Genomic DNA, 110,326 nt, shown 5'->3' on the forward strand with positions numbered 1-110,326 from the left:
GAGCCGAGCAAAATCGGTTTTGCCTGGGAAGGCCACAGTTCTTCTCATCTTGGAGTCCTGCAGGGGGACACAGCCACGTCAGCAGGTGCCCAGCACACGTGCTGGTTGCTCAGCTGGCAAAACATCTCAGAGACACAAAGGCTGCCTCTCAGGAAGCCTGGCACCACCTTCCCTCTTCCTGTCATTCCCCCTCCCTCAAACGGCCTGAGGTGCTACCAGACTTGGCCCATCCAGAGCCTGCCCAGGCCAGGCAGTGAGGCAGGTGATGGCAGCCAGGAGAAAGCAGCTGGAGACAGCTTGGGCAGCATTGCCACCGAGCCATGAGGAGCAGCCCCAGGGCACTGAGAGCTCACCTCGAGAAGAGCTGCTGCCATGTTCCCGGTTGCATCCATCTCCAGCAGGCACTCTTCAAAGAAGGTCATGCGGACCGCTTTTCTGCGCACGGCAAGGATGCCGATGCCCTGGAAGTGGAATTCCACCTCTGTGTTGTCCTTGAGGGCCCCAACAAAGAAAAGCAGGGTCTCGTGTATGCACTGCTCCACGATTTTTGGGCAGAAATGGATGTCTGCAGCAATCTGCTCAAAGTCCAGGGGAACACATTGGGTCTTGTCTAAGAAACAAGCACAAGGCAACAGAGTCACTCACACCACAGCTCAAGGACTTGCAATGGTGTTGTTTCAACACCACTTCCCACAACAGGACCTGAGGGCTGGTCCCTCACACAGGCTCAGCACTGCAGGTTGCAAGAGCCTGTGGTGTTGGCCTCTCACAGGTGCTGGCACCAAGTCAAATGCCAGGGCTGTGCAGGGGAAGCACCTGTCTTCTTACCCAGAAGGCTGGTCTTTGAACACTTGAGATTGTAAAATTTCTTCAGAAACCTGCACAGCTCAAACACAGGTCTCTCAACTGGCAAGACCTTGTCCTCTCCCACTGTGGCAGACGCTGGGACAACTGCAAATGTCCCAACTCCCAGGTCAACCACCTGAAAAGGCAAGCAAGAAGAGGGAGCACTGTCAGTGCTGCGCAGGGGCAGGAAGGTGCCGCAGGGCTCGTGTGTCCTGGGGACGGTGCTTTGTGCCCTGCCCGCTCCGGAGCTCCAGAGGGGCAGGAAGGGCCAGGAGCAGGAGGCAAGGCTCACCCTCTTCTGCAAGAGCTGTCTCCGGATGTGCTTGGATGCACTAGACCAGACTCTGCAGATTTCTGGAAAGCAAAGCAAAGACACACCGTGCTCTGAGTTGGCCATGCCCAGCAACCCAGCACCCACCTACACACAGAGGTGACACTGGAGGGCACTGAAGGTCCCCCTTGCCATGAGCAAACCCTTGCAAAGCTAGGGTGTTTGTGACCACCTCCAAGGACCCAGCCGTGTGCCCAGGATGGGCCTGGGAAGGAAGGCAGGCACTGGTGGTGCTTTGGGGAAGGGGATCCCACCCTTTGACACAGACATCGGCCACAGGCCTGGGCTACCACAGCCCTGAGCCCCAAGGCACCAGCAGGGAGAGCTCCTGTTGCAGCCACCACTCTCATCCTGAAGACCCTGCCTCAGCCACAGCCTCAGGGTCTCCACAGTTCACCTCCACTTCCTCGTGGCTCTGACAGCATTCCTGCCCGGGGTCTTACCATTGGTGGTGAGCTCCTTGAGGGTTTGGAGCTTCTCAGGCTCCAAAGGTTGAAGGAGCAGGTACTGCCTCATCTTTGCCCCCTGCTTTTCAGTGGCTTCCAAAGAGTTGCTGGTCCTGCTACAAAATCCCTCTGCTCCTCCTACTTTCTCCTTCTGTTATTTGCCCAGGCAGCGTCTCTTGCTATCTCCCAGGGCCTCCACTCGCCTCCTCCTGGCAGCAAGGCCACTCCTCTGGAGCACAGCACTGGCAAGAGCAGTCCTGGGGTTGCCCTGGTCTTGCCAGAGTGTGGCCTCAGGCACAGTGGGGAGAGAGATGTCCCTGTGGCACAGTGACTCCGCACTGTGACATCACAATGGGCTGCACAATGGGGAATCCTGCCACACACAATCATCCTCCTGGAAGAGCTGAAGCTCCCCCAAAAACAGGGTAACAATGAGCCCTCACATGATGAAAGGGAAGAGCAGCAGCATGCAAAAAGATGGAATGTCAGCCTGCTGGGTCCTGCTGGAGCCAGCCTGTCTGCATCCAAAAGAACCCGCACGTTCCAAGTAGCCAGCTTGGTGGTATCTGCAAGCTTGCTGAGGGTGCACTCAGTCCTTCTAGCTGTCACACCACTAGGGTTGCTGGCTTTCATGCTGAGAAAGTTGGGTTGTCTGTGCAGAAGGCAGTAAACCAAATCTACCAGATTCTGAATTCCTTCAGTGATCTCCATCAGCACTTGTGTGGTTAAGTTCCTGGAATAACTCTACTGCTCCATTTGTCAGCCATATGGTGCCACCTGTAGCAGGCAGTACCACATATCAGGATTAGTTTTCAGTGTTCAATTCACTTTGTCACTACAGATACATTTTGAAGGGGTTTGTGTGCATCTGCTGGCTTCCAGCCTCCCTTAAAAGCCTGGCTTTCAGTCTCTGGATGCTCAGGATGTCTCATCCTAAGGTAGTACTTGTACCTAATATGGTCCCAGTTTACCTCTCAACCCTTTCATGGTAAAAGGAAGGAAAAGAGAAGATCATGTGGTAACCAGAGTAGTGAGGCTCCAGGGAGTTGCCGAAGCAGCCTGCCCCATGCATTAGGAGTGCCTCTGCTAAGAACAAGAGGAAGGTAATGAATGTAGGAGATTCTCTTTTGAAGGGAACTGAGGGCCCCATATGCCAGCCAGACCCAACCTCAGGGAGGTCTGCTGCCTCCCTGGGGCCCGGGTTAGCGATGTTACCAGGAAACTCCCAGGGCTGGTGCAGCCCTCTGGTCACTACCCACTAGTGATCATGCAGGTGGGCACTGATGAGGTTGCCAAGGCAAGTCCCAGGGCGATGAAAAGGGGTTTCAGAGGACTAGGCCAAATGCTTGCAGGATCAGGAGCACAGGTGGTCTTTTCCTCAGTTCCTTCAGTGGCAGGAAAAGCTGAAAGGACTAGGAAAACACCAGATTAGAGGCTGGTGCCATCAGATGAACTCTGGGTTTTTCGATCATGGAGATGTTTACAGAGCACCAGGTGTGCTAGTAAACAATGGCATAGAGCTATCAACAAGGGGGATAAGGGTTCTTGGCCAGGAGTTAGTGGGGCTCAGTGAGAGAGCTTTAAACTAGGCTTGAAGGGGGCAGGGGCTAAGACCCCTGGAAATGAGCTTGCAGGCAACAAGAGGACAAGAGTTACCAAGGCTTATCCAGAGAGCTTTAAACCAGATTTGAAGGGGGGTGGGGATACCACTGGGCTTGCTAGAGAGGTGCCTATGGGTTATGGCTCAGCACTTGAGTGGCAGCGTGCTGGTATTTATCCCACTTTGAAATGCTTCTACACTAAGGCACACAGCTTGGGGAATAAACAGGAAGAACTAGAGATCTGTGTGTGGTCGCATGGCTTTGATCTCAGTGCAATCACTGAGACATGGTGGGGTAGCTCAGATGATTGGGAGTGCTGTCACAGAGAGCTATGTACTGTTCAGGAAAGCCAGGTCATCAAAACGAGGTGGCAGAGTAGCTCTTTATGTGAAGGAACACCTGAAATGTACCAAACTCTGGCCAGGGCAGAAGGAAGAACATGTTGAGAGCTTATGGGTGAGAATTAAGGGGCAGGCCAACACGAATGACACTGTTTTGGGTGTCTACTACAGGCCACCTGATCAGGATGAGGAAGTTGATGAGGCCTTTTACAGCTGCAAGTAGCCTCATGATCACAGGCCTTGGTTCTCTGGGGGATTTCAATCACCCCGGTATTTGCTGAAATGGCAACACAGCCAGGCATGCACAGTCCAGAAGGTTCCTGCAAAGTGTCGATGACAACTTCCTGATGCAGGTGGTTGAGGAATCGATGAGGGGCAGTGTGCTGCCAGACCTGGTACTAACAAAGAGGGTCTTGTTTGGGAGGTGAAGGTTGAGGGCAAACGTGGCTGTAGTGACCACAAAATGGTGCAATTTACTATTTTGAGTGGAAGTAGGAGAGAAATGAGCAAGACTACAACCCTGGACTTCAAAAATTCAACATTTAACCTCTTCAGAGATCTACTTGCTAGAATACTATGGGTCAAGGCTCTGGAAGGTATGTATATCCATGAAAGCTGGGCAACTTTCAAACACCACTTGCTCCAAGCTTAAAACCAGTGCATCCCAATGAGAAAAAAAATCAAGTTGAGGAGGTAGGAGACCTGCATAGATGAGTAGGGCTCTGCTGGAAAAAAATAAGGAAGTTTACAGAATGTGGAAAACAGGTCTGGCTACTCCCAGGCTATGGAGTCTCCTTCTCTGGAGATATTCCAAACCCACCTGGACATAGCCCTGAGTACTGTGCTCTAGGGGATCCTGTTTCAGTGGGAGAGCTGGACTAGATGATCTCTAGAGGTCCCTTCCAGCTCCATCAATTCTGTGATTCTGTGAGAACCTGAGTATATACTTGCAGGCCTTTTACAGAACAAACTAATAATTCCAGGTAGTAAACTAATAATGAACCCAGTTTTTTAAAAAAATGCTTTGCTAAGAAAAAAGCCCCAAATTCAGGAACTCCTTAGAGCTGCAGGGGAGAAGGGGTTAGCTGGCTGGTCCCAGCACTGTACCAGGAGTGCCAGTGGGGATGAGAAGGCAGGAACAGCTCAGAAACACAAGGGCTAAGGGCAAAGTGTGGGCTCAAGGGCAGAGGCAAGCCCTGGGAAGACAAAGCAGATGGGTGCTCCTCCATTGTGGTCCCCACAACCCCACTGGGGGGACAGGACACAGTGCATCACCCATGGTACTGTCTGAGGTGGGACCATGGAGGTGCCACATGGGCAGGTCCCCAGGTCTGCACTGAACACATCCAAATTACCACTAGACGCAGGGAGTGCCTTCACAGAATCATCCTGGTTGGAAAAGACCTTTAAGATCATCAATTCCAACTATTACCCTAACAACTCCAGAGCTAAACCATATTCCTAAGCTGTCAACACTGTAATTTACAGTGGTAAGTCTCTATTACAGCTTACAATTAACCAGGTGAGTATTGAATACTCCCCTAGTAAGAGCAAGGCCAACAGTAAAGTAGCTGATGTGAAAGTAACTCTGTTGTTAGTATTATTATGTGCTGCTACTGTCAAGAAAGCTGAAAAGATATTAAGCAGCATCTTGGAGTTTTGCTGGCCAAGTAAAAAAATCAGTATTTCATGCTTACACAATTTGTACTAGAGGCCCCCCCTTGGAGCACAGGAGGAGTGAGGCAGCGTTTCAGTGATCCACAGCTGCTGGAGGCACAAGTGAAGTGAGGTACCACTGAAGATCACTCTCATCCAAAGCACCCCGGAGAGAGGGAAAGGTGTTCAGGAGCATCAAGAGCCAAAAGCATTCTGACTTTGCTGTAAAGAGTGTATCTGCAACAGAATTTAAGAGGAGGGAAATTTCCCTTGTAAAAAATGAAACAGCAACAGATGGGAAGACTACACCTGTCCCTTGAGAGAGGAGAAGTCTGGACTTTTTAATAGCAGCATTAGTTCCACAGAAATGATGGATAAGGATGTATTTTCTTCTACTAAACTGTGGATGTAAGCAACACAGAAATGCAAACATACATTACACACACACACATCACTTAGTTTGTGTTTTTTTTCCTATTCCTGTGGTATCCCAAACTAGAGCAACGTCTTCGATTGACACGTGTGCTGTGGTTGTCTGAACAGACTGTTTAATACTTCAGTGTCTCTGAACTGGGACTGGTCAGTTACCAAACACAGGATTATTTTTTTCCCCAGCACAGCTGCAATTTAAGGAGAAAAAAAAATGCACACTAGACCATAAGCTTCCTGCAAAATACAAAGGCCGAGAAGGATTTATGCTTGATTGTTGTATTTTCTGCTCCACAATTTATGAATATCTTTCAAAAAGGAATCCAAAATAATCTGTTGTACAATATATGTTCAACTTAAACATAAAAATCTGGCTGAGTACAAAACCATTAGGGCAGCAGGTTTATTTACATCACCACTATGAAACATCAAACTTTTTACATTCATTTTGAAGGTTTGCATTTTCATAAAATCTTCAAATTCTGGCAACTTATGAAATGTGTACTCAGGAAACACACTGTACAATTGCAAAGTAAATTAAAATGTGTAAAAAATAAAAATAACTTAAGAGTGAAGCTGTTTATCTACAGTCTCTTTCAAATTAATTTCACTCATCATTTATTATCCCCTTTTTATCAATATATGGCTCAGGAATTGCTTGTATTCAGTACTCAGCTCAGGTCTGATCCTGCAGAGTTACAAGGAAGCTCAGGGGAGGTGTCTGGTTGCTGACACAGCATGTTTAGACTTGTCCTCCTGGCTCACCTGAGCAGATAAAGCAGTGCTGTCATTAGCAAAGGCCTGTTAATCCATTCAGGCAAGTCAGTGGTTGACAATTTGTTGTACTCAGTCACTGTCGTATTCCTCTATTTTTAGTTCATCTTCCTCCATGATTGCTTGAGATGCAACAGGCTGAGGCTGACTGCAAGGTAGCTCACTTCCACTGCACTGGCTGGAGGAGAGAGGGAATCCATCTGATTCATTCTCACTCGTTCTGGTTTGCTCCACCTGTGCAGCCATCTCCACAGCATGCACATCAGCGTGGTCCCCTTCAGAGAGAGCAAACAAGTCTGGTATCCCAGGGTCTTTGTCAGTAAGTGTTTCAAGCTTTAACCTGTAAAACCATCAATGCAACCAGAAGTTACCACAAAAATTCATCTGCTTTTCCACACAAAAGCTGCAACATAAGACTGCCTGTGTAACCCACGGGTCACCCATCTTCACACGTGCTCCACAGCCTTCTCATTTTCTGGCAGTAACACCTCCCATCAATCACACTTCACTTCAGCTGTCCACATTCTCATCAGTCCCCTCAGCATTATGTTTTTACAGTTCTGTGCACATCTTCCAGGTGCAGTTATGAATGCACAGCTTAGATGAGAGCCTGCAGAAGACACAGGAGCTTCTCTGGGGGAAGGACTCAACCAGCAAAACACCAGTCATGTCTGTGCTCTGTCACCTTCCACTGCCTATTCCTGCTTGAAGCTTCTTTCTTAGGGTGGCAGGAGCTTTGCTGAGCTTTCTTCACACACATGAACTGCTCACACTTAACTTACTGACAACAACCCACAGCACATTAGACCCTTCTCCAAGCAAAACTTTAATCCAGGAAGCAATTTAACTTAGAACAGAAAAATTTGAAAAGTGGGGGGGGGAATAAATCTTCTTACATTTTATAATTTCTTTTACTATTTGGGCTTCCCATTCTTTGTAGGATCTCTCTTACCAGTATGTTACCAACGTTCCTCTGTCATTTTTCCCACTTGACATGGAAATAATACAAACTTACACTGGCACTGACAAATGCCCATCCTGGCTCCAACTCCAGCTGACCAAATACCATGCACTCTCCTCAGTGCCAGTTTCCTTACTGCAGTACCATTCCCACCCCATTAATAAACATAATGGGAAATAAACACAATGTTCTGATCTCCACTGGAACAGCAGCACATGTGATTTTAAGGACTGCTTAATAATAAAAATTCATTCCAATTAGGATTTCTGAAGGAAATACATGCTTATAAAAACTGACAGTACTCTTCTTTTCCAAAACAGCAAACAAATGAGAAAGGACTACCACAGAAAATTAACCCTCAGATAAAACTCTAAATGACACAACACCCAACTTAGTAATGCAGATACAAACCACTTATCAATATTTAAAGGTACAAGGCAGACCAAATTAATAGCATAAGGAAATCTATGATTAATCTGTAAAGTTACAAACTCTCTTCCTTGGCTAAGACACAAAAGAGCTAAGTCTAATTCCAGCTGTGATCTCAATCCTATGTTAGCAACAGATCATCACAATTAAAACTCTTTTTCAATTTCAGAGATATCAAAGATACAGAAATGAAACTGAGGCTCCACTAATAGAAATAATGGCTGATTGATAAGGCTCACTCGAGTCACATACACGTCGTGCCACATCACCCCATGAGCACTACACAATCTCTGAGCAGAGCACTGGTCTCACAGTTGAATTTAAAAGTATTTTTTCAGCATTTAATGTCAAAGAGGGATTTCAGTAGCTATAGTTTTATTATAAAACGCATTCTAAGCAAAAGGTTTACTCCAACAGGCAAAAAATTCCATGAGAACCAGCACAGCTACCTAATTTCAGAGGAAGCATTCACTGAAAACATTTTGTAGCTTGACAGATAAACAGCTGCTTCAAAGGAAGTAGGAATAATTCTCTGTAATACTTTTCAACTCCTCTAACTTACATATACTCAACACAGAATGTTCTACTGAACTTCCAGAGTAATGTTTTATGCCATGATGAACAGCAGACAAAGGGCACAATACTCTTCGCATCAATTCCATTTTCATTCTCTCATAAATGTTTTTGATTTTTCAAAAAAATGTTTTGTTCTGGTCATGCACAGGAGAAAAATAGGTATGCCTAGGACAGAGCTAATATTTGGTACAAGGGAAAAGAAAATTAAACAAGGATTAAAAGCATTTTACTATAGTAAAGCGTTGCTACAAACAACATAATAATAAAGATATTTGAACAGGAAAAAGGTCTTAATGGGCAAAACATGAAATTATCATGCTGCAAGTGAGGAAAAATGTCACATCAGAGATGAGCACTGAAGGTATTTCTCTATGAAAGGGTTGTTTTTTTCAATATATGAAGAAAGAAAGTCTTACTTTCTCTAACAAAAGACAGAAGCCAAGTTTACCTCCCAAAATGTCTTTTCAGTGGCAGCCTTCCAACGTCTTGGATAAAAGCAATCTGAGCTGAGAACAGAGAATCACCAGTATCACACTGGGTACATCACCATGCACATACAACTCTATTCATACATGTAATCAAGTATCCCTGTATATATTCACAATACTTTGGTTACCAAAACACTGCACACCAGTGCATGCATCTACCACATTACAGTAGCATGTTTATAGATTGCCTACACACAAATAACCTCACAGACATGCATCAACTGTGTATTTATGATGCAGTTATTATTATACAGCCTATCAAATTAATTCATCATGATGTCAAGGCCTTAGTTAAGACATAAAGCCTTTTTTTAGAAGTCATTAACATAGCATAAACAATCCAGATGTCTAAACAGTAATTTTTGGATTATGTACCCTACAAAGTAATTTTTCCACATGAACTGTCCACTATTGGATTATCTCAGATTACACATTTTTAATGCCCTACAAAGGGAAAGGCTTTTTAAAGCTCTTTAAGTCTGTTGATGTTAAGGGAAAGGGATCAGTAAGCAATTCAGACCTAGATAATACTGTCTACTAGGTTTCCAAAAATCTTCTAACCAAATTCTCTAGTAGACTTAAAAGAAGTCCTAAGACTAAGAGAAGAACTTAAAAGAGTAGAGTTTGATAAATAATGATTATGGAATGGGGAGAGGGGTATGAGCTAATAGGTAACTCTTGCAATGGAAAAACGTTGCCAGTACAGTTCCTCAGAGACCTGTGCTAGGACCTGGGCTATCCAGTACTTTCCTAAACGTAATCCTGTGAAAAAAAGGGGTGAAGAGTGAGATAAGCAAGTTTGCCAAAGCCCCCCAGTTAGACAAGCTAGCAAGGGTTTAGTGGGCAGAGAAAATAACTCTGCAAGGACTTAAGGAGACTGAGTAAGAGGGCCACCTGATGAAATCCATCCAGTAGAAAAAGAGAAGAATTATTTCAAACACATCAACATGAGGACCTCATCTCACACATTTAGAAAGTATGTATGCCTCACTTCTGACAAAGGAGATATTTAATTCTTTCAGTTACTTGAGTTTTAAAAATGCTCTTGATGTTGTTTCAAACTTAACAGCTTTAATTTTGGCTATGTTACTACAAAAAAGATTAGCAATCAGCTATATGCAGATACCATCTGTATTCTTTTTACTGAGCCAAAAAGCACAGGTAGTATTGACAATTTGGGTTACAAAATTTCCCAGTGTGTTTGAATTACAAAAGAGAGTCCAAGATCAACAGTTACACTCATCTTACCTTGGTTTCTCATTGGATTTGCCAACATAGCAAGATAAGGCAGTAGCTCTGTCTGAAGACACTCAGGTGTTAAACAGAAGCTTGAAAACAGAGATTTTGCAGCAAGGCAATTTTCTTGATACTGTAAGAGTTGGGGAAAAAAGAAACACAACTAAAAAACCTGGTAAATTGTTATTAATGTAGGTATTCTGTACCTTAAAGGCAAACTTTCCTCTTGCCTGCTGGATGACTACACACAAGCTACTGAAAAATGAGACCAGAAAATAAGCAGTTAAGAGTTCACATATACAGATCATAAAAATGGTAAATTCCTTCATTTTTGCCTTTTGCTAGGCATTAAATTTCCAAATATATTTATTCCTTGATTATACAATTTCCCACCCATCCAGGCAAATATTTTTGCCACATACAGCAATAGAAATATTAGTTCAAATGTAAAAAATTGCTAAGAACCTTGGTATCTCATGAACAAGCTACTTCTGATAAGCACCTAACATTAATTTGTTGAACTTACACAACAGCTTCATGCGATTTAAACTGCATAACAAGTTAAACTTACTTTTAGGAATACTTTATAGTATTTCAACACTCATTGTGTCTCCATTAACTGAGGACTAAAACTCTCCCAGCAGTATGACAACCTGGACACAGGAATCAGACTTTGCCGGAGGCCTCCAATTTGTCTTTGCATTAGAGGAATAATATAAACATAACTCTTGAAGCAAGTGCTTTTTAGAAGTAGGTTCCATAAAAAAAAGGTATTTGACAAGTTTAGCACTGTGAGCAAATCCCACCTGTACTGCTCATTTGTCATACCTTACAAGAAAAAAAAAACAAACACAACCCTAAAGAGGGAAAATAACCCCACAAACCAAACAACAACAAAACAAACCACAAAACACAAACACCAAGCATTTACCTTTTTATTGATAAAGAACCACTGAGGTTTATGTAAAGGCCGGAACCCCATCCCTCCTTGGTGGTGGGCAAAGGCTCTGGATGTATTTGCATGTATGACCCCTCGGGTAGCCACAGATGCACTGTATTTTTCCATCACAAGCCGTGTCTAAGAGAGAAATTGGGCATCATCTGAACTCCCAAGTCCCAGTACGGGACATCTCAGTTGGTCTAAAGCACACTCCCTAATTGCAGCAACACGACATGGCCGGAATCTCTTTAGATTACTGTGAAACTTATACTCAAAGCAGCTGAATAGAAAAGCTTGCTCAATTACTTCAGGGAAAAGGCCCACAGACTCCAACACGTTTTTAGCACAATGTTTGCTCTAGTTCAAAATATTTTGTAGAGTCTTTTACAAACACTAGAACCAGCAATAAAACAGTGACATAACTTGGATAAAAAGTTGGACCTGAAACTCTTCTATTGTTGATGTACTTTAGCATCCATTAACAATTCACTGTCACCTGCACTTTTAAGTTTGAAGCAAACATAAAGAAAGAAGTCTGTAAGTTCCATATTTTTTAAAAAGTATGTGTGTATAGAAAAAAAGAGAGCCACTTACACTCCAGTTACTACAAAGGACATCAGCAGTGCTCATATATTCACTGGCTCTCACTACATCATCTATATCAGAAAAAAAGTCTACGTAGTTCTGGTGAAGGTATAAATTAAACATGCTTCCAGACATGTGTGATTTTTCCACAATATCCTATTAGGAAAGAAAAAGAGCAAGTTTTACACAGTGTACAAGGACAAGCAAGCCACAGAAGTGTTGATACATTTAGATGGTTAGGGAGCTGGCACAAATGAACTATAAAGTGATGCTTATAGAGAAGAGGGAGGTCAGCCTGCTCCAGAGGAGGCTAATGGTGGGGATGGAGGGGAAGAGGCCATTGCTATCTTCAACACTCTTTAATGGGTGGTCACAGAAAAGTGAACTCAGATTCCTCTTGGCAATGCACAGGGAGAGGATGGGAGGTGACAGTCACAAGCTGCAGCAAAGGGAAGTCCACCTTCCACTACAAGTCCATCAGTGAGGTGAGAGAATCTCTGTCTCTGGAGATACTCAACATTTGACAGATCAAGAGCCTGGGAACATAATCTACCTTTCAAGTTTAGAATCCAGAGGTCCCTTCCAGATTATTCTATAATTTAGACAGACTGAACAGACATATTTTAAGATCAGATTAGTTCTGGGGTTTTTTTTCCAAACCAAACTGGAATCAGGCAGTTACTGCAGATGTACCTCAGGCTGAATGAGCAAGGTGTCTCGGCGGTGTTCTGACAAGTGAGCAGGCAGCTGCGGAAATTCTGATTCTGACACTGCTTCTCCTACAAAGGATTTTACAGTCTTTAGTCTTTCAGTATCAGTTACATTTCTACACATCATCAAAAAAAGCCAGAAGAAACACAGGTTTCAGATGAAATATTCAAAATTAGAGCAAAAATTAGATAGGAGCAAGAACAGAGATGTGTAACTGCATGAATAGTAGTTTTTGCATTTACTGAGCATCATTTTTAGCAACTGCCAACTCCACCAGCAACTAGACTACACCATTTTCAGTTCCCAGAAAGCTCTTGACGCAGGCATAAGTACTTAATTATACAGTCAATATTATATAGTCAACAACATCTAATTAGTTACCTTTCACTTCATGTAACAAATTTTATCTATTTTCACATTCCCTCATCTCACTGTTTTTCCACAGTTGACTTTGGAGCAGATATTGTGAATTACTAATGAAATGTGGGCAACCAAGGCATTACAGATCCTGATTTAGCTGAGTGTCGACAGTAATAGTTTAGTAAGTATGGAATGGTTATGAATTACAGTTTTTAAATGTTAACAAACAGTAGTGTAACCACACACAGGAAGCAGAGACGCAAATGTACAGAACCTGAGTGTATAAAAAGCAGAACTTTAGTAGTAGTAAGGTGGAAAGTATTTTGGAAAGGTGGAAAGGGAGATGACAGGGTATTGCAGAGAAGCAGAAGAGACTTTCAAGTCAGAAAGGAGAAAGGACATATGTCTGTTAAAGGGAAATAAAGAGTTGAGATAAGAAGTAGGGAGGAAAAGACAACAGAAAGAGTCAAACCCACATACACAAATAAAGAAGGCAGTAGCTACAAGACTGCAGGGCTGTTCTGTAACCTTTAGGACAGAGAAGGAGAGAATGTAACAGTACAACAACCTATAACCCCACACAAAAGCAAAACTTGCTTTTGTACAAGCCACAAAGGTGGTGCTGTCTGTAGCTTTGTTTGCAAGACAGCACATAGGCCTAATGCAACTAGACTTTACTAAATGCATGTAGTAGTGTATTTTAATGAAACATTTATTTACCTAATAGACACAGCCACAGTTACCACAAACTTTTATTACTGTTTTTATACTACCATTAATGACCAAACATGTGAATTAAGAGTTCACTGTGAAGTCCTACTTTATCATATCTAGCTGTTAGCAGCCAACATGCTTTACCCATTAAAAAGAAGGGTAAGTCAAAGTCTTCTTACTTTTGCAGTAAATTATTTTCCCCAGAGCATGGAAAAGAAAGATGGAAGCATCTTTGCCACCAATAGCTTGTATCTCCTGGTCTTCCAAGTTATCAGATTTACTTTTCTTTTTTTCTTTAGATCCTGCTGCTCCTTCACATTTTAGCATGGAGCTCCTTTTCTTCCTTGACCAAAACTCCTTCTCCAATGAACAGTCTATTAATACGAGCAAAAATACAGTCAGGATAAAGTAGATTAATCTAAAAAAGTTTTCTATTATATTGCTATTGCTAATGTTCCAAAGAAATAAATGGTAAGTAAAAAAAAAACAAACAGCAAAGGTTATATAGAGGGACTTAGAGAAAATCAATTTAGTAGGAAGGCAACCCAGTCATCTTAAGCCACACTTAAGGTTCCAAGTAATTTTGAGTAATAAATACCTGCCTTTTAAAAAAGCTAGCATTCTTGTGTATTTATTCTAGTTCTGATGCATCCCCAATTTCCCTTTATTAAAAACTTCTTCTTTATAAAGTATGAGTGCAAATATATTTCATTTACAAGATTCTGTTCACTTACCAGTTTATTTGTTTGCATTATCTGTATAATACTCTGACTGAAATATAAGGCAGCAAAGAAAACCTTTCATTTAGATGATTCTCCTAGCAGCCTACTAATTTCTACAACGTTTTGAGCCTCAAAGAATAAACCCCTTCTACTCTAATGTAAAACTCAAAAATATTCACCAACAATTTGATTTAGTGATGGGTGCATGTTCCTTATTACACTAAGAGAACTTATGCCTTAAGTATTTACCTTTCTCTTCCCCCATACCACAATGGATCCCTTTGACCCATTACTAACACCAATGTGATTGTATTGCTTCTGTTTACACACAGACACAAGCAGCAAAAGAGATTGTTTATATGGAAAAACTAATACTCCATTCTCAGATCAACAAGGAGGTGTCTCCAAAATTTACAAAACATCACTGACTGCTCAGCATTTACCCAACTGAAATATGCCAACAACTAAAAAAAATTATATTCCACATGAAGACAGCTCTTCTCAATCTGTAAGAAAACAGCAAGAAGAGAATGTTCAGTGTGGTAGGGCTTGAGTACAGGATTCTGAGGTGTCATGAACAGAAGCTGTCAAGCCATATGCCTTTGGTTGTGTTTTGGGGTTTTTTTGTCCCAAGTTTTCTCTACAATTCTCCTGTTTTTACATTTTCAAGGAAATGTATTAAAAATTACATAAACTTGTCATTTTAAGACTATTCAGATTTTCTACAGTATGTAGGATATACCTAGCATCCAGAAAACTCTTCTCAGCTACCCCCAACCTACTGCTTATTAACTTCATGACATTATCATCAAAATGGTTTTACTGAGAGGAATTTTGTACTTTGCTGGTTAACACAGAACAATACTAACTCAGGTCACTAGAAGAAAACATCAGAGGAATACAGCTTCCATCTTTGCAAGTAGAAACTTGACTCTTCCCCTTATGCAATATAGTAAACACAGCTAATTAACTTCAACATACTCTAAAACTCTGCAACACTCCGTCTTACAACAGGGACTTGAAAACACACTTAATCCTGTATTCCATAAGCACATTTTGCAAGGTGGTTGTGCGGGAAAATAAGGTCGTTTCTAGCTTTACAATGTACAGCAGAAAACAACTGCTGGATTCAGGTCTTTATCTCTAGGTTGACTATAAATGCTGGCACCATCTAATGGTTCTTAGGGTGAACTACACGTGCCAGAGGACTGCTTTTAAAAACTGTAGGATAATGTAACTCACATGCACTGCTATCTTAGCAAGTGTTGACTTCGAGTGCTTATAAAAGACATGACAGTAAGTGTCCTGTTTTCTTTTGGTGTTGGAACATGTAAAATAATTGCACACCACACTAAGTCTGGTCTGAGCATCGTCCAGCCAAGTACTTTGAAAACTACTAGAACTCTGAACTTGAAATTTCTCTATAGTATACTCAATAAATTTAAAGCAGTTCATGCCACCTCACAGCTTTTCAATTTACCAGCAGCCATAGGAACTCCAAAGCAAAATCAGTCACTACAGATGTGCTATATACAAGGTCAAAGGGCTGCTCCAGAAATGTTTTAAGGGAGACATAAGGACATGAAGTATAAAGAACCAAGCAATGAAAATATCCCCTTCAAATCAAGGTTGCATCATAAAGCTTGGATCAGTGAGCACACACCAATATCAAGAACATTAAGTCACAAGAACACGTACGTAGCAGATGCTACTCAGTTTCAGGACTACAGATACCAGTCATGACATTGAACATGTTCAACTTAAAAAACAAAAACAGAACACCACACAACCTGTGTGCCTTTTATTCCTGCTCCAGACCACTGTGTCAAAAATGTTTTGCACAGATCATCTAGCTGTGCTGCAACAGTGAACATAACACCTTTACAGCAGAGGTGGTCAAACTGCCATTCGCTTAACAAAACAGTAAGTATTTACCTTTCATGGAATAAAACTGAAGACTGTTTATTGCACTTCTTATATCACCTGAACAACCTCTGCAAATCAACTCCAGAGAAGTTCTATCAAGAGCATTGTTCTTTTCTCTGTTCTACAAGGAAAAGCAATATTCATAGTAAAAGAAGTAGGAAAATTAGTATTTTAATATTATTCTGGCTGTGGAGACTCACCTCTGATAGACACCATGAACAGACTACAGAAGGATCCACCATGTGCTCAAATAATCTAATACTGGTAACTTTAAAACATTTAATCCATTGCCATATTTTATATAGCAATATTAAAAAGAATAACTCATAGAATTCTTTCCAAGGTGTCACTCAATATTAACTTGGCTGTAATCTAAACAGTTCAGGAATAGTACAGGATTTAAGTTTGTGACCTCTTCTAGCCTTGCTGAATACAGTGAAAATTACTTCTATTATTTGTTCCATTGATAAATAATAGCTTCTATAATAGGCAGAAGAATTTTCAGACATAACTTGAAGACTCAGAAAAAGGACCAAAATAAACACATCTTGCAAACAAGGTATCTTTCCAGTTTGTTGCTTGTTTTTTGTTGGGATGAACTGGTGGAGGTCTCCTGGGGGTAGGAGGGTCTGCTATCAAAGGTCAAGCAAATACAGTAAGAAATATAACTAACATAGTTCAGGTATAAATGTCTGAAATCTGTTGGCCCTAGAAGATACCAGTTTTGACAACTTACCATACTGGCTTCTGTTGCAGCTATTCGATTAAGGACTTTCATCATATTTGTTGGTGCAATAGGCTTGAAACTGTTGAGTTTCATTAAAAAAAAAAAAAACAAAAATCAATTAGTTTCTGACTTCTCGTTTATTTCAATCAAGTTTTAATGAGATAAAAGATCTCACCTAATACTGGATATACACAACTCCTCTAGAATTTCCATTGGGAATAGCAACCTCTGGTTGCTGTCTCCACTGAAGTTATCTGAGATTATAAATATAAGGGGACACCGACTGGTACGAACGAATCTCCTGAATTGAGAAACGAGAAAACATAACAAGAATCAAACTTCACTTTACTGCAAGTGGCTAAAAGCTAATAATCAAAAATGTATTTGCCACTGACCTGAGGATTTCATGTAGACTGCTAGGGTCCCGATAGAACTGGTTAGGGATGTCCTATTCAAAACAGATTAATTGCTGTCATTACATTCAGGTGTAAATATTCTCTCCCGCAGACTCGACTGTTAATGACACACTGCTTTGCTACTTATTTTTTCTCCCCAGTTAACTTGCTGTCAACTGAATTTAAATGCAGCTAACAGTGAAGACAGCCAGGGATTAAAATAGAAACAAACAAAAAGAAAACCACAGCCCAGTATTTATTTTATTATTAAAAAAATATATATATTAAAAAAAATTATCTAAAATATTTTCTTTCTGCGCTTGTTTCCTCAGAAACACTCTTGGGTGATTACACTGCCTGCTAGAGAGTTTTCCTCAGAGGATAAGCACTCCAGGCAGCAGCTCCTCTGAGGCCAGGATGTACTATTTGAGACACAAGAGGTCCTGCAGAAGGCAGTGAGCTCATTAAGGGAAGTCACAGAAGACAATGCTTCCTAAATTCCACAGTACCTCACACTACTCAGCTAGAATTTTCATCTCATTTATTCTTTTTCTTGAAAGTTCACAGACAGCTCAACTATCTGAACTTTTAGAATTCCTGTTAGAAAGAAAAACACCAAAAAAAATGAAAAAGCTCAGAAAGAAAATGCCATTGAAATAGGCTCCTGAAAAAGTAAAAAGGAAGTCTTCTCCTGTACCTCCCATTATGGCTTCATAACCCCCCAGAGTTCACACCTCTGCCTTAAGTAACACCCCCTGCATAAGACCAGGGAATGCTACATTTCAAATGCTTCCTGATGGTATTAAACCTCACATTAACTCCTACTCTCATGCATCTCTAGGTAACAAGGGCAGCAGGGTTTTCTCCCCTCCTCCTGTTTACACACACATGTATTTCTAGAAGGCTAATCAGACAGAAACATGCGTGTGACTCTTCAAGTCTGTTTTCATCTAATTTTGGTACTTATTTCTGCATGCAAACTAGTCTCCAGTTTCTCCCTATTGGCTTACATAGTTTAACTACAGGCAGAACTTGGTTCTAGCCTGCTGTAGAGACCCAAATAGTCATGAGGAATTCATCTGTAGTAACACAGACTAACTTTTGGCCACACTAATCCATCAGCTAAAGCTAGTTAGCATGTCAATATTATAATAAAATGTATTGTTTTCAAAACAAGATTTCAGGAGTTTTCACTTACTTCGATAAGAATGAGCTTCTTACAATTTTCTGAGGATTCCCCAAGCATCTGAAGCTTGTTATATTTATTTGCTCTTAACAGAAAATCCTGAAAGACAGCTGCTTGGGCCTGACTTGGAAATGTATGGAAATTTGAGTCTGAAAAAGAAAACTAATTAAAAATATGTATTCTATATTACACCAAGTAGGATATAAACACCTACAAGAACTAATACCCACCCATGCTATTTCCTGACTAGCTATAGAACAGCTGCAGCCAAACCCCTTGGCAAACACATTAAAAATACAAGGGAATTTTAAAAGGGTGGAAATCAATAGAGGACACAGATTAAGGCAGACTTGCCTATTTTAATTTAATTGGCTCAAAAGATATCCAGGCTATTAATTAGCTCTCCACACTGGTTTCAATTGCAAATTATTGTGGAGTAAACGTTGTAAAAAAACTAAATCCCTTTTCAGGTAACAGCAAAAGAAAGATTCTTATTAAACACTAAGGAAGTGACTTAAAATGAATGCAACAACAGAATAAAAAAGAATAAATCACAAAAGTAACTGCCAGGGGGAAAAAAATAAAATCAAAATACTTACCATGGTCAAGCATATTTCTCAAGTCTTCTTTTGTAAAGTCTAAAGATACTGGGTTGGTCCATTCTTGCACCTGAACACCAAGATCTTTTGCTAATATTTGAATAGTTGCAGTCTTCCCACAACCAGGAGGACCAGTCAGCAGCAAAACAGAGCCACCCTGTCACAGGGAAAAAGTGTTTATCTGTTCAGTTAACTGCACAGCAGATGGATTACCAAGATAACACTACTGAACTGATGAATCAGGTCTGAAAAACACCAGGCAAGACTGGTAAGTGATGCACGTGTCTAAGAAAGCCTCTTACCAACCAAGATATTACAACCAGCAAAACCAGAACCCGCCTCCTAGCAGCAAAAGCCCTCAACAAACATACAGGCTCTAGTCTGGGCTCCTGACAGACTTCCTATAATGCAACAGGTATATAATCACTACCTGTACACTAAGGGTTTTTTTTTTTGTGAAATTAAAATAAAACTGAATCCAGCTCACTGCTATGGCTGTATATTCCTGGCTGCTGATTCTAGCAGTATTACCTGGAGGGGCAACCTCTGAAATAAGCGCATTTTTAACCAGGCTTCAACTTCTTCAATTTTCTTCTTTTGCACAGCAAGGTCATTCTAAAACAAGATTAAAATAGATGAAATGGATATACACACCTCTCAGTTTCCACAACTGTAATGGTCAGAGGTTCAAGAGCAAAGTATGTGCTGACTAAAACATGGAACAGACATTCCAGCTACATGTTTCTGCTATGCAGAAATAAGCGCAACAGTTGAGGATAATAACTTCAGCCTGTTCTGTCAAACAAACTATTTTCCACTGCTCATAGTTGGGAAATCATGAATTATTTATTATGGCCAAAATGCCAACATTACAGTCTTGCCTGTTTGTGCCAGTCTGCTCTGTAGCCTGAGTTGGTACCTTTTAGGCTCTACTGACCCCAGTGCTACACAGGTTTCTGGAACTTCTACACATCTCAGGAAGCTGATTTCCCTTCTACCTTTATAACTCAATTCCTCTCCTGACACATGAGCTATTAAATATGTAAATATAAATTCCAAGTGCTACATGAACAAACTCACATAGAAAAGCCAGGAGACAGTAACCACACATACTGACTCCTCTGAAAGGCAGGGAAGCAGCTGTTCCACCAGCAGAACCAGTGAAGGCAGGTTTACCACAGGTTTGGGTCCTTTTCCTTGAAGCCTTGAGGTAGCACAGAGCCCCCACCCACAGCCCAGGATGTACTAAGCAAGGCACTAATTGCACACTGAAATTAGTCAAGCACTGCACATGCTGACAGGCCAGCAAGACAATTTTGGTTATCTTTCCCATAATGAGTGCACTAGCTCAGTTCCCTGTCCTCTCTTTAGCTGTGTATTTTTCCCAGTACTGTCAGACCTGGCTGGAATTCAGTCAAGGGTTCACAGGTTTAAGCAGCTCATTCAAATCTTACCTGCAGCAAATAAATCAAACCAGTACTTCACTGCCCTAATAACACAGGATATACTTGGAACCTGACCAGTACACACTGAGAGCAGAGGCACAACAGGTCACAACATTACAACTACATCAGCACTTAAGAGCAACTCTCACACCTGGGTTTCAGGTTTGTATCTGTCTACCCATGGCTCTTCTTGAGTCTGGCTCCAGTTCTGCCTGGACTTGCTACAAGGCAGGTCTCCTGAAGACAACTTTGCTCTTTTTCTAGGCAGAACTTTGTTTTTGCCACCTTCTGGCACAGCAGACAGGTCCTTCTTCTGCTGCCGGTGGCTTCCAGAGTTGCCTTCCAGTTGCTTCACAGAAATGGCAGAAGAAATATTTGTGTTTCCAAAGAAGTCATCAAATGAACGTGCCAACCAGTCTTCTACCTGGTAAAACACAAATGTTTTTGTATTAATGTACCTCTTTGCTTCCCTTAGCTGGGTATGGTTGTCTCTAGAAACCTGTAGGTTTTTATCAAGTGCCTGTAAGAATACCTCATGGATCTGAAGAACTTCATTAGCCCTGAGAGGAATGATACTAGCTAGCAACAGACAAAGCCCTTTATGCTTTTTGAACAGGTCCATTACATGCTTCTTCAGCACTGGAAAAGGTCAGAGCTTACATGGAATGACAGGGTATTTTACAGGAAACTGGGAAACCTGCAAACACATATTCAAGCTGAAGAAGCTAAATCAAAACAGAGATAACAATGAAAAAACAGCCTAAGCTTATTAATACTGTTTTCATAGTCTTGTTCACATTGTCTCTGGATAGTTTTCAGCATGTAGTGCTTTTTTTCCCTTTTTTTATCATTTGCAGTGCAGCCATTTGTGTTTAAAAGTTAGAAATAGGTAACAGAAGAAAATATTTAGGCAGTAAGTTAGGTGTTGCTGTTTGAGGAAGCTCAGGCTAATCTAGAACCAGACTGTCACATGGATCAGAAGTCTGTCTGACAGTGACAAGGATCAAGGGCACTAACAGCATCAGGATTTAATTCTGGATTTGAGAAGTGCCCTGCTGGGACAGGTGTACAAACTTGCACCCCGGGGCCAACTCTCAGCCTACCTATGGTCCCAAAAGAACAGCACAGAGGTCAGGCTAAGAGCTGCAGGACAACCTTTCAGCACAGGAAGGTTAGCTGAAACACACTTCTGTGAACACAGAAGTAGCAAAAACAACACAGCATCTCCAGAAAAATCTGTGACCACTCCACAGTTGAGACGTCTTACATATGAATGCAACAGACCATCACCTAACAAGAGACTGTCTGAGGAGTCAGCAACTAGGAGAGAGGATTTGCCTCTGCTCGTTTTGCTTTTAACGTTATTCTGACAAAACCTATTTTTAGCTTAATTTGCATTTACCAGCTGGATACCACCGAGTAAGGGGGTTTCCTTTTCACACACTGCACTAGTAAGAAAACATCTTGCAGTTAAGAGGAAAAAAAAAAAACAAAACACAACCCACCAAACCCACGAACCGCAACTGAGCAGGAACCGCCAGCGCAGAGACCGAGGAACAACTAGTGGGCCGAAAAAACTAATCAGATTCATCCCTGAAGCTGCAAAACCCTTCCTGAGGGGAGCGCCGAGCCCCCCCAGTTCCGCCCCCCGCCGCCCTACCTCCGCCGGCGCTGCCGGCCTTCCCGAGGAGCTGCCAGACATCTTCGGCCCGGGCAGGGCCCATCCGCCGCGCCTCCGCCGAGCTGGGGGGAGAGCCGGGGAGGCAGCCGGGGCGGGGGCAGGACCGGGCCGGAGGGGGGGGCAGGACCGGGCCGAGGAGGGGGCAGGACCGGGCCGAGGAGGGGGGGCAGGACCGGGCCGAGGAGGGGGGGCAGGACCGGGCCGAGGAGGGGGCAGGACCGGGCCGAGGAGGGGGGGCAGGACCGGGCCGAGGAGGGGGGGCAGGACCGGGCCGAGGAGGGGGCAGGACCGGGCCGAGGAGGGGGCAGGACCGGGCCGAGGTGGGGGCAGGACCGGGCCGAGGTGGGGGCAGGACCGGGCCGAGGGGGGGGCAGGACCGGGCCAAGGAGGGGCAGGACCGGACCGAGGAGGGGCAGGACCGGGCCGGGGGGTGGCAGGACCGGGCCGAGGAGGGGGCAGGACCGGGCCGAGGAGGGGGCAGGACCGGGCGGGGGGGGGGGGGGCAGGACCGAGCGGGGGGGGGGGGCAGGACCGGGCCGGGCCGACCCCTCACACCGGGCGGCCGAGCTGCCCAGGGGGCCTTCTCCTGTAACGGCTCTTAGCTGCCCGCGGCGCGCCTGCCTGCCTGCCCGCCCGCCCACTGGCCTGGCCGCCCGGCCCGGTGACGCCACGGGCATGCGCCGGCCGCACGGAGGCCCCCGCGCACGTGTCTCCTAGGCGACCGGCGGGATGAGGCGGCCCAACGTCCTGCTGACCGGTGCGGGGCGGGGGTGCGGGCCCCGCACGGCGGCCCCGGCTGGTCGCGGGGTCGTCCGGGCCGCTTGGCAGCCTCGGGGCCGCCGGGGCTGCGGGCGGGGAGCGCAGCGGGGCCCGCGGGGGGAGGCCCCGGCCTTGCTCACAGCCCGCGGGCTGCTCTGCCTGAGAAACTGGGGCTCCTAAATGAAGCAGGTTTTACTTCGGCGTCATCCCGCTTCTGCAGAAAGCCAAAAGTTTTCTTCACCAATTGTGTTTTTTTTTTGGGAGGGGTTGTTGTTTTGTTTTGTTTAATTCCTGTGTTGCTCTGAATCATCTTTCCTTGCCCCGCAGGGTTTTCACCCCGTTTTTCTTACATGAAATTCGTCAACGTGGGCAAAAGTTTCCTCCCTTGCCTGGCTTATTTGCAGAGGATGTGCAGGCTGTTCTCTCACTGCTTGATATGGGGTTGTGTCTTTAGGTACTCCAGGAGTTGGGAAAACCACGCTTGGAAAAGAGCTTGCATCGAGAGCTGGGATGACCTATATCAATGTGGGTGACATGGCAAGAGAAGGTAGGTTGCATGAACAGACCAGTCCAGCAGGTTCCTTCAGAGAGCTTTGCCCTATATAGCCGTGTGCTTGCAGTGCATATCATACGTTATATGAAAAAGCACTTAATTTGCCTTAACATAATTTATTTTTGTGGCAGGAGTTAAGAAAGCACTTCTATAACAGCAGCATGCTTTGTATTAAGTAATAACAAGATTTGTATAGATTTGTAAGTGTTCCTTGTTCTGAACACTGTGTTTTTGTTTGCATCCTCCTGAAATAAAGGTAACAGTGCAAATAATTTCAGTATCTGCTGTTACTTCACAAACTTCCACAGTTTGTTTATTTTTGCTGCAGGAGAGCTGTATGAAGGTTTTGATGAGGAATATGATTGCCCAATTTTGGATGAAGATAGGGTAAGTTCACCTTCAAAACCCACCATTTTCCATAGGATCACAGGATGGTTTGGGTTGGAAGGGACCTTACAGATCATCGAGTTCCAATCCCCCCGGATGGGCAGGGACACCTCCTGCTGGAGCAAGTTGCTCAGAGCCCCATTCAGCCTGCCCTTGAGCACTGCCAGGGAGGAGGCATCCACAGTCTCCCTGGGCAACCTGTCCCAGTGTCTCACCACCCTCACAGTGAGGAATTTCTTCCTCATGTCCAACCTAAATCTCCCTCTTCCATTTTAAAGCCATTCCCCCTCGTCCTCTCCCTACACACCCTGGTAAAACATCCCTCCATGGCTTTCCTGTAGCCCCTTCAGGTACTGAAAGGCTGCTTTGAGGCCACCTTAGTTTCAGCTGAACTGGCCTGTCTTTTGTTTCTTTTGTAGGTGATTGATGAGCTGGAAGATAAAATGAGCCAGGGGGGAGTTATCGTCGATTATCACGGCTGCGATTTTTTCCCTGAACGGTGGTTTCAAATAGTGTTTGTGCTTCGTACAGAAAATTCATTCCTGTATGACAGGCTTGAAAGCAGGTATGTCAGTGGAGTCAATAAGGAGTGAAGTACAGTTGTCTGACTTTGCCAGAGGTTTTTCTAGGGTGTAAAAGACTGATTTTCTGTAGAATACCTCACAGCTGCCTTGCCTGTCTTTAAGGCTGTCCCTCAGTCTTGTTCTTGTTTCCTAGGGGCTACAAAGGGAAAAAGCTGGAAGACAACATTCAGTGTGAAATTTTTCAGACACTTTACGAGGAAGCCATGTTGTCATATAGGGAGGAAATTGTCCACCAGTTACCCAGCAACACGCCAGAAGACCTGGAGAGAAATTTGGACCAGATTACACAGTGGATTGAGCAATGGATGAAGGACAACAACTGACATTTGTAGCTCTGCTGGATCACCTCGGGAGAGGGTTTAATAAAGGACATTCATAGTTCTTGTATGATAAATTAATATTATTGTATATTGGGGAGTAGAAGAAGGTTTGGCACAGGCAGGAGAGGCACGGAGGAGAAACAGCAGGAGAGACAATTCAGCAGTGAATGAGTGAGAGGACAGAAATGACACAGTTGCCCTTAGTAGCAGGAACTACATGGAGCAATGTAGAGTTTTTTGGAGTTTACAATTAAAACCAAGCCTTCCCCCTCCTCCCCAAGAAAACTGAAATCCTGATCGTTGGGTGGCATTTGATGAGCTTTGGGTTTCTGGAGGCTAAAACAGTTTCCTGAAAAGGAGATAACTCTGTTTCTGATTTTTAAAGGCTAAGAACTGCAATCCTCTTGAATGTGTGGAGCCTCATGCAGCATGAGGGGTGTGTGGTGTAGTCTAAGGAGGGTGCTTTGTTTTGGAAGGAAGAGAAGTGATGTAAGAGATACTTTACATTCATTATGCAAACTTTGGGAATCACAGTGTAAGGAAACATTGGATATATCTTCACTGGTGTGGAATGAAAAGCAATGAGGTTTCTTCCTCTTTTTTCTGGCAGTATTCTCCATCACCCATCCCAGTCCTGGAACAGTTTTTTTTTACCATAAGTTGATCAAGGAAATGCATCATTTGGCAGGACAAGGAACCAGCAGTGACCCAAAACGTGGTTACACTTAAAATTCTGGCAGCCATCTGTGCTAATTGCTTTTAAAGCCTGGCTGCCAGGAGGGTGCAGGGTAGAAATTTATTTGCTGTAAAGATTGTGTAGAAAGGGTTTCCTAATAAACTTTTTATACATGCAAGTTTGAATAGTGAAACTCTTTTATTTGCTTGGAAAATTCTATTGTAGAGAGTCTTGTGGTGATATATTTAAGATTTTATTCTGTTATTCCAAATCGGGTATCTGGCTTTTGTGAGGTTTGCAGAGGGTAACTGCAACAGCAATTTGAAATGCTGGAAAACCCGGAGTTTCCCGGGAGAGCCGGGCCCAGACGTGCCTGCCTCCCGAGGAGCCGCTTCCAGGGTTGTTTCCGAAGGGGAAACGGGGCGGAGGGCGATCTCTGAGCAACCCGAGGTCACGTCTAAAAGCTGCCGGTGGGCAGGACGCCGACCTCCGCTTCAAACGCAGCCCAGAGACGAGCTGAACCGGTGGGTGGGTCTGGGCGGGGGAGCTGCGGGACCGCGGTCCGGACGAGCCGCTCCTCCCGCCCCGGCTCCAGCCCGAACCCCAACCCGAACCGCCCCGGGAAAAGGGACCAGCGGCTCCACGGGCAGGTGGGACGGGGGTTCCGGGTTAGAAGAACCGGGAGCGGGGGGACGTGGCGGGACCAGCCGGGCGGTCCCACCGGCCCCGCCGCTTCCCCTTCCCGCTTCCCCCCGTCTGGCCGCTTCGGCAACGGGGTTCTCTGTTGTTCTAGCTCCAGCACCTGTTGCTCTGGGGGAGAAGCCGCCGGCAGCGCCAGTCAGGGAGGTGCCCTGGGTGCCACAAAGCAAAACAAACAGCCAAACGGCAGGAGGAGATGGAGGAAGCCGACGAGGATGACATGACCTGCGGAGACTTGGGAAACGGGCTTGGGAGAAGACCTGGGGGTGTTTATGGAGAGGAAAAATTACAAAACTCGTCTTCGCTGAGGCCTAGAAAGGGATCGGGCAAGGTTTGCAGTTCGGTCTGGCCGGCCGGGAGAGGGGAGGAAGGTGATGCTGCAGCCCCTCCGGCTTCAGGAGGCAGCGGCGCTGGCGGGGGGTCCGGCAGAAAGCCCTTCGCGGGCTGCACCCGGCGGAGCAGCTGCGGTAGGAGCCGTCCAGAAGTTAGTTATTCGCTGGGAGAACGTTCAGCTGATATAAAAATGTATTATTGTTGTCGTTGTTATTGTTATATTACTATTATTCAAAACCGAGCCGCTGAGCTGCTTTAACCGAGGTACCGCGTCGATTCAAGCTGTTTGCCACAACCCTCGGAATTCTCTGAAGGACTCCGGGAAGTGCTGGTGCCTCGCAGGTTGGTGGGTGCAGCCCGTGACTCCGGCGAGGGTGGCAGGAGGAGGCGGATGCTCGACGCTGCCCACGACGGCCCCAGAGGAGTCTCTGTGCCCACATCTCCCTCCCAGAACATGTAACAGCAGAGTTGCTTTGCAGTGCAGGACGCTGTAGGCTTTTTTAGTGTAAAATTACCATTTTAAAGTGTTTGCTTTTGCATTTGAAAGTGACATTTACCCAAAAAATGGGGGTGGCGGGGGGGGCAGCATGTTTTTTCTCTAAATACATACATGACATTTAATGGAATGGCTTAGGTTTGTTCAACCCTGTGTCTTCCCAGCAATTGTATCCAAAGCTTATGGCTAAATATTCAAATTCTTGCCTGCTGTTTAGTTGAAATTTGTGATTTGGCGTAATTTTGAGGGAAGTTGTTTCTAGAACCTGCCTACTTCTGTTCTCATTTTTTTGTGAAGACAGCACGGCTGTAAATAAAAAAGGCAGTGCTGTTCATTATACTTTAGCTGCTTTCCCTTAAATTTTTAGCCATTTTTAGTATCTTGACAAGTATTTCCATATAACTTGCTTATGTCTCTGCTTTAGAAGATGTCCCCCACTATCCTCTCCACACCTTGCAGTAAACTAAGCAGTGTAATTATCATTTATTGGTTTCAGCATCTTCAGTGGGAAGATGGTGCAAAACCAGCATAATTCTTACTGGTTTCACTGTCCTTCTTCAGGTCTTAATATGATGCTTGTCTTACATCTAGGTCTTTTCACTCACCAAGATCCATGAAAGCATGAATTAAGCCCACAAGAACCTTTAGTGGGAGGTTGCCTCTTAACATACCTCTGCAATGCTCAGTTGGAGAAAAACCAGTAGTAACTGCTTGTTTAGAGGAACTTTGGATCTTGTGGAATACTCCACCATCCCACCCCATCTCCTGAAAATTGCTCCTACTTCTAAAGAGTGTTGGCTACTGTTGAGTTGGGTTGTTGAAAAGTTAGGCAATTTGAAAATGATCTAAAAATGAATGGGTTTTTTTGCATCAAGGTGGCAATTTTGGGAGTTTTTTTTGTTGGTTTGGTTTTTTTTAAGGAAATTCTGAAATAATTTTTCCTTATTGTAGGTCTCTTTATACTGGTCTTTTTTTTTCCCATTTCATTAACTGTGAAATAATGTGTTTGAGCTTAGTCTTTAAATATTTAAGTCTGTTTATGAGCTCCAGAATTAAAAAAACCCACAAAGATGAAAATTCACTTCTGCATGTTGCTTTCAAGGTAAAGCACATTTTTATGTTTTCTTTTGTAAATATTATAATACCTCATTGTTCAGTATCTCCTGTCAATCCTACAGACTCTAATACTGAAGTGTCAAATGAAGAACTAAAGCAACAACTACAGGAAGCTCTAGAGGTCAGTAACTAGGCCAAGTCTTCTGCTCTTCAAACCTACATTTCCTTCTAATGTAGCAAAGAATAATGGAATTTTAGTGTAGCTAAAGATCTTGGCATATCCAGAATCTTGGAGGGATCCAGGTTCTTGAAATTAAGAGTGCCATTTGGAAGCTTCATGAAATTTTATGCCAGGAAATCAGTGTGAGATGCAGTTTATACTCTGGATTTTTATATTATTATTATTTGGGGGGGCGGGTTAGAAGTATTTGTAAACATGTAGAGAATAATAAAGGATTGTAATTCTTTTCTAGCAGGATTTTTTTTTTTTTCAAATTAAGCTTTGGGCCTGAAAACCTGCAGTGTGAACAGAATAGTCTTTAGGGTTTAAATCTGTGTTTTTGCTGAAAGGTAGTTAGCTCCTACCTTTTAATTTTACCATGGTTAAATGTATTGGTGCATTGGCATCAGTCCAGGTAGAAAGTGCACGTTGATCACAGCTGTAAAAATACACACTTAATCTGCTCTGTGCTCTTTAACCTCAGGAAAGCTCACAGTAGGTAATTTTCAAGCTGTTTTAGCATGATGGAGCTTCATTGAGCAGCAAGTTTTAGTATCAGGGAGTCCTATTTATTTCCAAATAGCCCAGTCTGTGAAAGGGTCACTGTTCCAGGTACAGTTTCAGTACCAGAAGCTAAGTAATAGAACTGGAAAAGCTATGAAAAAGGTTTGGTGTGACCACAAGTGAACAATTGAGTGACACTTACATAGGGGTTAAAGAAAGATAAGCATACATAGCAGTACATTTTCTTTTAGCTCTTGGAAGTGGAAAAACTTCTGCCTTCTGAAGGTGGGAATGTTCCATCAAGACACGATTGGCATCAGGGCTTGGAGCAGGAATTGGTTTTGTCCTTGTTGTTCTGTCCTGGACAAGTACTGGCTTTGATCTAACAGCTGTAACATGATACTTGTGCTATAGGGTATGGATGCTTTGTATAATATAGTACATCATATTAATAATTTATTTAGTATATATTTGTAATATATACAGTTTATTTTCTAGCTACAACATGTATTCTGTTGTGATTACTTATTTTAAAGCTCCAGACCTGTGTTGGTGTATACAACTTCTTTAGCAAGGCAGAACTGCATTATTTAGTGGTTTATTTTCTGAATACACTGGAAAGGAGCAGAAAAAATAATAATTAGAAGTTATTCTCATTTAAGGATTTTGTGCTAACCTGTGCAAGCTGCATCACAAGCAAGCTATTAGTGAGAAAATAATCATATAGGGTAGAAACAGGAAAAGGATCATTTTCTGAAGAGAGCAGATTCCCATTGCTATTACAGTTGAGTTTTAACAGGATTAGCTTATCTTTCACTCAGTGCACCTGTTTTCTTTTGCTTCAGGAGGTTGAAATTTTGAAAGTTGAGCTTGAAGCATCTCAAAGACAGCTTGAAGGAAAAGATGAAGCCCTTCGAATTCTGCAGAGCATGGTAGGAGTTGTTCAGAAATCTTTTAGTTACTTGGTGGTAAAGGAAAGAACACAGAAGAAATCTGCCTTCCATTCCTCATCCAAATCCCTGAAACTTTTAAGTCCTTTTCCAGGGCTGTAATTTAAGGCAATGAGCCTGCAGGTGTCTACAGACTTGGCTTCTACAATTTACTACTTTTTGTACATGGAACCATTGCAGATACTTTAGGAGACTTTACTGTTGCAGCAAATTATCATAATTTTACCTTTGAAGATCCTTGAAAATTTATTTATTTTACATTAAAGAACAAAGCCTTCTTTCCAGGCCTGTACATTTTAGATTTTGCCAGTGCTTGTTGTTTTGCTGCAAAGCACAGATATTTTCAGTTTTCATCTTTGCCTTAGAAGGCAGTATGCATTACACATTAGTCTGTTGTTTCCAGTTTTTAACAGTTTTATTCAATATCACAATGAATTATGTTGAAATCAATTCCTGTTGCCTTACTTGCATAATCCTTTTACAGTTCTGCAGTTCCTACCCTTGGACATTTGTATTAAGTTACGACTGGATCAAAGTATAAATATGTTGTAATCAAGTTTTTTAAGAGTTGATTTTGTGCACAAGCCCTGAAGAAGATTTGATCTTGCTGTAAATGATGCTACATTTTTCAATAGAGAAGATAATGGGATTGAAACACCAGTTTGATATGCAACATAGCTATTTAGTGACTTGAAATTTGAACCCACTGGGACTTAACAAGCAAGTTGTTAGTGTTTGTAATTCTGCATCCTCAAGTTTAACCAAGTATATGCACTTCTGTTGATGTAAAACTGAAAATTTGGCTAAAGCCAAATTAAGTAGACTTAATTACAGCATTTGACAGAGTTGTGCTTTTGTTTTTTTTCAGGCAGTATTTAATAAAGCCACTAGTCATACGAAAGCAATGCTCCAAAAAACTGAGGAAGAAAAGAGAACGTTAGAAAAGGTAGGGGTGCATGTTTCCTTCACCCCTGTACAAAAACATAGAAGTCCATTGCTGTTTATAAAGGGGTTTCAGACTGTTTATTTAAATCAGTACAAAGCTGCCATTACTTTCATGTTCTTTTGGAAAGTATTCATATTCTTTTTAGTAGAAGGGGAAGGTGTTCATGTATCACTCTTTTGATATAAACATTTTGATGCTATAGTGTGTACAAATAATACTTGAAAGTTCCTGGAGTTCTTTCTGTGCTTTCAGTTGGCCTTCGTTGTGAGTTTCACTGTCATTCATAGTGAGTTGCACTGTTTCTGAGTTATTGAGCTGGAATTTCTCAATTTATGTGGACTTCTCACAGAGCTGTAAGGGGACAGCAAAATGTTACACTGTGAATTTGGTTTTGTCGTAAGACACTACAGGCATTAGTTCATGCAACATGGTCTGAAATCCATAGATCAGTGATGCAGAAACTTTCTGGTGTCTGGCACCAAGTGCACTTTTAACAGTACCATAGATTGTCTTCATCATTGGTTACCAAGATCATCTCTGCTAGTGCCAAATTCAGCACCAGCACTTCCTCCTCTTCCTTTGACTGGGAGACTTTCCATGAACTGCTGCTGCTTTGTTTTGTCTCCACAGGAAATAAATATTTTGCAATGGGAAATTGAATTTGATCAGGATAGATTTAAAAACATAGAAGACACGTGGACAGAAAAATATGACAGGTATTTAACCTACACTGTGTATTTTGGGGTTTTTTTTTAATTGCATTGAATGCTGTATGTCACCTTTCTTGGGCTTTAAGTTTTCTCCACCAGGTTTTTTGGGTTTTTTTTTGCGTTTTCCTGATTTCCTTACAAATTTGGGAAGTTGTATTTAATATTCATGCTATTCTCATTTGTATTTTTCAACTGAAACTAGTAAAATTAGTAAGTCTCAGTTCGTTAGTGTGTATGTAGGCTACCCTTGCTAGGCTGAGTGTTCATTTTCATCCTATTACATTATTATGAGAGCCAGCTGGAGCCAGACTGTCCCTGTTTACTTTAAACATAAATGAGGCATAGAAAATAATGGTATGTGCATGCATGTGGAAATATCATTTGCTGGTTAATCATTGCTTTATTTTCTTGCATTATAGGTATCAGCCTATGTACAGGTAAAATGGAATGCTTTTCAGACAAGCTGATCAACTGGTTCTTTGTTTAAATAAGAGTTATTCTGGACGGAGAGCAGGTGTGGTTAGGCAAGCAGAAGATGCCAGAGGCACTAAACTAATAATACCATAACAGACCTTGGAAAATGTGACCAGCAGGCTCACTTACTTAGATGTAGATATGATGTAGCTGAAGTCTACCTACCAGAGTTACCATTTTTTAAAACTTGCAAACTGAGAGTCAGAAAGGAAGCCAAAAGTTAACAAACTATTAACTTGTGAGAACAGTTTTATTAAGATACTGTGTCTTGTTCACTGTTAACTTACTTAACACTTGTCAAGGGATACCCCTTGAAAAACCCTCTGGCTTGCCTGACTTAGGAGACTGGAAGTGTAGCCAGGTAGTTTGGAGCAACAAAACTAGTGTTAACTGTCGAGTGCTGGAGATGCACCTTCAGCAAACTGCAAGCCAGGAGCTCAGACTGCTTTGCAAAAAGGTTTTCTGATACCTGAGACAGCAGGATGAGAAGAGTGTGTATTTCCCTTTGTTTATTCAAGTGAAATAATTTGAGTTACTGTTTAAACAAAACTACTAATTCACAGTACATTTTATTTGCTGACAGCCAAAGAGATGCATCAAAAATTCTGTTGCTTAGTACTTCTGATTGCCATTTTTCTATTTAAGAAGGAAATACTTAAATAAGTCACAGAAAAATACATTATAAATGCATCTTGTATGTCCTCAGGTTGCCCAGCTTGAAAGTACAGGTGTTCTTAAAAACAGTATTAAGACTGCAGGAAGTTTATTTTCTAAAACTGAGACCAGAGCCATGTTGTCACCTGTCCAATAACAATTTTGTTCTTTCAGGGAAGTGAGAGATTTCTAGCAAGCGTTTCAAAAGGTCACAATTACTAATTTATTTGAGTTTCTAATGATAATATGGTAATCAAACTTGCCTCTTACTAAACTCTGAAGCTGTTTGTACTTTCTACTTACACATTAATGATTTTTAGCATTTTTTCCCTTCTAACATTCGCTCAAACATACGTGGACATGCTCAAATTGTTTGTGCTAGGGTGTGGTTTCAAGAGCAAGGTGAGTCTGTTTGAACAGCCCTTGCTATCTGGGTTGCAAAGAAACCTCTGCAGAGATTCCTGGTTTTGCTCCCTGCAGAGCCAGCTGCTGCCTGAGTACTGTGGATTCCACAGAAGCCAGCCTGGCACAGCCTGCTTCCAGACCAAGCCTACAGACACAACTTTCTTCAGAGAGTTAGTCAGGAGTAGTTTCAGGTTGCTTATTGAGCCCTGGCTAGCAGATTTGAGTCTCACAGCATGGTACATACTACTGGTACAGAGACTGTTATAGGAAAATTTTACATTTTTTTCTACAAAAGCCCTTACCAGCAAGGACACTGGTTGTATAATACTGCATGGGTAATATTTCATCAAACTGAGTACTCAGCTCTTCAATTCTGCTTCTTTTTTTGTTTGTTTGTTTTATTTAATCTTGAAAGTAATAATAATTTTTATTTGCAGAAACACAATGTTTTAACAGGCTAATTTGTTGGGTTTTTTCCTTTGAGTTCCCTTTTTAATACAATACATTTTTTAGAAGATAATGCCTCTTTCTAACTTCTGCAGGATATATTGTGAAAATGCTGCTCTTAAGGAAGCACTGAAACTGAGAACAGAAGAAGTTAAAACTCTTAAAGCTGAAAATGCAAGTAAGCCACCAACAGCTCCTTCTCTTCATAAACTGTTACTCAGGAATCATTCAGGATTTAGCTACAAAGGAAACTTTCTGTCTGGATAAGTCTTGCTACTGGCAGGTGATATTGGTGGATATGTAGAAACCCTTTTTAAACAGAGAAGTTACATTTTTTTTTTCTTCTCACATTGTCACTTGAACTGAAAAAAAGAATAATTGATAGGAAGAGTCAGGTATGCATAGCTTGAAGAGTAGATCATGTGTGGGAGAGGTACACCTACATTGTCTCACTGACGTGGTAACACCCTGGGTGTGGTGGGACGTGCGTCAGTTCTCTGGTAACATACCCACATAAAGATTCCTCTAGCACAAACTTGGTGGCATTATGGCTTTCTAGTTATGTAGGACTATAGTTATGAAGGAAGGGTCAGATGACTCAAGCCCCTTTTCCTTATTTTGGTTTCCAAAAAAGCTTTGACATCGTTGGCATGGGTGATTATTTTCCCAATAGTGTGCTATTCTAAAAAGGCAGCTGCTGCAGTTACAAGTGCACAAAGGGGATAAGCCCATTGTCCTGAGGCAGAGGAAGATACAAGATGGCATCTCTGCCAGTGGGACATTTCCATTAGGAAAACACAGATGGAAGAAAAAGGGATCCAAGTTTCTATGTCTACATAGTCTCATCATGTTTCCAAGCTATGCTTAAACTACAAAAATGCTTCTTTTGGGTGTAGGTAAAAAAAAAAAAAAAAAAAAGAGCAGCAGGCTTTTTAAATCTCTTTCCTTGTTTTATTTTATGATAGTCCTGAATCAGCAGTGCTTGGAATTTCTTGCACTGCTGGATGTGGAACAACAGAAGGTGGTTCAGGAAAACATGTCTTTGAATAAAAGTGACATTACAGATTTCACAGGTCTTGAAGTAAGTACAACCTGCATGTTTTTCAGAATGGTTGGTTCAGACTTATATTCAAAACACATAACTACGTTTTGCTTACTGATTATTTAATTGTTTCTTGGGACCCATTTTTAGCCAATCAGAATATGGCCTTACACGCCTGTTAACCAGTTTTGTCATTTGAGGTCTGCCTTGTAAAGAAAGAGTAGATGGAGCATCAGGATATTTTCCAGAGGCCAGCATGCTGATTTTTATTTCCAAACACCTGAAATCCTAAGCCCTGCACCTAGTGCTTTACTTTATTGAGCAAATAAAGAAATTCTGATGAGGTCTGCAGGGAGAAGGATACACAGGCTGATGATTTTTGCCTCTAGGTTATCTTGCTGAAAACTAGATTTGAGACAGAAGCCATCACACCCAAATCTCTTGTAGCTTCCTTCCCCTGACCCTTACAGTCCCTTTGTAGTTTCAGGATTATTTTTTTGCTAGTCATCTAGCATCTCTTGGATTGTGTTGTGTATGCAGTTAGATATTTAACTGGTGGTTTCTTTTGGATTTTAAGCTGGCAGTTCTTGGAGCCTGCACCTGCAATACTTCTGGGGGGCAACCTTGCCCCTGTGCTAAAATGGCAGCTGTAACTCGAAAGCAACTTCTTCATCTCAAGCAGGAGGTAATGCTGCTTGGCTTAGACATGAGCAAGCAGAGAGATTCTTGTGCTGAAAACCACACAAAGCCAGAAACACTCCACTGCAGCTTGCACAAACTAATGTGTTTGTAAATATGAATGCATCTCAGAAATCGTGTAGCTTCTTCGTAATGCTTGTAATGCCCCAACATTTGCTGATACAAAATTGTAATTATTGTCTCAGTCAGCTTTACTAGCTAAAACAACCTTCTCTTTCACCTTCTTTTACCTTCCACCTGTATTTCTTAATCTCTAAGGTTATGCACTCTGCAAATGTATACACAGTGTGAATGTGGACTGCTGCTGACCCTTCCCCTCCCTTCCTTCCACCTCTCACATCAGCACTTGCCAGCCTGCTCACCCAGCCAGGCCAGGAAGCTGATCTTGCTGAAAACTGTGTTATTTACATCACACCCTAACTGGCTAAATAATTTTCAAGATCTTAATTTTTTTAATGTAGTGAAATCCTGTAGTTTTCAAATTTTTCTTCGGGTTTGTATTTGATTTGGCAAATGTGGTAACGATCCTCGTGGTCCTGGTGCAGAAGTTCTAGCTGATGTACAGTTTTGATAATAGATCCTGTCATGCCCCTCTTGTCCCAGAGTTATTATTTCCTGCCATAGGTACTTATCCTCTGCTCCTTTTGCTCCTGGCCCAGCTAGCATGGGACGCAAATGCCCTCCTCAAGCTCTTCTACAGATGCAGAGATAAGTAGGCATTTCTGGCAGCTGGTGTGTGTGGATGCATAGAAAGGGAAGTGTAAGGACCTCAGTACACATTTCAAAATGTATTTCTTAACGTGGCAAAGAAAGCACGTGGCTTGGTTTCTGCTACTTCCTTGGTTATTTTTAGTTAAAAGTTTTCTGCATTAATGTTTTCAGTCTGCCTCTTAATACACATTTTAAACCCACTGTTGCTTGCAAATTGCTTAATAATACTTTACATTTCCTCTGAATTAAAACCAGATTGAAAATCTGAAGAAGAGTAAAGATGAAGCTTATGTAATGGCAGATGCCTTCAGAATTGCATTTGAGCAGCAGCTAATGCAGAGGAAGGACCAAGCCCTGAGGCTTGCAGAAGTGATAAAGATTAAGAAGGAAACAAAATTTATGAACTGGAGACGGCTGAAAGATGATGGTAACTGGGCATGCTCTGTGTCTGTGAGGGTTGACTAGAAATGAGTTAGCTGACAAGTGGCACAAGCAGACTTTCTCAGGGGGTGGTTCTGTTTTAAATGTTGGCTGGGGTTTCTGAAGAGATGAGAAAAAAGGAACAAAATTATGTCAAAATGGTAAACACGTTAAATAGAGTGTCACGTAGTTGAAGAATCCGCTGCAAGTTTCGCCTGTGTCATGTAAGGTAGATAAGGGGAATATATAAACACTTCTGTAGGACATTGGAACTACCAGTCTAGGCTTTTAATGCAACCTTTTTTTTTTTTTAATTGCACATTCATGAACTGTATTATATGAGTAAAAAACATGCAAGAATAAATAAGCCGTTGCCAGGGTGACGATACCATTCTGTATGTTAAAAATGTTTATGATGAAAACAGCACAGAAAAGCTCACAATGTGGCAAGTTTAGCCTGGGCGTTGCTATCAGCCATTTGATGTGCTGGGCTTTTTTTCACAAGCTCTATATAAGAGTTAAGGAAGGAGGAGCAAATGCAAAAAAAATATATATATACTGAGCTTTTTTCTGGCTTTTGAAAGCGTTGTTCATTTAGAAAATACTCAGTTTTGAAAACATTTGTGTCTACCTTGGTATTTATTATTATTCCTCCACTTAACGTTGTTACAAAGTGAATTACAAAGCACTCTGTAAAGGAGGAAAAATTCTAACTACCCTTCTCTTCATTAAGAAAAAGGATAAAGAGAAGTATTTAAGTGCTTCTGGCATGGTAGCAGAATTTAGAAACAGCACCTCCGGATACATTCGTGTCAGCCACTGACCTGCAGGTGTCAGCCTAAGAAGTTTGGTGGGTCTTCTAGATCCCTTTAGCACCCTCGGGATGCAATGCTAAGCCAGCATACATCTTACATGTTTCCCCTGTACCAACATCATTGCTTCCAAGCTCTATATGCTGATACATACGTTAAATAATTTTCATGTATTTTAATCTTTTTAGAAACCTTAAGAAACTTTTAAACAGCCTGTGTCAAAGAATCTTCCCCCCCTCCTCAGGCTACCTACTGCTTAAAAACAAATTACCATGACTTATTATTTAACAGGAGGCTCAAAGAGTATTTTCCATACAGCAAAACAGATTTTTCTTTTCAGTTTGCCCATCTATATGATGAAAGGTCTGCTTAGCATTTAAGGGATGCCAAGGGTGGTGCTGCATGCACCTAATCTGCTGTATTTTCTATGTACAATGGGAGGTGTGGCTCAGACTGCCCTTTCAGAGGAGGTAATTCAGAATACAGCTTCACACATGCCCTTTTTATCCCAAAGTAGGGTTGGCTGCTTGGTTGGTTTGTTTCTTCCAAAGCAATTCCACGGTTCACTGTACTTTTTATTTTCCTTAGGGCACGTCAATCTACACAGGAGCAAAACCAGGCTGGGACAGAAACTATCCAGGCTGCTCTCATCAGATGTGGACGGCAGGAGAGTTGAAGAGCTAGACAATCCTCACGAAATCCTGAAGATACTGATAGATTTGGTTAGCATTTCGTTAAGCTGCTCATCTTTCAGCCCTCAGGGGAGCAAAACACAACTGTCCACCTGCCTACACTGCCTTGCTCTTCGCTTATAAACGACTTCCTCCTCTTTCTCTTTTAAACCAACAGGTGAATGACAAAGAGGAGGCTCTGGCTCACCAAAGAAAGGTGAGTTACATGCTGGCTCGCGCGATGGAGAGGCAGGAGGCTGTTCGGGGACAGGATAACGGGAATGGCACTCTGCACAGCCGTCCACGCAAAGCCCAGGGCTCAGCGGGCCCCTCAGATGCCCGCCGCCAAAACCTGGGCTCCCAGCACGCCGCTCCTCCGGCGCCCGCCGCAAAAACGCTGGAAAACGCGGCGAAAACGCTTCGAAAATCGCACTCCTGGCCCGCAGGGACCCGGCCCTGCCAGGGCGGTAACCCACGCGCAACCGCAGAGCAAACGGTCGTCATCTCTGTATAGCCACCCGCGGGAATAAACTCCTTTTGGGCAGAGATCCCGTGGGAACGTCCTGAGAGCATCCCCTGGGAAGGGCCTGAGCGCATCCCCTGGGAAGGGCCTGAGAGCATCCCCTGGGAACGGCCTGAGCACATCCCCTGGGAACGGCCTGATCCCATCCCCTGGGAACGGCCTGATCCCATCCCCTGGGAACGGCCTGATCCCATCCCCTGGGAAGGGCCTGAGCACATCCCCTGGGAACGGCCTGATCCCATCCCCTGGGAACGGCCTGAGCACATCCCCTGGGAACGGCCTGATCCCATCCCCTGGGAAGGGCCTGAGCACATCCCCTGGGAAGGGCCTGAGCATTCCCTGGGAACGGCCTGAGCGCATCCCCTGGGAACGGCCTGAGAGCATCCCCTGGGAACGGCCTGAGAGCATCCCCTGGGAACGGCCTGAGAGCATCCCGTGGGAACGGCCTGAGAGCATCCCCTGGGAACGGCCTGAGCGCATCCCCTGGGAACGGCCTGAGCATCCCCTGGAAACGGCCTGAGCGCATCCCCTGGGAACGGCCTGAGCGCATCCCCTGGGAATGGCCTGAGCGCATCCCCTGGGAAGGGCCCGCGCACCCCGCGGGGCAGCGGCACCGCCTGTGGCGATGCCGGAAGAGCGCGGGAACTGTTGCCTTGGCGGAGCAGCCCCCCGGTAGTGGATGGCACGGCCATTTCGGGGCTCTCCGTTGCCTGAGCCCTCACTTCTCCCAAACCCCGGATTCCCGGGAATTCGGCGTCACCTCGGGGGGGGAGCGGGGCCAGCGCTCCGAGCGATCTGCGCAGGCGCGGGGCTCCGTGGGGGCGGGGCGGGTTTCCCTGGGGGCGGGGCCGAGCCCCTCCTGAGGGCGGGGCCGCGCATGCGCCGAGCGGCGCCGGGCGCGCGAAGAAGGGGCCGTGACGCCGCGGGCGGGAGGGGCGGCCCTGAGGGAACCGGCGGCGGCCGCCGCGGGGCGGGAGCGGCCTCGCTCCTCCTGCCGCTCCTCCTGCCGCTCCTCCTGCTCCTGCCGCTCCTCCTGCTCCTGCCGCTCCTCCTGCCTCTCGGGGCTCTGCACCGCCGCCTGGGGGTGAGGACGTGGGGGGCGGTGACGGGGGTCCACCCGCCCGGCGGCCTGCTCGGGCCGGCAGCCGCGGCCTCCCGGGACACCCGCTGTGGGGGGGAGCGCGGGGCTGCCCCGCGGAGCTGCCGCCGGCTGCCGTGGGGCCCTGAGGGGCCCTGCCCCCTGAGGGGACCCGCCGCGGGCCCGGGGATTTCCGTGGGGACGCGCGGCGGGGCTGTGAGCGGCCGCGGTGCCGGCTGTCCCCGAGGCCGAGCGGCTCCCGGCAGCGCTGCCCTCAGCCCCGTTCTGTGGGCGCTGCCTGCTGCCTTTCTCTTGCCCGATCTCTCGGCCGAGCAAAGTGCCCCAAACTGGCGCTTATTCCGGGCCTGAGGAAGGGGTTGTGTGCTTCAGGAGTGACAAGACCGTCGTGAGTCGGGGAAACTTTGTGCAAGAAGAGTTTTACCCTCTCGGCAGAACCGGTGGATGCGCTCTTTGGAAAGGGAAAACGGTGATGAGACAAAAACCTGTGTGGTGTTTTAGCCTGCAGCTGGCTACGGGCTCACTGTAGCCACTGGCTGCGTGGTGCTCTCACAGCACTTCATGCTGTGTAGTCTGTATTAGGTTGCTTAGGTGGATTAATTGCCCCTGAAGGTTTAGAGATACTGGTGGTATTTTTGCTTGTTCCTGTTCCATTTATTTTGCTGTAGGGTACAGAGTGTAATGGACGTGCTTACACCATACATCTACAGGCATTAAATGTTTTAAGACGTGCTTTAGGATGAACTGGGAAACATTCCCAGTCTATATTGAAATACAAGCTTTAGTGGCAGAGAAGTGGTTATTATTACATTTTGGAGAAACAAGTAGGGTACAGAAAAAGATCCAGCTGACTGTCAGTACTAAATGTACTAGTTAGTAATTACACAAATCAGAGCAGATGAGAATGTTGAGGGAACACTGACTTCTGTTGAGGAATGATCTTTCAGACCTGATGTAATAATCATGTTCTCATGACTCAGTTGCTAATGCTGAGTAATAAATGCTGATACGACCAATGGTGATGGCACTGGGGGCAACTTGTGAGAGTCATTTGTTCAGCTGAGCAAGTGGATTCTTCAGCTGTGGGTCTGGCTGCTGATGTGTTGGAGCACTGCTGAAAATCAGTACTGGCTGACAAGTTTTTTTTATGTGGTATGAATGATACTGTTTTCTGTTCACAGAAGCACTGACAAATTACTGTGGATGAGCAGAAGAACAATCTCCAGGGACTGAAATTATGTCAGGATAGAGTTGTTTTGATGGGTGTTGGTGATGATATAAAGCAATCTGTAAGAGTTCTGTTCTGAAAAAGTTGTGTTGAACTAACAGAATTTTACTCTTTTAAGTAAAGCAGGTTAGTTTTTTGCAGTGTGCCCCATAATCTTTTCCTTAAGTGTCTGAAAACTTCTGCAACTTTTGTCTTTAACCCCTGATTTAGCTAGACATTTGCAATGGCAGCAGACACTGCGGGTTTTGGGTTGGATAATATATTGTCTTGTTCAGCAAGAATGATTTTGGCTTTTATTTGACAACACTTAGTTTTTCACAAAGCATTTGTTCAGTTGCAATGAACTTCCCTGTTAGGCTGATTGCTGACGAACTCCAGGGGAAGTTGTACCCTTAGTTTTTGTTGGGGTTTTTTTGTCTGCAGAGCCTCAAGCCTGTGGGTAGGTGTATGGTGTAGGGATGTTGGAGGGAGGTGAGCAGGAGAGAGCTGCTAATTAATTAAATAACCTCCGGGTGGCAGAAGAGGTAGGCTGTGATTGATGAGCACTTCTATAATCCTAAGAACTTTGATAGTTCTTAATGGTTGTGTTTCTTTCAGAGGCTTTGTTCTAGCTGTGGCAGTTGCTGGGGGGTAAGCTGGAAAAAACTTGTTAAATCCTGTTATGAGGACAAATGCTTCATTATAGCTTCCTGCTCAGGCTAAATATAATTATTAAACACAATCATGGACCTGAAATAATGTAACTTTGGAGTGAGCAAAAAGACTTTCTTGATAACCTAGAATTAAGATGACTATTGTGGTCAGCTTTCTGGAGTGAAGACCTGTGTGTTTATCTCTAAACCTGATCTTGTGCTGGTTTAGCATTCTCCATATAGAAGTAGGCCTGGATTCTGCAGTGCTAATTAGCTGTAATTGTGGAGATCTGGTAATGCCTAAGTATATTCACACCACAGAGACTGTTTTTCAGGGATTCTTAAGCATCGAAAAGCAGCTTGTCATCGGGCATTAAACTTGTTAGCTGGTAATAATTAACATCCATTTTATTTTACACTTTATCGCCACTGAAAACTGCTAACTACCTCCATTTAGAAGGACTGTATTTGGAAAAAAAAAAAATCCAACCTGTAACTTGCCCTTTCTCTATCTAACAGGGAGTGTGTTGAGAAGTTGCTGGTGGAATGTTGGTTTTGAACTCTGGAATCTATGGTTGTTATGTTAGAAGTGACTTATAAAGGTTATAAAATAAGTGACCTATGAAGTGTTTTTAAATGCACTTATGCTCCAGTCATCCAAATCACAGTGTTTGCTTCCCTTAGGTAACAGGTTTTGTGTAGTTGAATTATTGCCTCTGTTTCTTAAGACTCTGTCTTTAAGCAATTTAAAGTGCAGTATTAGGAGTTTGCCAGAGACCAAGCCTCATCTGACTGGACAGACAATGCAACCAACGTTAGCTAGTCCATTTTGTTCCATAAAGTGATATTCTGTCTGGAATCTGAAGAATACTCGGTTAACGAAGAGTTGACTGTTAACTGGGCAGAAAAAAATGGATCTCTGCCAACCCATGGAAGGCTGTGATGAGTGTGTTCTTTTCTTCAAGTGAGATTGGCTCCTACTTAAGAAAGTGAGATGTACGTAAGGACTAATGATGTGATGAGAATTGATTACTTGAAATGGTGTAAAGTATTCAGAATGTGACCTGTGCCTGTCCATCAGTATGTCAGCTTTGTTTTTCTGGCTTAAGAAGTATTAAGTGAGCACCCCAGCACTTCTCTTGACGTTAGGCCTTGTAGCTTACTCCTACAGTAGATAGTCAGATGTCTTAAGGAAACACCTGACCTAGTGGGCTTAATTCAGCACAGCAATCTGTGAAAGTAAATACCTAAAACTAAATATAAAGAAAACATTTTTTATATTTTTTTAAAATAAAAGCTAGTGGTGTCGTTGAGATAGCCAAACAGAATTAATTTCAGAGGACATCTTTAATTTATTGGTTTGTTTCTTTCATTCACAAGTAGTGTTTTTAAAAATACATGTCAGATTTTAAAAGTACTAAAATCCTGATTGTGGTGAATTGGGAGCTGACTTTGAAGGGCTGTAACTCTGCGAGCAGTGTTCCATCTAGGCATTAAGAGAGAAGCAGCCATATTTACATCTCCATGCTAGGACCTTGTGCTAAGTTAGTGTGTGTTTCTTTTTGGAGACCTGTTTTTATGGAGAAACAAGCAGAATCCAACTTCATTCACCCTCTCAAATATACTACTTTCTAACTTTTTTGCTCCTGGACCTGCCTTCTTGTGGGGTGAGCTGAAAGTGGGTGCCAGTACAAACAAAGGCTTGGGGAGTGTGTGGCTGGAGAGTTGTGAGGGGCCATGACCACCACCTCCTTTCATGACAGCTGTTGGTCTGCACATTAGCTGTAACTGAAGTTGTATCTGACTAGTAAGGCTGTATAGTATACCTCTACACAGAATAAAAATCACCATTATGTATTTCTTGATCCCCAGTTTTCTCATAATCCCTCAATATTTCTAGTTCATATGATTTGCCAGATAAATCTTGACCATCAGTTTTGTTGCTGTTCATAAGTGCAGGCTTTAAGGATGGGATCTGTACTTCAATGTATCTTAATCATAGAATGGTTTGGGTTGGAAAGGGCCTTAAAGGTCATCTACTTCCAACCAAATGAATCACCAAAAGCTGTTAACCTTGTAAGGTTTTTACCTGAAATAACTTTCAAGTTGTAATTTCCCCCTTGCCAGGCCTTTGTGAAATAAGCTGATTGTTACGGACAATAATTGTATTCAAATAAGTGTATGCATTAAGTATGTACTTGTTGCTGTTGGATGCTCGTCAGATAGCTGTGTGAGACCTTGAGGTGTTATGCAGCATGCTGAAGACCAATGGAGTGCCTGTTTCATGGGCATGGTTATCAATACTATCATATATTCAAATTGTTTAATTTTTGCTTACCAGTAGGCATAAAGTACTGCATTAAGTTGTGATGCATACATACCCTTTGTTTCACCATTCGTGGGCTTGGCAAGTCTCTCTTTGAATGATGTATTAGTTTTAAAAAATGTTCTTGTCACATGCATATTGTGGTAATAAATGAATGCATCTGATCTGAACCATTTGGTGAGAGGAAACCTTATACCTCAGTGGAGTATGCAAGACATAAAGCTGTGTAGCTGCAGGGTAGCTGAAGTGATAGCAGGGGATTGAAGTATTTTGTTGGGCTCTGAGCTTTGAAAAGAGACAGTACGAGGTGGTCAAAGTACATTGAATAGGTTAGGGTGTGGGACTAAATGCACTGACAGGAGTAGAAGGAAAACTAGAGACAACTCCACAGGACTAGTATCCAAACATTACACTAAAGGGATTTGAGTCCATGCAGTTTACTTCAGGGACGTGTAAAGAACTTCTTGATTATATGTTATAGGTAATTGCACACGACGGGTGTTCAGACATGAAAAAGGTGTGGAATTAGAAAGCACTTCAGAGTGACCAAAAACTTACAGCGTTGGGTGTCTAGTAATCTTTGTTAAACAAATGAAACGGGATGTTTTGCGATAGGGAATGTGAATAACAGATAGCTTTCTGATGAGTTAGTAGGTTTATAAAAAGAGAATTAAAGAAAATATATTTTCTGGGAGGGTCTTAGAAGAAGTTAAGGAGCCGGCCAATGAGTTTTCTGTTTTGAGTAGAATAGAGATGATAAGCTGAATTACCATGCTGTGTTTGTTGTTTGTTTTTTGTTTTTTTTTCTTCCTGGTCTTGGAGGAAGGTTTAAGAGGCAGATTTAAAGACAGCTCATTGGTCATCGTGGGGGAGGGGTACTGACCTCAACCTGCTTAAATGCTTTGCAGCTGTGTGTTAAGATGACTGTTACACTTCAGTGCTTCAGCTGGTTATCTGCTTTATGGCTCTGATATATTTTAAGTGTTAGCCTTTGTTTATTCTTACCTGAAACATTTGGGCATAGCTTAAAGTAAATTGAGGTTGATTGGCTGGGTTGCTAGGGAACAAAGAGAAATCTGGGTTTTTCAAGTGTCTTGTCCACATACTCAGTGCTGAACTGGTTGTCAAGTTTGAACTCCTAAAGGAGGTGCTTTTTTTTTTATTTGCTATCACTTCTGCTATCAGAAGGAAACTTTTTATGCTTCCTACAGCAGCTTAAAGCATGAAATGTCTGGGATTATGTAGGCATCATGCATTAAACTGTTTGCTTGTGTTGCAAGGGTAATGATGGCTTATTCTGGGTTTTTTTTGCATGTGAGCTGCATGGTGTGAAATGTGTAAGGGGATTAGACTGGAAGATCGTAGTATCCCTTCTGGTTTTAAACTTCCTGGTGTTATAATCCTGTATGACATGTTTTCATATACGTTTCTTTTTAATAAGGCAGCCTCAATTTCCTGATTTAAGGTAATTTTTTTAGTGTGTTATGCATTGTGTAGTGAGTATACTATAGAGCATATTGAGAGTACATAGAGGCTGACAGTCTGCAGTCCTGTTTGTGTTTACACTTATTTTTCATGGAGAGAGGAGTGTTATTGGATGAAACAGAGGTTGTGTCTTAATAGTAACACTTCAAATTTGGTAAGAGCAAAAAGCTGTGAATGAAATGCTGTGTTTTTCTTTTTAGGCTTAAGAAGGCTAAAGCTTCACTGTAAGTGTAACTAGAATGGACAGTTACTTCAAAGCTGCAGTCTGTGACTTGGACAAACTACTTGATGAATTTGAACAGAATACAGGTTAGTTCCTCCACGGCCTTGTTCTCCAGCATAATAATATTGGTCAAATTACTGTTACTGTGGAATTGAAAGTAGTGTATGCTAAGTAGAAGCTTATATTAATGAATAGATGGGATTTGGAGGGAGTGCACTGTGAAAAGAGAGTTTTATAACCTCTGCTTTTGATATCTCTTTGCTGAAAACAGATGAAAATGACTGCTACAGAACACCTCAAAATCTGTATGACTCGAAACAACATTCGCTCTCTTCAGTTCTGGATTGCTTACATCTGTACCCAACACCAAAACTGCAAGAGGATGCTAACAATTGTACTTCATCAGAAGAAATACCTCTAGCTAGCCACATCGGAACAAGTGAAGTGCTTCTGAGTTACTCACCACAAAATGAGCAGAGCATTGCTGGACCTGATCTTTTGTCTACTGTGGACAGTAGCTCTTTACATGAAATTGACGCTTCAAACCTGGGAGGGTGTAGTGTACCTGTGTGTGATCTTGTTAATGACACAGGTAGCTTAATCCATTCAGTGGCTGCTCATGAAGATACTCAAAAGTTACAGCCAGATGACTTGCCATGCAGTGAAGATTCAATTGGCTTTGGCATATCTAGCATACCTGTTCTTAATTCTGTGTCATCAGCAGGTTGCAGTGGTGCTTCAAGTACAGAGCAGAATGATGGGGACTCAGCGCTAGAAGATTCAGGACATCTTAAGACAGAGGAGATTAGTAATTTAGGTTTAAAATTGGACAGTTATGCTACAGCAAAGGTCTCGGATCCATATGATGATCAACACAGGACAGAATCTGTAAAGTGCAGTGAAGTATCTGATCAGCCTGAACAAACTGCTCACTCTGACACTGCATGTGTCTCTGTAAAATCACAGGATTCAAATGCATACAGTCCCAAAGATGAGAAAGCATATGAAAAATGGCCTTGTGAACCACAAAATGAAAGTGCATGCTCTGCAGTAAGCAAAGAGATGTATGGAAGAAATGAAATAGAAAAGACAGATTTAAAGGATGAGACTAAGGTTGAATTTATGCCTTCAGATCTGCCAAAGAGGCCTCAGTTGCACAAAAGCCACGCAACATTATCTGGAAATTGTGTTTTACCAATCTCCTCATGTCAAGCAGAAGCTGAAGTAGAATTGGAACAGAAAATCACAGAAGAGGATGTAGGTAGCAAAGAACTGAATAGCAATGAAATACTAAACAGTGTTTCAACTTCATGTATTTCAGCCAGTGACATCCAGGCCTCTCTGTCATGTCTTCCACTGCCTGTATCGATATGTGGGTCATTAGCTGTAAAGGAAGAAAAAGTTAACCCCCTCCCTCAAAATGAAATGGCAGAGGTTATTAGTGATATTTTAACTGTTCCTGCTGGAAAGTCTAAAACTGATCTGTGCAGTAGAGAATCCTGTGAAAACACTGACTTGCATGAGCAGGAAGGATATATGGCTAAAATCAGTGAAAGTATTGTGGGAAAAAGCACAGACAAAGAGAAGTATGATACTGAGGATGTAATTTATGACAGTGATTCTCAGCAAATCAAAGCTTTTGCTTCTAGTTTTCTAGAATATGAATCTGAGCCATATGGTGTTGGTGTAGACTCTTGTGATGAAAGTATGAGTGCAGTTATGGCTGACTTTGCTGCTGAGGAAGATGTTTTTAAAAGTGATACTTTAATAAGCGATGCTGAGCTTGATGATTTCTTGTACGGACAAGGCCTTCAGTCCCATGTGTTAAAGGCTTCAGACGATGGAAGTAACGTAATGGAAGCTGACGTAGGTGAAGGGAACTTAACAGATGTGAACAACCTGGATTTCACAGAGGTCACTGAAGAAAATACACAAGCAAAACTGGAGGAGATAACTAGCATGAATAGTAATCTTAAAGTATCCCTTTCTGCCAGTGAAGCAGGATCTGCAACAGAAGAGACTATTCAGGACATGACTGAGAGTGATAGTGAAGCACTAGTTTCTAATGTTTATAATGAAGGTGCAAGACCAAAGCAGATGCTTGGCCTTTCCCAAGGGCAGAAACAACTGAATAGAACTCACGTACTTCAGAGAGAAAATCAGGAAGCTGGTCCTGTTACTCCAGAAACTTCCCTCTCGGGCACCAGCATAAATGTTGGTAAAAGCTCTGAACACATGAACTCTGGGGAAAGCAGCTCTGAAGCTGGAGGGGATCAAACATCTGAAAATGTAGAATCACTTAAAATGCCTCCAGCTCTCTCACGGAAACAGCCCTTGTGGATTCCTGATTCAGAGGCACCCAACTGCATGAACTGCCAAGTCAAGTTCACATTTACAAAAAGGCGACACCACTGTCGTGCATGTGGAAAGGTAAGTTATTGGAGAGGGGCCATTTCCTTTCTCATGGGAATCTTTCACTTCAGGCCAGGCCTGCAAAATTGAGAGACAAAAAACAATTGACTCATAGAAGGAAACTGAGGCGGGCATATTGAGAGATGGAGCGTCTTGCTACAGACATGTTGCATGTTGTTGTGTTTTCAACCGCTTGGACATAAGGAGAAACTGGTAGAAATTCCCAGTTGTCTTCTGTGGACTATTCTGGAAGACAATTGTATAGTTTTCATGTGGTCCTGCAGCTTTTTTTGTCAATGAAAATGGCAACTATTTTGAATTCTGTACTGGGGGGAGTGTGAGGTTAATGGTCCCTGCTGTCTCCCGCCTGCAGAACTTGTGAGGCCAAACAACTTCACAGTTTCTTTATTTCTTCTTTTTTTCATCTTGTGGTACACTTCCTCTTCCTAGCTCAACCATAATCACTCTCTTTGCTCAGCAGCCTCATCTCAGTCTCATTTTCCACATTACATTACTGTCCCTTAGTGTATCTTCACCTGTGCATTAGGATTAAAGCTGCTTCTTGTGTTCAGTCCCAGTGTCACCAAGTGTAAAAGGAGAATACCAATTGTAAAGGATTGTACTGCTTAGCATTTTTAGCCCTAAGGGGGATTGTAACTGATTAGCAATTAATCTTCACCAGTTACATTCTTAACATCTTTACTGAGCATGTGCATTTGCAGTTGAGGTAAATTAACTGTGACACTCATGCAGAAGCAATCAGAGTTGTTGTTTTTTTGAGCTCACATTACACTGATCAGGTGTTACTGTTTTTGCAGTGACTTTTCCTACTTAAGGGAGTTTGCTTGTAATAACTAATTTTTTTTCTCTGTCACTACTGCTTGGGCTTGTTTGTTATTTGTGTTTTTTTTTTCTCCTTAATCCACTTTGTTTTCCTGTAGATACTCTGGAGTAGCAGAAGGCTTCTAGTGTTCTTTCGTTTTGTTTGTTGTTTTTTCTTCTGACAGGAATTGTAAAAGTTCAGATAGTTGAGCTGCCTGTAAACTTTCAAGAAAAAGAATAAATGAGATAAAAGTTCTACCTGGGACTTCAAAAACTTGCAGTTCACCCTTGAAAGAATATTAGGTAAAAGTGAGAAAAGCAGCAGGAACTCTTGCGGAAAAAGCTTTACCAGAGACATAATTCTTTGGATGGGATTGTTCAGGTGTAGTCCAAGCTAAAGTGATAATTTTTTCCCCATGTCTGCTTAGAAATTGACTGGAGAATACATCCTGTTGGAGTAGAAGACCATATTGTATTCTTTCAAAGCAGTCTTTGTGTTTTTAAAATATTTTGCTGAAAGGAGCTAATAATGTGAAAACAGCAATATTTGTTCTTTGACAGAGTTGGGAAGCAAATGTAATTCCTGAGCCAGCATTAGTAAATAGCTTGGGAAGCAGAGACCTCTGGTTTGGGCACTTGTCTGTGAGGTAGAAGAGGCAGTTTCTGCTGGGGACCCCAGAGCTGGATGCAGTAAAAGCCTCTTTAGTCTTTTCCCTTCTCAAACAGAAATATATTGTAAGATACATATGCTAAAGCTCCTTTTCTTGATCCTTACTTCCAAAAATATGTCTGCCTGCTTTATATAATACAATCAGATTTAGTAAAAGGAGTTTAATAGGAATGCCACTGAGAAAATGCTGTGATTTTATCTATGGTGTTTAATTAAATTTTTTTCTGTTCAGGTTTTTTGTGGTGGCTGTTGCAAGCGAAAGTGCAAACTACAATACATGGAGAAGGAAGCAAGAGTCTGTACTGGCTGTTACGATGATATTAATAAAGGTATTTTTTTTTTTAATTGTAGTAATCATGGAAAAATAACGGGGACAGCTGGTATCTCTTTAAACTTTGTTCTTTTTGAGGTGCTTCACTCCTTTAATTGGTGCATGTTTTCCTGTTTCTGAGAAGGAGGAAGAGTATAATTGTACCTCTTAGTTGGATTTCAGTTCCTGTTTTAAACTTTGAGTAGCTAGCTTGTTTCATTTTATTAAAATAAAAAAGTAGACTTAAGCTGCATATGACTAAATCTCAAGTGAGGCTGTTGTGTTATCTGTGGCAGGAGTCTAGCAATAGTGATCCTCCCTCACAGTAGCCTTCTGTGTATTTAAACCTTCATAGTTCTCACATAATATTTGGTCGTTTTATGTAGCTTTCTGTTCTGATATTTTTACAAGTCCCTTAACAACACTACAGTAATTGAATCATAAGATAACCTTTTCCTAACTGAAAGCAAAGCAGAGATGCTTATGGAAGCATCAGGAGAAAAAATATGAGGTCTGATTATTAACATTTCATAGAATCATTACGGTTGGAAGGGACGTTAAAGATCATCAAGTTCCAACCCCCCTGCCATGAGCAGGGAACCCCACCACTAGATCAGGTTGCACAAAACCTTGGCCAACCTGGCCTTAAAAACCTCCAGGGATGGGGCATCAACAACCCCCTGAGCAACCCATTCCAGTTTCTCACCATCCTTATAGTGAAGAATTTCCTCCTAATATCTAATGTAAATCCCTCTCTCAGTTTAGAACCATTACCCCTTGTCCTATCACTTGTCTTCTCTGATGAAAAGCCCCTCCCCAGCTTTTCTGTAGCCCCTTTCAAGCACTAGAAGGTGCTATAAAGTCTCCCTGAAGCCTTCTCTTCTCCAGGCTGAACAGCCCTAACTCTCTCAGCCTGTCTTCATAACAGAGCTGCTCCAGCCCTTTGATCATCTTGGTGGCCCTTTTCTGGACCCTCTCTAATGGGTCTGTATCTTTCTTGTGCTGAGGGCACTAGAACTGTACACAGTATTCCAGGTGGGGTCTCACCAGAGCAGAGTACAGGGGCAGAATCCTCTCCCTGGCCCTCTTGGCCACACTTCTTTGGATGCAGCCCAGGACACAACTGTCTCCAGCACACACTGGTGGCTCATGTAGAGATTCTCACCTGCTGCCACCCCCAAGTCCTTCTCCGCAGGACTGGTCTCCAGCCATTCTTCCCCCAGCCTGTATTTGTGCCTGGGGTTGTGCTGACCCAGGTGCAGGACCCTGCACTTGGCCTTGTTGATCTTCATGAGGTTGGCACTGGCCCCACCTCTCCAGCCTGTCAAGCCCCCTCTGGATGGTCCGTTCCCTCTAGGGTGTCAACCACACCACACACCTTGGTATCATCAGCAAACCTGCTGAGGAGACACTCAATCCCACTGTCCGTGTCTCCAGCAAAGATGTTGGACAGCACTGGTCCCAATACTGACACCTGAGGGACACCACTTGTCAGCTGCCTCCATTTGGACATTGAGCCAGTGACCATAACTCTCTGGGTGTGGCCATCCAGCCAATCTTTTATCCACTGAGTGGTCCATCTGTCAAATCCATGCCTTGTCAGTTTGGAGACCAGGATGTCATGTGGGACAGTGTCAAAGGCCTTGCACAAATCCAGGTAGATGACATCAGTTGTTTTGCCACCATCCACCATCTCTCTAGCCTTGCTGTAGAAGGCCACCAGCTTGGTCAGGCATGACTTGCCCTTATTGAAGCCCTCTTGGCTGTCACCAGTCATCTCTTTATTTTCCATGTACCTTAGCAGACTTTCCAGGAGCATCTACTCCATGACCCTGCCAGGCACAGAGGTGAGACTGACCAGCCTCTAGTTCCCTGGGTCTTCCTTTTCCCCTTTTTAAAAATAAGGGCTATGTTCCTTTTTTTCCAATCAATGGGAACCTCACCAGACTGCCATGACCTCTCAGATACGATGGATAGGGGCTCAGTAACTGCACCCACCAGCTCCCCCAGGACCTGTCGGTGAATCCCATCAGGTTCCATAGATTGATGCACCTTCAGGTTCTTTGGATGGTCACGCATCTTCTCTACACCTACAGTGGGGGGTAATTCATTCTCCCAGTCCCTCCTTTCACCTTCTATGACCTTTGTGTTGAGGTTGGAGCACTTGCCAGAGAAGACTGAAGCAAAGAAGTCATTGAGGACCTCAGCCTTCTCAATATCCTGTGTTGCTGCCTCACTCCTTTCCTTCAGGAGAGGGCCTACACTCTCCTTGGATGTCCTTTTCTCCCCAACATACCTAAAGAAGCTTTTCTTATTGTTCTTAACATCCCTGGCAAGATATAATTCTAGCAGGGATTTGGCTCTCCTCACCTGATCCCTCGCTGCTCAGACAACCTCTCTGTAATCCTCCCATGATAACTGCCCTGGCTTCCACCCCCTTTAGGTTTCCTTCTTCAGTCTGAGCTTTTCTAGGAGCTGCTTTCTCATCCATGCTGGCCTCCTGGAGTTTCTACCTGACTTCCTCTTAGTTGGGATGCAATGTTTTGGGGCCTGGAGAAGGTGATCCTTGCATATCAGCCAGCTTTCATGGTAACCCCTACCCTCCAGGATGGTATCCCAAGACACTCCCTTGAGCAGATCCCTGAAGAGGCTGAAATCTGCCTTTCTGAAGTCAAGGGTACTAATCCTGCTGTGAGCCCTCCCTGCTGCCCTAAGGATCCTGAACTCCCACCATTTTGTGATCACTACAACCAAGGCTGCCCTGGAGCTTAACATCCCTCACCAGCCCTTCCTCGTTGGTGAGGACAAGATCCAGCACAGCACCTCTCCTTGTTGGTTCCTCAATTACTTGGAAAAGGAAGTTATCATACTTGCACTTTAGGAGCCTCCTGGATTGTTTGTGTTTAGCAGAGTTGTTCTTCCAACAAATGTCAAGGTGGTTGAAGTCTCCCGTGAGGACCATAGCTTGGGAATGTGAAGCTGCTCCAATCTGTCTATATAGTGCCTCATCTGTATTATCCTCCTGCTCAGGTGACCTGTAGCAAACCCCCACCATGATGTCACCTTGCCCTTTCTTCCCCTTAATTTTAACCCATAAGCTCTCTATTGGCTCCTCATCCATCCCCAGGGAGAGCTCCATGCACTCCAGCTGGTCCTTGACATAGAGGACATCACCCCCACCCTGTCTCCCCTGTCTGTCCTTCCTAAAGAGTTTAGAACCCTCTACTCTGACACTCCAGTCATAGGAGCCATCCCACCAGGTCTCAGTGATGCTAATGGCATCATAGCCCTGCAGGCTCACCCTTATCTCTAATTCCTCCTGTTTATTCCCCATGCTGCATGCATTTGTATAAAGGCACTTAAGCTGGGCCTCCAGTGAGGTTGCCTGACTAGCTGACCTGACCACCACACTACCCCTAGGCTCATCTGTAGTAAGCCTAGCTTTATCCCCCACCCCCTTCCAACGTAGTTTAAAGCCCTATCAATGAGTCCCACTAACTCCTGCTCTAGTACCCTTTTTCCCCTGTGGGACAAGGTCTTCCCATCCAGTGTCAGCAGTCCTGGTGTCCTGTAAACCAAACCATGATCAAAAACCCCGAAGTCCTGCTGGTACCACCAGTTTTGGAGCCAGGCATTGATCTGTGAGTTCTTCTTCTTGAGCCACTCATCATTACCCAAACCTGGAGGGACAGAGGAGAACAGAGCTTGTGCACCTAAGCCTTTGACCAGTTGTCCCACTGCCCTAAAATCTTTCTTTATGACTCTCAAACCTCTTTTCTCCACTTCATCACTACCTACATAAAAGATCAAAAGAGGATAATAGTCTGAGGGCTGTATCAGACCAGGAAGTTTCTGATTATATCCCTTACCCTGGCTCCAGGGAGGTAGCAGACTTCCCTATGGGAAGGGTCTGGCTGGCATATGGGACCTTCAATTCCCCTCAAAATGGTACCCCCTCTCACTGTCACCCTCCTCTTGCTCTTCTCAGAAGCATTCCTAATCTGAGGAACTGGCTGCTTTGGCAGCTCCCTGGATGGGGCTTCTTCAGCATCATTGCTTGACTGGCCCCCTATCTCCAGACTGTATCTGTTCTGTAAGGGCACCTGGAAACGTGGGGAGGGTTCAGTGAGAACTCTTCTGCTGCCCCTAGCAGGGACCTGCTTCCATTCCCTTCCATCCTCTCCTAGTTCCCTTCCTTCCTGCTGGTGACCAGAGGGCTGAGGATATCTTATACCTCTTGTGAAGCTACAATCTGCTGCCTTTTCCCGAAGGATGGCAGGGTGCAGCTCCACCAATCTATGTCCCTTTCACATTCCCATATGGTCCTTAACCTCTCCACTTCCTGCTTAAGCTCAGCAACCAGGCTGAGCAAATCATTTACCTGGTCGTAGCGCACACAGGTGTTGTCTTTACTGTCATCCTGTAAGACTGACAGACTCAGACACTCCACGCTCAGACACTCCCATCACCTGCACAGCTGCATGCCTCTGAGGCAGATCAGCCTGGGTTCCAACACTTCTTTTCCCTGAGGCTTTTGAACGAGTGGAGACCATCTCCCACCTGCCCTGCCTGCTGAGACCTCCCCAACACCTCCTCTCGCTCACATGCCCTGTGGCGCTGGCGCTGGCTGCTCTCCTCACAGTCAACTTTAATTAAGTTGAAAACGTAGCAGATTTCTAATATGTCACGTTAATGGACTTTTACTTGATAAATGTTGTATATGTACTTGCACCAAGGTACAGGGATCATCATATGGGTCAATGTAGTAACTGCAGGAGTAGAAAGATTTATAAATTATGCACTACTTCTGCAAAAAAAACCAAATCAAAACCAAACCCACTCTTAACACTGTGTTACAAATGAAATTTAATCAACTGTGAAGTCTTAAAAGCTGACCATATTTTTTTTCAGCACAGGCATTTGAAAGGATGATGAGTCCCACTGGTCCTGTCCCCAGTTCCAGTGTCTCCTCTGAGTGTTCTTCTGTTTCTCCTTTGAAGGAAGCCCCGATACCTCTTGGTGCTAGCACTCCTTCACCTTCTGGAGTGCTACCTATCTCAGTACTTAAACAACCTGGTCTTGAAGGTATGCTGAACTAGTATAATATATCTTAACACTCAGGATCTCTTTGAAAAGAGCTGTTTATTGCATCATAGATACATACTTTTTGTACAGATGGAAACTCTATGAACTGGGCCACTGAAAAGTTACTTCTGTTTCCCAGTTTTGATGCTTGCCCACGTGGTCTTAAGTCTCTATTTATGACATTTGGGTGTTTTTTTTTTATTGTCCTCTCTGTTTATATTGTGGCTTGTTTTGTTGTTGTTTTTTTTGTGCAGATACTACTTTTATCATTTTATATGGTTTAAGATATCTCTGGCTTGTGTTGACTGCCAGTCTCAGAGTAAAAGCAAAAAGTAGCTGTTTAGGGAAAGTTGCTAGGGAGCAGTGGGCAGTCATTCTTTGTATAAATATGACTGAGTGGCCAAGTCAGGTCTTAGTTCCACTTTTATTAAACATCAAACCTTTAATGAAAATAATTTTTTATACAGTGATAAGCTAACATATTTAGAGTGTATTTCATCTTTCAGTTCTGGTATGTATTTCATTCTCACCTCACTACAGAAGGATGATTGAGGAAGTAGCCTTCCTTATACAGGAGCTGGTAGATTTTAACTATAGCATGGGAGCTTCCTCTGCAAGTAGAAATTTTCTTCTTTGCCTATATTTGCCTACCTGAAGACAGGCTGGTGTGCAACCTCTGCTTGGCTCCTGTAAACAGATTCTCTATGTATTTCAGGGGAGAAAGGGCTTAATTTTTATCCTTTTCAATTATTACAACAGTACAGTAACATGAAGTCAATGTTTTCTTAACCTGTCCTAGGGCTGTGCCCCAAAGAGCAGAGGAGAGTTTGGTTTGCTGATGGCATTTTGCCAAATGGTGAAGTGGCAGATACAACAAAACTTTCATCTGGAGCAAAGACGTCATCTCAGGACTGCAGTCCAGTAAACCCTGACTTGCCAGAGGTGCATATGATATTAATTAAGTGTGTGTAGGTGCATGAACTACCTCTTGAACTACTTTTGCTATAGACAAGTTTTGCTTCACAACTTTTGCAATCTAAGCCAGTATTTGATTATTTCTTGGGGGTGGCTGAGGAGTCCTTGGATTGAAATATTCTGTAGAGCATACTTCAAAGGAAACCATGTTTGGTTTGGGGTGTATGTGAATTTTACAAGTTGTATGGCAGAAGATTTTCCAAAACTTAAGGGTTTTTTTTTTTATGCAGCCTTTAATTAACTACTTCTATGAGGGTAACCTCAGCCATAGTTCTGAAACTTGCCATGAACAACATGCTTATCATAGAAGTTTAAGGAGTTTTTCCAGTGGCTTGCAATAATTTGCCTGGTGGAGCAGACTTAAGCAGGAGCTGCTTAATGCCCTAGAATAATACATTATGGGGTGCAGCAAGATCTACTTATTGCTTCTAATGTGAACTAATATTGAACTGATAGGAGAATTGGCTTTTTTAGAACAGATAGTTTTTATGGTGTTGAACCAGTTGTGCTGGACAAGGAAAGTACAAAGAAATGCTGCAAGTTTGCTGTGGAAAGCATTTCAGAGATTTTTCAGCTGGGGCCTCTCTCAACTAAATGGTGGCTCTGAAGCACTCTCAAGTGATAACATGTTCTGTGATTCTAACAGCATTCAGGAGTTGTTAAATTAGTAAAATTGATGACCTAGTTGATTATTATTTTTTTGTATATGGAGGGTTTAAACAGTTACCAAGTGTATAGCATGTAAATCATGTTAATTCATTAAGAATGGATAATAAAAAATATGACTTAATTTGAACAAGGAAAGACTCCAGTAAATTGCAGGTGAGTCTGGCCTTCCTAGAGACTTCAGACCATTCAGAGTAAAAAGCAGGAAAGTGTTAATTTATGTTTCTTCCAGGGATGATTGTGCTTCACACTTCTATTAGTCTGTAAATAAGTTAGCAGTGGTGTAGGGGTAATGCTGATATGGTTGATGAATCTGTATTCCTATAAAAGTTCACCAAGAGCTCTCAGGGAAAAGAAAATTAGGCATAATAATATAAATGAGAAAACCTCCTTCCAATTTGTAAAGATAAAACTGAATAGCCCACTTAAGTGATAAAGGGATGAAGATTTGAGACTTAGTTGTTGGACTCTGTGCTATTCAGCATATTCACAGATGCTAAAAAGGTAGAGATTTATAGACTTAGAGATTTCAAGGGAGATTAGATTTCCAATACTAATGAACTGGATGCTAATATGACAGATGCTGTTATGTCTTTAAATGCAGCATTAAGGTGTGCATGGCTTTCACTGGGCTTTTTAAGGTTACATTTATTACTGCATCACTTAACCAGAAGAGGAGAATTTTAAAATCAGTGATCAACCTGAAGAAGATATTTAAGCAGTTTGTTAAAAAGGGAAGTAAATGGCTAGTATAGATTCATGGAATGGTTTGAGTTAAAAGGGACCTTTAAAGGAGTCCCTGTCTGACCTGACTTTGAATGTTTCCAGGGATGGGGCAGACAAGGATGGTAAAAGAGAAGACGTTAAATGGAAAACTTGTTAAAACGCTAAAGGCATCAGTGCTGTTTCCGGAATATACCCAATAACTCTTGCTGTACCCATTTTAGCAGTCAAAAGGTATAGCCTGTCTTCAGTTTTGGGGAAAGAGCAGTGTATTATCACTTGCAAAAGATGAGCAACATCTAAAATGAAAAGCAGCTTGGACAAAGTGAGTGGGAAACAATTAGCTGATTGTTCTTGTATGCAGCTTCAGAAGCTCAGATTAAATCATAGTGCGGCTCTAAACCAAGAGATGTACTTTATTAGGTAGCATATAATCCCCAACATGCTGCCACAGAGTGCTGTGAAGGTCAGAGGTATAAAGTGATACGAAACACCAGCAAGGAAATTTGTGGGGAAAAAATGTTAGGAGGCAAATTTAGTAATCTTTTTGTCTGTGTGTTACTGGGGTGTTATTTTGTGGGTTGGTGTCTTTATTTTTTCTGGCACATGTATCCTCTAAACAGATAATTTGCTGGAAGCTGATGGCATACCAGGAGAACTATTGCAGGGCAAGCATGGAGTTGTTAGGTTTCCTTTTGTTGCAATGCAGAATCTTCCCTGTACAGATAGAATGCAACTGACGTACTTGAAAGATGTTAGCACACATCTTGATTTAGTTTTTATTTGGTATTTTTATGGCAGCTCATATCCCAGTGTATCTATGCTCATAGCTTGTCATACACCTTTTGCTGGGAGAGCTGCCTGGGTTTGACTCCAAACTGGAAATGAACTGGCCTGTGAAAAGCTAGTCTTGGGTAATAGTACATAGTGTAGAAATAGAAATACACCTGCAGGCCTGAACTGCTGGTCCCAGTGCTGGCAAATTACAGTGATGACAATGTCCAGAAGCCATGAGTAAGCACGGGGAAGCAGTAATACTAAAAAGATCCCTGAAGCAGTACTTATTTTATTGTTGATTGTGTTCCATCCGACTGTTGTATGCTAAAATACCTAATCTGCAGTGCTCTGATAAAAATTCTGTATTATTGAACAAATAAATGAATTAAAATTATGTATCTTCACCTAAAGTAGGTACTAATGTAGCTTCTAAAGATGGGGATGGGGGAAGATCCAGGAGAGATGCAATGGCTTTCTTTTTTTTTTTAGAGGAAATACATTCTTAATATTTGTGATAATTTATTTCTCGTTTTATTTCTAGAATGCTAGTAATAAAACTGCAGCTTGTTGTGAGACAGGACTATAGATCTATTTTTTTTCTTCATAGGCTGGAAACCCAGGGGAGAATGACATATTAACTGATGTAAATCCAAAACCTAAGGAAGAAAATGATACAAGAATGGAAGAATTATGTCCTTCTGTTTATTCAGATGACGCTCAGCAGGCTATTCCAAGCCAGAGTGAGGTTGGACATAGCTGTAAATCTGTAAATATAGAAGCTGAAGAGCATTCTCCTCCTGCAGAAGCTGAGAAGACCAGTTCCAGTTCCACTGACCAGACTACAAGTGATACGGTTGTTAGTCCTGTCAGTTACAGAGCCCTGTGTGGTGTTGAAAAATGTGTTTGTAAAAAGATGAGCCTTGTTCCTGATGCTGATAAACTGCCACCCCTTTTGCTTGCAGTGGGCAAAAAAGGAAAAGGTAAAATTTGATAAAGTTGTTGATACTAAATCACTTGATGCAAGACTTCTTTGTATGAAGTTATGTGTGTGTAATTTATATTTTAAGACAATTCTAACGCATCATTTATTTGCTGCATGCTAGGTGGTTGGATAATTGAACGTGCATTATTAACAAGAAATACTGTTACTGTATATGGCGTAGGAGGCAGCATACACAATTTGTCAGTAATTAACAAATTAATGGTAGCCCTAGTTTGCACCTTTGTAAAAGTTACTACTTTTTTTAATGTTCCTTGAATTTTATGGTAAGCTATTCATAGTTGACCTGTAGCTGTTCTAAGTTTGAGAATAATGATCACCCTCTTAAGACGGGAGGGTGGGATGGTCTTCTATATGTTACTGGTCTATAATTCTTGTTTTAGGTAGTTGGCTGACATATTGAACTAAATTGGTTGTTAATTTATTTAGATCCTCTAGTGGAAGAACATCCATCTCACCAACAGGTCACCTTGCTTCTTGTGGAAGGAGGTCCTAATCCATTAACTTTTATCCTAAATGCAAACTTGCTTGTGAATGTCAAGCTGACAACTTGTAAGTAGTGCACGTTTTCTCCTCCATTAAATCCAGCTTTCTCCTTCTGACTTCGAAACAGCATTACTGTGGTATCTATCTTTTAATTAAAAGATTCTTCAGAAAAGTGCTGGTACTTCTCAACGAATGGACTACATGGTTTGGGTCAGGCAGAAATTGTCATTCTGTTGCAGTGTTTGCCAGATGAAGAGATTTTTCCTAATGAAATATTAACATTATTTAATGACATCTATAAAGATGCAACTGAAGGTATGTATTTTTAATGTCTAACTTTGTATTTTGTATTCTTGCTGATCTTTAAAGCCAGAAGTTAATTGGTAATTTTTATTGAAGTATTTGTAAGTATCTAATGATTCTGTTGAAAAACCTTGCAGTGTTAGCCATGGTTTGTAAATAAACAACAGGAGGGAAGGAATGGATGTTTGTTTCTTGCTTATACTTCTGTAAACATCCTGTTTGCAGGGTTTTGTTGTTGTTACTCAGTCATATTGTGTTGGAGATTCTGGGTATGAGTCCCTGAGTCTGTGTTGTAGGACATCTAGCACTTTGTAGAAGTACAATACTCTCAGGTATGTAAATATCTGAGGTGTGTTAATTGAAGTTCATCAATTGGTGTGTGCAGGAACATGGTACACTTTAGGGGTTTTGGTATTTGTTAGGAGAATCCTAGTTCCATATTCAAGTTCATTAGTAAATACCAAGCACTAAGCCTTGGGGTTTAGGTGTCTGTCAGACTTCCAGGAGATGTGCCATACACCACATGGCTTACAAGTCTGCAGGAGGCCACTGGTTAGAGTAATTTTCTTGACACTAACGTTAAATTTCTGCAGATGTGCAAAGACTCTGTCCCTCTTTCTGCAGGAAGGTTAATAAGAAACATGGAAAACATTACTTTTACTGAAAACTTTCTCAGTAACAAAGAGCATGGAGGATTCCTGTTTGTTTCACCAACTTCTCAGAAACTTGATGAGCAGATTCTGCCAGATAACCCTTTTCTTTGTGGCATTCTCATCCATAAGCTGGAGATACCCTGGGCAAAAGCTTTTCCAATCCGTTTAATGTTGAGATTGGGAGCAGAATACGGAGGTAAGTTTTAACACTTTGGGCAGCTGTATAAATATAAACTTTCCTTTGGAAAAGGGAATACAATGGGTTTTCTGGAAGAGAAAAATACTTTAAAACATCTTTGCAGTATATTACTCTCGTGTGAAAAGTTTCGTACATGGAAAGCCACGTATTGAGACACTTGGGAATTCAAATTGCGTCACTAGACTCCCTTAATTTGTTCCTGTTAGCTGATGAGAAAGCTAAGAGACTAAAACAGCAGTACATTATCAAAATGTCTGACTTCTGTTGTCACAGGAGAAAGGTTTGAAGGGAAGTTCACAAGCCCAGTTGACAACTCTGACAAATCAGGGTTTTTTTTCAATTAAATTACTGAAATTGAGCACATAGGCAAAACATTGGGACTTCATAAAATGGATAAAGGTATTCACTACTTATAACTAACTAATTAATACATTTGAAATCTCCAGGCCTGTAAAAATGCAGGCAGCATTCTTTCAAGCTGAAGTGGAGGGAGAGCATGTAAACATGCATCACCACAGGTTGGGCAAAGACACAGCCTCCATGTGGGAATTACCTTCCACAGTCTGTTGCAGGCTGTTTGTGAGCATGTTCTGCTCTCCCCAGTGAGATGCATATGAGCTCTGCTCCAGGCTCGCCAAAGGAGAGTGCTTGCACAGATTCCCATTGCCTTGAAGGACAGATAAAGCTAGCTTGAGCAAGACCTGAAAATAGATAATGCCCTAAATGCCCTCTCGAGTTGCTTGTTGGAATAACACAGACATTTAATTTAGCAATGTGGGTACTGGTTTGTTTCCTGTTGCACTGATGCTTATGGTTTAGAGAGCAGATTGAAGCAACTGTTGCATGTGGCACATAGAGGAGTAGATTGCAAAAATGTACCATATTGAGCTTTCCTGACTTGAATTCATTATTGATAAACAAGCCTACCATTCTAGAAGCTGCAAGTCCATAAATATGTATCACTTGCTTGTTTATGGAATTCTTCAGTCAGCAGGGAATTCTATTGGCCAGGCTTCTGTCTGGTGTTTACAAAGGGTGGTACCTTCTTTGTTCATCTTCTCACTAACCAAATTACTTGGGGTTTTTTTTTAACTGATTTTGCATTATTTTTTACCTCAATCCTGATTTTGCTATGCTACTTGGTTTGTTTTGAAATGGCTTCACACTTTGGCCTCCTGCATTTCATTGCCTTCCCTGGTTTCCATCTGCATGGGTTTCCATCGAAGCCATGGGACTTCAAAGCATGTTACTTTGTGTGAACATTCTCACTTGCTCTACTCTTTACCTATCTTACTAAGTGGTACTTCACTTTGTATTATAGCATTAGCATATCAGTGGGTGTTAACCTGTACTGTATTCTTACTCAAGCAACTACAAAGCCTTGCTGCTTCTGGTGACCTAAAGACTGAACCCAGGATGTTTCTGACCAGATCACTTATTGCAAGATAGGCAGATGACAGAGCAATATGAATGCAGCAACAAGTCTCTGCCATGAGTTACTGTCCCTAGGAGTGACTCCATGCAATGACATTGCAGAAAGATTAACCATGGGTAGGGTAATGATGCTGAGGGCTGAAGGACAGTCCGTGACAGAATGAGGCAGGGGCCCAGATGCTCAGATTTTTGAAGTTAAGAAACATAGGCTATAGCTGAAAAGAAAAATACTTGGATTAGGAAGTTTTACAGTTGTTGATAGGTGAACATAACCTTTTATTTTTTTAATTTCCTCACCCTAGTATATCCAACACCTGTAGTAAGTGTAAGGCACCGGAAGCCACTCTTTGAAGAGATAGGACACACAGTTATGAACCTACTTGTTGTGAGTAAATGTTTTATTCTCTTCCCTTCCTGACCTGACAGGCACATGCTATGGTGTAATTGTAATAGTAATTACTCTGTCACACAAACTTAACCTTACCACAATTAAACACTCTGACTGTCTTACATGAAGAAGTTTTTGGCAAAACCATCAGTGTAAGTTGAGTCCAGAATCTGTCATTTCCCTTAAGGAAGTTTTTCCTCTATTAACCAAATAATTTGTTTTAAACTTGCAGTAAGTCTGCATGCCTGACAGGCAGCCTTCCTCTTTTAATGCTTAAATACAAGTTATCCTTAATGCTGTGATGAAAAGTGCTATAACAATAGGGAAAAAATTGCATGTATTACTTAGGTGGTCACTAAATCTTCCTAAGTCTAGAGACCATTACAGCTGAAATGAAACTGCTGTCTTTGGCTTCTCTTTCCTTTTAACCACTATTGATGTCCATGTCATTACATAAGGAATCAATCAGAGTTGTGCCATCTGAGAAACAGCATGCTTGTTTAATAGAGGAATCTTACATTTTCATTCCATGAGTCAGCTCCCTGCCCGATTGCATGAGTACCCATGTGGAATTGCATCTTCAGACTTTGAGGAATCTTCATGTTGTGGCGCTGATGAAGAGGGAGTCCCTGGAGTTTATTCAGCTGGTTTAGAGTTACTCTGGTCCTCCTTCATAGCTCTGTTTGTAGTGTCAGCTTGAAGCAGGCAGTGGGAGTACATGCTCCTTGGCAGGTCTGCCTCTCGATGCAGCAGGAGTTGTAGTCATCGTAAAATGACTGACAGATGTTCTCTCGGTGTTGCGTTTTTAACTACACATGGTGCAAATCCTCCACTAAAGATCCCATAAAATCTAATACCACATAAGTGACTGAAGAAGTGCTAAATGATTAAGGTAAAGAGCATCTGTGATTTCCATCCTTAATATTGCTCAAACAATGCCAGCTCAGTTGAAACTTGCAATGCAGTAAGATGTGTTCATAAGTACCCTTCTTGTTACAGCTGTGCTGATTGAGGAGGATACTGATTATCTGACTCAACTCATGTCAAGAACCTTCTCTAAACTTTCTTCACATGAGTTAGTGAAGTCAACTGAGACTATTTCATATCTAATGTAGTACTTCGGGAATAGGAGTATTATGGAGAAGTGGCTGAAATGATGGATGGTAACTTCTGTCAGAGGAAGGTATAACAAACAGTGCAGTATTCAAGCTGTACCTCAGGCAGTTAGAGCTATAAGGAACAGTGTGTGAGCCTGAAACAAGCTAATCTAAATGGTGACTTCAATGCTTTGCTTTTCTATCAGAGAGGGGGTTATTGAAGAATTTTGTTATATAAAACTGTAAGATCCTAATGTGCATAAAGGTAAGAAAATTGTTTGCTAATATAAAAACTTTGTCTGTTACAGGACTTTAGAAATTATCAGTATACTTTGCATACCATAGACAACCTGTTTGTTCATGTGGAAATGGGTAGAAGCTGTATTAAAATACCCCTAAGAAGATACAATGAGGTGAGTAAAAAAAAAAAATCTTTCTTAGCTTTCTAATCCAGACATTTTAGTTGATATTTTTTCATGTATCAGTCACATCTTTAACATGAGCTTTTTAAGAACCACCCTCTCTTTTTTTTTTTTTTTTTTTTTTTTGAGGCTGTATTGATTTCTGCAATCACTTCCCAGGTAGTTACTCAAGTGAATTACTGAATAGTACAACTGCATGAGACTCAATGTATATTTTAGTCTTAAGACCAAGAAAATGCTTACAACTGTAACATTTTGCTTTGTCCAGAGGGACCTGGACTTACTCATTCCTCTATACTGAAGTAATATTTTTTGATCATGCTTAGTGTTCCTCTAATTAGTCATGGCAGATTGTGTTCACACTCCCTGGATTTGACTAAGTCTTGGAACTTGTTTTGAGAGCTGGACTATTCTAGTGTCTTGCATTTCAAATGAGTACTGCAGAATGAGATTTATCAATCTAATTACAGATTTTGTATTGACAGGTAATGAAGGTGATAAATTCTTCTAATGAACATGTAATTAGTATTGGGGCAAGTTTTAATACTGAAGCAGATTCTCACTTAGTGTGTGTGCAGAATAAGCATGGTCTCTATCACACACAGGCTATCAGTGCTACAGGACATCCTAGGAAAGGTAAGCTGTCTAGTTTGGATTGTGCAGAAAAATCATGTTTCTAGAGCAGAAATGTAAGTTTAGGCTGCACGGAAAAATCTGTATTCCTAGTTAAGTTGTTGCAACAAAAAATTTAGCATTCAAGCAGCAAAGTAATCTACAGGCAGAGTAAAACATTGCGGGTTTATATCAATGCTTAGCTACTTTTTACACATGTTACACTGAGTGGAAATTAATATTATTCTATCTTTGTTTGCAGAAAGTTATCAGTATAGCCTATATTTTCAGATAGAATCAGATTGTTTGCATAATTCAAAATCTGAATGTAATATGATGGTGAATTGGGCAATATATTTACGTATGTAAGCAAATGGTCTCAATAACTGAGTGTATGGAAATGTGGGAACAGAAAGTACCTCTGTACCACACCTGCCAAGCTGATGCAGCCACCTGTACAGAGAACAGTGCAGAGGTGCCTCTGAGGTTCTGAAAAGGAAGCAGCTGTCCAGCCTGGCAGCCTGTCCAGGCTGATGAGTCCTGCTTTTCAACAGAGCTCTTAGTTGTGGGAAGAAATTCCTGGTTTACAGGGCTGTACTGAAGTGTCAACCTGGAGTGTTGTTCCCGCTGTGTTAAGCACAGCTACTTCCATGCTTTTGTTTGAAGCACTGTGTGTACCTAACTCATCTATGCAAAAGTTTGTAGCAAGAAAATTCACTTAGGTCTTATTTTCTTTCAGTTGCTTTTAGTACCATAAAAAATCATCTAATCTTCAGTAACATCTTCTTAAAAACATTAAAACTTGAGTGGCATGTCTGTTGTAAAGGAGAAAAAAAAAAACAAACAACTACAACCCCACATCACTGTTTATTCAACTGTGTCTCCTCTGTATATAGAGCTTTTTTAGCTTGCTGCCTATGTCTTAAAAGGATACTGTGTGCACTCACAAAATAAGTCAACAAAGTTGGATTTTTTTTTATTTATTTTTTTTTTCCAAGACATAGGAAAGAAGTATTTTCTCTTTATGGAGTTTCTTCATACCATCCTGTCAGTAAGGGATTTCTGCTAATGCTTTCAGTATGGTAGTTCCTTTTTTCCTGCCTTTTGGAGAAGGAATTTGTTAAATGTTACTAATGACAAACTTGAGTGATACCAAGTGGTACTCAACTTTGCTCCTACTTTTTCTAGTTACAGGTGTAAGTTTTGTGGTATTTAACGGAGCCTTAAAAACATCTTCAGGATTTTTAGCTAAATCCAGTATAGTTGAAGGTAAGAATTTTGTCCTGGGTGGCTTCTTAAGAGAACTTAAAAAATAAAAATAAAAAAACCCAGCAGTCTTGTGCAAGATTTCTCAATAAGCTACAATTTTTCTTTTCAGGATTTTTACCTGTAGAAAACTTACTGCAAACAAGTGCTGTATAAATAAATACAGGCTACTTCACAGACTTGTTTTAAAACATACTAAGCTTTAATTCTATTTGCTCTAGTCAATGTAAGTCTTACCTTTCATGGCTGCCTTTAACTGGAACTATATGCTGTATCAATGACGTATATATACATATATATATAGACATACAAATGCAAAAAACTTATTAGTCTTAGTTCTGGTGACAAAAAAGGTTTTCATTACTTATTTCATGTAAAATCTAATAATGTAGTTGTGGGATGGAACGCATTTGATGTGCGTTTATTAACAAGCGGTAGGAGAGGGCCAATCCCACCAGAATTGAAGCAAAGATTCTACTAACAAAGCTGATGCTACTCTTTCTGTAGATAAGCTGGAATTTTAACTGGTTTTCTTCTAGATGGACTAATGGTACAAATAACACAAGAAACGATGAAAAGCCTACGTCAGGCATTAAGAGACAAGAAGGACTTCAAAATAACTTGTGGTGAAGCGGATACAGGAGGCATAAAAGAATATGTAGATATTTGCTGGGTAGAAAGTGAAGAAAAAACAAACAAAGGGTAAATGTATCATCAAATCAAAGCTTCTTAGAGAGTTCTTGTTTCTAATTTTCAGATATCCACTGTTAATTTCTTTTAATAAAAACAGCAAAGGTTAATTTGAAGAAAGTCCTTAATACCAAAACCTTAAAAAGGGATAGAATGGTAAACTACTTGTAGCCCTCTAGATGTCACTAGCAGACCAATTTTGCTTGTAGTTCACTAAAATGTATAGTTCTCTCTGTTGGGGAAGTTGTTGGAAAAATGTGTGAACCACCTTTGAAAGTCCTCTACCACATCAGTAACCAGTTTGTGTGAGGATGCAATTAATGCCTTTCAGCTTCCTTGTTGGGGATAGGGGGAAGGGCTTGGAAGCACATAGAACTGCCCTTGGCCAGTCAGTGCTTGGAATGCCAGCGTTCACAAAATAAAATGAGATGCAAGACACCTTAATTTGATGTGATTTGAAGGCTTGTTGATGTAGCTTCAAACTTTTAATTGCACATCACAAACTCAAAACTTGTCTCAAGTTGTTTCTTAGGCTGCAGTTTTAACTTGGTATGCCTTTTTCTGTGGCTTCTTTGGCCAACTAGAATAAACATTGGCTTTACCCAAGATGATTTATAGCTTCTTAAATGTGTTTAGATGTCAATCAAGTAAATGTTGTTTGTTCCTTATTTAGAATATTTATTTTTGTAGCATCTGTATTTTCATTATGCAAGTCCTTTATTACACTTTCTCATAAAGCTGTTTAAGTAGCTTTTAAGGATGGCTAAACATTATTTCATAAAAGTTACTGAATCTAAATCAGAAAATGTTGTTTTAATCATTAACCATACTCTTATCTTCTATAGAATTTTAAGCCCAGTTGATGGAAAACCAATGGAAGGAACTTGGAGTGAAAAAATAGCACAAAGCAAGGAAAGAGAGGGAAAAGTTCTGAACTGTACTGAAGTTAGTAAATTATATTGTTCTTGAGCCCTTTTGCTACTTCTTAGAATAGAGATTGCACTAAGTGATATTACTAAAGAAACTAACTTCACACAGACCCATACTGATGGGCAGAATGGTCTCTGTAGGTCTCTGATACATTTACATACTTACCTCATTTTCTCCTTTGAAAAAGACTAAAGCTCTATTAGCATTAATCACTCTTAAGCATATAATCCAGATATTCCAACGGTCACTTAAGTGTTTAAATACTAGAATAACTAAATACTAACTAACTAGAATACTTTGCCAGCAAGCAAGCATTACAGCTTGCCCTGTTCTGTATTAGTGGTACACTGAATTACTCTTCCTTAATTGAATATAAACAGGCTGATGACTGTCCTTATCCTTTCTGTAATTTCAGGTATACTATTTTCTGAAGGACCATGAAGTATCTAGTCCTGTTCCTCACCAGTTTGCTAAAGAGGTTGCTGTTGCCTGCAGTACTGCTCTTCACCCACACCTTAAAACCTTGAAAAATGATGGGATGAACAAGATAGGCCTGAGAGTTTCAATTGACTCAGATATGGTAATCTTTCAAATTTTATTGCAGACATTCCATTTCAACTGCAATATTTCTTGTAAAGGCCTTGGATTTCTTCCTGAATGTTTTTAGTTTTTTGCCCAAGCCCAGATGGAGCCTGAGGATGAAATTTTGTGAAGAAGCTGTATTAATGGCTAGTTTTTTCTTAAATGGAATAGTCCTGTGTCCTTACTCTACTCAAATTTCCTAATAGCTGCTTGTAGTAAATCATCAGTCTTTCTCTAGTTCTGACTCTCTGGCACTCATCTGCCTCCAAAGGGAGTCAGTTTAGTGAATCATAGATCTAATTTTATTATTATTTTCTCAAAATATGTAGTTTTCTGCTGGTTTTGCTCCCTAATCTAGTTCAGTAAGGAATGCTTGCCCTAAAATCTGTACAGCAGAAAAGCACAGGTCTGCTCAGCTGAGCATGGAAGAGAGGGAAGGCAAGGCTATCCAGTATGTAATGCTTCTCAAAAGGTGACAAACATGTGGAACAGTTCCTTGTCTCTGAAGGTGTTCTGTGTTACACTTACCTTTTTTGAGAGAACCTGGAAATAAGAGTCCTGAAAATCCAGTTTTCAGCAGTATATTTTGAAATTCATAGTAACTGTGATACATCATTCTTGGACATCAGACTGAACCAGTCTGGAACACAGAGGCTGTGTGGTCCTGTAAACACAGGGGGGATGTTGGCACTGTTCAACTGAAAGCTTAATTGGTCGTGATTGACCTCAAAGCCTGTTCAGTTGCCAGTGCTGAGTTCTCATTTTGTGACTTGATGGTAGCTGAGATACTCTTCTACTGAGATACTACACTTCTCTGCTGCCTCGTTAATACAAAAAGTCTTAATGTCCACATTGATATGTTTTCCTTCTAGGTTGAGTTTTCAGCTGGATCTGGAGGTCACCTTCTTCCACAGAAGTATCTGAATGAATTGGACAGTGCTTTGGTTCCTGTGATTGGTGGAATGTCAGATCCTACAAGTCTACCACTGAAAATGGAATTAATATTTTTCATTCTAGAACATCTGTTTTGATTAGTCCGATTACAGGCAAGACACTGATTTGCTAGATCTGAACACCAAAGTTGCAATGCTAGAAACACTAAAAACATTAAAAGTTTCTAAACCTGTTCTAATAGAGTTTCAAACTGTTTTATAGAAATCCTCAAATCCTCTCTGGTTACTTCACCACAAAATAATTGTAGTTTGTAACATTTCTTGAAGTTCTGAAAGTTTACACTTAATACAGGTGCAGAAGAGGGCAGGTTTGTTACCTCTTTACACCACTGTAGCATTTACTGTACGTAGTGTCACTTTTAAGCCATACTGTCTTGCCTCTTAACCTCAGATAAATACGCTAATTAATAAAAATTGCTAGGGTTAGATCTGACCTCTGCAGCATGTGCTTTCCATGTGCAAACGAGCTCAACACTGAAGCAGAAACTGGCACAAAACTGTTCTTGCCCTTTGAGGTACAAATGCACCATCTTCTGTAGCTGACTGCACACCCTCTGACACTTGTTCATGGTCAGCCTGGGGAAGAATTTTGCAGACATGTTTAACAAGACTTTGTAGTTGGTGTCCTTCACATTAGGATGTAACACTGGTGCTTCAGGAACATACGCTCTGAAATTAATTTTTCTATAGAAAACCTGATTTCTTTCCTGTATTTATAAGGTTTTGTCTAACTTAAATGGATGCTATTTTTATAAATACTGCTATTTTTTCTTTCTTTACTCTGTGTTTAGAAGTCCTGATAGAATTTGACCTTTGAAGGATTAATAAAAATCCAGATTACCCTTGATGGTAATCAACACTTAGCAATAAGCCAGACAAGAATTCTGCAATATCCTTTCTGCTCCTGCCTACTGCTTTTGCAACCTCTTAGTAGCCACCTTTACTTTCAGGGAGAATTGGTGTATTAAGTGTGAATTTTCATGAACAGTTTGGGGTTTTGTTTTTTTTTTTAGTATACCTGATATTCTTGTATAGTATGTATTTTTGATATTGGGTCAAGATCTATTTATGTATTTGTGGTGCTTGTGCTTTGTACTGAGGTTCAGTGAACCATAAACTGTGGTTTGGTAACTGTCACACAACTTTTATCAAGAAGACAACCAAAACTGAATCTGTACAAGCTATGTATTGTTTTCAGTAAAAATGCTGGTGCAATTTATAATCAGACTCTTAAAAATGTTGATGCCTTCTTGAGCTCATAGGGGATATTTTATGTTTTTGTATCAAAAACAATGTGTAACTTAACCTGATCTGTTCTGCTGTTACCTGTACTTTTAAAAAAAAAAACGGTTCTACAAAGTTCAGGCTTCCAGATCTTACACCTGGGGTAAACTGAGGCTGCATTTGAGCCAATTCATGTACCTGTTTGAGTGAAACTGCAGTTCTGGAGAAGAGCTGAAGATGACACCACGTGCAGTATGAACATAACATGACCTTGCTGGGAAAAAAGCTGCAACTGAACTTTCCAGGACCCACCAGTGGAAGGTTGTTCAGGACTGGGCGGGGGGGGTGGAGGGGGCTGTTCCCCCACCCTGTACCCCAGGGGGGACCCAGCCCGGCCTGGGCCTGTTTGTCAGGGTAACCGGAGCCACAGCGGCCTCTTGCCACTTCCCTGTACTAACTCCTTTAAGGAATAATCAATAAAATTAACGAAAATACTTGGTATCTCACCTCTGGTATTAAAAAAAAATATATATATATCGGTGGCCTCGTCTGGCCTTTGTGGGCCTTCGCTCCTCCTCGGGGCCCGGCCCGGCCTCCTCCCGCAGACCCAGCTCCTCCCGCACAGCTCCCAGCTCCTCCCGCACAGACCCAGCTCCTCCCGCACAGCTCCCAGCTCCTCCCCCAGGACCCAGCTCCTCCCGCACAGCTCCAGCTCCGCCCGCAGCTCCCAGCTCCTCCCGCACAGCCCCAGCTCCTCCCGCACAGCCCCAGCTCCTCCCGCACAGCTCCAGCCCCTCCCGCAGGACCCAGCTCCTCCCGCACAGCTCCAGCTCCTCCCGCAGGACCCAGCTCCTCCCGCACAGCTCCCAGCTCCTCCCGCAGACCCAGCTCCTCCCGCAGACCCAGCTCCTCCCGCACAGCTCCCAGCTCCTCCCGCACAGCTCCCAGCTCCTCCCGCACAGCTCCAGCTCCTCCCGCAGACCCAGCTCCTCCCGCACAGCCCCAGCTCCTCCCGCACAGCTCCAGCCCCTCCCGCAGGACCCAGCTCCTCCCGCACAGCTCCAGCTCCTCCCGCAGGACCCAGCTCCTCCCGCACAGCTCCCAGCTCCTCCCGCAGACCCAGCTCCTCCCGCACAGCTCCCAGCTCCTCCCGCACAGCTCCAGCTCCTCCCGCACAGCCCCAGCTCCTCCCGCAGACCCAGCTCCTCCCGCACAGCTCCAGCTCCTCCCGCAGGACCCAGCTCCTCCCGCACAGCTCCCAGCTCCTCCCGCAGGACCCAGCTCCTCCCGCACAGCTCCCAGCTCCTCCCGCAGACCCAGCTCCTCCCGCACAGCTCCAGCTATTCCCGCACAGCTCCAGCTCCTCCCGCAGACCCAGCTCCTCCCGCACAGCTCCAGCTATTCCCGCACAGCTCCAGCTCCTCCCGCAGACCCAGCTCCTCCCCCAGGACCCAGCTCCTCCCGCAGACCCAGCTCCTCCCTGCGGCGATGGCGGAGGCGGGGCAGGGTAAGGGCTGCGGGGCAGGGTAAGGGCTGCGGGGCAGGGTAAGGGCTGCGGGGCCGGGTCAGCGCTGCGTCCCGGGCCTGTCCCCGCCCGCGGGCCGGGCCGGGCCGGGCTGAGGCTGCTCTCCCCGGGCAGGCGGCTGCGGCCCGGAGGCCCTGGGTCACTTCCTGAGGCTGCGGCGCATCGCGGCGAGAGACGGGGCGGCCATCCGCTGGTTCCACGCCGCCAACAGCAAGGCCCGGGCCAGGGAGGCCGCCAGGAGTAAGTGTGCGGGGCTGCGGGGCTGCGGGGCCCTCCGGCTTCACCTCCGGGCGCGGGCCGGGCGGGCCCGCTGCTCCCGGCAGCCGCTCCCGGCTCCTCTGGTCGGGGCGGCAGGATGAGGCCCGGGCTGCTGCCCGCGCTCCGGCAGGCTCGGTTAGTCGCACAGAGCCGCGGTCCTGCCGTGTCAGACCCTCCTCCCTGCCATGCCAGACCCTCCTGCCGTGTCAGACCCTCCTCCCTGCCATGCCAGACCCTCCTCCCTGCCCTGTCAGACCCTCCTGCCGTGTCAGACCCTCCTCCCTGCCATGCCAGACCCTCCTCCCTGCCATGTCAGACCCTCCTGCCATGCCAGACCCTCCTGCCGTGTCAGACCCTCCTGCCATGTCAGACCCTCCTCCCTGCCATGTCAGACCCTCCTGCCATGTCAGACCCTCCTCCCTGCCCTGTCAGACCCTCCTGCCATGTCAGACCCTCCTCCCTGCCATGTCAGACCCTCCTCCCTGCCCTGTCAGACCTCCCTGCCATGTCAGGCCTCCCTGCCGTGTCAGACCTTCAGGTGAACCCATCTCCTGCCACCATCTCCTGCCTGCAGACCAGAGCCACAGGAGTTTTACGGTTTTCCCCCATTCAAGCCTGTTCTGGAGTCTTGCTCGGTTCCTGTGTTTACACGGGAGGACGCAAAAGCTTCTGGTCCAGGTGAAACTGACTTCAGTGTTCACAGAGATTAGGCCAGAGCTCCCCCGGACCCCCAGCCCCGGGCAGGGCTGGTCCTGTCGCCCTGTGCTCTCCTCTTTGTTCCCATGGTAGGTCACCCTCCACACATCTGTTGGTGGGTCCGCTCTGGAAAACAGAGAATGGAAAGGACCTGATGGAAAAAATCCTGCCCCTCGTCCTTCCTGGGAGGGAAGGTGCCTGTGACAGCCTGGCCAGAGGCTGCACTTCAAACTGCTCCTGTTCAAACTTCCTGCAGCAGCTCAGGATCCCCAGGGACTTTTGACCTTATGTGGATGGATCTTCTAGGTCTTTTTAGGACTGTTTTGAGTTTTACAAAGGAGGCAGATGTTTTAATTTAAGCAATAAATAATTTAAGAAAAACAACAACAATGAAATGCAAGCAAATGTCTGCTTCTCTTGTCCTTTCTCTTCTCTGTCCAGGCACACGTTGACAGATTCTGGTGAAAATAAAAGGTTTTACCCTGCCCACACTCCTAATATTTTCATGAACTTTCACAAGAAAATTGTGATTGCATTAAGAAGAGCAAGAAATACAAATGGCATTTTACAATATCTAGCTTTTTTGTGTTTTTTGGGTTTTTTTTTTTTTATTTATTTCTACAGCCTTCTTAAGCACAGACAAAGCTCACTTGTGTTTCACCTACCATTTTCCTAGCAGATGTTTCTGGTTGTCTGGCTGACTTTTTGAGGTTTTGGCTGAGGCAGGTTGGTCACTTTTGAGAATTAGACTCAGTCTCTGCCACTGTTAAAATTACGTGATCAGTTTTCCTCTAAAAGGCTCTGTCTGGAACACTAGTAAGAGGAAAAGATTTGAAATCTAGTAAGAGCTGATTCATGTTTTGTTCTTCTGAAAAGGCTTCTCAAGTGATTGCTTGGCTAAATGTATCTACAAAAATAAATTTTCACATGCTTGTAGATTTTTAAGGAGTTTAGTGAATGAAAACCCAAAGAAAGACATCTCTTTCTTCACAGCAACTCACAGGGGATGATTTTGTGGAGTACGTGTGCACAGTGCAGGGTAGAAAGAGTTGCCTTGTAATTGTGACCCTGAAGCTGTTGGATTTTCCTTTGTTAGAACATGCATTTTTTAAATCAACAGGTGATGTTCACATGATAGAAGCAGATGTTCTTCTTCGTGGTGGCAGGGAAGGAAATGGAGACCCGATCATGGCTCATCCACCTGAAACAGACAGTGACAACACGTTGCAGGAATGGCTAGAAGAGATTGTCAACACAAACAAAGGCATCAAGCTGGATTTTAAGAGGTATCTCAAGGCAAAAACGTATTTATATTGCTTGCATTCTGACTAGTTAGCAATTTTACAAGTAGACTTTTTCTTACTGTGCAATTCCATGTAACACATTCCTTCCTGAACAGAAAATGCAGTGAAACATAATGAGTTTTGCTCATGTTTGGAATCACACATAATGATATCATATTCACAGAATTAATTACTGAGTTACTCTTGAGCCCAGTTTTCCCATCAGCAAAACTGAAGTGGGAGTGCTTATCTGGGAAGGTCCTATCAGTTCCTGCTTGTGCAGAGAATTTGGGAAAGACAGCCTCCTGACTGGGGAGTCAGGCAGTGGCTGAGCCCCCTGGGTTTCCTCCCTGGCAGCACACAGGTCTCTCCTGCTGTCATCCAGCTTTCTTGGTGTCATTCTCTAGCATGGGAAGGAAGTGGAAGTGTCCAGGTTTTTCATGGAGCTTCTGAAAAGCTTGCTGAAAAATTGATTCCTGTTCTTAGTCTGCTGAAGTTCATAATAATTTAGAAACATCAGTTCATAGCAGTGTGAATATCTTTATTTTCCCTAAGCAGCTTTCTTTCTCTTTCTTTCTTTCTTTCTTTCTTTCTTTCTTTCTTTCTTTCTTTCTTTCTTTCTTTCTTTCTTTCTTTCTTTCTTTCTTTCTTTCTTTCTTTCTTTCTTTCTTTCTTTCTTTCTTTCTTTCTTTCTTTCTTTCTTTCTTTCTTTCTTTCCTTCTTTCCTTCTTTCCTTCTTTCCTTCTTCTTTCTTTCTTTCCTTCTTTTTCTTTCTTTCCCTTTCTCTCTCTCTCTCTTTTTCTCTCTTTCTTTCTCTCTCCTTTCTCTCTCCTTTCTCTCTCCTTTCTCTCTCCTTTCTCTCTTCTTTCTCTTTCTCTCTTTCCTTTGTCTGAATTTGTGTGTCCAGTGCCTGCTCTTGCTGCAGATGAAGAGCTGACCCCCACTTAAAAAAGAGCTTCATCAGTGCTTAAGCAGGCTATAGAAATGCAAAGAATTAATGGCAGATAGTAAAATGCCATTTGTATCTGTTGTTCTACTTAATGCAATCAAAGTTTTCTTGTGGAAGTTCATGAAAATACAAGAAATGTGGGCAGGCTAAATCAGTTTATTATTAAGAGGATCTCTGAATGTCTGTCTGGACAGAGGAGGGAAAGGACAAAAGAAGCAGATTTTTTTTGTTGTTGGTTTGGGTTTTTTTGTTGGTTTGGGTTTTGTAATTTTAATTATAGTTTAAATTAATTTCAAAACATCTACCTCTTATTTTTTCCACAAGGAATTTCCAGCCAAGTCAAGTGATTCAAACAAGCTTTTAAATTTGTGTTGCATTATGAAAGTCTTAATTGCATAAAAGCATTTTAAAAATACAAGCACACAGTGCAGTCAAATGAGTGATAACAGAATTTTATGTTCTTGGGATAGTATTTCTTGGGATACCATTGCTGAAGTTTTGAAGTGCTTAAAAATAAATATTTTATTGATTTCTACTCCGCCAGCTTGATCAGCCATATAATCTCATCTCATGCTGGGTTTATCTATAGGAGTGTGAGTGTGTTCTGCAAAGGGACTTCAGAAATGCCAGGATCATTCACTGTGGAATCAGCAACACATTTGACATTTCCATTTGCTTTCTGGGGGTCTTGTTTGTGTCAAGAGATTTTGCTGTAGGCTTTTTTTCTCTTTATATTGCACTTTGTAGTTAAAAAGAAAGGCATTCCACTGGCTTAGACAAAGCCTTGAATATGGGAAAAAGTGAACTGTTCTGACCTCAGACAATGTGAGAAATACTTGGGCCAATAATGTGAACTCAAACCATTAGTAGCTTTTCTCCAAGTCTTGAGCTAATATTAACTGGAAGTGTTGAGTGGGATTCCTTCCACTGTCCAGCTGTCTCAGTGATACATGAGTTAAAACATAAAAAAGTGGCTTTTCACAGAAAATAATACAGGCAGCTCAGCGTGTTTGGAGTTAACTTGATGTAACAGCTGGCTGCCATTCCCATTTTTGGCCACAAATCCTGACATGATTCATCTGACCTCACCATGAGCCAGGTTTGGGAATAACTTGATACAAAACCATCCTGAGAAAATAAGGAAAATAGTTCTTTACCACTACATGTCCCTGAACTCACAGCTGCTAAGGCAAGTATCAGCACTGTTGTTGGAAACACAATGGCCTTGGAACTGGAAAGACTTGACATCAAGTCAAGTTAATGGTTGACTGGCAGTCAACCATCATCTGTGTTGCTCAGGTGGGCATCTGTGGGGCTTGCAGCCTGTGGCTTGTATCCATGTAAGCTGGAGCAGTTGAGATCCTCTCCCTGCTCCTCTCCTTGCAGTGGCTTGTCTTCCTTTTCCTGGTGCTCCTGTGGCACCCAAAGGACCAGTTTAGGATGCTGAAGAGGGAAGCTAACCTTGCAGAACTGCATGAGGAATTCTCTGTAGGCTCAGCTCTCCATCAGGTCACTGCAGGATTTTGAAGAAATGCTGGAAGATGGTTTATTCAGAGCTTTTGACAACTCACAGGAGAAAACCCAGGTTCTTGCTATTAGGAAGGAAAACACAAGTCTGACATGAGTGCTGAGTTCCTGAACATTATGCAGAATGTTAATTAATTTTCTGCAAGAAGAAAAGTACGTATTTTCTTGGCATTTAGTCCCTTTCCCCATTACTCCAGGTTTCCTTCCACAGTAATGCTGCTTTGAAAGTTTTCTTATTTTTTGTCTTGTAACCACACTTTTCCATGTGAGAGAACAGTGAGAACATGTGACTCAAGATACTTTGTTAAATGCTTGCAAGAGGCACAGCATTGGTTGCTCTAGGGACTGCATCTCATGCTTCATAATCAGCTGTAGGGTGAAAATTGATGGGCAGACTTCCTCGTGCCACACTTTTGAGCTGTGGAAGCAAACACTACCAGGGGTTAAATGTTCAGATGGGTGCCCTTTCAATCTATTAGTTGCCTGAAAATGTTCACTTTTTAGATTTTATTCTCCTAGTATGGTTGCATCATCTTACACAGATAGGAAGGTAATTTCAGTCTGTTAACTGGATCTGAAATAGTGATAAAAGCCTTACCACTCTTTAAGTGCTGTTGAGGTGTGGAAAATATTACTTTTAGTCTTTAGATAGTATGTAAACTTTGTGGATATATAAAAATGGAATAAATACACTTAAATTCATTATAGTATTTGTGGTTTTCAGCTATCTTCAGCCCAGTGGTCTAATTTAAGCAAAAGTGTTGAGTCTGCAGTTGCTTCCTTTATTAAAATCCTTCCTAAGTGTTCAATAACATCCAGGTCTTAGCAGGTTACACGTTGGAAGAGCTGTGAGGTGAGAGCCATGAGGCAGTTTGCTTTGGGAGCAAGGAGACAAGAGGCTTGCAGCACTTCACACCAGCAGGATTAATCACCTGATGGGAGAAGGGGTGCTCAGCACTTCTGTCTGGCTTACAGGGCCAGTTTCATTAATATGTACAGTTTCATCTGGAGCATCTGCCCTGTGAGGAAAGGCTGAGAGAGCTGGGGCTGCTCAGCTTGGAGAAAAGGAGGCTGAGGGGGGATCTCAGTAGCTACAGGGCGGGTGTCAGGAGGATGGAGCCAGACTCTTCTCAGTGGTGTCCAGTGACAGAACAAGGGGCAATGGTCACAAACTGGTACACCAGATTTAACCTAAATACAAGAAAATACTTCTTTACTGTGAAAGTAACAGAGCACTGGAACAGGCTGCCCAGGGAGGTTGTGGAGTCTCCATCCCTGGAGACATTCAAAACACCTGGGTGTGTTTTTGTGATCCCTGTCTGGGGCATCCTGCTCTAGCAGGAGGGTTGGCCTAGATGATGTCCAGAGGTCCCTTCCAGCCCTGCCCATTCTGTCATTTTGTGATTCTGTGACCTCCTACATCTGCACTGCACGTTTCCCATCCTCAGTCTGAGCAAGGTGTCTCCTCTCCCCACCTGTTGCTGGTACAGTCTGGGCGCTGTGCGACCTTCCTTGGAGCTTCTGCAGCGTGTGAAGCAGCATCTGAGGAGGCCTGTTTGGATCAACGCAGACATCCTGCCAGGACCTAACACAGATAATGCTGGAATGGATGCAGAATTGTTCCTTGGCACTGTCACTTCATTTTTCCCAAACGTAACCTTATCCCTGGGGTGGACAACTGGCTGGCACCCTGACAAACACAATAAAGGTAAAGATAGAAATCTTCATTCTTACACCGCACAGTCTTGTTTGCTTTGTTTCATAATTGATTCAGCAGAAGTTCTGTGCCACCTGGTCAGTTTGAAAATAATGCTGAGTGTAAGAATAATTATTTTGCTAGTTGGTGTACTTGATAAAAAAGCTGTTGTTACTGTTGTTGCTATGATTTTCATAGCCTGTAAGAAATAAGGCATTTTAACTAGGTTCGGTGCTTGTGTAAGTCTCAACAGCAGGCACTTTAGATGTGTTTTAGATGGCTTGATTTTAGCATTTTAAAAGTCCAGGGCATTTCACATGCTTCTTTTCTCTTAAAGTGTTGTGTTGCTTTCTGTCAAAATTTTTTGAAACCTTCCTGGTTTTTAAGGGTCATTGTCAAGTTAAAACCAGTCCATGATGAAGTCAGTGGCAATGCTGGTTTTTAGAGAGAGAGCAGACATCGTTTCCTGAGTGTTAGAAAATGTCACATTCTGTAGCTTTATGTAAAATAACCCCTGCAATTAAAAAAAAATAAAGAATTTTAATATAAGTTTATTTTTCCAGATTGGTACTGCTTTTCTCTTCTGGGACAATGAGATTTTTTTGTTTGTTTATAATGATTCAGCAGTTTCATGTTACAGTTATGTCATTCTAACAAAACCCACGCTTGCTCTTGTATAACCCAGCAGCCTGGCCACCCTAGAGTTTATTGTGTCTTCATACAGTTTGTATCTGTGAGGAATTCTTCTTAATCAAATGGTGTTTATTGTAGGATATGATTGGATGATGGTGAAAGAAATGGCTCAGATATGCAACTCACTTCCCCAGCTTGTAACTTTCCCTGTGAGAGCAGCATTAGTACGACAATCAATATCTGAGCTATCCTGGTTAGTGCAACAGTCTGACAGGTAAGTTTGAGGGCCTTAATTTGTAGCTGTCTTTATGACAAAGGCACATAATTGTTTATATTTAAATATAGCACAGTTATGGGTACATACCCCAGTTATGTTGAAAATCCTTCCTTGTCCCTTCAGTTCTTACATTGTGTTAGCATACAGAAGTGATGGCTATTAATTTCTTTAAAATGGTAAAATTCCAAAAGCCTCTTCTAAAATTACTTGTTCCTGGTAGTGAATCTTGTGTAAGTTTGTGATCCAGTTGCACTATAAACATTTAGTAAGACTTAATGTAGTTAAATCGACCAAGCAGCTGCACGTTGCAATTTGGAGTTAATTAAATTTAAATACTTACATTTTATAGATACTTTTCATTGGATTCAGTATTTATCTTTTCTGTAATAATGTGACATAAAAATATTAAAGGTGATTTTTAAGTTGGCAGTTGGTGAGTGTGCTACAGAGCTAATTTTGCTTAGGTTCTTGAAATACATCCAGTTGTTTCTAAACACTGAGTTAATATTTCCTTTTAAAAATAGTTCTTAGAAACCCATGTTATAGAAAAATACTATTTACATGTAACAGAACACAACCTGCTTTGTACATACTCTCTTTTGCTCATCTCTTTCACCTGCTGCATTTACTGATGCTTCAGTAAAGTTGTTCCTTAAGCACTAAGCAAGGTCAAAGCCCAAGACAGACAAATTAAGACAGTGATTTGCATGGAAAATTTGTAAGAACTTAAGACACAACAGGTAGAAGAAAAATGAAGTGCTTTATTCTTTGTTTATAGTGATGAATTGAAAGACAAATTAGAATTAAACATTTGAAACTGGGAAATTAATTTAAAGATACATTACGAGTATGTCTTGTCTTCACACGAGGGCCAGGCTACAGATATGTTGTTCTGGGTGGTGAAGGATTGTCCATTTTAAAAATGTTGCTGTCCTCTTTGGGACAAGTGACAAGAAGATTGAGGAGACTGTCAGTGCTGTCAGTTGTAGCATGAATGCAGGGCAGAGAGTGATGACTTGCCTGGATGTAGAGGGTGAGGAGGGCAGGAACATACAAAACTGATAATTCTGGTACTTCAAAACTGTTTAACTTTGAAATCCAAAGGGCATTTACATTTTTTGTATATAATTATATTCCTCAAATCAAGCTACCATAGTTCTGAATATTTTCAGGAGCTTAGAATTTCTGTCTTACATGGTTAATCTTAGGATAATAACATTTTTTTTCTCTTTTTTTCTTGTTTTGTTTTTCTTTTTTATTTTTTTAATACAGATACAGCCTCACTGTTTGGACAGGAAAGGAAGATGTGTATTCTGTAGAAGATTTGCTTTACATCCGAGAAAACTTTGATAAAAGTAGGGTTTATTATGACATCTTAGAGCCACAAAATTCTGAATTCAAAAAAGCCATAGGAGTAGAATGATTAATACAAAGCAGGCAACCTTACAATATTTAACCTCTTCAGACATGAAGATTTCTTGTTTAGGGAAATGCTTTTTCCTTCCCAGAATAATTTTAATATTATAGAACACAGCTGTGATCATTGAAGAAATTTATATATAACACTTTATTGAAAGGCTTCTCAAATAGAAATTGAATGCCTTCTTTAATAGGTCAGAATTGTTAATTACTCATCACATTTATAATTACTCATGCACCCACTGGCATGTAGTACAGGCTACTCAAGTGACCTGAATGTTTTAGTATTTCTTCCCTGCAAATGTATAAAAGGGAAAATGGCCCCAGCAGATACTCATGGACCAAAGGAATTTGCTGCTAACTGGTTTTCTGTAAACCAGAGCCTGTGGGTGAAGTGCCAGGGTTTGGACATTAGGCCCAAGCCAGCATTGACCTAGAGATGAACCCTGTATATTTTATAGTTATTAACCTTTATAGTGATTAACTTCTGTGGTATAATTTATTAGTTCAAACTATCACTCACAAACCGCTTATGCTGAAGACAACCCCTGATGAGGATATTTGAGGATCTTCTGTGCTTAGCCACCATATTTTAGACCACTGCTGATGAAGTGTCTAGAAATCTCTTGTGTAACTGTGAAACAGACTAATAAAATAGAGCTTTTGCTGGTAAGATGTCTAGGCACAGTATTTCAGGGAACCCCACCAACTGCAGTCTGGGCTCTGGCCACGTCCTGGTCTCCTTGGTTGAGGGAGGTGCCACCAGATGTTTCTGCACAACAATATGCAAGTCATTCTGGCTTGCTGATCTGGCATTAGAAAGCTGGGACCCTCTTGCAGCCACCTTTGGAGACCTCCCCTAGGAGTGGACACACTGTGTAGGATTTCCCAGTTGCTGGGAGGGCTCTCCAGACCCTCCCTGCAGGCAGGGCTCCCCAGCCACTGCTGGCCTGGGCGATGGGGACGTATTAAGGGCAATTGGTGATGTCTCTTTCTTCATCACTACAGCTGCTTCCTGTGCTCTGTAGTAATGATTAGATGCATTGCTGTGTTTTGCCCCAACTTTGCTGGAAGTGTTTTAGTTGGGTGTATTTGTTTTTAACAAATGTAGTGTGTGTCTGTTGCGGGTTTTGTATCATTTTTAACCTTAGCCAGTAAAAATAAGCTAACTTCCTTAATTGGGTGTTTGTGTCCTTTGTGCTGACCCTGACCCTTTGGTAAAGCATAAAGTTGGCAAAACAGTGAGACACTCCATCTTTACCAAACCCTGTTTTTTGCTGTTTGCAGAGGAGGGCAAGAGTCAAGACTGCATTAAGTAAGAAGCTGTGCAGTTTCCAAAGGTGGTGGTGTTCTCTGGCTCCTCTTGATACACTCCATTTTTAATGCCCTTGCAGCTGGTCTTGTTCTCACTCCTAGACAACAAAAGATTCTGTTTGCTAGGTGTGAGGAGTGGGATCCATGATACTACACATTCCAGGGATGAAGAATGGTTATTTATACCAAGTGAAAGCTAACCAGGTTCTCTGCAGTGTGTTAATTGTGCATTCCACACCACATCTTGCCTCCATTGAGCCACCAGCAGCACAGTCCTTGGCTTGTGGGAAGGCTGGGCTGGAGTTGTAGCTGCACTGCAGGAGGTGCTGGAGCAAACAGAACCCCCAGAATGAAGAAGAATATTCCTTTCTTGTACATAAAGCACAGTGGTGGATTACAGTGAGCTACACATCAGATACAGCATTAAAAGAGATACAGTGCTTTATAAAATAGAGAAGTGGTGGTGCCTCTTTCAGGAGTTTTAATCTACATTTTAACAGGAGTTGAAATGTTCTGCTGCACTCTTTCTGAAAGCCAGAGGCTCTAAGAACGAAATAGATGTGCAGTGATTAGTACTTACAGCAAAAATTGTACATTTTTGTGACAATGCAGTTATTTTCTGCATTTTGCCTGGATTGTGCATCTTTGTAACTGTCGGTGTGATCTCAAAAATTTTCAGGAGTTGAACTTTCCCTTGAGAAAAACTAAAAATCATTGCAACCCTGATGGTCAACTGCAGGAAAACTCCAGCCTATTTAATCTTAAGCATTTTTTTTTTAGCTCTCATACTTCTGCATCACTTAAAATAAATGCAGACACTGAAATCTGTGCAGATTGAAACACACAGACTCTATGTTGACTTCTGCCAAACAGTACAAAATGTGGTTGTTGTTTTTTTTTCCCACAGTGTCAGAGGAGATTTTGATTTATAAATGAAAGCTGATTCTGTGAAGAGATAATACCCTGACATTTTCTTGCACGTCTCTTCCCATTCCTTTCACATGCATTTTTTTAGCTGAGATGTTCTGCACAACACTGGACAGGCTGTTAGTACTGAAGAGTTAAATACAGCTGGTTTTTGTTCTTGCACATTTTTATAGTATCATGTCCTGGTTTGAGCCCAACACGACAACCAAGGAACAGCCCCATGGCCACTCACTCAACTCCCCACACACACTCTGGGATGAGGAGGACAAAGCTCAAGGATCAAGACAAACGACAAGGAGGGTTCTTCACCCATTAAGGTCCTGGGCAAAACAGACTCACCTTGGGGAAAAATAATAATTTAATTTCACACTCATCAAACACACACAGGACACTGACACACACAGAGCAGGGCTTGCATATGTTACCCCCACCCCTCCCTTCTTCCCAGCCCCAAATCCCTTTGTTCCCGGTTTCTCTCCCTCCTTCCCCCCAGCAGCACAGGGGGATGGGGATGGGGTTTAGAGTCAGTTCACAGGCTGGTGGTTCCTGCTGCTCCTTCCTCCTCAGGAAGAAGGATTCCTTACAGTCCTTCCCTGCTTCCCTACGGTGTCCCTCCCATGGGAGAGAGTCCTCCACAAACCTCTCCTTCATGAGTCCTTCCCACCAGGTCTGGAGCTGCTCCAGCCTGGGCTTCCCACAGAGTCACGGGCTGCTCAGGGAACAGGCACCTCCCCTGGTGTGGGGTCCTCCATGGCTGCAGATCCAAGTGCACATTCACCCCTCCTGGCACCTTCAGGGAATGTTCCACCACATTCCTCCACGAGTGCAGGGGGACAGCTGCCATCTCACCATGGGCTGCAGGGAAACTTCTGCTTCGGCACCTTCTTCTGCCTCTTCCTCACCAACCACCAGCACTGCTTTCCTTCCCCAGCACAGCTCTTCTTTTTTGTGCTCCCCTGCTCAGGTGTTACAGCAGTTCATTTGAATTTGCTTCTCAGTTTTCATGCCCATCTTCATACCAATGTTCTTCTATGGAAAGATGTGTTAACTGTGGGGCTGGCAATAAAGCACTAAAGCTGAGATGAAAGCCAGTTATTTATGTTGTAAACGGGGCTGTGGCAGGTCTGTGTTACTCTAGTTGTTGCTGTCTTTTTTGGGTGTTTTTTTTTTAAACACTGTCAGTGATCTATTCCTTGTACTTAAAACATTGTTTAGGAGCTATAAATTCTGTCACCTCTTTGTGCAATCACTTTATCTATCAGTGCTTCTTTGTGTCTGTTGATACCTTTCAGCCAGGTTCTTTTGACTTAATTGTCCTTCTTACATGAAAAATCTGGTTGACTTTAAAGGAATTGGGTACTGCTCAGAAAGTTCAGGTGAGTTAACTGATCAATAAAACATCTCTAATTTACTGCAGGTGTAGTTCAAGCTTTGTATTTTTCTGTGAATTTGATGGAACTTACTGAACAGGTAAAATAATATGCTAGAGAAGAGAACCAAGATCATTAGTCCTGCACAACTATGCAGTAATACCCTGCAGTACCATGTAAGCACGATGACAGCAAAACAGAAGCTGCTTTTCTGAGGTTTGCATTGTTTGTGCTGTGGAATTGCAGGAAATACCTCCAAAGACAGATTTTTCAAGAACAGTTCTCCCCATCTTCACTGCCAGCATTCATTGGAGGAACAGCTCAGCTTTAGCCTACTCTAACTGCAGAAAACCCCAGTCTTTTTCTTCAATTAAAACCTTAAAATTACAGCCTTTTAGGTTTTCTTCATCAGCCATCTGTCTGTGACCAGGCCATTTGCTAATGTTACCAGAGATTTATTTCTGCACTGTTCATTAAACTTAGGTCTGAGCTTTAACTTGTAGGGTTTCTTGTCCTTTTTTTATGGATACCAGAGAATTTGATTCTGGCACATGTTAGCTTTTTCATAGTACTGTGTTCGTGCAGCCACCCCAGGAAACTGCCTGGTGCAGAACTGGGTTTACATTAAACTTCCACCTCTGCAGCCCAGGATCAGGAATTCATGGTATTGATGATAAAGTTGATGATGATGATAAAGCACAGAAAGTGTTTATAACTCATTTAGTAGTTTGGTGATGAAATGGCCCGGGCCTTCCTTTCCTTTGAGGAAAAATACAGAAATTAGTGTTGGGGAAGTGGGTTTTGTTTGGTTGTTTTTTCAAGGTTAGGGAGAGCCTTATGTGCATTGCATCTTAGATAATGACCAAGAGTCAGAGGAGCTTTTGCACAGATTTCAATGTTCTTCTATTTGTATTGGTTTTTACTCAATTTTAAATTTTGTTCAATTTTCAGAGAGTGCTTCTTTTAATAAGGGTAAAACTACTAATATAAGAAAAGATATCAGGAGTGTCTGCACCATTTTTAAGGAAACCTTTCTAGAAACCTTTTTCTACCAGAAGGCTGTGTCATTTCTCTACATGTGCACTGGAAGCCATTTTTTGTTGTTGTGTTTTGACGTTTGCAGACATTTGTTCCTTAGTTTGTTCATTTTTGTTGCAGGATTGTCAGTTTGCCTATGCACTGTGATTCCCTGGTGCCTGGGCTTACCTTCTGTGCTGTACTTCCTGTCAGCTTTACCCAGAGTTTTATCTATAAATCTTGTACTAACCCGTGTGCAAAATCAAGGGCTGCCTGGGTGTTGTATGAATCTTCCTTTGCATCTCTTCTAGGGCTTTGATGGATGAGTTTTCATTTTTTTGCAGTGAAGTAAGATGTCTTTTTCTGCAAAATTACTCTAATTATTGTATTATTACCCTTTTACTGCCATGGTTGAAGGGAGCACACACTCCATACTGCAGTTACCCCTCATTGCACTGGGGTATTCAGGGTCTGTGTTCCCTGACACAGGAGCAGTAACTTCTGGCAGAAAGGTGCAGTGAGGAGCAGGGGATGAGATCTTAGGCTGCCACAGCAGGGCTCATTCATTAAAATCCATAATAAGCCTAATTTTTTATTGTTCTTCCAATTAAATTCAATTATTATGTGCTGTCGTCTTCTGAATTTTGAACATCTGCATTTTTGGGGGCAATTATATGTTGGTCTTTCATATCCTTATGGTTTGGCTTGGTTCCCTTGATTTTTTCAGTGATCCTCTGTCCTTACAGCTGTTGCTTTCACTGCCTCATTGTGATTCTTCTCATTGCTGTAGCAAAAAGAAATTATTGAATATGCAAATTCATAATCTCAATAGGGATCTATCCAACCTAGTTAAAATGTGTTTTAAAAAGGTGTTCTCATTGTGGTTTTAAATTTATGTGCAGGTCAGGGTTCTATTTTATAGCAGAGTAGCTTTTGGGAGGGAAGACTGTAACTCGTGCCATCTGTGGCAGCTGGTGAAAGTGTTCAGAATTACTAGCTGATGCCTTCAGGGAGTAAATGCAGGAATTAATTACAGTTCATCAGCATGCATCTGCATCTTGATTTCAGAAATTTCTGAATAAACAGGCCTCTATACAATTATGAAAAAAAATAAATAAGTTTTCAGTGTTCACTTTAAGGTTGTAGCAGGTTTTTTAAATGACTGATGGGATTTCACTTATTTCCTGCTTGGGACAAAAGCTCTGAATTACCATTAGATTGACAGTGTGGTGCTAGCACAGGAGATGCCAACTTTATGGTTAAATTTAAGATAATAGAGTCATAGAGTGGTTTGGGTTGGATGGAAGGAACTTTAAAGCTCATCTAGTTCCAACCCCCTGCACAGGCAGGGACACCAGGTTGCTCAGAGCCCCATCCAACCTGCCCTCAAACAGTTCCAGGGATGGGGCTTCCACAGCTTCCCTGGACAACCTGGGCCAGGGTCTCACTACCCTCCTTGGACCAAGGAAGGACAGAATTAAGACCAAAAAGGACAGACAGCCTCCTTACTTTCAGCTCACCTCCCCAAGAATGCAGGAAGGCAACTGCAGGGAAAAGCCTGATCACACCCAGAGGCTGAGGAAGGTGTTTCTTCAGTTATTCTCCCAAGGGAGTCCCTCAACAGGCCACTAACCCTAGAAATGCTCTGAGGGGCTTTAAATCACACAGACTACATGGAACCCACAGAGCTATTAAACTTCATAGTCTCTGTCATTAGTGAGCACATAAAGATACTTTTAAGAAAGTAAAGGGCCACTCAAAGCTTGGTGAGTTTTCACAAAGCAGCAAAAGGCACATTCCTGGCAGCAGAGCAGCCACTCTGCTGAACGCCAAGTTAGTGGTTTTGACTTCATGTTGGTAACTGAGTCCTCTGGTGCTTCCTGAAGTGTTGAGCTTCACACCTTGTCTGCCTGAATCCCAGCTGAGGTGGCCAAGGCAAGCCTTGCTTTGAGCTGCAGGCTGGGCAAGACCCCCACAGGTTCCTTGCAACCTGCATTTTTTTAAATGATTTGATGACACGTTTCACCTGCTGCACAGTACCTGCTGCTGTAGAGGGTTGATAGGGATGCAAAAGAAGTTTTAAGTAGTTCTTCTGTAATTCCTGCAGTTTGGTTATTAAAAACTTTCCATCTTTGTTGAGCTTTAGCAGATAACTTGCAAGGGGATTGTTTTAAGTACAGAACTTGTACAAAATCACTGAACTGCTTCTGTTGCCAGAGTGCCTCAGTCCCTCACTGAAATCTGCAGCTTCTGTTGCTTGTTCTGGACCAGGAAAAAGCAGCAGGATTGTTTTAATTATGTGAAATGCTGAAGACCTCCTGGGAGGTCTGTGTTTGCTTTCCACCAGCTACACCCATCATCACCCAAGAACATGTCTCTCAGGTAACAGGTGTCCTTTGGAGAACAGGAATTCTGCAGGAAATTTGTGTATTTTTTAATATTTGGGGTTTTTTCCAAATAATGTTAACGTGTAAAGGAGTCCAAGATCTGTTGTCTTTTAAAAAGGATTGATAGCTGGGTATTTTATGAGAACAATTAGTAATAAAAAATGAAATTTTATCCCTTTCACTCTGAAAGAAAACCAACCCTCTTGAGTTTTCTAAAGATGTATCCTTATCAAACCTGATCTCCTTGAAGGTGTCGTAGTGCCAGTAACACCTGAAGGTGAATATGTGTGGCTCAGAAATACCAGGAAGACATTCCTCCCTCTAATTCTGGATTTCAACATTTTTTATGTTTTGTTTTTAAAAGCAACCTTGTCTCTTTTGTGATACACACTGAATGCTTTTAGTAGCAAGGTTATTTTTTGCTAACTTTCTGTAGCAAGCCATGCTCTTGCTCCATGAACAAAATAGCCAACTAACAGAGTAATAGTTTACTAATGTAAGAATCCATTTACTGAAAAATACCTCATTTTAGCAGGAAAAGTAATGAGTTGTACTGCATAAGAGATGCAGAAAGATGAAGGTCTTATTATGGATTGATAAGGGGGAAAAAAAGAGGAATTTAATGACTTTACCATTTTTCTTGTGTAGCTGCATTGAATTATGGCAATATTCTTCCTGTAGAATGAACACTACCCCTTAAACACAGCCTTGAGAAATGTCTTTTTTTAGAGCATTCTTAAGTAGTGACTTCCTGCTCTTAAATTTCTTAAACCAAGTTACAGGTTTTTTAGATGATGACTGTTTTTTGTGAGGCCACCACAGTTTGTCTAGAAGTTACTTCACTGTACAGTTTCACAGGAGTTTTTTTTGCAGAGAAAATGAAAACCAGAAGGAAAAAAATAAGTCTTTCTAAGCTTAGCATGTAGATTCAAAATCAGTCATCTCACAGGGAGTGTGTTTTGCTGGAAGCTGTAGCTGATGCTGGCAGGAATGCCTGCTCACAGAAATGCCACCTCCATTTTACATAGAGTATTTCAGGATTAGATGCCATTAATCTTTCTGTAACTTAAGAGTGAATGAGCTTCATCAACTTTTCATTGTGATCTGTGAGAACTAGTCCAGATGCTTCTCTCTGGACAGGAATCCACAGCTCTTAAAAGAAAACTGGCAGATTCAGCTTGGGGCATCTTCTTTATCAGATGCATAAAGAGCACCTGGCATATATTCTGTTGTTTGTAAACTTTAATGTTTTGGGGCAGGAGGGGAAGGATTTAGCATTATGAATTCAGGTCCTGCTTTCCATTCTTAGCTTAAAACACATTCTGGATGACTGGAAAATTATGAATAAGACTTCCAAGATGGCAGAAGTGTATCTCCACTGAAGTGGGACCACAGCAAGCAACCAACAGATGGAAAGAGCCTCTCTCACACAATAATTTGTACAAATTTAGATGTGTTAAGATTAAATCCAATTAACTGTTCCAATTTCCTGTGTAGAGGCAGCCTGAGAAACACGAGTGAGTACCTTTGGCAGTGACTCAGTGTCTCTTAAGTGGTAAATAAAAGGATGTCTCTGTTTCCATATTCCCTGAATGGGAAAAAAAATAACTTTTATTTATGCATCATCACAACATCAAGAGAACAAAACTGAATTGTTTTTCCTTTGAAGGTCACTTTTAACACTGATGCAACAACAAACACTAATCTTTCACATTACTTCTGCATCAAAATTAGCACAAAATACTGGCAGCATTACAGAAGAACTTCACTTCTCAAGACAAAGACCATTTTCCTCCACTGTCTGAGCACTTTGCAAAAAATTACTGTTTCAACTGAGGGAGCAGTAGTCTCATACACGTAATGAATTTTAAAAGCAAGAAATTGGCTTTTGTACCTTTAGCAGAGATGCCAGTCAGAAGATCTGGTCTGTGGCTTTTTTTTCTAAAAAACAATCTGTATTTTGTAATGATGTATTCTTATTTTCAAATATTTAACTTCATTATGAAATTGACTAGAAAATTTCCATTTCCATTTGAAAAGTATATTGTGTCTGTATGCACACCAGTTAGTAATTTAATACAGATATATTTCTCTGTCATAAAAAGATTTCCATGTAATCCTTGTTTCTACCTGGTATGTGCAGATGCTGATCCAGCAACATCACCAGGAAGACACCAAACCTGGATGGAACCCAACACTTCATCACCTTCACCAAGTTTCCACTACTATTTAACAGCTCTTAAAATGTACATAACTTCCCCATTCCTGGATGTTTCATGTACAAACTCCAGAGTTGGGGGTTTTGGTTTGGTTTTGTGGGGGTTTGTTGTTTTTTTTAACATAGTGAACACTTCCTGTTTGTGAATGTGCAGAAACTAGGGCTTGCCAGCCAGACCAAAAACAACCAAGAGTCTTTCAGTGGATGAACAGGCCATCTCTAATTACACTTTAAAAACAAAACCAACCAACCAACCAAAAAGGGGTTTGCCAGCAATATTTTTGGGGCTGGCAAACTGATTGTTCTTGAGGGGTGAGAACTAAACAAGTGTGACAGTTATGTCTGAGTAAGCCAGGTGTGCCAGCACAGTGCAGCTCCCAGTGGCCTGCCCAGCTGTCCCCAGGTTAGCAGAGCTGTGGCTAGAGGAGAGCAAAGGACACCACAGCTTCCAGCACCTGCATTTTGTGGCAAACAATCAATTTTTACAATTGTGGTACAGATTTGCATCTTTGCTTATTCTTATTACCTTTGAGAGCTTGGCCAGAGAATCAACAGTGAGATTATCTGCCTTCTAACATCATCACTAGAGACTGGAGAGATCTTGTGTCACAAAGTTGACTTAAAGATTTAAATGTAGTTCCAGCTGTGGTGTAGATGCAAACCATATTCCTTTGCTTTCAAGATGTGAAATGTTCCCTTCTTCAAAATACGTATATTATGAACTTTTGGACATTTTTACATAAAAAGGTATTTAGAGAGACTGTATGTTTATCATCCACTTGAAACCATCTAATGCTAAGGGGAAAACTAAGTAATACTACAGTTATTTGTTAGACAATGTCAGACTGTGTGAATTTTGACTGAAGCTGCAAAAAGGCAAAGAACCCACTGTCTTTCCAGAAAAAAAAATACAGAAATTCACATTATACGTACACAATTTCAACACAATCATTTTCTGCAACTAATGACAGAACACATTCAGTACTTCTCCATCTTCAGAAGACGAGTTACAAAATGCCAGAAATCAAGAATCCATGGAAGGTGTACAAAGACAAGGTAGATGTTTGGAATGAAAAGGTAGATGTTTGGAATCACAGAGCACGAAATGGGAAGGAGTAATATTTTAGATAAAGATACTTTAAAAAATGCAAGAGCGTTTACAAATGCATGTTTCTTTTCTGTAAGGAATCCAGTCCTCTGCTTCAAATTAGGCAAAAGGAGGACTTCCATCTCCCAGGTGAGGGTTACAGCTGTCAGATTTTTTTTTAGGTTCATCTGAGCTCTTCCTTGTGCCCAAGCATGTGTGTGAATTGTCCTTGCTGATCAGGACACCTGGATGTGTCCCACCATCTGTATCCTGTCTTGAAAAGAAACCCAGGCCTGTGACTGGGGAGAAAAAGGTCCTGCATGATCTGCAGATCTCTTTTTTGAGAGTCTGGAACTACAGAAAGTAATGGACCACAGTTTAGATATGGCCTCTGCCTCCCCCCTATCCCTTCCTCTTTTTAAATGAGCAGATTCCAGCAATCACATAGTCTGAGAAGCCCAAGCTGACAAAACTGCCTCACTGACACTGCAATCAGGGATTGGTCATTTTAGGTGAGATTATTCAGGACCTCCTGCTTGCTGTGCTGGCTTCTTGACTTAGCTCCCAGGTGTGGTGTGCTGAACTGGGGCTCTCCAGTGCTCTGTGAATCACAGGGACTCCAGTGGGCAGCAAGGCACCTACAGTAGGCTCCCAGTCTTCAGCTGGGATGACCTGGGCATAGCTACACACACAGCACAGCTCTGCAGCGTGGGATTTTGTTGACTCTGTGTTGTCTGCTCACGGGAAGGAAAGGCACTGAAGCCAGAAGATGCTAATCTACACCTGCCACTGCCCACCCTTTGTGCACACTGGTTGTGCCTGGGGTTTCTCTTTCAAGTTCCCAAAGGCAACATGTACCACCTTCTTGGGTGGAGAGAGAGTACACATCTGGGGAAACCTTGCAAGGAAACTATTTCCAAAATATTTCTAAAATGAGAACTGCAGGGCCTAAGACCCTCTGCAGGTTCAGCCTGTCACAGGTAAGATTTCAGTGCTGAAGCTGAAAGCATTATTAAAACAGTACAATAAATATTCCTCTGCTTGCAGAAAGCAGCATCATTAGTTAACCATGTGTTTCCATGTCGTCTCTAAGCTATTCACTGCAAGGCAGAGCCTGACATTGCAAACCTGCTATCTTTTGTGATATGCATCTTTACACTCGGGCAGTGCAGTGAATATGCACAAACCATAAAGATTTTGTGTAACCCTATAAACACCTGTTAAAAATTCACTAATTGCTTAATCTGCTCAGTCTGTAGTGACTGCCTCCTTAGCAGCGTTTTCACATTTTTGCTCTCCCTAAGGAAAGCAGGTGCTGCTGATGCCAAGTGTTTTTGTCCACAAGAAATCATCCCAGAAAACCTGTTCATGAAAGTACTATCTGGAATTGGGGGGTGAGGAGTCATATTCAGTGGTGGAAGAAAACCTGGTCTGGTCTGAGCAATATGATCCAACAATAAGGCTCCTGAGCCCCATCTTTCTAGAAAAGATGGATTTCTCCTGCTTAGGGTAACAGGAGAGATGTTCTCCAGTGCTTCTCTAGAACTCAGTAACAAAGAGTGAGATGGAGAAAGAAGCTTTTTCTTTCCCATCACTGACTTACTGTCTTCGGCAGCAGCAGGACTTAGATTAGTAGTTATCTGAGAATCAGAGCTGTAGTGATTTGCTCCTAAATTTCTTTTCTGGATAATACTGCGGAGGTTTGAAATGAAGCTGATTCGTTCTGAACTGGTCTCCTTACCCACAGGAATCCCACTGGGTTTATGTTTCTCTTCAGCACAAGGAATCTGAGAGTTTATCTCATCATATGATAAATTCCTTGATCCAGGTTGATCAAAGGCTTTCAATAAATGAGCAGTGTCTTTTATGTCAATGCTCTGGTGCCTGGTGATGAATCTCTTTGATAAGGCAAGACCATTTCTTTTGAAAGAGAGCTCTTCCTCTGGAGTAATATCCTGAAGTTCTTCATGTAAAGAGGCAATTTTGTTCTGGTGAAACAGTGATGGAGAGCTCTTTACCCAAGGCTCAGACTGCAGCCACTGCACTTGGGCCAGCTTGGACCCTGCTTTTGTTGAGGTGGTTATTTTTGTCGTTGTTTGAGATGAGCTGTTCATGCTTCTGGCATGATCCAGCTCTTTGAAGCTGAAGAGTGCTTCTTGAGGTTCATTTGAACTTGAAAGTGGGGATGGAGACGTTTTCAGTTCTATTTCTGATGGGGAAGTGCAAGTGGTGGGGGAATGGCATTCCTCGAGGTCTGCGGGAGGCACATTTAAATACTGCTTCCTTCTCTGCCTGCCAGAGCAGGACCTCCCAGTTGTGATGATGATCACTTCTTTCCCTTGCGCCCTGCAGGCGTTAAGGAGAACTTTCAGGGTCTCTTTGTCTTCAGAGTTCACTGCATACACCAGCGCAGAGCAGCCGCAGTGATCCTGCAGGCTTGGGTCAGCTCCGCTTTTCAGGAGCAGAGATACCACTTCAGGGCCTGCTTTTTCCAGGCAAGCATGCATCAAGGCTGTCTTTCCACATTTGTCCTGTATGTTTGGATCAGCCTTGTTCTCCAGCAGGTACTTAACCATCTTCGCCTTGCTGACACTCTGGGAATCCACATGTTTCGTCCTGCAGGCAACCATGAGAGGGGTTTCACCCCTCTCATTGCTCTCGTTGATGTAGGCACCCCCTTCCAGCAGCAGCCTGGTGAGGCGCAGGCGGCTCTGATGGACAGCTCTGAGCAGGGGGTGCCCCTCGGCCGGCAGCTCCCCCGCCTCGCTCATCGCTTCCCTCGCTCACACCTTGCTGCTGGCTGCAGAGAACAACAGCACCCGCCTTCCACAGGAGAGCCCTGGCCCCCCCAAAGAACAGAAGAGAGCGGATTTAACTCTATCAGTCGCTCCTGTAAGTACCTCAGTACTTTGTGAAAAAAAGCATGAAGGGAAAAAACAAAACAAAACACACACACAAAAAGTATTCCCACCTCTCAGACTTCAAGAAATGCATTAAAAATTTAAAATAACATTTGGATATAATAACATTTGCACATGCTTAAAGTGCAGGTGACACTTTTTTCCTTCTTTTTTTCTTCCTTCTGGACTGCTCTCCCTTTGGTCACACTGCCAAATAAGCTGAAAAAAAAAAAAAGTTAAAATCCTCCCACACCCCCATGGCTTTGACTGCACCCAAGGGGCTGCACCACCTACAGCTGCACCACTCCTGATTCTCACCAGTGCAAGGAACCAGAACTGAAGGAAACCTGCAGCAGTTTTTACATCGACATGTGACAGTGTCACGCTCACTTGTTCTTTGTCATAAAACAACAAATACTCAGCATGTAGAAAATGAGAAAAAGAAGGCTTGCGGGTCTTAAGTAAAAAAAGCAAGCATAGTAAATTACTTTTTATCTAAGAAGAACCTGTTAAATGGCTGGCAAATAAATACTGATGTATTTTCTAAGAGTAATTACATTTGTGGAAGTACTCTACCTTCCTGATGCTCCTTTGAAAACATCCTCATTGGGGTGAAACAGCATAAATGAAGCAATTCACAGCCCACCCTCCTCATCCTGGGGATCACTGGGCTGCAGGGGGCCCAGGACCCGGGCAGTGTTAGCTCTGAAACAACAAAAAACATGTTATAACATCAGAGAAAATACGGGGAGTTCACACACACAAAAAATTAAGAGCTTAATGTGGTATAAATATCAAAAAGTCTTGTATGAATGTATACCTGCATGCATGAAACCGATTAGATTACTTTTACTAATGTCTTTTGTCTGCTTGCTTATCCATGTAGAGGAGAGATCTTTAGAGAAAAGAATTTTTAATATTTCACAGTTGTCAGAGCAACATAATTCCAAGACAAAATTAGACAGGTATGAAATTTTACAGTGTATTTCTAGAGAAGTAAGAATGCTTAATTACTTTTAACTGCAAAGCAAATTCACAAAGATGCCTTTTTATTTACCTCTGAAAGCACTAGTAATGTTTTGGTGAATAACTGAAGAGCACTAATTTATGGTTTTCCTTGATATTGGAGTTTTGCTTTTAATTCTAAAATCAAAGGATGATATAAATATAGTTTGTTCCTAAAGTCCAACAAACGAACAGAAGTGTCTTCGCCCAAGGAACAAGTAATAAAATAAGAGGAAGTGGCCTCAAGTTGCACCAGGGGAGGTTTAGATTGGATATTAGGAAAAAAATTCTTCACCAAAAGGGTTGTCAGGCAGTGGAACAGGCTGCCCAGGGAAGTGGTGGAGTCACCATTCCTGGAAGGATTTAAAAGCTGTGTAGATGGTGCTGAGGGACGTGGCTTAGTGATAGACTTGTCAGTGCTGGGTTAGTGGCTGGAGTTGATGATAAAGGTCTTTTCCAACCAACACGACTCCATGATGACAACTTCCCCATTCCCCATTTATTTCACTCCACAGCATCATGCTCTGCAGCTACAGGTGCTTTTGCAAAGCAGTGAAGTTCAGTGGCTGATCAGCCACAGTAAGCACAGTTACAGGGCTTAATCCATGCCATGTTGTTACTGGACTATTTAAATTATTCAGTACAGCAGCTGTTTGGTGACATGGTGCTCTGATGGTCACAGGTACCATGTGTTTGGCTGAGGTACCTTGGAATGTTTGGTACATCAGGAAGAAAAAAACAAGATAAATGTGTGAGCTGCACCAGTTAAACTTTGCTAGCATTTATTTATGGGCTTACAGACCTCACCAAGACTGTTCCTTGTCCATGTATGAATGCAGTCCTGTTCAAAAAAAAATGGGGAAGATGAAGGGAGCCTACAGGAAAGCTGGGGAAGGGCTTTTTGCAAGGGCATGTACTGACAGGACAAGGGGTAATGGCTTTAAACTGAAAGAGGGGAGATTTAGGTTAGACATTAGGAATAAATTCTTTACTGTGAGAGTGGTGAGACCCTGGAACAGGCTGCCCAGAGAAGCTGTGGATGCCCCATACCTGAAGTGTTCAAGGCCAGGCTGGATGGGCTTGTGGGAGGTGTCCCTGCCTGTGCAGGGGGGTTGGAACCAGATGATCTTTAAGGTCTCTTCCCACCCAAACCATTCCATGATTATATGAAGGAAGGCCAGAACTTCTCTGTCATCCCAAAAGCATCCCAATTCTGATCACTGGTGAGACTGAGGACACTGCTGTGGTACTAACATCTTTTGACTGGTTGGTGTTTGGGTTTTTTTCCCATCTTGATAAAACTTCTTTTTTTTTTTTTTTTAAGTAATTGCATCAGAATTAGTTTAAGGATTCATTCCATTATACTGAAAGTATGTAATTCAGTAGGGTCTACCTCAGTTTTCATTGATGTGCAAATCATTATTATGAAATGCACATTTTTGACAAGTAATAAATTCCAGATTATTATCAAGTCTTTTGTAAAAGTATCCAATTAATTTGTGCATTTACATTTCCAGAAATAAGTTAAATACCTTGTAGATATCATACATGCTGAAATTCTGCTTGTGGCCTCCCTTGGTTTTGACCTATATGGAAGTCATCAGTGATTTTACATTTCTTTTGCATTTATCTAAAACTCTTCTGATACTTAACTGCTTGCCTTACTTAAGTGAGTGCATACAAGTATTTTCATGTGTAGAAATACCTTTTATGGCCAAAAGAACATTAAATATTGAACAGGCACAGAAAAAGAAAGCTACTTGAAGTCCTGCTGCAGATCAATGCTAAAAATGAGACTGTTTATCTAACATCTGATCTAATGCCTCCAGTTACTTAAATTCACTGTCTCCATAGACTTAACCAGGACTATTAACATGAGTGATGGTAGAGGATAATCTAAGCCAACAGTTAATGCTTGAAGTAGATTGTGTGGCCAGGATGTTGCATGAACCTGGCCTGGAGAAAGCCCAAAATGATTTTGTGCAGCAGGTCAGCAGTTTCAGTGTGCCTGAGATCTCACCAGGATTTGTAGGGGGTAATAAACTTCATTTCAAGAACCTAACTAATCGTTACATCCACAGACAGGGACTGTCAGGTCTGCCAGGCAGGCTGGCTGATCCCTGGAAGGAGCAGGCACTGCTAAGATCCAGCCACGTTAGTTATGGGTTGATCTGAAACTGGCATTGCAAAGGAAAAGGGGGAAGCATGGGGGAAAAGCCAAGCGGAGAAAGAAATATAAAACAGGGAATAGAAGTCCCCAAATACTTCAGAATCAGATATGATTAAAACAGGAAGTGTTGCAGGTTATGCAGAATATCTTCCTGAATGCTGGAAGAAGATAACCATGATTTAACCTGGAGAATCTGTTGCAACACAGGTGAACACACCTGGGGCTGTGTGATCCCAAAACTGCCACCATGGGAAAAAAGTGCAGCTGGACTTTTTTAAGACCCACCTGACATGAGCTCAGTGGAAATACAGGTGCCACGCCTGCTTGGGGACAACCTGCTTCAGAAATACCACAGCTAGCTCTTTTGGCCTGACGGGCCACAGCTGAAGCAGATCTCCTGAAAGAGTAACTTATTTGGCAGTTCATCACAGATTGATGCTAAATGAATTAGGATTATAAAGCATTTTCAAATCTAATTAATTGTAATGTCAGGACCACTAGATGTGTTACAGAGATGTCAGGAGTGACACAGCTGCTTTGGAGGTAAACTTGTGCCAAGGTAACAGTTTCAAGAATGAGAAACTACAAAGCCGAGCGTGTGACACCAAATCATGAACTGGCCTTTCAGATAATCATAGAATCCTAGGGGTTAGAAGGGACCTCGAAAGATCACCCAGTCCAACCCCCCTGCCAGAGCAGGGTCACCCAGAGCACATCACACAGGAACGTGTCCAGGCGGGTTTTGAATGTCTCCAGAGAAGGAGACTCCACAACCTCTCTGGGCAGCCTGTTCCAGTGCTCTGTCACTCTCACAGGAAAATTTTTTTTTTCTGATATTCACCTTAAACCTCCTATGCTCCAAATTGTATCCATTACTCCTTGTCCTATCACTGGTCATCACTGAAAAAAGCTTAACTCCATCTTCTTGACACTCACCCTTTACGTATTTGTAAACATTGATGAGGTCCCCCCTCAGTCTCCTTTTCCCCAAGCTAAAGAGACCCAGCTCCCTCAGCCTTTCCTCATCAGGGAGATGTTCCACTCCCTTCATCATCTTTGTAGCTCTGCGCTGGACTCTCTCAAGCAGTTCCCTGTCCTTCTTGAACTGAGGGGCCCAGAACTGGACACAATATTCCAGATGCGGCCTCACCAAGGCAGAATAGAGGGGGAGGAGAACCTCTCTTGACCTACTAACCACACCCTTTCTATTGCACCCCAGGATGCCATTGGCCTTCTGCAAATTTCTGGTGGTCTCGTACAAATAATATTCCTGGAACATCCCTACTGTCTAGGGAGAGCTTAACTTTGTTTTCAAAAAGCAGTACTGCTCTGGGAAGTGCTCTGAGATGAAACTAGCAGAAAGCACCTCGCAGTATGAACGTGGATTTTTTAAGCCACTGATGACTTTTTTTCCAAGAAGCAGCAGCCACTGTTGTGGATTTGTGCTGGCTCCTGTTTTGAGGCTGGCAAATGTGAGACTCCTATTCAGATGCACGTCCTCCTGCCATCGTAGTGGGAAAAGCCACTAAAACTCACAGTGTTTTAGCACCTCTTCCTCCAACGCTTCCTTCTTGGTTTGTAAATAGAGTTTAACTCCTAGAAGAAATGCTCACAGCTTTTTGTTACATCTAACACTGGAAATAATCACAAAATTGGGGGCTGGGGGGAAGTTCATAGATGTTGTAATGTGTAAACAAATATAAACATCCCTTTCACTAAATAATGGACTGCTGTGAATAAATGTTCTTGAAAGATATGCCATGATTTTTCAATGTGAAAGCCAAATTTCCTGCCCTCTGTGCCTCAGCATTCTCAGGGTTACCCACACAAGCTTCCACAGCAGTGTTTGTAGAGCCTAAAATTGTTCCAAGTAAGTCACTGATTGTCATCTCTGAAAAAAAGATGTGCTTACACACTTAGGAGTGCATAAGCCTTTCAATATATCTGTGATTCTTCATATCCACATCAACCCTGTAAATCCTCTTAGTATAACAAGAACTCTGGATTTCCTACACTGTCATTCACACACTGTAATATACACAAGAGTAACTTTTGATTAAGAAATTGCCATGCTAACACAGCCAGAATTATCCCTCCCCCCAGAGCTGCCAAACTCGAGTCCAGTTTTGCAATCCTAGACTGTAAAATGCAACTTTCCATGGAGAAATGTTGGTCTCTTCAGCCTTGCTGCCTTCTAAGGTTAACTTAAGGTAACTCCCTCCCTTGGGATCTCCAGTGTTTGTCCTTCTGGAGAAAGTCTGGAGAGGTCCAGCCAGCTCATCAGGTACTTTGGCAGCATCTATCATCTTTCCAAGCACTCTTTCTCATTTGGAGGGTGTTTCCTACGGCAATAATTACTGCCAGAGAGCGGCGGGAGCGTGGTAGAGAGCACTAGGAGAGGGAAGTTTTCACTGGGACGCTGTGCTATGTTTGCCAGCATCCTGACTTGTAACCTAATGGCTCTGAGGTTTTTTCCCTGAGGGACATCAGGAAGAACACAGGGACAGGCAGCCTCTCTACAGAGAAGTTACAGAGAACACACCTGAGAAAATACAGTCAGAGGCTAGAAGAGTGAGGCTTTTCCCGTAACAATTCACCGAGAAGGGAAGGACCAGTGTCGGGTGTGAGCCGAGCCTCCAGAGCCGCTGTCCGAGGCGAACACCCCCAGACACCGACCCGAGCCCTCCTCAGCATCCCGGACACCCCGGCAGCTCCAAACCGCTCACCAGCCGCGCCCTCCGCTCCGTGCCAGGACAGGCGAGGGCAGGACACCCGGGGGGTGTCCGGGGAGGGCGAGGGAAGCGGTTTTACCTGTCCCCGGCGTCTCCTCCTCCCGCATCGCGGCCCGCGGGGCGGGAAGGGCCGCGCCCGCAGCTCCCGGGGCAGCTCCCGGGGCAGCTCCCGGGGCAGCTCCCGGCGTGGGGAGCGCCCTGCCGGCCCGCCCGGCCTTCCCAGCCCCCGCCCGGCTCCCCTCCAGAAGGGGCACCTGCGGGAGTTCGGCGTGTGCCGCGCCCCGACCCCGCAACTCGGCAGCGGCACCGGCGCGGCCGGCGGGAGCGCGCAGCCCGAGGGGAGCGGCGGGGCTGCCCTGCCCGCTCCGCCCCGCAGCCCCGCAGCCCCGCAGCAGCCCAGCCCGGCAGCCCCGCAGCCCGGCAGCCGCCCCGCAGCCCCGCAGCAGCCCCGCAGCCCGGCAGCCCCGCAGCCCCGCAGCCCGGCAGCCCCGCAGCCCCGCAGCAGCCCCGCCTCACCGCACGGCCCGGGGCGGAGCGGGCAGCGCCTGTGGGTGGCGGGGAACGGAGCCCAGGAGGCGAGCGGCACGTCCCTGTCCCTGCCCCTCACAGCCTTCTCATACCCCGCACACCCCTCATACTCCTCCTACCCCTCACACCCCCTCACCAACCTTCACACCCCCCCACTCCCCCTACGCCTCCCCACAAACCTCACACCCCCCACAAACCTCACACCCCCCACAAACCTCACACACCCCCACACCCCCCACAAACCTCACACCCCCCACAAACCTCACACCCCCCCACAAACCTCACCCCCCCCACACACCCCCCTCACAGCCCTGGCACCGCTCGCACCCCTCATGCCCCCTCACCAACCTTCACACCCCCCCACACCCACCCCACCTCACACCCCCTGCTACCCAGCCCCTCAGCCCTCATGAGCCCCCTCAGAACCACGGCCACAGCACATGCACCCACACCTCCTCACACTCTTTCGAGCCCCCTTCCAGTCCCTCACACCCCCTCACCCTTCACCCTTCTGTGCACACCCACTCCCCCTCACATCCCCCACACCCCCTCAAACTCACATCCCCTCACACTGGTACACCCCACTTAAACACTGACACCCCACCACTGCCTCACTCCGTCCCGTGCCCACACACCTCAACCACACACAGCCCCTCACGCCCACCACTGCACCCTCACACCCGCATTCACCCACAGCCCCTCATATCCTCCCACAGCTTCACACCCTCCCACCCTTACACACCCTCACACCCCAAATCACCTCCACCCCCCCTTGATGCCTGCAACACTACACCCTGACACATTCCCACGTGTTACCCACCCTCATACCCTCACACCTAACACCCCCATCCCACAGCACTTCCAGCCCTTTCCTTCTTGATGAAGAGTGTGGCCATCACCCCTGGGGTAGAGGCAACACCAAGATGCATTCAGCTGTACTTGTTTCCTTGATGTGTGGTAAACAATAGAAACAACCCACCTAACACCATCTTCACTACCTCACTGCTTCCCACCTCGGGGCTCTGAATTAAATGGCATTAATAAGAACTAAAGGAAACTGAGCCTGAAGAGATGCTTCTTTTGGATGTACTTAAGTTTCACTCTACCATAATCCCTAGCTGCTTTAGATGGCAAAACTGCCAAAAGGCAACAAGAAAAAAAAATTGGGTCCTCTCTGCTTGTAGGACTAGAAGATGCCAGTTCTCTCACGAGGCTTCAGCATTATTGAACAATCCTAAATATCCATCCAGCTTAGTAAATTTTTTACTAAGAATTTTTCTTTTTGCTGGAGTACTCATGGACCCTGTTGGAGATTAAGGCCAACACGTCAACGTGGGACAATCTGTTACCACAGATTGTCTCTCTGCTGCTTGCTGCATGCCAGAAGCCATCTGATCAAGGCCTGCCAGGAAAGGCAGTTTCTTGATACTTGACTTGGCCCAAATGAATCTGGAGTGGTTGGAGTGAATGAAAAGGAAGTCCCAGCTCCAGCGTTTTCCTTGTGTGGCAGGCACGTGAAAAGTTTAACTGCAACACTGCTTCAATGCACCATCACTTCATAGGGATTGGTTTCCTGTGAAGCATTATGTTTTCCAGAGTGGCTTGCTCACACACTTGGGAGCATCAGCACTCAACAAGCTTAAAAAAAAAATAAAATATTCCAGCAAAGCCAAGGTATAGGCTTTGGACCATGTAATTAGAAAAAAAAAGCAAAACAAATATTTCTTGTCAAATAACCAACCTCTTCTCACAGCTGTAGTATTTCTCTCAGGTTATTTTGGCTCCATGGGTCCCATTTTTCTAAGCTCATGGGTCTTCTGTTCCTACTGGGAGCTTCCAAATTGCTGCTGAAACCACATGAAATTTCAAAGCATGGTGAAAGAAACTTCTTGATTTTCATGCAATTAGGGCACCTTGACAAAATCACAGAAGGGTGGAGGTTGGAAGCGACCTTCGGAGGTTCAACGCCCTCCCGATCAAACAGGGTCACCTAGAGTGACATGCCCAGGACCATTTTTTCAATGTCACCAAGGATGGAGACTCCACAACCTCTGTGTGCAACCTGTGCCACGGACTGGTCACCTTCACAGTGAAAAATTGTGACCTTCACAGAGAAACAAGAGGAAATCTCTTGTTTCAACTCCTGCCCATCATCCCTTGTCCTGTCACTGAACACTACAATAAAACGCTTGGCTCTGTCTCTTTTGCACCCTCCTCTCAGATACATCTATACCTTGGTAAGATCCCCCTGAGCCTTCTCTTTTCCAGATTAAGCAGAACAAGCTCTCCCAGGCTCTGCTCACAGCAGAGATGCTCCAATCCCATCTTCATGTTCAACATGGTACCCACCAGGACACCCAGCTCTTCTTCTGCAAAGCTGCTTTCCAGCTGGGTGGCCCCAGCGTGTCCTGGTGCCTGGGGCTGTTCCTTCTCAAGGACTTAGCACCTCCCTTTATTGAACTGCTTGAGGCTCCTGTCAGCCCATTCTCCAGCCTGTCCAAGTTCCTCTGGATGGTCGCATGACCCTCTGGTGTACCAGCCAGTCCTTCCAGTTCTGTGTCATCTGCACACTTCCTGAGGCTACACTCTGCCCCACCAACCAGATCATGAATGAAGATGTTAAACAGGACTGAGGCCAGTATTGGCCCCTGTGGTACACTGCTTGTTACTGACCTCCAACTGGACTTCATCCCATTGTTCACCACCTTCTGGGCCTGGTTGTTCAGACAGTTTTCAACCCACCTCACTGTCTGCTTATCCAGCCCACAGTTTCTCTATGAGGATCTCCAGGGAGATGGTGTCAAAAGCCCTGCTGAAGTCCGGGTAGACAATATCCACTGCTCTCCCCTCACCTACCAAGCCAGTCATTTCATTGTAGAAGGTTCTTAGGTTGGTCAAGCATAACCTTCCCTTTGGTGATCCCAAGCTGATTACTCCCTATCACCTTACTGTGCTTTACTCTTGTTTAGCTGCTTGGTGCCTTTGATGGTACTTATGGAGTATTCTTAGAGCACATCTGTGAATGACAGGGCTTCCTGCGGATATCCCCGATATCCCAAGGATATTCTCTTGGAATACTGACTCCCACACAGGCACGCTGTAACAGTTCTGCACAACGTTTTCTAGAAGTTTTGACTGCCTTTTGTCATGCTAACTTTTTGTGGTGGCAACTCAGGGTCAGCAGAGAGACATGAGGCCTCCAGCAGCCGTCTTGTCTCCCTCACAAACTCCGTTAACGGCAGGGGCTGCAGTGCTGTCATTGTGCAAGGTCCTGTATCATCTATTTAAAAAGGCAGCTGCTGCCTCAAAGACATTGTTGTCCCTGCATATAATAAAAGCCAGGTGAATGCAGCAAGCAGGGGAGGTGAGAGCAAAGTAACGTGAAACAATCCATCATGCTCAGTATAAGCAGCAGTCACAGAGCACCAGCATCCTTGATGCTATGAAGTGCTTTTAGGCATCACAGGAGAGACGTGAAGATTTGTGCCATTCTACCTTTTATAAGTGCATGACAGGATCAGCTAGATAGTGGCATGACTAAGAGCTGAATGAATTGTATTAATAAGCCACTGAGACAAACAACATCCCAAGGGCAGGTTCTTCAGTCACTCTTTAACCTTGTCTTTCAAAAAACTAAGTTAGGAGAAGGTTTGCAGGCTTCTTTCCCTCCCCTTTTTACCTCCCCCCTCCCCCTTTCCTGCTGTGTGATTCTAATTATCTTTGTTTTCTCTTACTCTCTGCACCTCACCCACATTGTTAACACTCGTTTTCCCCCAAACAGTCTTGGAAAGGCTTGTGTACTGAACACCCACTCTCCAGGTCACTGCTCCTCTCAGACCTGCTGCTGGGTGGCTTATGCAAGGCACGGAGGCAGCGGGCACTTGTGTGCAGCTCATCAGCCTCCACTGCTGCTGCTCCTGCAGCTCTCATCCACACTTGCTTGTTCCACCTTCTGTCCTTGCCTGCCTTGTACTTTTGTGCTTATGATAGCCAACACAAATCTTAAGGGGAAAAAAAACAACAACCTGTGTAACAAAAAAAAAAACAACACAACAAACAACAAAACCCCAACAACAATAACCAAGAAACCAGGACCACTTTTAGAAGATAATTAGCTTTATTTTTTTAATATAAATGTCACGTTTGGCTGCTTTTAATTGGATCTAAAAACAACTGTTAGTATCAATAAATTAATTCTTATGTTAACCGTGAAGAAGGGTGGGAAAGAGAGAGGAAAATACATAAAAGCACTGCATTAGTTTAATACACTTCCTGGTGGCCCTCTCAGGATGTGTATCAATCATCTCCTGCCCAATATTTCACTGATAGCTAGGCTAGCTAGGTATATGCCAGGGGAATGTTTTATGGTCACAGAATACTAATACAAATTTTAATTTACTGAAATGTTCCACTGCATTGACCCTTGAGAAACTTTTCTCCAAGCACAGGCAGGCAGAAAGTAAAATTAATGAAAGCACATGGTGTTTTGTGGTAGCCAGCTCAGTGGGCTGCTGGACCCCGGAGCTGGTGAAGCTAGCAGCATGCTGCAGGTCCTCAGCCTTGTCAAAAGCCACTGCAAGATGCTACGTAGCCACACCATCTGGCAAACACCGGGTGGAACAGGCTGAGTGGGGAAACAAACAGCCCGCTCTGTCAGGACTGCATGGTGCCCAGCACTTCTTCTTTTCTCTTTTCCTTGTCTTTGTCTTGTTTCCTCTCTGTGCAGGGCAAACTGCCTCAGCAGTAGCCCCAGAACTCTCTGCAGGGGCTCACTGGCTGCACCTCTGCCTGGATGAACCCTGCAGGGGCAGGTGGGCCTGATGGATTGTGACCCTCGCTGTCCCTCCCTGCTTCTCTTTGGGCAGCAGCAGAGCCTGGCTCAGTCTGTCTCGTGCCTGGACTCTGACCAAGCGTGCCTGCGAGGTCTGGAGGCTGGAGCCAGGCTTCTCCTGGTGCTGGTGGTGCCTCGGGGGCTGCTGTCGGCAGCTCTCGGTGCCCGTCCCGGAGCCATCCCTGTGTTTCCCAGCCCTGCCTGCTTCAGGCAGCCGGGCACTCTCCCCGCTTTGCAGTGCGTGACACCAGCCAGGGCCACCGGCTCCTTGTCCCCGGCTCTCCCCAGCCGGCTGCGGAGCAGAAACATGGCCAGGGAGACAGCGCGGAGCTGCCCCCTCTGCTGCCGTGCTCACAAGAGCATCGCCTTCGTGCAGCCCTGCCAGCACCAGTTCTGCCTGGGCTGCGTCCTGCGCTGGGCACAGGGGTCAGCAGCTTGTCCCCTCTGCCCGGCGCTGGTGGAGAAGCTCAGGTTTTCTGTGCGGGGAGCAGATGACAGGCTGGAGGCGATCTAGGAGCAGGCGTGGTGGCTGGCGCTGGCGGAGAAGCTGGTCGTGCACAGCCTGTGCTGCCACGGGCTGGACCAGGGGGCCCTGGTGCAGCAGCTGCAGCGTCGCCTTTAATTAATTCTTTAATCTGAAACTTTTCTTTCTTTGTTTATTGGTTTAATTATTATTTTTGCTTGCTGTGGGAAATTGTAAAGACTCTGGTTGTCATGTCTGTTTGGTACTGAACAGACTTCGCCCACATGAGCAAGTCATTCCAATGAAGGAGCTTATTATATAGAATTATTCATATATCAATGCCTTAGCATGTAAATTGTTGCATGTGATATAAGTAATTCTGTCAATTCTATTACTTCCTATTGGTGCATAGATTTATTATTTATTTATTTTAAACCTGTGAATCCATAGGAAAAGACAAAAGCATAATTAACTGTGTTTAGTTGTGGTGTGTGAAAAAAACAACCCTGCTATCAATATACCCTTACTAATTTAGTACCTTAAAAGTACGTTTCAAAACATTATCTGCAGAGGCAGATGTTTGCTGTGCTAGAACTGCTTCCTGAGAGGAGTGCAGTAAGACATTGTAAACAACAGTGCTTCTTAAATATACATATTTAAATGTAACAGGTACAGCTGCTTGCTTATTTAATGAAGTGAGGTGATGCTGGTGACTTGGAGACATCACTGGGGAGGTCTAGAAGGGAGGAGGGAAGGCAGGGGCAGGAGGCAGAGTACAGGGAAGCGCCGTGTTCTGTTCAAAAAATAAGCCAAACCAAACAGAAGAAACCAGGACCCCATTAAGAGCCTCACAAAAAGCCATGACTCTGCATGCAGCCAACAGTCTAGAGCAACACTTGATTACTCTGTTGGTTTGCTTACTTGGGTAATGCTGATTTTGAGGCATCCCTGATGCTGCCCTGGCTTTGCTGACAGACTCTGGTGGTCGATCCCGCCAGGTGCGAGTGCTGGGACAGGTTTGTGTGACATTCATCTGCTTTGACCCCTTTGGCTTCTGTCAGGCAATGCCAAAGTTGAGTTTTCCCCTGATTTCTTTCAGGCGTGTTTTAATTATCTAGTTACAACATGGAGCTCTCTTTCTGGAGCAATATGCTCTCTGAAGAGTTTAGTGTATTTTTTGCTAATTACTTCAATTAAAAAATTGTGCATTGGAATTGCTCTTGTGGTACTTGTAGAAATAATTACGATTGGTGAGGGAAGGGGAGTTCTTAAAAGTAATTTTTGGGGCTGTATTGCACTGAATTGTCTTGTTCCATGGACACAACCATCTGCAAGGCTGCAAAACACAAGTACTAGCTCCCTAAGTGTCGTAAATCAGCAGGCTCATGGGATAAACTCTCCTCTGCCAGTGTTTTTATTTCCTCTCATGTGAACCAGATTTACTAATGCAGTGTGTGAACATCCGTAGAGTCGATGCTTTCTCATAAATGTGTTCAGAAAAACTGAAAATAAATGGTGAAAAAAAAAAATTGTACAGTTCCCTGACATTATAGTGTTAGGTGTCTTGGTAAATATTGACCAGCAGTGTCCCCCAGGGATCAGTGCTGGGCCCAGTCCTGTTCAACATCTGTATTGATGACCTGCATGTGGGGACTGAGTCCACCCTCAGTAAGCTCACAGATGACACCAAGCTGAGGGGAGTGTCAATCTGCCGGGGGGTAGGAAGAAGCTGCAGGAGGCTCTGGACAGGCTGGGTCGATGGGCCGAGGCCAATGGCATGAAATTCAACAAGACCAAGTGCAGGGTCCTGCTCTTTGGCCACAATAACCCCAGGAAGAGCTACAGGCTGGGGGAAGAGTGGCTGGAGAGCAGCCAGGCAGAGAGGGACCTGGGAGCCCTGGTTGGCAACCAGTTGAACATGAGCCAGCAGGGTGCCCAGGTGGCCCAGAAGGCCAGTGACATCCTGGCTTGTATCAGGAACAGTGTGGCCAGCAGGAGTAGGGATGTGATTCTCCCCCTGAGAAAGGTGAGGTCTCACCTCGAGTTCTGTGTCCAGTTCTGGGCCCCTCACTTCAAGGAGGATATTGAGGTGCTGGAGCAGGTCCAGAGGAGAGCAACAAGGCTGGTGAAGAGACCAGAGGCAAAGTCTTACAGGGATAGGCTGAGGGAGCTGGGGTTGTTTAGCCTGGAGAAGAGGAGGCTCAGGCAGAACCTTCTCACTCACTTCAAGTCCCTGAAGGGAGGTTGGAGTCAGGTGGGGCTGGGCTCTTTTCCCAGGGAACTAGGGACAGGATGAGAGGGCGCAGCCTGAAGCTGCACCAGGGGAGGTTTAGGTTGGATATTAGGAAGCACTTCCTCACAGAGAGGGTGATTAGACATTGGAATGGACTTCCCAGGGAAGTGGTGGAGGCACCATCCCTGGATGTGTTCAAGGAAAGGCTGGATGTGGCACTTAGTGCCACGGTCTGGCCCATGTGGTGGTGCTGGTCAGAGGCTGGAATTGATCTTAAAGGTCTTTTCCAGCCTTGGTAATTCTGTGATTCTGTGAAAGAAAGAGGGTAGCAAAGCTTGCTCTCTGACATATGCCAATTATTTATGTCAATTAAGGATTCCTGACCACAGCATTTGCTTTCTAATTAGGATTAAAAATCAGATAATAGTTCAAGACATCAGCTGCTCCTTTCTCTGCTTACAGGCTTGCCTGAAATTCATACACTAGCAATGGTCAATCCCTTTCATGCTGAGAAGAAAAAACCTGCACTCACGGTTTTGTTATAAAGCTTTTGTTTTTCCCCTGATAGATTTTATTTTTTTTTTTTTTGAGCAGGCTGTTATTCTGCCATGATTTGAAGGATATGGATTTCCTTCATGTGGAGATAAATAATATACCGAGTGAAAGCAACCATTCTTTAGGTAACAGCAGAAAGGGGTCTGTACCTCTTGTGCACTGTAGTAGTTTCTACAGAAATCTGAATTACATGTTAGTGAAAAATATAGAGTGAATTGTGCAGTAAACAATGGTGTAACCACTGTATGACAAAAGGAATGGAATCTACCTGGCTCCACCTGAAAGGGAACCATAATTTGAGGAAGGACACTGAGACTTAATGCTCTGAAGAAGTAAATTTTGAATGACTGAAGTAGCAATATGCAGAAAAGTACTTAGTGAGTGAGGAGTTCCAAAATAATGGATTGCCTTTTTATATGAGTAGGGACTGAACAAAGATGAGAAAAATTAAATTTAAAATTAATTAGAAAAATTAATTATTTCTAGACATAAGTATATTAAATTTCACCTAGGACTCTTGATGGGAACAGATCTAAATTTTAACCTTTCTACACAAAGCCTAACAAGATGAGGTACAGTGATTAAACTCCCCTCTTGCATTTGTGAAAATGAAGCTTCCTTTCAAACTGATTTAACAAGAAATAATTCTCAGGAGCTTTTTTGCTACGTTTAATAACCTACTGATACAGCACTGAAGTTGGAAAGCGTCTGAAGTGCTCTTTTGTACAAATGCACAAGCTTCAGTGGAATTCAGTAGTCAAGTTGGCCCAATCTATTTTTAAATTACTTACTCTTACATAAGAAGAGTATTTAATATTTTTCTATTTTCTGTTTTTAATTACTGCAGGAATGAGAATGGCAAGTACTAACCCAGGGACATGTTCTGCTCCTGGTTTATAACAGGCATCCTCCAAGCACATGCTCGAGGGTCTGCAAGGTGCAGACTGACTCCTCTCAGGTGAACCCACCTTCTTCAGCTGAAATGACTCTTCTCTGGGTGTTTCAATGAACCCACCTGGCTCTGCTGGAAATGCATCAGGCATAATCCCTTCATCTAAAAATTTTTTTACTGTGAGAGTGACAGAGCACTGGAACAGGCTGCCCAGAGAGGTTGTGGAGTCTCCTTCTCTGGAGACATTCAAAACCCACCTGGACATGTTCCTGTGTGATGTGCTCTAGATGACCCTGCTCTGGCAGGGGGTTGGACTAGATGATCTTTCGAGGTCCCTTCCAACCCCTAGGATTCTATGATTCTATGATTCTATGATCTAGCAGAGAGATGGAGCAGGGGTCTCCAGCTAAGGACTGGTAATTCATCATCTAGTACAGGGGTCTGAAATGAGTGTGGGTGTCCCCAGCAGGGTTTTGTGTGGAAAACCGTGAGCTCGGAGGAAGGAAGAACATTAAAAGCATGTAACTTCTGTGGAACAAACACTCTGTTTTCGTGCAAATGTTCTCAGATAAATCAGTGACGCAAGCTATGGCCAAAGTGAGTCCTGTATAATGGTTTGTTTGTTGAAAATGATCCTGCTTGGTATTATGAGCTCATTAAACTGAACTGCTGAAGGAAAAGACATTGATTTAGGCTTCCATGGGTAATAGTGTACTGTTAATTTCCTCTTAAATCTGGTATTTACAATTTTTTTTTTTTTTTCATTAGCAGACATAATTTAGCAAAATACCTCATTTCATACCTAAAGCTTTCCTTAACTAGTCAAATATGTGGCTCAATTTCAAGGAAAAACATTTCTTACTGCTTAATCAGACAGAAGCACATACTTAGGAGCACTCTGTTTGAAATACCTACTCTTTGTGATCAGCAGTTGTCTGAATTTCTGTAAATATCCAACCCAGCAGGACAGCTGAAGAGTGGACAGAATTGAGAGGACCATAATCTGAGGACTGAAGGTGATACACAAATGCTGTAGCCAAGACCATTAAACGAAAAACAAGATTTACACAGCAAGATGACCTACTGTATTAAACCACCCAATTTAATTGGAGACAAACAGGCAAGCTCTGGAACACAAGCTTTTGTTCACGTCACCTGAAGAACAGGCTTGAGAATATAACTAGAATAGGACCCTGCCTGAGAGCTTGTCTGTTCTTTTCCCAGCCATGTCAATTAATCTAATGAAAGACTTCTTGTACAAATTTTGCTTTGATGTTACATGGAAGGAAATTGAATGATCTTCAGACAGAAAACAAGAGGAGAGGATAACCCAGTATCACCCCAGGGCCAATAGAAAACAAGTCTTAGAATTGAAGGCTAAGAAAATTCAGCAAGTTTCCCCCATTTGCAACCCCAGAAGAGTTTGCTGTCCACCAAGGGTAGCAGGAGGTCATCAGCCTGGGCACGAGGGTAACTAACCCTGGGGCTACTGGGTGCTCTGGGATGGGACTTTTGGTTCTGGATGTAGTGCAGGCACTTCAGAATAGGAATTGTAGCTGAGGATTTCTGTGTAGCGGACAAAGGCTACAACAAACATCCAAATCCTGAA

General features: G+C 43.1%; 6 protein-coding genes across 11 annotated transcripts; 4 read left to right on the forward strand and 2 right to left on the reverse strand.

Annotated features, from left to right (window-relative positions):
* Window positions 1-6,039: 6,039 nt before the first annotated feature.
* On the reverse strand, window positions 6,040-22,233 carry RAD17 (RAD17 checkpoint clamp loader component). Of its 2 annotated transcripts, XM_051643124.1 has the most exons (16): window positions 22,085-22,233; window positions 20,576-20,848; window positions 19,511-19,594; window positions 18,980-19,136; window positions 18,393-18,529; window positions 17,195-17,247; window positions 16,975-17,100; window positions 16,809-16,878; window positions 16,082-16,193; window positions 13,604-13,798; window positions 12,333-12,418; window positions 11,649-11,795; window positions 11,046-11,192; window positions 10,127-10,247; window positions 8,839-8,896; window positions 6,040-6,764 (listed from the first exon to the last, which is right to left on the reverse strand). In XM_051643124.1, exons 1-16 carry the CDS (start codon window positions 22,124-22,126, stop codon window positions 6,497-6,499), a joined length of 2,076 nt encoding a protein of 691 aa, XP_051499084.1. In that variant the 5' UTR covers window positions 22,127-22,233; the 3' UTR covers window positions 6,040-6,496. The 2 variants fall into 2 exon arrangements, with proteins under 2 accessions (XP_051499084.1, XP_051499085.1); XM_051643125.1 differs by lacking the exons at window positions 19,511-19,594; window positions 20,576-20,848; window positions 22,085-22,233 and having other exon boundaries at window positions 18,393-18,542; window positions 18,980-19,037.
* A 546-nt stretch (window positions 22,234-22,779) lies between these two features.
* On the forward strand, window positions 22,780-25,562 carry AK6 (adenylate kinase 6). Its single transcript, XM_051643422.1, has 5 exons — window positions 22,780-22,862; window positions 23,319-23,411; window positions 23,746-23,804; window positions 24,224-24,369; window positions 24,522-25,562. The coding sequence occupies exons 1-5, from the start codon at window positions 22,835-22,837 to the stop codon at window positions 24,709-24,711; spliced, it is 516 nt and encodes a 171-aa protein (XP_051499382.1). The 5' UTR covers window positions 22,780-22,834; the 3' UTR covers window positions 24,712-25,562.
* Window positions 25,563-26,279: 717 nt separating this feature from the next.
* Window positions 26,280-38,676, forward strand: CCDC125 (coiled-coil domain containing 125). The gene is made up of 12 exons (XM_051643588.1): window positions 26,280-26,550; window positions 28,091-28,149; window positions 29,538-29,624; window positions 30,511-30,588; window positions 31,219-31,304; window positions 33,374-33,456; window positions 34,244-34,359; window positions 34,898-35,005; window positions 35,986-36,157; window positions 37,551-37,684; window positions 37,812-38,141; window positions 38,179-38,676. Exons 1-12 carry the CDS (start codon window positions 26,280-26,282, stop codon window positions 38,674-38,676), a joined length of 2,022 nt encoding a protein of 673 aa, XP_051499548.1.
* A 512-nt stretch (window positions 38,677-39,188) lies between these two features.
* Window positions 39,189-68,780, forward strand: ZFYVE16 (zinc finger FYVE-type containing 16). 3 transcript variants are annotated; one of them, XM_051643031.1, is made up of 18 exons: window positions 39,189-39,240; window positions 45,124-45,232; window positions 45,418-47,576; window positions 49,283-49,379; window positions 54,272-54,445; window positions 55,245-55,387; window positions 58,194-58,566; window positions 59,016-59,138; window positions 59,232-59,387; window positions 60,000-60,224; window positions 61,964-62,046; window positions 63,455-63,559; window positions 64,054-64,204; window positions 65,369-65,449; window positions 65,986-66,148; window positions 66,982-67,081; window positions 67,482-67,646; window positions 68,521-68,780. In XM_051643031.1, exons 2-18 carry the CDS (start codon window positions 45,163-45,165, stop codon window positions 68,677-68,679), a joined length of 4,527 nt encoding a protein of 1,508 aa, XP_051498991.1. In that variant the 5' UTR covers window positions 39,189-39,240; window positions 45,124-45,162; the 3' UTR covers window positions 68,680-68,780. The 3 variants fall into 3 exon arrangements, with proteins under 3 accessions (XP_051498991.1, XP_051498992.1, XP_051498993.1); XM_051643032.1 differs by having other exon boundaries at window positions 65,375-65,449; XM_051643033.1 differs by lacking the exon at window positions 65,369-65,449.
* A 2,391-nt stretch (window positions 68,781-71,171) lies between these two features.
* On the forward strand, window positions 71,172-81,266 carry FAM151B (family with sequence similarity 151 member B). Of its 3 annotated transcripts, none has more exons than XM_051643315.1 (6): window positions 71,172-71,332; window positions 71,465-71,590; window positions 73,425-73,590; window positions 77,512-77,771; window positions 78,531-78,666; window positions 79,942-81,266. In XM_051643315.1, the coding sequence occupies exons 1-6, from the start codon at window positions 71,314-71,316 to the stop codon at window positions 80,090-80,092; spliced, it is 858 nt and encodes a 285-aa protein (XP_051499275.1). In that variant the 5' UTR covers window positions 71,172-71,313; the 3' UTR covers window positions 80,093-81,266. The 3 variants fall into 3 exon arrangements, with proteins under 3 accessions (XP_051499275.1, XP_051499277.1, XP_051499276.1); XM_051643316.1 differs by having other exon boundaries at window positions 71,252-71,332; window positions 77,554-77,771; XM_051643317.1 differs by lacking the exon at window positions 71,465-71,590 and having other exon boundaries at window positions 71,215-71,332.
* A 10,336-nt stretch (window positions 81,267-91,602) lies between these two features.
* ANKRD34B (ankyrin repeat domain 34B) lies at window positions 91,603-93,179 on the reverse strand. Its single transcript, XM_051642845.1, has one exon. The coding sequence runs from the start codon at window positions 93,177-93,179 to the stop codon at window positions 91,629-91,631; it is 1,551 nt and encodes a 516-aa protein (XP_051498805.1). The 3' UTR covers window positions 91,603-91,628.
* Window positions 93,180-110,326: the final 17,147 nt, after the last annotated feature.

This window comes from Apus apus, chromosome Z (assembly GCF_020740795.1).
Source record: "Apus apus isolate bApuApu2 chromosome Z, bApuApu2.pri.cur, whole genome shotgun sequence".
NCBI lineage: Eukaryota > Metazoa > Chordata > Aves > Apodiformes > Apodidae > Apus > Apus apus.

Coding starts and splice junctions, on each gene's coding strand:
- ANKRD34B (XM_051642845.1), bottom strand. CDS start 93,179: ATGAGCGAGGCGGGGGAGCTGCCGGCCGAGGGGCACCCCCTGCTCAGA.
- AK6 (XM_051643422.1), top strand. CDS start 22,835: ATGAGGCGGCCCAACGTCCTGCTGACCG. Junction 22,863..23,318: donor GCCCAACGTCCTGCTGACCG/GTGCGGGGCGGG, acceptor TTGTGTCTTTAG/GTACTCCAGGAGTTGGGAAA. Junction 24,370..24,521: donor TATGACAGGCTTGAAAGCAG/GTATGTCAGTGG, acceptor CTTGTTTCCTAG/GGGCTACAAAGGGAAAAAGC.
- RAD17 (XM_051643124.1), bottom strand. CDS start 22,126: ATGTCTGGCAGCTCCTCGGGAAGGCCGGCAGCGCCGGCGGAG. Junction 19,137..19,510: donor TTCAGAGGTTGCCCCTCCAG/GTAATACTGCTA, acceptor TCCCTGTGACAG/GGTGGCTCTGTTTTGCTGCT. Junction 10,248..11,045: donor GGTTCTTTATCAATAAAAAG/GTAAATGCTTGG, acceptor CAACTCTTACAG/TATCAAGAAAATTGCCTTGC.
- CCDC125 (XM_051643588.1), top strand. CDS start 26,280: ATGGAGGAAGCCGACGAGGATGACATGACCTGCGGAGACTTGGGAAAC. Junction 29,625..30,510: donor TTCGAATTCTGCAGAGCATG/GTAGGAGTTGTT, acceptor GTTTTTTTTCAG/GCAGTATTTAATAAAGCCAC. Junction 34,360..34,897: donor CAGATTTCACAGGTCTTGAA/GTAAGTACAACC, acceptor TTGGATTTTAAG/CTGGCAGTTCTTGGAGCCTG.
- FAM151B (XM_051643315.1), top strand. Junction 77,772..78,530: donor CCCTGACAAACACAATAAAG/GTAAAGATAGAA, acceptor TGTTTATTGTAG/GATATGATTGGATGATGGTG. Junction 78,667..79,941: donor TTAGTGCAACAGTCTGACAG/GTAAGTTTGAGG, acceptor TTTTTAATACAG/ATACAGCCTCACTGTTTGGA.
- ZFYVE16 (XM_051643031.1), top strand. CDS start 45,163: ATGGACAGTTACTTCAAAGCTGCAGTCTGTGACTTGGACAAACTACTT. Junction 63,560..64,053: donor CCCTAAGAAGATACAATGAG/GTGAGTAAAAAA, acceptor TTGTATTGACAG/GTAATGAAGGTGATAAATTC. Junction 64,205..65,368: donor TACAGGACATCCTAGGAAAG/GTAAGCTGTCTA, acceptor TACTTTTTCTAG/TTACAGGTGTAAGTTTTGTG.